General features: G+C 41.5%; 2 protein-coding genes across 3 annotated transcripts; both read right to left on the reverse strand.

The window, feature by feature from the left end:
* Positions 1–17755: 17755 nt before the first annotated feature.
* On the reverse strand, positions 17756–97262 carry TFEB (transcription factor EB). Of its 2 annotated transcripts, XM_044445041.1 has the most exons (10): positions 97014–97262; positions 56239–56355; positions 35859–36106; positions 35136–35384; positions 33937–34017; positions 30670–30790; positions 30411–30467; positions 28752–28827; positions 25964–26111; positions 17756–25069 (listed from the first exon to the last, which is right to left on the reverse strand). In XM_044445041.1, the coding sequence occupies exons 3-10, from the start codon at positions 36054–36056 to the stop codon at positions 24623–24625; spliced, it is 1377 nt and encodes a 458-aa protein (XP_044300976.1). In that variant the 5' UTR covers positions 36057–36106; positions 56239–56355; positions 97014–97262; the 3' UTR covers positions 17756–24622. The 2 variants fall into 2 exon arrangements, with proteins under 2 accessions (XP_044300976.1, XP_044300967.1); XM_044445032.1 differs by lacking the exon at positions 56239–56355.
* An 11732-nt stretch (positions 97263–108994) lies between these two features.
* On the reverse strand, positions 108995–116069 carry LOC123034120 (pepsin B-like). The gene is made up of 9 exons (XM_044451251.1): positions 116014–116069; positions 115560–115713; positions 114890–115007; positions 113910–114028; positions 112357–112556; positions 111929–112051; positions 111379–111520; positions 110453–110551; positions 108995–109147 (listed from the first exon to the last, which is right to left on the reverse strand). The coding sequence occupies exons 1-9, from the start codon at positions 116067–116069 to the stop codon at positions 108995–108997; spliced, it is 1164 nt and encodes a 387-aa protein (XP_044307186.1).
* Between the last annotated feature and the right edge of the window lie 3351 nt (positions 116070–119420).

The following is a 119420-nucleotide window of genomic DNA, read 5'->3' on the forward strand; positions in this document are numbered from 1 at the left end:
GGGGTCAGATATTTCTGATTGCTTCATTTCTCTCCAATTTTATTACCCATTAAATTTTACACTTAACTCCCCTCCCCATCTTAAAGGCTGATTTGAACTTCCAGCATATTCCCTACTTGAAGTTGCAATCTCAGATATGTGATCTCTGTGGTATCCATAACAATTCTGGAGATGTAAGTAACCAAAGAGTATGCACGTCAAAAAAGGAGATAGAATCAATAGTGCAGGGGCTTAGAAAGAAAAAGGAAATGGAAGGTAGAAAAGCAATCATCCAGCACCCTGGGGGAAAAAAACTTTCTACAAGATGCTCAAGCATTTCATAGAACCAAATCATATGGGTTATTAGGCAATCGCTAATTCCACAGCCAGCGAAAACTAAAGACAATCCAGACACCATGTAAATTATCCTACCAGCTACTGTATGGAGAACTGAAAACCTATTAGGCAGACTGGCAGACGTTCTTCTCCTCACCTTTCTGCCATGATGTCTAAATTGGAGGAACTACCATTTGCACTATCCAGGATTCCAAACTATCGTTTGCAAACCTACTTCAAACCATGAGAGCAAATCATGGTTTTGAGGCAATTCCTCTTTGTTCAAATTGAGCATCATGGTGAATTACATTTACATAAGCTAGGAAAAGGAGAAGGAAATTGACATGTGAGAAAGGCATGGAGAGAAGCAAGTCCACCTGAATGTTCATGATCACCTAGGTGACTGTAAATAAGCCTAAATGAGTCTATACCAAATAGTCTATAGCCATAAAATCCTGTTAACAACAGCAGCAATCTCAACATCATATTAGAATACTATAAATGCCATTATTCTGACAGCAGAACTTTCTGGGTTTTACCCAAAAGGGGGTGGACAGCTCCATTCACCTTGGCAGACATACACACAAGAGCTGCCTATATCTCTGCTTCATACTGATGCAGCGTCTGGCTCTCTGTTGTGCAATCACTTCAGGAAGGATCTGGAATTCAGGATGACACAAACTGAGGACAGCAGTACCTTCCTGAGCATCTGCTTAGCATGAAATACACATAGGAGCTGGTCACTCTTCCCATCTATGTACACATCTCTAGTACCACCTCTAGCAGTTGCAGTGCCTAATAGAACAATACAGTAAAAACGATATTTCATTTTAGGATTAATGGATAAACACTTTCTTTCAAACATACGATTAATAGACAATGGAAAGAGGCTGGCTTGACTGTACTCACCTTCTATGATTTACTAAGTGCAGTCGTGAGAACTTACTTTTCTGAAAAGATACCCTCCACAAGAAAACTGGGGTGATAGTCCCTTAAAATGACAGCATCAGCTTAGCAAGGAAATGGTTAATTCCTTCTCTTGCTAACTAGAGTTGAATGTGGAATCCATATAGAATAAACAATGTTTTAAATAAACATTTTTTACTTGAAAGGAATATATCATTTGATTGAATTTGTCACCACATTTGGTAGATTTTTCTCATCCATTTCTTAGCTGATGAATATAGAATCATTTTAAATTTAAATTAAAAAACCCTAGAGATTATTTTAAAGACTATCCACCCACAACTGTTATTTATGCACATTTGCTAATCTACGGCAAAATTGGAACTTCCAACAATTTCAGACTGGAAACATTTGGAAATGTTCCTCAAGTGAATTACTTGTTCATTCAAGCAGACCCATCACAAGGCAAATAAGAACCTTTCTAGATATTTTTAAAAGGGAAATCTGTTCCAGCAGTTGATAACTTCCAGTGCATGATTCAGAAAGTAAAGTGATGTCACCTTCTCTCTCTCTCTCTCTCTCTCTTTCTCTCTCCCCCCTCCCCTCCCCTCCCCTCCCCAGAATGGTGGAATGTGTTTCTGGAGCATTCCTGCTGGCATTACATCTCTTGAATAAAAAATGGTTCTTTTCCTGCCTCACACCTGACATGGAATTCCTATTTGCCTTCTTCCTCACTCCAAACCTCCTGCTGTTGAGAGTGGAAAAGCAATCAAGATTCACAGAGCTTCTTCTTACTAAAAAAAAAAAAGCTGCTGAAAACTTTTCTGAAGGCTTTCACTGACTGGAGCGGTGTAGATACAACCCATTTGCCCCAGGCAGGCTGCTCCATGAAACCTGGCTGGGTAGTTACCAAGGGCCCAGTGCTGTCTCTCAGAACTGCCCCCTCTGCCCCCCCCCAACAGCTGCAACACTTCTTTCATTTCCTCCAGTGGCACCTTCTCTTTCTCTCCCACTCCACACACATGCCTCCCTAGGACAGAGGGGCTGGCTGCCTGTCTCTCATAGCAGAGGGGGCTGGTAACAGCGCACCAATGGCCCCTGCAAGCTTGGAGCCGGCCCTGGATATCTGAGTCCAGTATTAACTATTCTGACCATATGTTAAGCTCAGAAACAGTGGGTTAATCAAGAAGGCCATGCACCAACAATAATAGGATAGCATTAAACCAGCTATGCATGCTAGGAGTGTTCCTAGAAGAAAGCAAAGAAAAGTGGGCACAGGGAATGTACAGTGCAATCAATTGGCTAATTGGAACTTTTGATACCAGGATCAAAATACACACATAAATGTTACAGTGGGGGCATGTATTTCAACAGCACTAATGGCAAACTTCCAGTACATTGCATCCCTCAGCACTAAGTAAGCAAATGCAGAGATCCTTATTGTTGTGTTCTGACCTGTTTCTTTAAAAAATATTAGGCACTTACATTTTGCCATTGAAATTCATATAATTAAGAGCTTCATGTCCAGATTGTCACTAATGCAAGTCCACTAAATCTGTCAGATACAAATGTCTCAACAACCATTCAGTTCAGCTCTAATAGCAGGAGCACTGTTAAGAATCAATCAAGACACTACATGGCCTTGATTATTTTTTTCCAGTAACTATCTGGCTCTCTCTTGTGGCCGCAGACATTCTGTACATGCCTCCTCCTCAACATTTCCTCTTCTTCCATAGGAGCATATGTGTGTGAAATTATTGTCCCAAGAGGAAACAAGCCTGACATCTATGCTTATCCAGCGTGCATACCTAATTGTTGAAGACAGTTTCTGCAGAACAGAAACAAACCTGTTTGGGACTGTGATTACAGTGAGGCAACTGGAACTATTTTCCTTCTTCCCTCATGAGAATAACTCTCTTTTCTGGAAATTTCTGCAGGAAACCTTCCCAACTGAAGTTGTTACCTTCTTGATTCCATAAATCACACTTGAGCCTAGCTAGTCAGATTGTAGTGTTGTTGCTTGTGAAGCACTGTATAATATTCAATTATTAATTTATTAAAAGGTGTTATAATACTGATTCGCTACCTACCACGACCCACAAAGTGATGCATAATTTAAAATAGCAATAACAAAAAGCAGCATAAATCACAACATCATAAATGCAGGAAAAAAAATCTCTGGTACTTTGAAACAAGCCAGTATGATATCAAAGGTCCATCAAAATTGTGTGATTTTTTTTCTGCCCACCTAAAACTCAGTAGGAATGTAGCCAATTTAAACTCCTTCCAGAGAGTGTATGGTAGGATACTAAAAAGACCCTGTCTTGTGTACCCACTGACTGGTAGTGAGACATACAACAGGACCCCTGATGAAGACCACAAAATTACAAAAGGAGGAAGGCATTCAGATATGACCTCAAGGTATTTGGGGCTTTGTAGGTCAAAACTATGAGCTGGGCTCTGATAAAATGTGACCTCAGTGAAATTGGTGATATTCGGTTTCTCAAGCATATGCTATGGCTCAGCTGCTGCATTTTTCACTAGCTACAATATCTGCACTTGCTTCAAGGTAGTCCCACATAGGGCATATTTTAGTAGTCTGAACTAGAAATAATTAAGGCATGGATCACTGTGCCCAGATTATCCTTACCCCGCACCAGAACGAGGTGTAGGTGGCATATGAGTTGAACCTGAGCAAAGGCACCCCTGATCACAACCACTGCCTGACCTTGCAAGAGAACTCCCAAGCTATGAACATGGTCCTTTAAGAGGGATGCACTCCCAATACCACATCCAATCCCTCACTGAATCCAAGTCTTCTGCAGGTACCTTGACATCAAATGAAAAACAGATGGACTTGGGTGTCATCAGCATAATGAAGAAAGTCAACTACGGAATTCTGGATTGCCTATCCCATTGGCTGCATGGAGTTTTTACAAACATAAGGGTCAATGAGGAACCTCATAGGCAGCCCTGCCATCAATAGTCCTCCAGCGCCACCTTCTGAGAACATTCAACCAAACAGGACTGGAACAATCACAAAACAGTGCCCCAGATATGTCCCAGAAGAATGGCACAATTGATGGCTATTCAATTGGATGCCACTGAGAGATCCAGCAGAAACACATTCCATCTAGTGAGATAGCCGATGCTATTTCTGTCCCTAAATCAAGCCTGCATCCAGATTGGAATTGCTCCAGATATTAAGAACTTCCATCACAGGGCCTCTCCAGTTCAACGGGACACTGAACAATAATGGCCTGTGCCATTATTGCAAGCTCCACATTACACATTGCAAACTCTGCATTATAGACAAATGAAAGTACGGGTAACCCAACAGGATTTTTAAAACTGAAAAGCTATTTTAGGAGATGCAATTTAGAAGTGGAGAAATGGCAGGGGAAAGGGTACTTAATCCTTTCCCCACCTAATCCTTCCCACTACAAGTCCTCCACAGCAGTTCTATGCACACACAACTCATGCTTTACTATTATTATTACATTGCATTCATATCCTGCCTTTTTTCCCTTTCATGAGGAAGTCAGAGTAGTTTACATTATGAATATGATTATTAGCATTTCTGTTCTGCTCATAGCTGAAGCTTTCTGGGCAGTACATAATATTTAATTTATATATGTATTTCACTTATTGAAATCACCCATCCATTGCATAGCTACATTTTATCCTCATAACAACAACCCTGTGAGGTAGGTTAGGCAGGGTGTGACTGACTGACCCTAAGTCAAACCAGTGAGCTTCATGACCAAGTGAGAACTAGAACCCAGATCTCCCAGGTCCCTGATCTGACAGTCTGACCACCAAACTGCACTTGCTGTCACTTGCTTTATTCATTTGTTTACTGGTTATTGCTGCATTTTAATGTATTGTGAGCCACTACAACGACAATTTTCTTATGAAAACACATTGTGTATGCATGTGTTGCTATCTATTGGTTTATCTATTGACCTATATATCAGTCCTGAATGTAATTCTAATTTGGAATCCCACAGGGAGAAAAGTTACTGATGGTGGGAGGTGGAATATTTATATTTGAGAAATAATTAGAGGGAAGAAAATTAAATGTTCCTTCTTCCACCACAATGGGTTCATGTGCTCACCTATCTGAACTTGGGTTAGTTCTGAATGGGTGGCTTAAGTTTATGTATTAAGTTTGTGTTAATATTATGTATTAAGTTTATGCAGGGTTCTTTGCCCCATGGTGGATAGCTGTGTCATCTGCATTGGGACAAGCCAAACTTCTACAGAGCCTCTTGGCTAGAGTGGCTAAAGAAGGTTGTTGCTCTGGTCAAGTGGCTGTGAATGAGATCTGAAGACAGGCACATGGCACTTCAGACCAACTGCTGAAGGCTTCCGGTGCTGCTGCAGTCACCAGCTAAAAGGAGGCTAAGCAGATTGCTCTCTCTCTTTCTCACATGCATGCACACACACACACCCCTGGTATAGTGGCTGCTTGGTAGTCACTGAGTGGTCACATTAGTTGGGGCACATTAGAAGAAGCTTCGATGGCAAATGGGCCACATCCCATGGGGCACATTAGAAGAAGCCCAGCAGGACACAGCTTGGATTCCAGTAGACGAGGGTTGTTTATGAGCAGTTCCTCTCTGCTGCCAGCATCCCCTCTGCATCCAACTGCTGTTTCAGCTCAGTGGCAAAGTAGAAGAAGCTTCTGACACCACAGCCAGTCCTTTTGACCATGCATGGTGGTAGCTGGTGTCCATCTTGAGTAGGCTGAAGTGATAGGTACTCTTCCTTCTCTGGTACTACAGTCAAGTGGCCATGGACAGAGTAGGAAACCCTGGCACAACCCAGGTGTCCCTTGGGATACCTTTAGAAGGACCAAGGGGGGAAGAGAGGAAGGAGGATGCACCCTATGACCATCTAGTGAAGGCACTTGTGCAGGGTGGCTTATAAAACACACTGCATAACTTTCTACACAGTGTGGCATATTGCGCCGTATGATCCTTTCCATGTTTTTGCTTCTTATCTCAGTCTCTTAAGGTTGTCCTTGCAGTTTTAAAAGGACATTGAGAGGCTCTTGCATATATTTTACATGTAGTTTACTTGGGCTCTGTTACTACTCTTTCAAGTACTGCAACAAAAGCTGACAGTGCCTGGTAGAGGATAATTATCACTAAGAAATACCTTAATGGTATCAAATAGGTAGCAATACACTGAAATGGAGGGAGGGACCCATGACATCTTCTATTGCCATGAGGGCCACATCAGCAGAAGGATCCTCTCCAAAGAGCTGCTTAGCAAGAAAGCAACATGTAAATCAACAAATCAGCTTGTGGTGAACTCACCATTATACGGAAACGTTCAGCAGTGTAAAGATTTGGCTTTATTCACACACATAACATGAGATCGAGTTACATGAGAGGCTCAGAGGTGAGCATGAATAGTAAATCTTCATGCTATTTATGTGCATGTATCTGATCCACCAATCCATTCAAATCCATCTTTATAAATGTGTGATCTTTAAAATCTTGTTGGCATCTTTAAAATCTTGTTGATTTCACTGCAGCTTAAGACAAGTCTGAGATCACATAATTATAGAATAGTAGAGTTGGAAGGGGCCATGAAGGCCATCGGGTCCAACCCCTTGCTGTTGCAGGACACCTATTTGGAAAGAAAGAATCACACTGGAAAGAATGGAGAGAAAGAGAGGTGCTTATTTTTATCTCTTGTGGATGCTATAAAATATAGTAGTGGAAATTTGGCCACAATTCAGGACATCATGATACATTAGGTCCCCAAAGAAGTCTTTTGGAAGTGGAACCTGGCTCTTAAGATGCCCAGATAGTGTATTATTACTATTAAAGCACTTAAAGCTATCTGTGCAAGCAACCTGTGATCTAGGTATTTCAGAATCCCAAAGGCCAGCTGAAGGATGGGACCTAACCTTTACAGAAAAGCAAACCCATTAATTCTGGGGACTTTTAGATGCAGAAAAAGCCAATTGGTCTATTCAGCAAAGGATAGTGTAAGAGGGGAGTGAGAAGCATGTCTGGTTAATCCACTAAATCTGTAAATTACTGTACCAGAAGAACTCCTGGCAACAGAATATGATTTCCTCCCATAGAAATATATCGGCTTTAATTCTAACTCAAAATAATCTTCAAAGGGGATATGTATAAATGTGGTTTTTTAAAGGATATTTTAATTCACACACATAATAATTATGTGTGTTGGGGAGGAAACCTCAAAGCACACAGGCCATAAACAAATAATGAGATGTACTCACATAAATGAGGCTTTTCATAATGTGAAGGTGGGAACTCATGGGAAGTAAGGGGACCTCTAACCTGCAACTCAAATGCTTTTTGTAATAAAGAGAAAGCTACTTTTTTCATTATTTGGACATTACCCGGAGCATTGCAGCCATGGACACTGACTGAAGTTCTAGAACATTATGCACACACACATCCTTATAGGCATGGGATAATAATTGGGTTGCTAACTTCGTTGTTCTCTCTTTTGTATCTCTGGGGATTAGGACTCTGCCAGTGCATCTTACAGTGTCATGTACGTGTGGCAGGTTCTGCAGGGAAGTTAATAAGAACCTCAACCTTACTTGGCTTGTTATATCCCACTTAAGGCCTTGACACAAATTTCCACCCTTTGGGTGGTTTGTATTCTGTAATCAACAGCCCTTTCCAAGCCTTGTTCTTTTGTGACAGCTGTTTAACTGAAGGAAACCCCCTTTCGTCCTCTCTTTCTCCCCTCTGATCGCAAAGGGAAGCCTGCACTGTTCTACTGGTCTTTTGCATTTCTGAGTTGGTTCTATTAATTGGAAGGAGGGTTAAGAATTTGCAAGGTCGTTTCAATCTACATCTGACCTTCAGAGTAATCCTCTATACCAACACCAGAGCATGTCATTAAAATGAGGCCCTCTGCCATCTCCCAGCATTCTTTTATTCTCTCCTTGTGCACATTAATTGCTCATAAGTTGATTTGATCTCCCTATTCTGCAAGAAGTAAATTGGCCTCTTATTTCACCATTTTCATCCTGTTTTCTTAATTAGGCCCTTAAAAATCTCTAGGGCCTCAGCCAGGCCGCAGGCCTCATCCTGGGAATAAATTTTGATCTTCGCCTGATAAAGAGTGAGCAAACCCTGAGATTGAACAATGTCATTCTTCCCCCCCCCCCCTCCCCTCCTTGCTATTCTCCTGACATGAAAAGGCTATCAGTTTTTCCTCTGTGTTAATATAGGAAATAATTCACACTTCAGGCGTTGTTCTCTATTTAGTGTTCACACTCCCCAGATAAATCAAATCAGGATGAGCTTTTTTTTTCCAAGTGTCTGAACTCTCCCTTTTTGTTTCTCTCTTTTTCCATCCTCCTTTTCTTTTAATAAAGTTTCCAAGATTAGTCTTGGTAATTTTTTTACCCACATCTTGGTAAGTCTATTTTAGGGGCTTTGTTGCAGCTGACCAATCTGAGATGTAACTGTGGCTTTTCATAAGAATCTGACACACTTCGCTGAACATGTTTCTGTTCTGTACATGTGTGCAGTAGCCTGGGGTGTCTCCACTTTGCCAAAATAGTATTCCTAGAAATGAATGTCATCACTTTAAACATTAGACTTGTGATGAGTCTGGTGGATGAGTCTGATGCGCACCAGCTCCGTGCCACATTGACACTGTAATCATTTTTTAAGCCAAAAAGAGCTTCCTTTTTTCAAAATAAAAAACACAAGGAAATAAAGAGAAGTTAGCCTAGTCTACTCATTGCAGTACATCCTTCGTGTATTCCCATTAATTTGGAATTTAATCTAATCTCCACTATTCTAGCATAATGCATTAAATGAAGTTAGCCAGGAGAATCTTTTGTAGAGCAGGAATTAAATCCTGTTGACTTTGGCTGGGTTCACACATCACGACAAGCGATCCTGTGTGGGATGGTGTAAACTGATGTCCTTCAACAGCAGGAGGTGGGACCTGATGGCCTCCTTGGCCCCTTCTCACTTCACTATTCTATGATTCTAAGCCTGGTGTTCCTTGCTTTGCGGTCTTTTGAGTGGAATGTGCCTGACAGATGCTGAGGCTGATCATGGAAACTCTCCTCCCTACCACCGTCTCCTTCCCTCTCAGTCCTCCAGCTGATCTTCCAGGGTGTACCACAGGCTCACTGTTGCAGTCTCTATTGTGCAAACAGGATTCATGCTCTGGCTGAGAAAGCTGATCAGGCTAACTCCAGAGGGAAATGGTAGAACAGAAGTGTCTGTGTGTGTGCGTGTGTGTGCGCGCGTATGTGCATGCGCCTCATCCACATTCAGTTGAAAGGGAATGGAAACCAGCTGGGCAGCATTGTGGGAAGGAGCAGAGCCACTCAACTGCTTTCCCCCTGCCCCCTCTGCTTGTGGCAAAAGGAAGCCCCTCACGCCTATGAGCAAGCTGTCAGCAGTGCTGCTCAGCTGATTCCTCACTCATCCCCTTTTCTTGCTGCTGCTGCTGCCCCAAAAGGCACCCCCAGCCTGGCACCACCCAAGTGCCTTTACGGCAAGCGAGTGTAGCAAAGTGGGAGGCAACACCTGCCCCCCCTTTCTCACTCCCATTTGCCAAACAGGTGTCCCCAGCACTTGGACATCTCCAGGTTGGTGAGAACTGCCCTAAAAGGTGGCACTGCAAAAAGTATTACATTGACGTAATAATTTTCCCAAGATCCAACACTTACAGGAAGCAACAGAAACCCTATTGCAGACTTCAGTGGGCACCCTTATAGGCAGCCTGCAGTGTGCTTGTCCACACAGAATTGCTAACTCAGAGACACTGAAATAAACAAATAAGCCCTCATATACAGGTAGGCAACAGACTGGAACACTGAGGCAGAAATGGTGTGAAAATTATGGATTGGTGAGTGAACTGCATGTTGTGTGAGTGAGCCAAACATTGCTGTAATGGAAGGCGCAGAGTAGAATAAAGGAGCCCCAGCTGCAGCCTATCTTCCCTCCATTTGAGCATCTATGAGGGTGCTTAGTTTGTATTTTTGCTCCAGACCGCTTTGTACAATGAAAATTATCATATGAACTTTGTGGCTAGCTTTGTCTCAATCCAAGTGGCCAAGTAAGCAATACTATGTCATATCCAATGTTAGTGCTACTTGGAATGGACCACTGAAATGGATGGGGCTTAAGTTAGACTAATACTGATTCAATTTCCTTCAGATATAGGGCTTGTTTTTTCATAAATCAGCTGAGAAATATTTTGGCTGAGAAAGGGCATAATATTTGACAGTTTATCCCACTGGCTCAATTGAAAAGCCAATACCATAAAAAGGAAGCATTTGTGGAGGAGTGGGAAATCGGATGGAGTCATGTCACCTCGTGTCTTTCTAGAATGGGCATGATTCCAATAAGCATAAAGCTATCATAGTTGAACTGGACAAAATTCTCTTCCACACCTTCGCGCCCAACAAAGACATACTGTGAAGGATATGAGACATATCCGTGGCTCCTCAGGTAGTTTCCTATCTGAATTGTTTGTGTCAGAGACATGTACCCACCACCTTCCCTGAGGGTTTAATTACTGAGCTGGGCAGCTAATCAGAGGTCTGCAGCAGAAAAGGCGTTGTCATAGTTACAGGGCTTAGGCTCCAAGCCCTCTGACTCAGAGCATCATGTTGGAAGGGCCCAAATAGGAATGGGAATTCAGGCACAGGGAAATTTGGGGTTAAAACATGTAAGGCATTAGTTTAGTCAGATGTGTGCTACCTCTGGTTTCAGGTTATGTTATGCCTTAGTTTTGATTTCAGTTTATCCAAAACCAGCCAAGGAAATCATTAGGGGCTATACATATCCAGCCACTCTTAAACCTTTAATTCTCCTCCCTTGGGATTATTATTCTCCTATATAGTAAATGGCCACCTTTCATTCCAACCCATGGGAGGCTACTCTTCGTGGCAGGTAATTTGTACATGCACCTATTTCAGGTTTAGCGCTTAAATGCTAAATGGAGCATGGGAATCTCCTATAAGGGAAAGTCCTCTGGGGCATATTTAACTTCAGCAGAGTGTAACCATGGTAAACAGATTGGAGAAACAGATAATAAGGGCTCAGTATTCTGGAATTGCTGCAGAGTGTTTATGTGTCCTGCTTCACATAGGATAGGGATAGTCTTCTCTCTGATGGACATGGACAGACAACCCTTCACACAGAAGATGTCTTCAGATGGAAGACTGTCCTTGGGCAGCCCAAGTCTGGTTTAAAGTTTTTAGTAGAGGCACAAGAAGGGAAAGAAGGAAGCTTGAAGTTGCCTACCAACAGTTAGTACCTAGAGAGCCTTTTTTGGCTAATAGGGTGGCATATACATCTAAATAAATAAATATACAGCAGAGTGAGCAGGTACACAAGTCAACTTCCCCATGGTGCACTGTATTTCTTTCTTTAAAAAATAATAATAGCAATTGTCTCCAAACATGTGTCTGTGTGTATTAGCATATGCAGATTTTACACAAACCTGTGTTGTTTTATCTTTTGGTGATACATTTCTTGCTTTTGGCAATTGGCAACCCTAAATAACTGTCAAGGTCCCACCCCATATAACAAATTCAATTAAAAAAAGGATAATGAAGGAGCTCTTAGTCAGCTCAATCCTACATCGAGAGGGATATTCACTCAAATGCTTTCCTCAACAGCCACTTGAGCTGCCAGTTCTGAAGCACAGGGAGTGATGCGATTGCTTCTGTTCTGACAGGCCTAGTGATGAGGCAGAGTAAGCAGTGCGAAAGATAGGAGGGAGATGCCAGCAAGCAGAAGGCAGCTTGTGCTGATCTTCACATGAATTACAATGACAGGAGGTGATAGAACAGAAAACTTTCGGAATCCCATGGTAGTTGTACATAGCTTCTTGATAACAGAATTGGTTAAGTTGAAGCAAGAATCAGTGCCATAATTTACATTCCTTGCATGTAGATTTACTAAACCTAAGAGCTAAGAGTTCATTTCAGACCTAGTTATTGTAAGGAAAGTCATTAGTAGGGTAATTGCTCTTGTCTGTCTGTGTCAACAGTTCACCTCAGCCCAGAGTCTCAATCTGGCCCAGAGCTACGCCACCACCAGAATTTATTTAAACGTTTATATGCTTTATATCTTGCCCATGACATCTCTAGGCAGCTAACAACAGAATTACTTTACATCCAGATGATTCTGGCACAACACTAAGTAAAGAATACCAGAGCCTATGGATCCTCCAATGTCGCAGGACCCTCAGATGCTTAGCAGTCCAACCTGAGAATGGAACTTCTTTTGAAGCCCCTAAGCAGGCATTTTTAAACAGTTTCTGTAACATGGTAAATGCCAAAATCTTGAGTCAAAATGTACACTAGCTGCAACAACAAGGGATCCTTAGAGCCTAGCTGCCTCGCCCATCCACTTCTCATGAGCATCTGTCCATCCACTGTTAGAAAACAGGATAAAGATTCAAGTGTGCATTTGACTCACGCCTGCAGAACTCTACTGATACACATGCTGTTAATTTTAAAGTTCAAAAACCTATGTTTTAAAAAAATATGTTTAAAAAGCAGAAAATTAAGTAACTGGAATAGAAGATAAAAGGGAGGGTGTGTGTTTGCTATATTTTTGCATATCTAGTCAGATTCCAGAGCAGTGAACAGCACAAAGCTTAAACAGATAAGAAAATTTTTAAAAACCCCAATATATTAAAAGCAAGGTTTTTATTTATGGAAGAGTCCAAGCAGCTCCCAAAGCCCAGGAAAGAAACTTTCGTGGAAGACATTAGAACCATGACAATGCATTACTGAGCTCAATGCATTGGGATACCTGGTACAGTTAGGCAACTTATAACAAATGCATTGGTTATTAGCCGTAGATTGCACTATGCCAGTGTGGTGGTTGGGATGTGCCATCACTATGGTGCTGCAGGATCTACTATACCTAACAGGCAGCCTGGAACAGGAGGAGGAAGTGCCTTGCTCTGAAAAGCACAAATGAGAACACTAATAGGTTCATCTCCAGTGACCATGGCAACACTGTCACTGCTGCCCAGTTATGAGTCCGCGTGGCAATGCTGTGGCAAAATAATGCCACTGCCTCAGGTAGACGCAGGAAGAGCCATTCCTCTCAGAAGGCCAGAGAGATGCATGGCTCCTCTCCTGTCACTCTGCAACCTGCACAGTGGGAGATGCTACAGACTTCTCACTGTGTGAGCCATTGTGGCACAGACAGGGAAACAGCAACCAAAAGCCCAGGCATCCCTTCACATGCAGAGTCAACTCTTCTTATTCCACACACAACTCAAAGACCCTTTCTTGATTGCAACACACAGAAGGAAGGAAAGGAGGAGATATTGGAAGGCAGTCTGAAGAGAGGACCCACAACATTTAAGACATATGGTCATATGATTGGGATTTGAAGTAACATAGAAACATAGAAACAGAGTGAGTCAGAAGGGGTCTCCCGGGCCAACTAGTCTGACCCCCGGCTCCAGCCGGCTCCGCTCATGACATGCCCACCATGTGCCAGTAGGAGGGGAGAAACTTGTAATTTGCATTGGGTGTTAGGTGAAATAGTTTTCAATGTTCCCATAAACATTTCTGCCATACAGTGATAAAACTGAATGCACAAGTTTTTATTCCTGATGAAATTTTTAGATAAATAAATAATAAATAAATAATAAAATCATTATGATTTACTTTGCCTTTATTGCTAAGACGGTTACAGTAAAAGATATACAGCAGGATCCTCTGTTTCCATGGGGATAGGTTCTGAGCCCCCCAGCAGATGCCTGAAACTCTGGATATTAGTAAACACTATATACTGAACATATACTTTTCTTTTTTCACAATTTTATGGGTAGAAGATTCATTCTTACCATACATCCTAGCAACCTCAGCATATGCTGCTTTTTCTTTCTGTATTAAATTGGGAATGTTCAGTTAAAGGAGGCACTTTACAACTTCTCTTTCAGACCAAGGTCAACCATGGTTAAGTAAAAACATGGTAACTGAACCAGTGGATACAAGGGGTCCTGCTGTACACAATTTTAACTCTGCACAGTGCAGTGTTGTTATGGCTCCAACCATATTAAATAGTCTACTCTGGGCCTGGACTAAGTACAGTAGTCAGATCAGATAGTTTAAGATGAAGGTAGGTGAACTCTGCTAAGTAGCTTCAGTTGTAACCATGTGCTTTCCAAAATCATAAACAGTTCCTGTCCAGAATGGACAGTCTGGAATTGTGCACCATTCCTCATGGACGAACTGAAAGGATCTTTGGGAAGCTGCCTTCCCTGAGTATTTAAGTAACTGCTCACAGGACTGATGGTTTTCAAAATGCTGCAGTTTTGTAATACATCTAGGGAACCAAATTCTGTACCCTTTGCCAAAAAGTATTTTTGGCATGAGTTCTTGGGCTGCCCTCTCTGTGCCACCCATGTTTCCTGACAGAATGTATATATTTATTTTAATTCCTAGGGCTACTTCTAACAGATGTCATCGTCTAGGTTTTCCTTTGTCTATGATTATTTGAATATATTAAAAAAGAGACAAGTGCCCCAATATACACTGTCCTTGCTCCTAGCCATTTAAATCTCAGTATATCCACAAGTATGCTTTGAATCATGTGAATCTTAATGCTCCCAGGTGCACTGAAAGCTTCTTGCTGTCTACAACAATCCCCCAGAACAGAACAGAACAGAATAGAACAAGAAAAGTAAAAATGGTACCCCTTGGAATCATGAGAACTGGCTATGTTTAGTCTGGATAAAGTTGATTAAAGCAAGACATGATCAGACCCTTCAAACATATCTGAAACATGTCATGGAGCAGAATTGTTCTCCATTGCTCCACAGGACAGGACTAAGATCAATGGGATGAAATTGCAGGGAGGCCGATTGAATGGTAAGAACTGCTGACGGTGGAACACTCTGCTTCAGGAGATAGTGCACTGTCTTTGCTGGAGGGGTTTAAGCAAAGATGAAAGGAACTTCTCTACTTGGTCAGGGATGCTCTACTTGACTTTGCATTACTAGATGAACCCCAAGGACCCTTCTACTTTTATGATTCTGTGATTTTGAAACAAGGACTATTGATGCAAACCCTAAGCTAAGCTTGGCAATTTTCTTAATTAGGCCATATTCCTTCCTTGTTTCCACCTTGTGATGTTTGGGAACAGGGACTCCATGAGGTGTTTATATGCTGTGCAGTTAGTGTTTCTGAAGATTCTCCTACTGTTTTCAGTAACTCTATCCTGGCAGCTGTTCATGACTGGGGAGATTATTTAGGTCATGACCTTTTATCAGATACATGGGAAACACAAACAACTTCTCTTTACAGCTTGTTGTGTGCTAAATCCTCCTGGAAATAACCTTCCCTAGCCTGGTGCCTTCCAGATTTTTAGGATGACAACTCCTAGAGTTTTAGATGATTGGCCATGCTGCTTGGGGCTGATGGGTGTTGAAGTTCAGAGTATGTGAAGGGAACCACGTTTGGGAAAACACACAAATAAGGAATCCCTTGAACTCTACAAAATGCTGTCTGCTTCATACAAGAATGTAGAGCTCTGATGTAACTTCCCTCTAAAGAAGTGTAACTTCTGCTTCTAAATCTATTCCGCAATTACTGGTTGTTCCACACTGACACTCCCAGGGAGGGTCAGTGCCTAGGAAAATGTGGCTGCCCACTGCTGTGGACACTTCTTGAACCATCTAGGTACACCAGATGGCAGCAAAATGACATATTAAAAAACTGTAAACAAACAAACAAAGCCTAGCTAACTCCTCTAAAGTTACAAAGGGTCTTGTGACATCTTAAAGAACAAACTTAATCTTGCTAAATTTTGCACATCTTATGTGTTCTATCCTAAAAGTATATTTTAAATGGCTGGATTGCTTTTTTCCCTGTTTTGGACTTTTTTTCAGGAAAATTAAGAGTGAATTTTTCTTTTTCAAAGTTGCTACTGAGATTGTTTTGTGCTTTGTGAAACTGAGGTTACCTCTTTCAAATCACTTCCAAGTTGCCTTTGTTCCTTGTTCTGGATTTGGATCAACTTAGATTGTCTTGCTCTGTGGCTTTTTGAAAAGTAAAGTCCTCTATTAGCTTCATTCTTTCAGAAAGCTCTTTGTCTAGAATTCAAAGGACCAATTTCTAAGGTGCTCATCTTTTTATTAGCAGACTCACAGTGTTCAGCGTGTTCATAAAGTTAAAATGACTCAACAATTTCTCCAGGCTTCTGAGCTATTTGATGGAAGCAACGCATGTCATAAACCACATTATCCTTAGGGATAAAATGTTATCAAGCTGGGGGTACTTACAGATGCAAGGATCCAAGCAATACCAGTTAGAAGGAACTGAACTGCTGATTCCTTCTTTTTCTCCTGCATATATTGGGGCGGGGGGGGAGTTGGGGGGTAAGAAAAAAGATGAAAAAGTGGCATGGGAACATAAGAAGGTTACAAGTAGATGACTGCATCTTTTAGTCCACACATACAATTCCATAAATGAGGTGGGGGGTTACTCCCTGATCACCCTCATTTGAAGCACTGCCAGGTAACGCCCTCTCATTGTTGTTCTAAGGTACTCTTCAGTGAAGTGTGTTTGCATTACTGCGGCATAAAGAATTGAGCCTGCTTGTCCTATTCTGACTCCTTTTCAGAGGACTTTGGCCAGGTATAAGCCAGCAAATAATTGCTTTCCATTACCAGCAGTTATGTCTCCCAATAATGGTTGCAGGGGAACATGAGCAAGAGGACATATTGCTCTCATGTCCTACTTGTGGGCTTCTCACAGGCATGTGGCTGGCCACCGTGGGATCACAATGCTGGGCAAGACATGCCTGCTCGCAACCAGCAGTGTTGTTCCTCTTTTAGCTGCTCAGTGGAATGGATTCCAAGCATATCACACCATGCCACACCAGGTTTGTAGAGTGGCAAGCAATAGTATGTTAATTTCACATACCATAAAGAAGGTGTGACATTCTGGAAAGTTGTATGCATTTGTGGATGAAAAGTAGGTTGCAGCTGAAAGCCAGATGGGAGGGAGGGAAGGAGAGGTTTAACTTCCTAGACTGCCTTGCCAATAGCACCACCTTGTGCTCCTACTCCTCAAGCACAACTCATGCGTGCATCCCTGGTCATTTTGAGGTTTGCTAGGAAAGGAAGTATATCCGTAGTAACAAGAAAGACAGCAGCACTTTCCAGATTGCTATATACTGCAGTTCTTTCCACTGACTTCATTCTGAAAAGGCTTGCAACCCACCCAAGTCTTATGTTCCTGAAGTGGCTGGAAAAGGCTGATTCCTTTCTCTCTAGTTTTTATAAACCATTTACAACACCCACGGTTTGTTTCAAGATTCTTCTTGTAATGGAAGGACAAAGCCAACACTTGAAGATGATCTTTTTAAAAAGAAAAGAAGTGCCACTTTCCCTAAGCTACAGTGGGTATATCATGTCTCTTCCATTAAAATGCAGGGAAATATTGTAATCACAACACAGAAATTGCTACTGAAATGCATTGGCATGCTCCCTCCATCCCAAAACAAGCAGATGTATCCATCAATTGTAAATAAATAAATTTTAATGATTTTTCTCTGTTCCAGTCCATTATTTTATACATTTATTTATAAAACAGTAGTAACATTTCAGAATCAGAGCATGATGCAGTTTTCTTTTTTCTTTTTCTAAAAAACAACATTATTTTAAAAAGTTGTGATTTATTCTCACAAAAGGGTCAGCCCCTCACTTCTCACACTGGAAAGGATTTTAGTAAAATGTACCTTTTGTCCATTCCAGCTGGGGGCCAGACACAATACTTAACCCTTGTTGCATATACAATGTATACAACGCCACCATAAAGTCAAGAAAGCATATTCTGTGGTGGTGTATGCTAGCATGGAAGGGATAATGGTGGTAGGGAATAAAGAACATATAAAAATTTGTCCTCAAAGTTTCAAAAGTTGCTAACTGCTGTTAACTAAAAGTTCAAATACTTCTAGCACGAAACATCTCAGCAGAGCTTGGTATTTAAACAAGAACCTCCAAATACAATTATTTTAGAAAATAGGGCTCTTTTTAATTTACTTGACATCTGGTCTTGGAATCTAAGGTCTCAAAAAGCATCTTGCTAGATGCTTTTTGGGGGAATTTTTTTTTTTGCTTTATCTCTCTCCAAATCCACATACTTTTCAAAGCCTTCTGGATCTGAATCATATTCAACTGAACGTAATGAGCAGAACAGACATTAAGGCTACAATCTGATGCATATCCAGAAGTAAGCTTCAGTGAACATAGTAGGATTAATTTCTGAGTAAACATACAAAGTTTTCACTGTAACTGGGCACACTTACTAGGCAGTAAAGCCTACTGAATTTCAGGGAAATTACATCTGAACAGGCAGGCACAAGATTACACTGCAAGACCTGTTGACCCAGCATTTCTTTTTTAATCTTTATTTTTTGTTTTGGAGATTATTACATTCTTCTGTTCTTCATAAGGTGGAACTACAAACATATACTACAGTTTTAAATCCTGAGAAAAAGAAGTCTAAGGAAAAAAATGGGCTTTGGGTGCAAATATTACATTCACTTCCTGTTTCTATACCATACCTTGTAAAATAGTCAGCACACTGCATGATGCATGTAATCCCTACATTCTGTGTCTGCAAAAGCACCTCATGAACATGAAGGTCTACAATGGATTGAGAAATGACCTTGCCATAAGTTATCCCCTGTCTTCTTCTATCACATTAAAATGTATTTAAGATATTAGAGCAACTTGTACAACACATCCATCTTCCAGTATATTTCTTGTACCAACAGAAGCACCCTCTTAATACATACTGAGCTCTTATGTGCTATTTCACTAGATCACTGCAAAACACCAACCAACTCTAAACTTTCTGCTTTCTTTTTGTCCACCAAGGTTTCTAATATCACAGGAACTTTTACTTCTCTTGAAGGTCTAAGTGCATGAGGCCTAGGATGCACAACACCTCAATAAGAAGTAAACTTGTGCATCCAAGTTGCTGCAGAGATTTAACCTGCACACTACCAGGCATTTGGCAGGAATTCAAAATACTCTCTAGCTCAAGAGAGCACAGACACATCTTAGAGGGCCTACATTTGATTTTGAGCATCCCCACTATCCTTCCATGGAAGCCTCATATAAATCGGTGGTTGCTGAGCTTTTATGGGCCATATTCCAAAGCAGGTAAGGGCGCACTTCTAAGCATCTTCAGGCAAAAAAGTTCTATGCCTTCCAGTATTCCTCATGGCTAGCTGGGGAATGCTGAGAGTTGTGGGGCTCTTTTGTCTAAATACACATAGGATTGCACCCTAAATCTGTTACAACAGAAGATCCGCGGAACACAGAGATTCTGGCATTGAAGAGCTAGGGCATCATCTGGTCAATACTTTCTATGGTTTCAACAGATTACTTCTCCCGGTGTGTGTATTCATACAGACCCTTATAGTATTCCTATTTTGCAATGGGCACTACCACGTGAAATCTAAATCCAACCTTTGATTTGGCTGGCGTAACATGTTCACATGACTACACGTGCCTTTCCACATGCACTTATTTTTCTAAGGGCCGAAGTAGCCTCAGTGCACCACCACTAGTACTATATCCCATCCCCAGCTGGTGGAAAGGGGCAGAGGTAGCTTTATTATGGAAAACGTATCTTGCTTAAAATAATGGAATCGATGTAGAATAGATGTGCAATCTACTGCTAGACAGTGGATGTGCAAGACCTCTGGAAGAAAAAGAGAAAATGGAAATAAAACAGCTAGGCATTTAAATATCCGAACATGGCATAGATATAGGGAGAGAAGAAATTTGCATTGCTGGTTGCAATGATATCACAGGCACCATCCAATATATGCTCATGATACCAGTGCAACCACATTTGGATAGCATATTAATTCCTGCAACTGTTCTAGTTGCTGTAGAAAAAGGAAAAGTGCTTCTTCTATAAGATTTGTTGACCCAGATATGCCCAGTTCTAGGTACACCTCATCCAGTCACGCATGGCCAAGGCCCCAGATATTCACATGCATGCATATTTCATCTAAGGGTACAGAGCATCAACAGTATCATAGCCTTAAGTCTTCTGTTCTTCTGACTCAGAATGAGATATATGTGAACTGGAAAATAAACAAGTCAGACTTTTAAATGGGTCCTTGTGGTGCAAAACAGTGACATTGCCTGAGTTTAAAGGAGGTGCTTTGGCACAAAAGGAGTACGTTATTTTCAGAACACAGTTATCTCAGTAATATAAAATGTTCATTGCTATGGCATTCATAACACTAAAAAAATCCCTTGGATGAACTTGCAACAGATTTGTCCAAAGCTTTGTACATGGCTTCATCAACCTCCACAAATTTGAAATATTGAACTCCGATTTGATGGAACCAGATGCTCCTGCCCAAGTTCTGTTAGTAATGAAATCCAGCAGCTACCCCAGAGAAAAACTGTCATCTTCTCCTCATGCTCTCCGAATGCTACATGAAATGTACTTACAAGCATGTCGTAAACTTTTACTGGATTTTGTTTATCGTGTGATTTGAAATGACTAACGTGCTTTCTCTCCATGTCAGTAACATCTGGTGAACTTTCAGCCTGAGGAGGAGGAGGATCCTTTGGAAGCGGTACCCTCCCCAGCTGTACCAACCCAGCAAATGTGTCCTCATCTAGTCACACATTTCTAAGGCAAATCCCAGAAAGGCTACACTCCGACATTTTGTCAGCATTTTGTATAGCTGGATTTAAACAAAATATTCCGAACCTGTGCTCTCTCTCTTGTAACAGGACATTCCCCACTCCTTATTTCTAATGTGCAAGCAGAACATTGCGTCATTGCAACAGGATGGAAAGGTTGCTGTAAGAGTATCACAGTGGTGGTAGTGCACCCACAGAGATGGGGAGCCAGTGTGGTGTGGGACAGCCAGTGCAGTGTGATGGTGAGAGAACCTGGATGATCTGGGCATTAGTCCCCGCTTGGCCATGAAGCTCACTGGGTGACTTTGGGCCAGTCACAACTCTCAGCCCAGCTTACCTCAGCTGGTTGTTGTGAAGATAAAATGGAACTATGTAAGCTGCTTTAGGTTCCTCGCAAGACAAAAAGAGTTGGGATATAAATTATTACCATTATCTAAAGAGTGAGCCAGGACTTGCTTTGGCTATCTGTGCAGAAAAATCCTCAAATGCTACCACTCAGACAGTCATGGGATATTGAAGGCACAGTTTTATCCAAAAAGGAGCATACTTATCCGTGGTTCTTTGGTTGATCATTCTTGGTTTTGCAATTAAAATCCCCATGAACAATTTTTGTTTCATGACAGGATAAGTTATTTTTCTTTCTCCACAGACCCAAATGAAGAGAGGGGTTCTACACAGCCTAAACAAAGCCTTTAAGGCATACATGCTGCAAGTTCAAAAGGACTAGAATAGACTAACAAATTTAATATAATAAACCAAACAATATTATTTGACACTTCCCCAAATACACAAATACCACATGACCCCACCCCCGTCTGACCAGATCTCTCCACTTGTTCCTCTGAGAAGCAAAAATATCCTCTCACAGAGCAATTGAGATTAAAACAACATTAATCTGAATTAGCCATCAAGACCCTTCCCCCCCAGCTGGCTGCCTTCCAGACATTTGGGTTTACAGCTCCTGTCATCCCTCACCACTGGCTATGCCAGCTGAAAAGAGCTGCAGGTCAAACCATTTGGAGGGCCACAAGTTACCCACACTGTCTTAGTAGGAGCCAAGGTCCATCCAACACTTCATAGGCTTGATGTCACTAAGTGCTCTCTCAGAAAAGGGCTACAATCTACCCTAAGGTGATTAAACAATTAAAATATACATCCCTTCTATGAACTATTCCTTGACAACTTACATTCAGGCACTGAGCATATTGCTCTTGTCAAAAACATCAAACTAAGTCTCTGTGCAATGTGTGTGTGAAGCAAGTCATAGTAGAAGAGGGGTTTTTCATGTGATGGCAAAAGCAGATGCAACACACACAGTGCAAGGCAAGCAAGGAGGTCCTGACATCTTCCAGCTTTCCTGAGCTACCGAGGAGACTGAAGAACTGCAAAGACGGCAATTCAAGGACAATAGCACTAAGGTCTGTGGGACTGCAACTGCAAGTACACCATGCCGTTCTTGAGCCCTGATCAAAATGCCCTGAGAAACTGAAGGATTTATGGCAAGTAGAAAGGTACAGACCTTGTAAAATCTGTTGCACCTACATTTTGTGGATTGTCAGGCACTTTTTGTTCCATCATTCACTCAGTTGCAGAATCATATTTTGTGCAAATGTGTTTGCACGTATTTTCACAAATTTGCACTCCTGCAAATGAATCCCCCATCCCAGGTCACAGAAAAATGTGACTTTTCATGCTTCAGCCTCTGTGGAAAATGCACATTTTCTATTTTTATTTTGAGTAAAACTGTGAAAAATAGAACAGTCTGCAAGTTCATGCAACTCAGAAAAAGCCACTCCACTGTGGACTCCATGGCTTGAATTCTTAGAAATCTGAACTCATTTGAACCCATTGCAGATTTCTCTGGCATCCCTAATGGCAGACATAAAATCCAGTCATTTTCAAACAACCCAAGAATATATGGTAGAAATGTAGGGAGCTTAGACTCGAAAAAGAATGATTTAGTGATCTTATCGATTTTAGGAGATAACAAAACAGTCAAAGTAGGGCTGTGAAGTAAACCAAGACTGGCACATGCTTTCGGAACTGATAGAATTTCTCTTTTTTGAGCAATATGAAAATAAGAGGGTCACCTTTGCAGGGTATCATCTGAACAGTATAATGAAAGTTCAGGATAAGATGTGTACGGGCAGAAGAATTAAGTATGCAAGGCATTCCTCATCAGATGCAAGCACATGTGCAAACACACCGATTTATGGCAATCACTAGGACATGGCAAGCCACAGAGAAGTGGCTGCTTTTCACTCCTGGTAAGTTGCTTTCAAATTATTGAAAATACTTGTACATCTAATTGGAGAGCATCATATGCCAGATATTTGACATATGCAACTGTATTTATGAAGCTATCCACAGAATCACACCAGAGTTTGCATTAGATTAGCTGCACAAGTTTAAAAAAACAGTGCAAAGGAGAGTTCAGGAGCAAGGGGAACTTGGGGGAAAAGATGGAACTGGTATGGTTCTAAAAATATATATGTCTTTGTGGCAAAGCTACTGCTATAATATTCAGCACAAGGGGAGCAACAGAATCAGCTGACGGAAAGATGGCTCTTGGCTAGACTGACAGGCTATAGTCTCAGCATTTTATATGGAAACTTCAGGTGGATAAAGACAGCATGCCCAAACAGCTGTACACATGGGTGAGGAAGAAACACATGTATAGCTGGAGAAATTTAGCAATATTTTAAACTAAAGCCAATCATGCTTTTAAATGGCAAAGCAATTTGCTTATTTTCCTGGGTGACTGGATTTAGTAAAAATCTTTGACATCTCTCCAGTTCTGCACATAATTTTCCCCCTGTATGCACTTCTGGATTTCAAGGATTGTAGCTGAAACAATGTGTGAAAACAGAGAAAGGGTCTAAACTAAAATTAGATTTCTACACCCTGAGCTTTGGAGACTCAGACTAGATGTCTGCATCAAGACTTAGTGGAGTGTGCATTCTGAAAGCTGCAAAAAGTTAATTAAGCCAGCTGTACCTCAGCCGGGCTTCTAACTTTAGAAAAGTTCTGTCAGAGTGATAATACTATTCCTCTATCTCCCCAAAGGACTGATACAAAATCACCACCCACCATCATACATGTTTAGGCAGTAGCACCACACTCTCCCTCTTGCAGAGTGCACCAAATATCCCTGCTCTGTAGAATGACGGTAACCCCAACACAGGAGTGCACCTGAAGCAGGCCAGTACTCCCATCAGGTTGGTGGTACTAGTTAAAGGGGTGGGGGCCCAGTGAGGCTTAAGGGACTCACTGGTTTGTGCTAACCAAGCCTTGAACCCAAGCCTTGGTTACAGCTGCTTGTCAAACGTGACAAACTGCTGCCTGGCAATCAACATCGAAATCACATTGTTGCAAAAATGCTTGAAGTGGCTTGGCAGGACAAGTGGTATGAAGGCACAGGGCACCTGAGTTACACTGCAGGAATCAGAAAAGCTGAAAGGGTGTAGCAAGGCTGCTCGGATTTTGGCACACCAGGGCAGAAGAGAAGCTTGGGGTTAGCATTCCAAGATCTGGAGTGAACTTTGTGCTGAAGATCCCCCATCCCATCTGCACACAAAATGTCTCCAGTCCAGGTTGCATTTTTCTTTAGTCTCACATATCCTTGATTAAGTCTGCAGGGATAGGGTAGAGGGACACATCTTCACAAACAAACAAGTCTCCCAGTCCTTTTTCCCTTGGAGGCTTCTGATCACAGCATGTCTGTTTCCTCCATGCTGAAGCTGCTTCTGCGACTGCTAGCCTTTGAAGCTTCTGGGGATACAGCAGAGAACAAGGGATCAGAAGCCATGGGAAGCATGGTGTCCTCCATTAGCATCAAGTCTAGCTCTTTCTTGGATAAAGAAGGAAAGGAGACATTTTGGCTGGCGTCCAGAGGGTCATGGAAGCCACTGGAGTTGTCATCAAAGCTCAGGTTGTGAGTAAAGTCCAGCTGATGGTAAGGAGACTGTGGAGGAGCAAAGTGAGGCTGGTGCTGAGTTTCCTGTTCTGGATGGGGCTGAGCCTGCTGCTGGATCTCAGTTGTCCCCTCCTCTCCAGAGGTTTCCTGCTTCACAGCCTGCTGAGCTAGGTCAGCCATGCTCGTGCCAGAAGGTGAAGTAGTTGGTAGCCCATGGACTCGAGCCTGCATCTCCAGCTCCTTTAGAAGAAGGTACAAAAAGGAAATGTTCTTATATGAAAAGCAAGACATACAGAAGCTAGCCTCCTGTGAATAAACAGTCATTCAGCAAACATTCAGTGATCCATTTCTGCGATGCATGCTTGAGAAGCCCCTCCTCGAGAACCACATGCAGCTGCTAACTGAAAGCAGCTGGGACACTGTTGCTGCATCAGCTTTCATAGGTTTGATCTTCATCATGTGTATTTCCCAACCTGGAGTACTCAGGCCTGTTGGACCACAATTCTCATTGACCATGCTGGCTAGTGATTTAAGTCCAACACTACTGGAAAGCACCAGATTCAGGAAGGCTGTAATAATATCTCATTTTTAATTGTATATAGGGGTTTATTTTTAAATTAACATTGGTTTTAAATATTTGGATATCAACAGTGCATATTAATCAACTGAATGTTTAAATAATTAAAGTGAATATAGGATGGCACAGCTTTAAAAAACTCAAACCAAAAATAAAACACTTCCATAAACTATTCTTCAGCCTGAAGATCTGGATGTTCCTGCCTCGTAGGTCTACATATAAACACACCTAAGGGAGCCATGAGTGACTGGACAAAAGCAAGAAAGGCAAGAATACGACCTGGCCTTCAATCAAATGTCAAAAGCATACTGCTGGTGGAGAGGACGCATGGGTGAAGGCCACACTACGAAGCTGTTTTGCAACCAGGGCCATGAACCTCTTTCATATTGTCCCAGAACATAAGAGTATTAGACAGAGCTATTAAAGGGAGGTAGATGAAGGTCATAATGGATGTGAGCTACTAAATCCTCAGTGAGGGGATAAAAGGAAGACAATTTCTATACACAGTCAAGTTATTTTGGCAGTTACGAGCACAAAGCAGACAGATGGGGATCCACCTGTATACGCAGCCAGAGCTGCTTGTTTGCCATTTCCAGGCGCCGAGAATGATTCTCAAGATCTCGTGATCTCTGCAAGTCCTTCTGCATCCTTCTGATGTAATCGACAGAGGCTTTCAGAATTGTCCCTTTGTTCCAGCGCACATCCCTGGAATAAGACATGGGAGAAGAATGTTAGAGACTGAAAGGATTACTTCCAGATTTCTGAAAGCTGCTGGGACAGTTTTTGTTTATTGTTAAAAGTTTGTTAATGTTTATTGTTAAATGTTTATTGTTAAAAGTTTCTAAGTAAAAGGGAAAAGCTAAAGTGGCAATACATTGGAAATCTTTCCAGGCAATCAGACTGGGTCTTAGCACTAAACCACTAAAAATAAGCAGCTCTCTTTTGAAGGTGGGGAAACATAGAGATGTGTTAGGAATTCAGTGGGGAGTGGAACTCAACAGAATTACATGATTCAGCCCCCACTTCCACAATTCCAGCTCTTCACTGGTACCAACTGGTCTGAGTGGAGCCAGCTCATGGGCTTCTGTCTCTAAGATGGCCCATAATTCTGCATTTTTTAAACTAATAAAATGTGTACAAATAAGCACCTCAAAATCCTATGGCTCTATTGTAATTTGTGCAAATGGTATGGGTGCCTTATTCATGTAAAAACGCCCCGATTCACACACTTTGGGGCTTACTTGTGCACATACGTAAAGGTTAAAAATACGCACACATTGAACTCCATCATAGAGGTGGAAGAGCACAAAAAAGACCACAACTCAGTCTGGTTCTGAAGACTGATTCAGAAGAAGGCAGTGGATCCACTGTGCTCAAATGAATTGGATTTCTCTGTTTTAACACATCCTTCAGTGAGAAAGCTCACAGAGGAAAAATCAGGCTGGCACAGGAGAAATTGCACCTTGCCGTTATAAATGTACAGACATCATGTGCATCTTGCACAGCCTTGCCCAAGCCAGGGCCCTCCAGATGTGGCGGACGCCAACTCTCAGTATCTCACAGCCAACATGGCTGACTGGGAAACACTGGAAGTTGAAGTGTAACACCTCTGGATGCTGCCAGGTTATGAAAGACTGTTCTTCTTTGACTCGATTATTATTATTTTTATTATTATAACATTTCTATGCCGCCCCTTGAATAGCAGTGTTCCAGAAAACTTAACTTTCTTAGACAGGTGTACTTTTTAAGCTGTGCCACCAGTCATCCATATGACATACTAAGACGTAGGACATACTGGCAAAGCTCTTTCCAAATAACAGCCTGAAATTAACCCATAAATTGTTAACCTGGAACTTTCACTTAAATAGTCACTGGTTGTGTGAGGAGTTCCCTGAATGTTTAAGCAACAACCCTTTGCTACTGTTTTTAATAAACTAACACAAGAGTATTACATCAGGATTGTTTGACAAATACTGCACATGAGCAATCCGAAATAGCTGATCAAATTGAGATAAGGCAGAGAGAATATAAATCCTATTCATTTTTCTGTAGGAAGCAGTTTTGTTTTCACACATTGCAGCCAAGAAGAGAACTCAGTATTTCAAACTTCTCAGCTATTCTGAGTTTGAATTTATAATTTTCTTTAGTTGTGAAGACTCCTGAAAATATTTTTGCACACACTGTACCACAATATAGCCTCTCATTAAATAGTTTCTTCTATATTATAGGTCAAAACCAGAGATGTTGCTGGTTGCTTTGATTAGTTGGCTTGGTGCTTTGATTTACACCTCCTGCTGCATCACAGAAGTGTTCCTTCTTGTACTAATCCATTTTTGGGGAGCACTGATTTAAACATTCCCTGACAGTTTCGAGCAAGGAGACAGTGGCAATGCAGAAAAACTATTTCCCCAACATGGTGTCCTTCAGATGTTCTGGCTGGGAATCACGGGAGTTTTGTTCAGCTCTTCAGGAGGGCACATGGTGGTAGAATGTGTATAAAAGTAAGGGACCCCGTGGCTGGTGAATTTGATGTAGCCCGTCACAGCACAGTTCTTGCTTATTTTCAAGGAAACATGAGCAGGCCTTCATCAAACGCTCCATGCTCATGACCGAGCAGGGCAGGGAGCCTTCAAGCACAGGCTGGGCAGTGACAAGGGGAAGGCCATGGCGCACCCATGCTTTCCTCTCCAAATTGCTTTCCTTTAGCTTTAAAACAAACTCTTTAAAAAAAATCCAAGATGTGATTATTGGTCCTCACCGAGTTCCATTGCGATTAAAAATGGCTTTAAAAAGGCCTGTTTGGGGAGGAAGAGCATAAGCAAAGGAAGCGGCTCAGCCTTCCCACTTCTACCCACCCTGCACTTCTTCTCTAGCCTTCCTTGTAAGGATTCAGCTGCCTCACTACAGATCCTTTGCCATGTTTAATATGCCTATAAGAGTACACTGATGATTACTTTAATCTCAAACAGTAAAGAATTATTGAATTAAAAAAAACTACACACTTCAGGAAATTTAAATAGAAGCACAACAACAACCATAACAACCACCACCACCACCCATAAATAAAAGGTTCTGTTTTAAATCTGAACTCTGCAATAACACTAAGTTCTATTCAATTTGGGGAATATTTTGTTTTAAGGCTTAAGTAAGTTTGGCATTTTTACTCTGAGACAAAACATGAGTTCTTGTAAAATGGTTTGAGATCAAAGGGGAAATACAATTTTCAGTGACAACATCTGAATCATAATTTCCCAGATTAACGTCCTGGAAAATTTATTTATTCCCATGGCCTCTTTCGCAGCCTGGTAATCTCTGTTGCTCTCTCTAAGAGGAAGCAAAACTTACAGGTCTCCAGCTTTAGGGATCAGCATTCCTAGTTCCTTAATGCGATCGTTGATGTTGAACCTTCGTCTTCTTTCAACTATGAATGGAAAGAAAGTGAGGAGAAAACTGACTACTGAGGAACTGATGAAAGAGATTGCAAACCCAATGGAAATATATTGGGGTGCTGACTTCCTCCTTCTTGATATCTGGGTCTTGAAAAGGCTTGCAGCCTGGTTGGGTGTGCATGTCACTTGCTTCCGCTTATCCTCTAGTAGTATAATTATAAATAAACCAAATATTACAAAACCAGCATAACGTACCACTGATTGCTCCTTCAAAGGGAAGTTATAGCCCAGTAGCACCACCCTTGGAACTTCTCACTGTTTCAGGAAGTGGGTGATGGGTAACATTGTAAAGAATCACAGTAGTGGGTTGTTGTTGCTGCGACATTATACTACACTGTTGCATTGCATTTATTTCTCACCTTTTCTCATCTTGCAAGGAACCCAAGGTGCTGTGCATAGCTCCATTTTGTCCTTGTAACAACAACCCTTGAGATAGGTTAGGCTGAGAGTGAGTGACCGGCTCAAAGTCACCCAATGGATCTTCAGGGCCAAGGGGGGACTAGGAACCCGGACCTTCCAGGTTCCCAGTCCAGCATTCTGAGCAGCACACCACACTGGCTCTCAGGGAAGTTTTATGTCTAGGAATAGGTAAAACTGCCCATTTTGCTTCCTTTAGCTTTCCTATTTTTCCAGATTTCAGTTCTTTCCAGACTTTGAGACTTGATTTTATGTTGTCCTGAACATTGAGAAAAAGGACTGCTTCAGAATTTACTAAGAGATTTATATTTGCAACCATTTTTTCTAATGTAATGCATTTGTGGATGCTGTTTACATATACACATTTATGCATGTTTCCATAATATTTTGTGTGCATTTTTATTGGAAAGCTCTGTTGCAAAATTTGGGAAAATGTGATCTTTGAAGGATCACTGAGTGTTGTTCCTCATCTCATGCTATGACATATCAAAAAAAGAAAGAAAAGAATTAAAGCTGCCCCCACATTGACAAGCTGGCTATCCTTGCCTATCCAAAAGCAGCAGTGAGCTTGGACCTGATTTTCCTTTGAGCTCAGTTATAATTATATTACAAACAGAGGTCTTGATTTTTAAAATTAAATTGAGTAGATAAATATGCGGTTGAAGATTTCTCCCCAACCAAGATAGCACAATTACCTAAAACTATGCTTCAACACTGCTGTAAATATCAAAAACAACAGAAAGGTCCTCCTCTCTAAACCAGCAAGGTGATAAAATGGTTTGTTTAATAGCACGGTCACCCTTGTGTGTCAAGTAGAACAGCCAAAGGCAGAAAAAGAAAACATAAAAGGTCAGCATAAGGACAGAGCAGCTCTGTGGACATGTGCCAATTGTGGAGTGTTGCTAACACATCTCCATTTATATTTTGGAAACCTTCTCTGCATCAGGACAAATAGCTGAGTTAACAAAGCAGTGAAATTTTGATGCTGGGATGTGAAAATGCTGCTAATATGCTTTGTTACCATACAGCCTACAAACCGGAGTCATTGATGATATCCTATTGAGCATGAGTAACGGTGAACATGAGGGGGAGCATTGAAGGGAATTTGGGAAGCTTCATTGTTTTAACCATCACTCACTCAAATTGTGATTGTCTTTCTTCTGCCTTTCCTTAGCCAAAGCACGGCTCTCAGCATCTGGAGATAAAAGAACAAGGTGTCAGTCAAACCCAAAAGAAACCAAAGTGGCATTTAATGTACATGTGCATGTGTGCATAAAGGCATAGTGCACATGGGCTCACCATAAACAACAATCTGTGGCCGAGCTAGAGCTGAATGTGGCCCCAGCAACTCAACCCAGGCATGAATCGACTGGCCATACACCTTGCCAAGTGGTTACCTGTGAGCTCTCGCTTCTGTGTGAGTTCCGCAGGGCAGGAGCTGCTGGTGATGCCCACCACAGAGGGCGTCATCTGAAGGTCACTGCTATACACGTTTATGTGGCTGCTGGACAGTGGCAGCTGGAAAAGAAAAGAGTGCAACAAAACAGAACTGTCTTAGCATAGAATGTGCAGGGTGATCAAATGAGGGGCTAAACAACTGGGCACAAGCTGGATGGCAGAGTCCATATAGTTCTCTTTGATGAGTGGTGGGGATTTCTTCCACGTGATAAAAAGTTAGGTAGGTCAGGGAAGGCAACGTTTTGGCCCTCCGTAAGTGTTTGCCTACATCTATTAGCCCTAGCCACCATAGCCAGTGCTGAGGGTTCATGGGAGTTGTAGGCCAAAACATCTGGATAGCCACAGCTCGTCCATCCCGACTGAACTTGATAGTTGAAGTTTTAAAATGGAGAGCCCTCCACGGCTACTGATATTTCACCTGACTGCATTGTTGCAGCAGACCTAGTAGACCTTTCATGCATTCAGTCAACATATCTTGCACACACTCATACCTGGAGCAACATGGGACTGGCATCCATGGAAAGAACCCGTGCAGAGGCAATAATGCCTGAGTAGTAGTGCCACGTGGGCACCAGGCAGGAACAACTGCAGAGGTTCTTCAAACTAATCTGATCCTCTTCCTACCAATTTTAAGTGACCCATGCACTATGCCTTCACCTATGTGGATCATGCGCTTGCATACACGCCAAAGAACCAGAAGATTTTGCCACAGAGCAGCAGCTTCCACAATTCTAAAACTGTGTGTGACAATGCAGCTTTTCCATTCCTGCCAAATGGTGACTCCAAATTACTTGCTGTTGGGAAAGAACCAAAGAGTGAATTTACCACTCAACCCCCGCCCCCGGCCCCCATAGCTTAGCTATGGCTCATCTGGTTTATGGTTTTAATTTAGGCTGATATTTTCCATAAGCTCCATACCAGTTCAGTATTTAAGCCATGCAGATTTTCTGTTTTCACACAACCCCAAGGGACTGTCTGAACCATCTGTCTAAGCAGGACCCAACATTATACTATTTGCATGATAACACCTGCCAACCTCATTTCATGGCCAAATGATAAATCAGGCAGGAATTTTCTCTCTCTCCCAAGTCAGGAGTTTTTCCCAAGATCAGACAGACTAATTTCCTCATGGGTTTCCAGCCAAAGCTTCAAATTATTTGGTGGAAGGCACAGGATCCACTACTTTGGCCTTCTTCTCATTAACAAGGATGGCAAGGCCATTATTATTAATATTGCAATTATATCCCACTTTTCCTCCTCTAGCAAGGAACCCAAACTGGCTTACGTAGACTTACTCTCCTCCATGTTATCCTCACACCAACAACCCTGTGTGGTAGGTTAGGCTGAGAGCAAATGAGTGGCTCAAAGTTACCCGCTGAGCTTCTTGACTAAGTAGGGACTAGAACCCAGATCATCCAGGTCCCTGGTCCAACACTCTCACCATCACACCACACTAACATTCATCATACACTAGAACATAAAAGAAGAATGACAACAAGGAGAGTCCCTGGAGTAATAGGAAGGGAGACAAAGGCTTTCCCAGTCAGCCTCTTTCTGGCCAGGTCAGGTCAGGTAAGGCCAGGCCCTGCACTGAGCACAGCTGGTCAGGCCACTGCCATAACACACTGCAAAAACCATCCCTGCTGATCCTGCTTCTCTACACCCAGAACAGTTTCACACTGTGCAAGAAGTGAAGCGCCTCTGTCCTCTTTTGACCACAAGTCAGCAGTACAGAGTGTGTCTTACACAGTTAAGTTCTCCGATTCAGTCCTTTGCATTCCCAGTTAAAAGGATCCGATGGAACAGGGCTGGTCCGAAGCTCCAGAGAGCCACTGTAGTCAGAGCATACCTCATGGGTTTAAATGGACTAAAGGTCTGACTCAGGGTAGCAGTTCCTTCTAATCTCTCTCTAGAGAGATGCATGCATATGTTTTGTTACCTGCATGATTATCATGTGACAGATCGCCCACTTCAGTACAGACCTAGGAGTCTGGTAAATTCACTGGAGGATTTCTAGCATGGCCTGCGGATGGCCTTCTCACAGCAATACTGAAGCAGGTCTTTCCCCTTAGTATTTCACAGGAGCTACCTGTAGAATGCTATAAGCGCCAGTGGAAGGCCCCTCTCTTTCCTCAGGCCTTCTTTGACTTGGCATTGACCAGTTTATTAAGTATGGTGTTGCACTGATGTTAATTTTTTTCATCAATGTTATATCATTATTATATATTTAAAAGAGTTTAAATTCTTTTGCAAACTGCATAGAGGTATTTTTAAATACAGTAAGCTTTATATTCTATCTGAAGGAGCACCTTCCATACATACTTGCCCACCCACTGATTGGAGGTCCAGATCTAACCCTAACCCAACCCTTCTCCAGGAGCCCTCTTTGAAGAAGATTTGGAGAAGGGCCTTCTCTGTGGTGGCACCAAGGTATAGAATATGCTCCCCAGTGAGGTGCACCTGGTGCTGACACTTTATTCATTTTGGCACCAGGCCAAAACCTTTTTATTTGCCTGATATTTTAAGTGTTGATGCTTTTTTAAAGATAGGTTTTATTTGTGTTAATTCAGATGATGCTGTGCTGTGATTGTATCACTGCCCTGGGACTCAAAGTGAAGGATGGTATAGACAATCTTATAAATAAATAAATAGATTTTAAAAATCTATTACATCATTGTCATCATCTACATGTCAGGTATTAAGTGGGAACATGAAGCGGCAGTCCCAAAACAGCACATACACTGACAACTCCATTCTTATGCACTATGCGACTCCAACAGTAGGGATGGCACTGCATGGCCCAGGGCAGAAAGATACCTGCACCTTCAATGGACCACTCCCAAAATCCACTGTCATCATACACAGAGATGAAGTGGGAGAAGGAAAAGCAAGCAATTTTCTCCATTCCTGGGCTCCTTTGGGGATTGCACACATGCATACATATCTTAACACCATGAACGTGAAAGAAAAGGAATGTCTTCACAATAAATTCAAATTACAAAGTCTTACATATCAGTATTTTACATATTTGTACATGTTTATTTGAAATAGTGGCATTTGTTGATTTGTAAACAGAAAACTCATTTTCACAGATTTCTGCTAAATCTTTTTTACCCTTAATTTGAGACATAATGATCTTGTTGCTTTCCTTTTTCCACTATGCCCTCCCTGCCCAAAAGCAAGATGCAAAAAGCAAACACACTCACAGTATTGGGCATATGAATTTCTGGGTTAATACATCCCACTGTAGTTGTCAGCTGCATGATGTCTTCAATAACGTCATCTATCTGAAGGAAAAAGTAGACTTTCAGGCATAGGAAGGATTTTCTCAATCTATTTTTTTCAATACTGATTTTGCCTGTATGTGTACAGACATGGAAGACACAATCATAGGTTTAAGTGCCTTAAATTTTATTTGATATATTTGTATTTATTCAAAATATTTCTAGGCCACCTTTCAGGGCAGGAGGCATGGTTTCATATGCCCCTTTATCTGTAGGGCCTATAACATCTATTGAAAAAGAATGATGTGAAATGCAAATTCCTCCAGAGCCAGTTTTTATCTTACTTCCTACAAGGCTAAGTGATGCAAAATCTTAACTTTCATTTTGCTCCCCTTCTTAATTACCATGTTATTCAACCAGGAGAATCATGTGGTCCATCTGTAGCTAGACCTCAGATTGCAAGAGAGCTGTGACATATTCCCTATAAACTTCCCGAACACAGTTTTAGTTCAGTCTCCTCCTCGATTTGCTCCTTGCATTTATATATACTGATATATACCTGCTTTCTCTTATTTAGATTTATTCAAATATGAAATGATACAATCCAGAAAGGGTTCAGCACAACTGTGTGACTGGTTAGTTCAAGAAGCTCTGCTTTAAGCAACCATCAGAGAGGAAAAGCGAACATTCTTGCGTTCTGCTGTACAAATGTACTAATCTGTAGGGATGCACAAATTAGCAAAACCTGAGCTCAAGATTCTCTGAATTCCATCTCAAAGCTTGTTCTGATGTGTGTCTGTATCAGATTGCAAACTTTGTGAGGGATTTTATGCAGAAATAATCATGCTTGTTTTCCTGCATAATTTCCCAAAATGTGCATGTTTTGATGCCTGCATTTTTCTCCTATTAATAAAAGCGTATCTGTGTGCTATTCAAAAGCATGGTTTTCAAGAGTATGGATTCTTCCAAATGCACAGGAGCTTTCTGTTCACACTGCAAGAATTAAAATGAACTTTGATCTGGATTGTGTTAGGAGCAATGTTTTTTCGGGGGGAGGGGTGTGTGCAGACAGTTCTGGTCCAATTCACTTGTCATAAACCCCTACAGTAAGGCACCAAGCAAAGCAAGATTGGATCCACATGCCATCTAAAGCCCATGTCCAGGCAGTATAACTTACACACCTCCCTTTCAGGGTTGGAACTAATGTTGAGCATTGCCATGGGACTGCTGGGGGTGCTGTTGCCTGCAGAAGAGGACATGACGTGGCTTGGTCTCACACCAGGTGAGGCAGAAGGAGGTGGCTTGGGAGAAGGAGCACTGAGCAGAGGAGCAAACTTGTTCCCGTAAGTTTCAGACAGATATTCTTGGACCTTCTTGTCGCGTGACCGTTGCAGGTGGTACGTGGTGGGATTCTCCAGGAAGGACTGAACCTAAAAATGACCATGAAAAGTCAGGAGGGAAGAGAGACAGTTGCCATGGACAAAGTGGCAATAACTTTCAACTAAATATATGTCAGGAAAACATGCTTTATTTTTCTACAAAGCTACCTAAGGCTTGAAAAGTTCAATGCATGAACAGGAAAATTACAGAACTCACGAGCATTAACTGCTTCATCCATTTCAAGAAATCTTTATGAAGATTATTGGGTTTGTTTGGGTACCATCTTTTGTGTTTATGCGATATTTCAATACTTTTATATTAAAGAAAAGAACTGCCACCACAATAAATTCCAATTCTAAAGTCTTACATATCTGTCTTTCACATATTCGTACATGTTTATTTGAAATAATAGCATTTGCTGATTTGTAAACAGAAAAGTTATTTTCACAATGCCAAACTTTAATAGCCATTTCATTTGCTTCCCTCAGGAGGGATTGCCAAGATTTCATGTACTGGAACTGTACCTTTAAGACTTCACCCGGCACAGTAGGCGGTGACTGGAAATTAATGGGTGTGTTGATGGCAGGGGTTGGAGCCATTGGCATCTGCTGCTGCTGCTGCATGTAATGCATCATGGCCTGCTGCTGCATGCGTTCCCGTTGTTCCTCTTGCTGCACTTGCTCTCGCATGAGCTGCATCCGCAAACTTATACGCGAGGCCATGGCCACTATTTGGATCTCTCAGTTCTTCCTAAGGGACACTTAATAAATTCCTGGGGGAGAAAGTAGAAGGGTTCAATTGTAAAGAGTCAACATTAAAATGTAGCATTTAGTCTTAGAAGGAATATCGCCGTGGACGACAAATTGTGGACCTGCTATTTGCCGAAATGGAAAGGCACTTTGCCCAAGTACCTATAACTGATACAACAACATATCTGAACCCCACCAATGATTAATAGAAGGCTGATGAGAGAGTAGGTAGCCCATGCTGCTTCATATATGTTTATGGACCTCTAGCCTAAGTTTCTCCTAACTTGCGGCCTTCAGATGCACTGGACAACAGCTCCAAGCATCCCTTTGTCCAAAATAGAGTAGTGTGATCTAGGTTTTTGCTTTTGTAATTTGTGCAAAACTGACCTGAACAAAATATATACTTTCCTGTAAAGTTTCTCAAATATGTTTACTGTTAGTTAAAAAAAAAAAAAGGCAAGGTACGTTTTACAAGAACTGTGTTATTGTGTCAATGCAGATATCTTTGCAAGAGCTCTGATCACGACTGCAACTTGGTTGCTATAAGAAGGTTTGCTAACTACAAGGAAACCATAATGGGAAGCTACAAATCAGGATCAAAATAGTCAGAATTATCTTAAGTATAACATAGTATTTTGTTGATTAAAAAACTGTTGAACTATGTTTAATATTTTTTGATAATCAGCAACTTCCAGCGTTTCATTTTCTCAGCATGAGTCAGGAAGGAATATTTATGGCAAAGGCATGTAGGTCCTTTGATGTCTACCTTTTACAGTTAATGCAGTTGAAGAAGCTAGCACCTGGGCAGATGGAACCACGGTGAGACAGCTCTCCCAAAAGTTCCCTCTTTGACCTGTGCTTACACAGGGAAAATCATGCTAGTTTGAAAAACCAGTTGCAAAAGCTGTTGTGTGAACCTGACATAACAGTATGTGTTCTGCAATGGATATGACTTGCCTAGCAAAATGTGCTTGCAGCACTGCATAAAAAGGAGCAGGTTCTCCCCACCCCCTGTTTCTACACATATATCTTCAAATTTTCTCCTATAGCACAAATCTTCAAAAAAGTATTCTTTGTTCCATACTGCGGACAGGAAGCTGACCCATGATGGCAACACAATTGCTTGTACAGGATGCTATTTATTAGTCTAGGTAGCCCTCAAGCTGTGAATTTCATTCCACATCCACTACAGCAGAACTGTGCATTTGTCTCTGCTGAGTTCTAGGACTTGAATTATATTCTTGTCATCTGAGGTGTTACCTATCTTTCCCAGTTTTGTGTCTTCTGCACATCTGATAAAGATTCTCTCTAGCTCCTTATTTAAATAATTGTTAAAAATGTTGAAGCACCCTGCACTCAATAAACAGCCCTACACACTCAATTTGAAACCCCCTCCATTCATATGGGGCTAGCAATGAGAACTCTTAAGTCTGGTTTTCCAACCAGCTGTGAATTCACTTGATGTCCAACCCGTTTAACCAACTTACTATGGGAAACCTGACCAAATGCTTTGCTGAAACTGAGAGAAATTATGTCTGCAGCCTTCCCACAAGCCACAGTATAAGAGGTAAGATTAGTTTAGCAGGATTTATTCTTGACAAGGATTGCCATATTTTACTAATCACTGTTGTCAAGATGGTTAGAGACTAAATGGTTAATGACCAAGTATGTTGCCTTCTCTTGTATCAAATTAAGACTGACTGTTTCATTGTTCCCCACATTCTCCTTTCCCCCTGCCCTTTTTGAAGGCTGGGAAATCCTCACACCCAACTTGTAAGAATGGGGTCAATACTGTTTTGCTCAATTAAAATGCCCCTTCCCAGTCCACCCACATTTTGGCAAGGGCAGTGAAATGGAGAGGGGCATCTGTGGAGAGGGACAGGAGAGTCAGCACATTGATTTTTGGCAGGGCCTTCTTTCAGCTTTCCTCCGTTTTTTGGTTTTATTTAATTTCCAGTCAAGTGCAGACAAGCTCCTTCCTCTCTCAGGAAGAATGATGATGGAGAGCGTGCTACTGGCTGCCAACATTTATTTTCTCAGATGGCAACAAAGTAGGGCGAGGGGAATGGTAGACAGCAGCCATTAGCATTCTTTCGCTAAGAGCAAGAAAGACAGTGCCTGTGCATTTGCACTTTTTTTTAACATGCGTTAGATCCGGATTTAATCATGCTTTGTCTACACCCATTAAATTCAATCAGTGCGGATAAAACCACTAAAGTCAATGGTACATGTTAGCACTGAAGTCTGATTGATTTTGGTAGGTCTATACTAAGCCTGGATTCATGCCAAGCTTGATCCTGAATTTCCCCAAACAATTCAGCCATTTCCTTCTCCCTGCTGAAAACTTGCTTTACAGTTCAGTTTCCATTTCAGCTGCCCAAACAGTACTGCTTCAGAACCAAAATGGTTTGATGATTTTATTTTAAAAAATCAAATCATTTTGGCCCAGTGCTACAAATGGCGAGTCTCAGAAACACTGACTCGGGTAAGGCCCTCCCAGTGACTTCACAGAGAAGGTATCATTTGAACTGGGGACTTTCCTGGCTCGTGTTTTTAACTGTCCTGCACCAGATGCTCCATAGGAAGAAGGCGTACTTGGGATGAATCATGGCCTACCTTAATTTCTAAACTGCTGAAATTTCAGGCATGCAGGATGCTTCTTGGGGGCGGGGGGGGGGGGTTCCAATTATTCATTTAGGTTGAAACTATCCTATGCCTGAAAGGTAGGAGCAATTTGCAGTAGGGCAATTTGCTCTTACGGTGAACATGCTTTCATGTTGCTTTTGCACGGCACGTTCAACACTGCACAGAATGAATCCAGCTGCTGCTTTAGATTCCTAAATATGCACGCAGGAGTTTACACCCTGCTGGTTAAGCTTTTGTCCTCAAAGTGCCTCAGCTCTCTTAGTAGCTGCCATCTTCAATCATGGAGTGTGAAGTGCTTACAGACCCTTTCTGAGCACAGATAAAATTATCCTATTCCTTCTTGCTGTCATACCACAGGCAGCACATAACAAGTTGCATACAAAAGGATAGATAACTTATTCATAGACTAGACAATCTGGCTCAGAAACCAACTTAACCTCAAGCAAATTGCAACAAGAACACCCCTTATACCAAAATGCACAAGGAGATGCGCTCTATCACACATGAAAACGTCTCATGAAATCATACTCCAGGAAATTCCCCAATTCTGCCTTTGCAAATGTCTTTTAGCCTTTTCACTCTCTTCTGTGTACAGCATAGCATATTGAAAAGATTAGGACAGTTGTAGAAGAATTAACAAAACCCCGTCTGAAAGAGAACATGGCATGCTTAAAATCAATGCACAATACATCAAATTTACATAAAAGTCAAGATGTATGACTGGAATAAGTGGAGGTTTTTAATTTAAAAATTACAACACTGGAGTTTGGGCACTAATATTTTATATGAACATTGATGTCACTTTTTACCCATTTTTCATATAAAGCATAGTTCTAGTATTTCTTGGGGAAAAATTAATACCTTACATCTGGCTGTATCTTGTAATTCATATGATGCAACTGTATGTTTAATAGCAGTCATCATTGGTTTATAATTTTTATTATTATTTAACTGGGCTGTAATCGAAGATTTAAAAAAATTGAGTTGATTAAACATATGTGCTTGCAGTCATGACTCATGACCAACATACTCGTAAGTCCCATTCATTTGAATGGCTCTATGCTAAGTAGGCTGAAGACTGAATTTAACCCATTTGTTGTGCAGTGGAATCCTGTATCTCTACAGGAGGGTGGAGATACCCAGCTGCTGGGCTGCATGAAAGGCTACTGCATCCAATGCTCACTCAGCCAGGAAGGAGACATGAAAACACACAACTTAAAACATCTCCAAAACAGCAGACAGCCCCAGTGGCTCTAGAAACTCCACTAGCCCACTGCCCAAACAAGGAGCAGCGCTGCCAATGGCACCCAGGTGGGCATCAAAGGACACAAGCTGAACTAGGGATGTCAGAAAAAGCTGCAACAGAATCACATGAGTTGGGATTTTTATGCATCTGAACTTGTTCTGCAGTGGTCCAGCTCTTTCCAAGTCATGTCAGCAGTTTTTGTTTTTAATGTTGCAGGGGATTCACACAAATGCACATCTGCAAACAGAAATTATATTCTATTTCAAAGCATCAATTTGATCAGTGAGCAAATGAAAGATGCTTCATATAAAAGGGTTGGAATGGATTTAACAAAATCCTGGGCTGAGCTGGAGGCAGTCCTGTTACCACACAGAGCAACACAGAAGAAACACAGATAACTAGGCAGCAACCAGATGAAACACAGGAAAGGCAGAGTTAAGGCTGGGCAGCATCAACAAGCCAGAAAACTCAGTGCTGCAGTCTGAGCTATAAAACACTCCCAGGCCAATGGTTCCAATCTGCACAGGGGATTTCTTTCTCCCTTTCCCAGGAACCATAATTTTAAAAGGGATGTCTAGCATGGTTGCAGAGACACAAGAGGGAGTGTACCTGGTTCTAGGCTCATTTACCCAAAACGGAAAACATGTTACACACACCCTATATGCCAGTATTGCCTGGAAAGGTTCAGGGCAGGGTGCACAAATGTTTCAACCCCAAGCGCTGTCCCAGGTGTCAGACAGGGCCCCTAGAAATCACCTTATGTATGCATACACATGCACACCCAGCACAGCGAGCCTCCACACAGCTTTGGAGTCTATGGAGGATGCTCAAATGGCAGCAGGGGGCATGTAGCACCCAGCTTCCGAGGCGTGCCAAGGGTCTGGACCACACTGCCTTGGACATGTCACAGAAGGAATGGGTGAGCCATCCAGCTGGTGGATGAAAAGCTGGAAGGATTGGCCTGGCTCAGCTTTCCAGATTCTGGCACATCAAACACCTGCCGGCATCAGGACACTGTGATACAAATTGAGCCACCATGCGGGTTGTGGGCTGTGTGTGTGTACTGGGAGGGAGGGTGGGCAGCCACAGGTGTCATGCAAAGAGGCTGGGTATACTGGCAAGATGCCGTGCAGCATGGCGACGAAGCAAGTGCCTGCTGGTTAGTTATCTCCAGAAAACTGCTGCCCAGTTAATGGAGGTCTTTATAAATGATCAGTCAAACTAATATTGCAGCCCTAAGTGTTCCTTTAGGTTTCCAGCTCGAAGGCAAGACGCAGCCTTCGAACTGGGTTTACTTTTCATTTTGCTTTTACAAAATTTGTGCATGTATTTTAAGGAAGGGCTTCTCTTTGGTTAGGCCTTGCTTCTCTTTCTCAAATAAGTGTAAGCCTACACACACAAAAATATGTGTCATGCTATTTGATGTGCTGTGCCTTCTGTGGCAAGGCAGGGGTGGTAAAATGGGGATTTGAACCAGCAATCACATCTGCTGTAGGGGGCAGCTTCCTTGGCTGCTCCTCTGGTGGCTGCCTGATTGCGTTTAGTCTTTGCGGCAGGGTGGTGGTGTGGCAGACATGCCTGGCTCGGATTGTGTCCCTCCCCAGGGCAAGGGTCCACTTTTCCCCTGGTTTGGGGATGGGGCTGGTTCCAAAGATACTGGGCATCTGCCTGCTGTTCTGGGGAGTTTTCAAGCTGCTGCAGAGGAAATGTTGAGGTGCGTACAAATGGACAACGGGGGCCTTGGGCAAAGGTTCCAGTACTTCTACATTTTGCATCCACGCCATCCATCGTTTTTTACCTACTAAGCCACCCACCACAGCCTTGCCCAAATGCTTCATATTTCGCATAAACCCACCGGCCACTAGAATGTTAAATAATGAACTCATATTTATGCCAAAATGTTCCAGATCATCTTCATAAGATTTGATCATTCAGTAGGGGGTTTTGTGCCACTCTTGGATTATTCTGTAGCAGATTATGGCTATCCCTGAATAATACGTTGCCCGATTAATTCTCAGACGTGAAGAAATGGATATTTTACATATACAATCACTTTGGAACCATAAGGTATAGTTTCAGTAGAAAATAATTGTGGCCAAGCAAACGTAATAGGCTTTGGGGCACGGAGGACCATAAATGTATTGTGTTTTTAAAATACTTCCAAATCCCTATTCCCATGGTGTTCTAAACCAACCTGGCCAGAAATAAATTACATGGATCAAAAGCTATGGAATGATGTGAAGAAAGGAATTAATTATCTATATCAGAGAGCTGATATAAAAAGATACCAGGAAATGGGAGGGGGGGATATGGTTCATATTATTATTCATTCATTTTGAAACTCTACCTAGAAAATACATCTAAAGGCAGTATCCTATGCGTGCTTAGATGGAAAACAAGTCCCACAAATCCTTCCATTCCCCAGCCAGCATGGCTTGATGAGGACAGCTGGGAGTTGTATGACTTTTTGCTATTTAAACTTACACAAATGTGCTCTAGGTATAGCAATACAGGCACTGTCTACAAATTCTTAACTATTGCTAACCTAATGACAAATCAAAATATGGTGCATTGCACAATGGTGCTTTTTGTCCAGAGTTTCTTCTATGTCTGCAGTGTTTTCTTTTATGCACCATGACCTGCAACCCACATGCACTCTGATCGCTTGCCTGGAACCAAAGATGACTCACCCATTGCTTTCTTTTCAGACAAGCAACCTGTACATGCTGTTATATTACAAGGGCCTTGTGGCTTGCAGGCCATTCCGCTCCCTCTTCAAGTGGTACATGGGTGAGTTCCAGTTTTGAAGAAATGCATGGCAAAGGACTGTCCAATATGCCCCCTCTTCCATGGCTCAGCCTCAGCAGGGTACATGGCAGTGGTGGCCAACTAGGTTTACATGCCAGTTTAATATGGCAGGCATGTCATGAGCAGAGCCGGCTGGAGCCAGGGGTCAGACTAGATGGCCCGGGAAGCCCCTTCTGACTCGCTCTGTTTCTATGTTTCTAATATCCCGCCGTTATTTGTTTTTCGGTGCCAGGCAAAGACCTTTTTATTTAAACGTCATTTTAATTGTTAATATTATTTGCTTATTTTATCTGGCCAGGGCGACTTATTTTATATTGTTAATTTGTTGTATATTTGAATGTATTATATTTTAATTTTATGTTGTGAGCCGCCCCGAGGCTTCGGCGAATGGGCGGCATAGAAGTGTTTTAAATAAATAAATAAATACATACATACATACATACATCTCACAATACCCGGAGCAACACCTTGCATTGCTCCGGGCAAGAGGCTGGGTTAATTTTTAAAAGGGAAAGCAGGGTGGGTGTCAACAGAAATCTCTGCAGGGCTGCCGGCACCCTCCCAGTTGCCCATGGTTGCCTGGTGCTAATACTGAAAGCGTTCACAATTAGAACCCCTCCTCCTTTCATATCCTGATGTAGTGATCCTGGTTATTCCAACTGAAGAAAAAAATGGCTGCAGGAGGAGACAGAAAGTGTTGCAAAACAGACAGCCAGAGTGACATGTGTGCATCTGCTATGCAAACAACGTATCTGTCCCATCATTTAGCAGTGCTCAAGAGCAATTCTAAATCAGACCTGCAACGTAATGTCCAGCAAATTATCTCAGTGACATGGAGCATGGAACCATTCACAAGGCCCCTACTTGCTACCTTCCCCATGCTTCCCCCTTCCCCTGGGAAGATGCCTTTTAGCAAGTCAGATCATTGGTCCACTGCAATATTACCTGCAGTGACTGGCAGCAGTTCGCAAAGGGTTCCAAACAGCCTTCCCTAGTCATAGCTAGAGATGCCAGGTGCTGAACCTGGGATCTTCCGGCAGAATGCACTCTGCTCCCCATGCTCTTCTTTATTTGTGCATTCTGAATATAGAAGACATAGTTCCGGAGCAGCAGACATATTTGTCCAATGCAGCAAATACCCCCTGCCTCCATCCACATACGCAGGCAAGCCTTTATAAAAATCACCCAGGCTGCTGTACTGCTTTCCTTTCGCAACCTTCTGGCTGCACTGCTTACCCATTTCCTCTGACCTTATGTGTGTACATGTGCATGTCAATATTATCTCTCTCTGCTAGTTCAGGACAGCATTTCATGTATCTAACAAACAGAGCTCTAGCCTATGAAAGCTTGTGCTAAAGGCAAATTAAGACCTTACCATAAGCCTCAGTCATATTAAAAATCCACTTTTTCTGTTACAGTCTCATGGGCCACCTAAATGTAGACCACAGTCTACAAGCAGCTACAAACCATACAAAAATCTGTGCCTTGGGCACATGTGGAGACGTAGGCACTGTGAACATGGCTGCTGGGGCGGGGCCATAGGTCAGGGGCTGACTACATGCTTTAGTTCAGTTGAGGTTCAGTCTCTAGGGAGGGCAAGGGAAAAAATTCAGCCAAGGGATACCACCCAAAGAAATTTAAGTTCCTTCCATGTCTTTCCACAAATCCCTAAATCCAGAAATCTGCTGAAGTTCTCTTAATGGGTACCCTCTCCTAATCTAGAAGTATTAGCTATGCAAATATTGTCAGAATCTGCAAACTTTCATGATGCCTCAGCTATCTTTTTGCTTCTGCTATTGGGAGTATTATTTCCCATTCTGGTTATTGTACAAGTCGATCTTCCCAACGTCAAAAGTAAAGCATTACACTGCAGGTTTTCCCCTGTAGGAAATTCCTTCACTTAACCTTAGAATGAGAATCTAACAGGGCAAAACCGTCTGAAGCCCCGTGTGAAAGTCAGGGAGAACTGGAAACCAAGCTAGTTTTAAAATAGCCCTGCTGGCTCTGCTTGGCTTCACCCTATATAACGTTCATCAGCTTCTGCTTTCACTCTGACTCATTCAAAGGATGGGTGGGGAAAGAGGACAACAAGTTTGAAGGAAGGAAAATGAAAGCCGGCAGGCACAGGGAACACTAACAGAGCAATGTTGACTTAGTAGACCCTCTGTTCAATGGGGTACACCCTTAGGATTGCAGCCTTAGGAAGTCAGGGTCACTGACTTCCAAGGAAACATGCATAGGATCACATGGCACAGGAAATAGCAGGCTTAGCCAAAGGAACTTTGGTCAAGTCCTCAACTAGGATAAGGAGGACAATGCCTTCTCAGCCATCAGACTAGGGCTGGGCTGATGTTTCATTACTTGTAGAAATAGCTCCTGAAGATTTTTCTGACTGAAGAACCCCCACTGAAGGCTTGGTCCAATTGGGCATGGAGGGCTTACCATGGCAGCAATGAGGTTGCAGAGGCTCTTTTTTTGTAAAAGATGACAACCTTCTGCCTCGATTAGTTTAAGTCCCCCCACCCACTCATCATATTACAGTTTGACCCAGTTTTCCTGAACACCTCCTTTTTCATGCAAGATGGTGAATGAGAGTGGGTGGAACATTTTTGGCCAGGCATTAAATGAGAAGAACCACTGAATAATGTTTTCAGGCAAAATTATCCGACTCTTGACTTTGGATCAAGCCAGAATAGTACAGTTCTCCGCATAAAAACATGACCCAATGTTTTCTGCTCATTCAGCTTTTGATCTCTGGAGTCCTGAACTTGTACCGCCTGAACAAATTACACAGTCTCTCTAGCGATACCTGCAGATCATACAAAAACTGTATACTTTTGTGGCAATTAAGGAAATTCTTGCCACTCTTATAGGTCAGGGACTTGAGTCTGAGATGAATGCAACACATTTCCTAATCATAATTTACCATACCTTTCTTTATTAGAACATGGGTGTTGTAATATCGAAACATTGTAAAAACCAATGGCCAGTTAAATCAAAAGGCATCACAGACAGACAAAGATTAATCAAAAAAAGATGTTGTGACCTGGCCCTTAAAGGTTTGTGAGTGATTCTCTGGACCAGGGAGTTTATACAACAGTGATCAAACTCAGGCAAAGGTATAAATGATTAATTACAGCCAAGAAAGCTAGCTACACTAAAAGCCGGGCACATTTGGAATTGGAGGCTAACAGCAAAAATTCAACATGCTTTTGGGGGCCAGGATCTGGAAAACTCAGAGAATCACATTACATCTATGAGCTACCTACATCTGCTTCAGTTTGGGAAGATTACCTTGACTTATTCAAGGGAGAATCAAAAATTAATTGAACCTTGAGGGGGAAGTAACTTTTAGGAATATCAAGGACTTTTCTAAATGCCCACCTGTCTCCATGCATGAAATAAAACCTCTTGTACAGACACTGAGGAACACTAAAGCTCTGGGAGAGGACTTTACACCACCTGAACTTTTTAAGAATAACATAAACTAGTGGGCTGCCTTACTATCTGACTTGTTTACCCATATCAACAATTATGGATGTATTCCTAAGGTATGGAAACTTAGTATAGTAGTCCCCCACTATTTAAAGAAGGAGATCAAGGGGATCATAGGAATTATAGACCAATCTGCTTAACTGATATCCCAGCAGAAATGTACACTAAGTTTCTTCTTCAGAAATTATAGGACTAGGCTGAACAAAATTCCATCTTAGCAGAAGAGAAGGCAGGCTCAGAAAGGGAAGGTGTGCTATTGATTACTGTTTTATCCTCTCCTGCTTGATATAAAAATATGCTGTGAATGGTGAACAGTCCTTCAGTGTATTCATTGATTTAAGTTCTGCCTTTCACTTAATAAATAAAAACCTTCTATGGGAAAAACTGCTGAAAACAAATTTATATTAGTCTACTTTTCCTTACAAAGGTATTATACTTAGATGCAAGTTTGACAGACAGTACAGGTGGAAGCCATGTCTTAACAAGAAAGATTCACACAGATTAAGGGCTGCAACAGGCCTGTATTCTCAGTCTATTTCTTTTTTAGTTCTAGCCTGCTTATGTAATTTCTTTAGTTTGTAATCAAGCATATCCTATGCCAAAGATGCTGGACAAATCTGTTAATACCCTTCTATATACAGATGTCATGATCTTATTGGCTACTACCCATATAGGGCTGCATAGTTACTGACAAAGTTTAGTGCCTAACTGTCACAATGACCCAATAATTAACAGTATGAAATCAAAAGTAGCGATCTTTGGCAAGAAAAAGAAGAGACACAAAAGGCTTTTAGATTCTAATGAAACAGAGCAGGTGGGATATTTTACACCTCTGCGAATTGCTTTCCTCTATGGGAATCTGGATATTACAAGCCAAGGGAAATAAATTGAAAGCAATGTTTGACTTCAACCAGTCATGAGGCTGTACATGGCTTGGGTGTTGCCAGTTCTGACCTTTGGTGCAGAAATTTGGGGCTTTGCCAATAGCAAAACCGAACATCACCAGAATCGCGTCTTATGTTCAATTCTAGGTGTGTCAGTTATACCAGCTCATGTAATTAGAAGTCAACTTGGAATAGAAAGACTCTCATACCGTATCCATCTTAGGCTGTTTAACTACTGGTTTAAGCTAGATCAAATGAGTGACGCCAGGCTCCTTATAAGCAGATAGACAAAACCTTGGGAAAATATTGGTTTTATGATTTCTCAAAACTATGAGAAATCATAGTTTTGTCAATTTGTCAAGCTATGGACTTACTTTGGAGCTCTAGTATTTCTGACATTAATATAAGAAAAGTTTTCAAACAAAGATTACTAGATACTGGAGCACAAGTGAACATGGCTGCCCTGTCAAACACAAGGTTTACGAAATGGCTAGCAAGATCTTAAAGCCAATTTCAAGAAGAAAAGTATTTCTCCTTCCCAGTGAAAAGAGATCAACTTCAGTGTTTACCATTTGTGATTTGAACAAAGGGATGCTATGATGCAACAAAGCAGATTCCAGGGTACAGCAGGTGCTACACCAGAAGTGGAAGATCTGCCCCCCTGTTTATTGGTATATGCAGGTTATATACCAGCTTCAGGGAACAGAACCTATCTTGGTTTCTTGACCATGTAAGAAACTGAGCAGCTGAGGACAAGTTAAACTTTCGCTAATGAGGATCTAATTAGTTTGTGACCTAGAAGGCTGCCCTCTTTGCAGTTAAGGCAGCCAGTTTAAGGGAAAAAGAGAAAGGAAAATAGCTATTAACAGTTAAACATAACATATTTCCCTTAAAAAAACGTATATAGGAATTTATTATTGGGCTTACATAATCTCTTTTATTAAAAGTTGTGCTTTTATGCTCTTTCTCTTTTAAAGAATGTTAATATTTTATTAACCTCAGTTTTAAACTGTTATATGTTAGTATTTTGTCTTAAAGTCTATGTATCTAGTATCTGTGTTTCTGGTACATGAAATTGTCTGGAGAATTATTCAATAATTTTTGAGGAACTGAATGGCACCACAGAAAGTTTATCGAACTTTCTGTGACATTTCAAAAATGAAGGTGTTTGGTTTTCTTCATTTTTACTATGCTTTGTTTTGAACGTTTGGCATGCACAGAGAAATTTAAGTGTTTAGCTTGTTTTTTACACACATTTTTCAGGTTGTCTTTGCATCCACACAATGCAATTTTTAAATAAGAAACCAGAAAATGAAAGGAGCCCTATTAATATCCTTTCTTCTAGCACTCATCCAGATAAATCAGTCAAAGCATGCTCTCCAACCACATATGAGCCCAGCAATTCCCAAATAACTTGCCAAGGCACAATAAAGCGCCATGGGAGGGCTTGAACTGGTACTTCTTGTTGCCAGTAATCCTAGGGGCACTGAAACCTGAACCCTCCACATCTTGGTACAGCCAAATTGGAATGGCTGTGAACCCTCCTCCTGCGTATTATTTTAAGATTTTGACTTTGCAGACATCATGACTTCAACATCAAGTCATCCTCTCCTGTTTCCCACCCCCGCCACCTAAGCAGAGGAGCAAACGGGCAATGCAAGCCAAACAGAGAAGATCCACAGAGAACACAAAGCTTGCAAAATAATTGCCATAACTCAACAGTATACACTGGCTCTTCCAACTGGCAAGATACAAGATTCTGTAATATTAGCAATAAAGTTATATACTGGAAATCCCCGAACAATTCAGAATGCCTGATGGGGTGTCAGCAACAGTCCTTTAACACGCAAAAATCAATACAAATCCAAGGAAGACTGTTGATGAAGCAGAACAATAATCTTTAGGCCAGTCATTTAGCCCCTTCCAATATTTGAAATGGCATAATAGCTGTATATGACTTAGTTCTTGCTAGCATTTAATTGACTGTTTCTATAAAGACTAGGATCAGAATGCAAAGCTTATTGCAGTCATCAATTCTGCCAGGGAGTGCTCCCTCTTCCTCTCATGTACTGAAAAAGTAAGGCTGTAGCCCAGTATCCACTTAACCTGGAAGCAAACCCCAAGGGACTGAATGTTCTGAGTTCTATATAAGGCTGTTAATTTATTTTAATCTTTTTCACAGAATTGAGATCCAAGCACTAAAAAAGGGAACATTCCTGTCCTGTTCACTTAAATATGAAACTGAAAGAAACGGCAATCTCCTTTAGTGTATTTCTATTATGAAACCCTTAGGTTTTCCACTACAAACCCTTTCCAGTTTAGCAGGATAGCACAAATACACTAAAGGAACTTGCACTTTCTTTCAGTGTCATGTTTAAATGCCACATTTTCCTTGCTCTTAAAAGCAAAAACAAAAAACCATGCGTAAAATGCTGGTTCAACAGAGAGGCAAAACTGGATCTCAACTAAAGAACCCATAACCAATGGCAACAACCCTAAATGCCTCATGTAGAAAAGCCCTCTGTGCAACTTTTTCTGTGTAGAAATGTAGAAAGTAACATTCCAGAGTCTCTTCCTATAGCACAATGGTGAGAATAGGATATTCCGTGGAAGGATTAGCTAGGCTGCCTTACAGTTTAAGCAGGATGCCTGCCCATTGTTCTAGAATTTAAAGGGAATATATATTTTCTGGAGTGAAAAAGTGAAGCCTGTTTTCAATTTGAACCCAGGAAATTAAAATGCTAACTTAGTTTGGACTGGTATCCTGAAATAAGCACATGTTATGGAGGCTGATCCCTTAAGGCACCAGTAAGAGAAGACTGGATTATTCCAGTATATTTAAAATTAGCAATACTCTTTCTTTATGGGTGATTGGTTGGCATAAGAAACTGATACTATTTCAATGAAATCTAAATGAAATTTCCTCCCAGCTCTGAAAATTCTACAAATTATGGTAACCATCTGAAGCAGGTACCATAATGCCTGTACTGAAATGGCAGAAACTGAGAAAATCAGCAGTTTTGATTTGGTGAAACCAACACAGCAGTGGGACAACTATAAAGGTGACCTATATCTGAAATTCAGGTTGATCTATGAACAAACATCTATGTACGAGGAGGCAATGGAGTAGTGAAAGAGATAATGAAAGCATCTGAAGGCTAGACATATAATCTGAGTGATCATCCCTCATCAAAAGCCAGGTCACGCTTCATTTGTATTGACATCAACAAACTTAGCACTGAGTCTGGAACAACCACAACACTCACATAAAGCCCCTTTTAATTCACTGCTCATTTTCCATTAAACTTAACAGGTTGCCTGAATAATTCACTGCTACTCCATACTGGAGTCCTGCATCTTACGAGCTTTCCAGGGTAGGGGGCATAACTTGGAAGCTTTCAACCCATAGCAAATGAATCAGACACTCCACCAAACATACTTAAGAGGTAAAAAAGAATATCCAGCTAATAGCTGGATTGCAAGCCAGAATGTCAGATGACTCTTGAGACGTGAGAAATGGCCCCTGCTTGTGTTGAACCCTGCAGTCCCTAATCACCTGATTCATCCACATGCAGAATGGAATATTTATCATATTTAAAATACCAGTGCAAAGGGGACAATATGACTGTTGCCCATTTTACTAATGGACACGTCATCTCAGGGAGAGATTTTTAAATATTTGCCCAAGGCTCCATCAGGAAGGCACGTAAAAATAGAGAACTAAAGCTGGTAGAACACAAACTTTCCCCATCACAGCACCTTTTTTACTTCCAGGGCTGTCCCTGATTGTGGTCCTTTTGGGTTGCTTTTTCAGGGGGTCATGTTTACCCCGTTAAGAACAGACTGCACTGTAATGGTTCAATTATTGAATTACTGGTTCAGACACCAATCATTTTCAGCAGAGAAACAGCAAAGGCCAATGGAGAATGAAAAAACGTGGAGGTAGGAGGGATAAGCTAGACCTCAAGAGCACCCAGTAGGCAAGCATCCTACTTTACATGGTCCATTTAAGGGCGTCTTCTGTCTGCAGAGCTGTCCAGTTGAAAGACAGAGACGCATAAGACAAGAGAGCCCAAAGAAGCCTTGAAGCTGGCCATCCACGGGTGACAGTAGGCAGTAGACTGAGCAAACACACAGGTCACCACATGCACTCCTCCTCACTACGGTGAGATGTATATTATTTCCATGTAGATTATAGCTATTATTCCTAAATTTGCATCTGTGCATATCAAATCTCTCTCTGTGTGTTGTTGTTGTTGTCGTCGATGATGATTCCCTCTCTAGCTAATCCAACAAGAACCTCTTGAATACGACACTGAATTCAAGTGTCGTATTCAGCAATTCAGCAATTCAGAATTTGAACGGAGGGCCTTTTACTTTACGGGTCAGAAATCTTTTCATCTGTTGATTGTGCAAGCAGAGAAAATCATTGAATGGCATATGATGGCACATGTCCACTGTCTTTAACAGGTCTAGTACCTCATTGAAATTGTTTTAGATGTTTCATTGTTTGAGATTTTTGTATGTTAAGAACTGCATACTATGTTTTATTATCTTGTATCTATGGTGTATAATTTTGTGCATTATTGTGAACTGTCCAGAAAGCTTTGGCTGTTGGATGGTTCAGAAATGAAATATTAGAAGAACAACAACCAGCAGCAGCAACAACAATAAACTACCAAATGAGTGGTTGATGTGCAGCCAGACCAGCAGCATGGGCTGGGGGCTCCAGTGTTAGTGGGGCAGCGTAGCCACTCTGGGTTTTAGTTGAAGCTTTAAAGGCGACATCCAAAGCATGGTGCCCCCAGGCTAAGATTCAGCACCACAGATAGTTCCTTAAACATGCAGACTGCAACTCAGAATGGATACATTTGCCACCACTGCACATTGGGAGCTATTATCTATAGCATAAAAATGTTTGGCTTTTATTGCTTCTCCTGATTTCTTCTTCGGTGAGAATATATGGTAAAATCTTTGCACAAGCTTGTGGATGCTGGAAATAACAAACTTCATATAATTTTAGGAAACTCTAAGAAAAACCTGTTTGCATAACTGCTGGAAAAAGTTACCACCAGATGATCAGATAACAACTATGTGTTGTTAACCACAATCAACCAAGAATTCACAACCCAACAACAAGCCATAAGATATTTTCCTGGGTTGTTCACAGTTAACAATTCACTGTTAAACCATAATGCAGTGTTCACAGATAATGACAACCCATGATTTAACAGTCATGATTCAACCATGTGATTCAACCATGATCCGGGTTCATGTCAACCAATATGTAGCCTTGAGCTACATACAAACGGCAGCTTTGCCTAAGTTGGATTAAAGCCTGGAATTTTGACAGTAAAATGTGCTGCCCATGATCAGTTCTTAGCTGGTGCCAGCTATGCCAGAAAGAGGCATTAGCCATTTCACAGTGCTTCCTAGCCTTAACTTAGTTAAAGGCCATGCTGACTGGGAATGCTGACTGATGTAGTCCACTGCATCTGGAGAGTACCAGGTTGAACAAGACTGTCTAATCCATTCAGACTAGTTTTCTGATGCATGTCTCTGTGTTATTGGCCTTGATCCATGCTGGCTGCCAAACTAGTCTGGTGCTCCAACCCTTACAGTATTCTGGACCTGGTACTTCAGAAACATGGAAAAAATAGCACAGCCCACTAGCTTTTCCATAAGTCTAACTTTGAGTACTTATGTCAGCTTTTGGACATTAATTTTCCACACACATTCTTCCACAGGAATCATTCTTAAAGTATTCCTGTGGAGGCAGACAGTTTATGGAAACCAGCCCCAAATGTCACCTGATACTCTGCTTCCCATCCTCCACAGGTCACAGGGGCCATTGGTAAAAAGGATATTTCATCTGCTTGAGTGATTATTCCCACAGGAGTTCTAGTATGATTTTAGTGCTGCTGGGTTTTACTCTGGTTTAAATTTAAGGGTTTTATTTTATGTCTTACTATGCTATTGCATATTATGGTTTTAAGTTGCATTTTAAGTTGAATTCCCCAGAGAAATTAGGCTATTGATCAGTCTAAAAATTGTAACACACAACTAAATATTTAAGCCTGGAAACACTTGCAGAGCTGGTGAGTTTGGATTTATCTAGCATTAAACACCCACTATGCACATCCCATCATTTGCAGATGTATGATTAGACAAGCTCTATTTGCCAGTGAGTTCTCCTTCATACAATCGGGTTTCGGGTTTTTTGGTGGGAGAGGGAGTGTTTTAAGAGAGACCTGTCCCATCTTAAATTGGGCTGAAAGCATTCCAAACTAGTGCCTAAGCCTGAATATCAGACAATATTTTCCAGATAGCAGTATAATTTATTTATTTATTTATTAAAACATTTTTATGCCGCCCCATTCGCCGAAGCCTCGGGGCGGCTTACAACACTAATACACTCTTGGTAGGGGACTGTGGCACACAACCAGGAGTACAGAAAGCATCCTGGGGTCAGAAAGGACCAGAATAAGACTATATACCCTGCAGTCTAGAGCTTGTGGATCAAGAATTCATAAATGGTGAATATATTCCAGGGGCTTGTAACCCTATAGATATTATTGGTCAAGAATTCCCATCAGCCCTAGCCAGGATATCCAATGGTGATGCATGATGGGAGATGCAACCTAACATTTGGAGAGCAAGAAGTAAGCTGCCCCTGAACTAATCCTGAAACAGTGGTCATGCCACTCCTGTCCCTGCAAACCTTTCTTCCTTCCTAATTAATTCCATCAGGCAAACAAAGCCTGTGGCTAGATTTGTTTACTACAGAACATTTCCATCCTGCTTTTTCCCTTCCTCTAGGGGAAGAAAAGCAGTGAGCAGCACAGAAATATATATACAGATAGGATTTTTTTAAAAATGTGATAAATCCTGTAGTAACAGCATTGGCAAGCAGAACAGGTGATTACTCCAGCATTCTCAGAGATCTCTGTAAAGAGCCAGATCTTCACTCGGTAGCAGAAAACAGGTAGTGAGTGACAAGGCCTGTCCAGTGAAGAGATGCCAGAATGTTGACACTGCAGCTGAAAAGGTGCTGCTCCTTGGGCCCACCTGAACTTCAACCTGTAGGCAGGCCCAAAGCGGGACCTACAACTGAGTGTGCAGGACAGCACATATGAGAGAAGATAATCATTCAGGTACCCCTCATTCCAAGCCATTTAGGGTTTCAAAAGGAGAGAAGCAGGACCTTGAACTGTGCTTGCAACAAAAAGATAACCAATCTAACTTGAAAAATATACTGCATATATACTGGGATTATATATGCATTGAACCAACCCTGACAATTGCCTGGTGATAGCATTTTGAACCAACTGAATTTTCTGGACATTTTCCCAGTAAATGCATTAGAAATACTCATTCTTGCCCCCAACCACTCAATATGTCTTGCCTTTCTTTTTAATGTAATTTAATTAGGGGCTTACCCATTTGATCACTTATACCTCAAGGTACTTAGCAAAATCAGTTGAAGTTAAAACTACTGGCAGCAGATGAAAACAAATACCAGCAACAGCCAATAGATAGAAACTTAAATTAGCTTTTGATTTCAGCAGTAGACAAGACTACCCTGAACTCTTTTCATTCCAGATCTTAATTACAAGAAGCAATTACTGTTAAGAAACCCTGTCTGAGCTTGACTCCCTCCCATTCCCCATTCCTTTGAGCTTTTGTGTCATGTCTTTCAAATCATTAGCCTGAAGGCAGGGACTGCCTTGTTTTATTGACTGTAAGTAATTTGCTCGGGGTGTGTGTGTGTGGGGGGGGGGGGGGTTGGATGAAGGGTATATAATAAAAAGCATAACATGCTATGAAGAATGCAAGAGAATTGAATGAACTTTATTCAGCAGTTAAAATATAATGAATACTGCAGGCAAAAGTGGAAGGAGTTCAGCAATTTGGGGGCCACCATTGAAAGGGCCTTCCCTGGTTCCCACCTACTTAACCTCAGAAGTCAAATGAACCTAGAGGAGAACCCCTAACCAAGATCTCAGTGACAGATGTGTATGAGAAGGCAATCACTTAAAAAGGCTTAGAGCCTTTGAAAGTGCAAGACTAGCACTTTTAACTGAGCCCATAAATAAGCTGGCAACTAGTGAAACCCTTTTGACACTGACATAATATTTTTCTTGATTTTGTACAACTGTGACTTTTATCTATCTCTAGCTTTCACTTCAAACTGACCCCCAAATCAGATTACAAAGTATCAATTAAACTGACAATAAAAAGTAATCAGAAAACATAAAATCAGACACTAAAATAAGTGATAATACCTATTATCTGGCTTGAACACAGCTTGTCATGTTTATCCAAAGAAAGGGCTGGCTCCAGAATTTTGAGAGGCCTGGAGAAAACACTCTCAGTGCCCCCTCCCCAGTGAAGCTACCTTCTTGTATCCATTGTCACCAACTGCTCTTGCTCCTCCTCCTCTTTCCTATCATTGCTCCTATTTATTTATTTACAAAAAAGTTTTTTTATGACCACCACCACTGTCCAGGTAAGAGTAAACAAGCAGGTTCACTCTGAAAGGCACAACTGGAGTCCACCAGAATAACCTTCAATGCGGTAGCCCCATTTCTAAGGAATTCTTTGCCTCTAGAGATCGGGCAGTCACCATCTCCATGCTGCTTTGGGGCCTGCTGAAGACGGCCTTGATCCAGGAATCCTTTCTGGCTGACCAGACACAGTTTTGTTGTTATGCAGTTCTTTCCTTTGTTTTAGCCTTGCAACCATTCACCACACCAGAATCTGCTTAAATATGGAATGGAATACAAATATGGGAAATAAATTCAGAAGGTAACTAAAAGAAGAGGAACAGCTCCAACGGCTTTTGCCAGGGGGCTCCTGTATGGGTGCTCTGCAACAGCTCAGCCCTGCCTATTCTTGGCACCAGCCTTGTCTAGAGAGAAAGGAAGCGGGAGAAGCTGCTCCGCCATCCAGTCAGTAAAGCTCTTGAATACAAAAGCTCTTTCCATCAAAACATGGAAGATGAAACTCCTTCATTGGGATCTTCGCAAACAGGATGTCCCTGCACAGAAAGACCCTGGAACTCATCATTACTCACCACCACAACCCAGGTGAAAGGGTCATCTACAAGAGGGCCTCTTCCTAGGATTTCAAGGATTGGGGAGGCACATATGGGGAGGAGGTGGTCCTTCAGATCGCTTTTAAGTATGACATCCTGGCAATTAAATAGGGAAAAAAGCAGGGGGAAATAAAATTAGTAACTTTCAAAGGGCATGCCTTTTAAAAGCAAAAACACCCTCTGCACCACACATGAAAAAAGAAGTGGTACAGAAGAGAAACTATAGTATTGCACATTCAGTTCAGCAGATTCTATCCTGCCTTTTTATGATACGCTTGGACAATCAGCAGCATTTGCCTTGAACATAAGAATTAAAAGAAAAAAATCATTTATTTTATGCTGCAATATAGTGCCAAGCAAATAAACTACTGGTCCTCAAACAACGTTATGGTTTGCAATAGTCAGCAAGAACACACTTGCGGGATAGGTAGCAACCACAAGCCATAGGTTAAACTAAAGGTGGAACGACAGGGGATTTTGTGGTCAGGGGAAGTCCAGCAAGAATATGCCATATAGCAAAACCCCACAAATGCCAGAATAACTGTCTAATATGATTCAAGAACACATGAGACTGTGACATCTGACTTGAAAACTCATTTCCCGTGTCATCGTAAACAGAACTAGTTTCAGATGGCTAAATAAAGGAGCTGACGTTTTATAAAACCATCAGTTGTTTATTCACCTGTACATATTCCCTTATGGATCTATAGTATAGATGGAGGGTAGGTGGTACTTTGAAACTGTGTGGAAAACATTGTTTAGAAAAAATTTAAAAAAAAAACAGAGTAAAAAGCGCTTCCACCGAAAAATAAGATTATTTCATAGTGCCCCCCCCACCTCCCGCAAAGGAGAATGGAGGACCTGGTGTCAGTTCCAAATAGCTTTCTGTGGCAAGGAATCATTCACATCTGATTGAAGGAAACACTAAGTGTTGGTGGTTGTAAATCACTGTAGGTGTAAGTGGATAATTGGGCAACCTGTCACACAGAGGTGAATGACTACAGCCCTTGCAAACCTGGGAAGATTCAAGCCATCTTCGAGTGCAGGAGTCATTTTTTTCCACAAGCATAAATCTAGTAACAGACTCTGCCTCCTATCACTTTAGCTCAGTTGCACACTGAACTTGCATGATTTAGCAAAGTACAAGTTCTATAAAGCTAGTGGGCACTATTGTATTTACTTAGGAGTTAATGATTACCATTCTCAAGAGCCATCCTTGCTCAATGAATAGTAACTGTGTGCAAGCACACACAGAGAGAAAAAGAGATAAACATTATTTACACTGAACAACTGCACATGTTGCTCTTTCTTGCACAGCATGGTAGTTTAGTTCCAAGCTACCTCTGTTTTGAACTTTCTGCTACCCAGATCTTTGATGTGGTGTGGAGAAAGGGTGGCTAACGGCTGTAAAAATATCCTTATGAAGTGTGATGGAAATAAACTTCTAAGAGGACAGCAACTATAGATAGTACTTGCAAAACATCTATGGCCAAAACATCCAGGGTAACTTAACCAAGCAAGGGTGGGTTAGGTTACAGATCTCTCACTCTACTCAAGAAGGTAGCATCAGCCATCTCATGAATTCATTCTTTCTTTGAAAGGTGATAGGAGGGAGAGAAAATTCCCTGATACTGGCTTGCTTGTTAGGTGACTTTAGGAAGAAAAAAAAAAAAAACAATCTAACGTCCACCCAAAATAGAGAAGCATATGGATTTTAATGCTTCATGAGACCTTGATGACCTCTCTGCACCACATTCATCATCAGGATTTGCTGTACGGGCACAGAAGATGCAAAATCAGGAAACCGGCAGGGTTCATAGGTTCCCCACCCTGCAGAGAATAGCAGTGGGAGACTTAAAAAGCCCTGCACCTCCCAAAAGACGCCACAACCCACAGCAGTGTGCAAGTGGCAGGTGTGCCCTTCTTTCCAGCTGCTGATCCCAGCTTCAGGGGGCACCATGCAGTGTTAACTAAAAGTCTCCAAGTAGGGAAACTGTTCAGCAAATGCGATGCCTCACTGTTCAAGGTGGGACCAGCAGCAGTGGGTGGGCTGCTGTTGCGCTTTCCAGATGTGAAGCTGCGTCCACATCTCCTCGCCTCTCAGTGTGCAGGTTCCATAGAACTGCAGGGTGAGGAGACTGTGAAGGAAATGCTGACTTCTCTAGAGCCTCCTTGTCCATTAATCCCACAGAGCCACCAGGCAAGAAGAGGGATAGGTGGATGCAGTGTCTGTGCAGAGAACTCATGTGCAGCCCATTCCCTCTTTTTGCATTTTCAGGACTCCCAATAAAATGTTACCTAGGCCACAGAGAAGCTGCCAGACTTACATGCACACACATATGCCCCCTCCTTCATTCACAGTGTTAATGCCACAGCCACCCCAGTGATGAAAGAAACTCCACAGGACATTGCTTCATCTGGGAGGCATAACCTTCCTCTCCAGAGTTCCTGTGAAGTATTTGCTTTACATCTGACAGTGATATTTTATGAATGGAAAAATCAATGTCATCACTGCGTTCATTTCAACATTCTTCGCAGGCTCAAAGGTCTCAGTAGGGACCCAATAATTACAGAATGCTCCAGGAAGGGAGGTGGAGGGGAGAATCTGACCATTACCCTTTACTTTGTGATACAATGTTGACAAATATGATTCCTCAGGAAAAAAAAAATCTATGAAGAAAGTCCTGGCCGGGGGTGGGAGTGGGCAGATTGAGAACCACACACTGCTGTTGTTTCTTCTTTTGTTCTGCATTTCCTTTTCCAAGTGCCACTAAGAAGCAAGTAGGGAGAAAGTGTCCTGGAGAGCAACGTTCCCAAAGTAGAGCCAAGACCAACACACACAGCTTAGGTATTTTCAAAGCAGCCGGCACAAGTTCCAGCCAATCCAATAAATCCTCTAGCTTTTCAAAGCAAGGAGGATGCCCAGGCAGAGAGTAGTGCAGAGGAATGCAAGGAACTCCATGCTGGTTGGGGTTGGGCTTGGATTTAGCCAAGGGAAGGCCAACTGCTCTACTGGGGTTATTCTGTTCTCCAGCCTGGCACCAGATGTTTACATTACTGGTCATCAGTAGGCCAGCTTTCTAAGAAAGCTGTTTCCTTCTTGCAGTAAAGGCTTCCAAATAATGAGGCTTACAGACCCAGACAAAGTGTTACATGCAAATATATATGCTTACATATGCAAAGATATAAACCTAAAGGCAAGGTGCAAATGTTAAATCATTTGGGATAATTGTTATTATTATTTTCATAAAAGTATGGGCAGATGTTTAACCATGGTTTTGACTAAACTTAGTCGGGCTGTCAGGGAAATGTGAGAGTAGCGTGGAGGCAGAATATGGCTGTGAGCCACCAGGCAACCAATTCTGTTTTGCAGCCCACTCCTAAGTATATTTACTCAGAAGTAAATTACACTGTGATGAATGGCATTTACTCCCAGGTGAGTGTGCACAGGATATGACAATTGCTAATGACAGAAGGACTGAATGCATTCACAAGATGTGCAGATGACTTATCTGACACGAAATCAATACTATAGTAATTCCCTACAGGTTTTTACACTTAACTGGTTATGTGGCTAATAGTAAGGAAAGTACCAGACTGCTGACAGAATGGAAGAGGTGGGTTTTCTGACCAACTCTTTTCACTTTATAAACACCAGCATGAACATCTGTCTGATGGTTTATGTTCAACAGATTCTTAGTCATTCTGAGGCATGCATTTGGCAGAGAGGGACAATCACAGAGGATGTTTTAGCAAAAGATTGCTCATGTTTTTGGTTTTAGATACTGTACAGTCAGGGACCCTGAACCTTGCAATAAGGCATGTCATAAAGTTATGGTGATAAGACAGCAATGGCCAGTTATTCTACTCCCTAAGAGAAATGGTCCAGCTCAAGGCAAAATGTAGCTATAAATACTAAAGAACTTCCATAAAGAGTCTGCCTCTAACATCTGGCTTAGCCACACATGTTCCCAAATCATTGTATTTCCTAGCTGTAGAACAAATACATTCAAATTCCTTATTATTATTTCAAATTTTATATTTGAAGTTCTCCATGTGTTGTTTAACCATATGAATTCAAGACTTGGCTAGTACATGCACCACAATTTATGAAAACAAAATGTCCATATTGATTAGCTTGAAGTTTGTGACTCAGACAAAGGTACTGAAGACTGCAAACTTGCCTATCAGCATTTATTGGATTAAATTAACACTAAACATTGCAATGTGATTTTGGAGAGTTATACATATTGGTGAGTGTGATCAATATGCAGCAATCAGTGCACTTCACATAAATGCTTTTTCATTTATTGATTTTTGCTGGCAGGTAGAAAAAAATTTGGTGCAATTCATTTACTCTCATCTCCTCTTTATCAAGATGCAGTTAAAAGCAGTATACTGCAGAACTAGTTTCTCATGGGTTGTCAGACAGAACTATTTTAGGATACTTTAATTTGCATGGATTTTCTTACCTCCATTACTTTCAAGGGAGGAGAGAGTTGTCTAGTGTATTCCACACAGCTCCAACAACTGTGCAAACACTACCTCTCTTGCAAAGAACACAAGAACACTAGCATTTCATTTAAACAGACCAAAGAAAACACACTCACACAATTCTCTCATGCTCCATCAAACTCGTCAATGGCAAAGCAAGGACAGTGCCATGTCCGACTGATCCCTAACCCAAACTGCGGGCAATCAACACACTCATTAACCATTTGTTACCTTAGTACCTGAAGAGCCAGAAAGCAGAGAAGGGGGATTTTGCAGCTTCCGAAGAAGTGGGTGACCAGCGACATTACTTCTTCACCAAACAGCCTTTTTTTTCTCCAGTTCTCACACAGGACCCTGCATTTCCTCATTTTTTAGGACTGCTTTTTTAAATTTAGTGCTCAGCAGCAGTGGAGGGAGGAAGTTGCAAAACTGCAGGGCTGCTTAGTTCATTCTCTTAGTGTGACATAAGGCTAGAATAACAACAGCCTGAGCACTGCAACTTGAGAATTGCTAATCAAGTCTCTATTTCTTCTTCCATGGGGTTTCCAAACCCCCAGAGGACAAAGCCAGATTCCCTTCTCCCCATAGATTTGTGTTACAGCTCCAGCTTGGTTGCACATGCCTCCAGGAAAGAGTAGAAGAGTTCTAAAGCCTAAAACTCAGCCACTGCTTTCAAGTGTTGCCTGTAGCTGTGAAAAATGCTTTCAATGGAGAGCAGGATTCTGCTTTCTCTCTCTTTTGTTAAAGTTGGGCTCTCTGAATTTGTCTGTTCCACTTCAGTAACTCATAGCCTCTGCAGCTGTGCAACAGAAACAGGCAGATTAGTTGCATGGTCTCTTTATCCCAGATCACCAGAAGCTTCTCCTTCACCTTTATAACGGTAACTGAGAAACATTCAAGGTACATACTGAAATTACGTTTTCATGTTTGCCCTCTGAATGCAGAGAATTCTTTCTTTTAGAATGTAAGCTGAGCTCCTCACAATTCTCTTGTGATTCTTTCTCCCACTCAAAAGACCCACAGTGAGACACAGTCCAAAGCTTGAGTCAGGTACACAGCCCCACTAGAATGCTCTCCCGCTCTCTTGTTCTTTCTCTCCCTCTGCAATTTCCAGTATTTTCTGCTGCAGTCTTCCCACAGACCTAAATGAGCCTGTATTTAGTAGTGTCCTGGCCAACTACGACACATTCTTCTCTATGCTTAGCAAAGCAAGGTTACCCATTCCATATGTACAACAGCTACACATAAATGAGGTGATCTTGGTAGTAAAGAATGAAAACCCAAATTCACTAGGAGGGCTAGGGATTGCCAGTGTTAATCCCAGAAAAATACAAAATAGAACCTTGTTGAAAAGTGCCTTCTAGTGTGGTATTTACCAATTTCGTGTGTACAAATGAGCACAGCCTCATAGCAGACTTGGTGTGCTTTGTGGGAAAACTACAAAACAGATGTACTGTGCATTCATGTAAGTCATGGTACAAAGAAATTGAGCCATGACTTTCATTTCAAATGTTTGCTGTTGCACCTCTTGTTACTGATGATAGTGATGCTACCTGTACATTTTGGAGCCCTATTTAAGATGATGGTTTCAAGCCTTATATGGCTCAGAATTGCAAGACCTGATGGAGTGCCTCTCTCAATATAAACCTACCCACACACTGTGGTTGACAATAAGACTTTCCTTGGAGCTTCTCCTCAGATGGAGGATCAGAGGATGACAACAAGAGAGGGCTTTCCTGGTGGTAACTCCTCACTTGTAGAATACTCTCCCCACTAAGGTCTGCCAAGTAACACTGGCATCTTTTGGGCATCAGGTTTAAACTGCCCTTTGCGCCCAGACATTTGCTAGCATATGAAAGTATCAAATGTTGGATGATTTATAAGGGTCCAGTATTTTATTGCAATTGTTTTTAGCTTAAATGGTTTTACATTTTGTATCTTAATGTTTTTACATCTTCAACATCATCTGCAATGTTTGTGAACCATCCAGAGAGCTTTGGGTGTTGGGTAGCATAGAAATAGAACAAAGTAGTAATAATATGTTATTTGTCACCTTTATCAACAAATTCATATTGTTCCTCAGCTACATGTGTATAATACATAAACAAGACATTTAAAATGCATTCATGCTCACAAAAAAATTCACATAAAGTAGCACTAAGGCACTCACTTTTGAATTATAACATAGTTCACACTGGAGTCTACAGTTGCTACTGGTTTGAGAAAATTGAGTCTTAAGAACTACTTCAGAGTAGAAAATGAGTTCCAACCAAAGTCGAAGTAGTAAGAAATCAACTGCTTCAAAGGTAGAGGCAACAGATGATGGGACAGCTGCCACAAAGGAGGGCAAGGTATCAGTCAAACCATGGGCTTTGGAGGAGGTTTAGGGGTTTGCACCAGACATTAAGCCATGAAGGGTTAAGCAAACCCTACAGTAAGCCGTGGCTTGCTGGAGTGGCTTAATGGACACAAACAAGTCTCCCTGTTGGGAAATGGGCCAGGTTCAGACAACATGCTGAGCTACTGTAGCCAGCTTTGTAGCCCCAGTGGCATAGCATGTCATGCGAACCAAAAGATATCCCAGTGATATAAATTTAGGATTGCATACTGAAACTGAATGGGTCAGCTGAGCCTTTGGTGGGATATCTGCACAGGTGATCTCTAGCTCGCCATTCTGGAGTTTGATCATGCCCCTGACACAAATGTGTCATGTGCCCATCTTATGTTTATAAGCCTTGATGACCTTGACTGAAGAGGCCCCTTCCAAGTGCAAACAGGCCTCTAAGAATTCAATAAAAGGACCACACTTCAAAGTATAGTACTTTCCTCCCATTGGTGCAGAACATGCAGCTTAATGGGCTCAAGGACAACAATTGCAAGTCATATGGCCTAGAGCAGTGGTTCTCAACCTTTCCTTCACCACGGGCCTCCTTTTAAATAACTTTTGTGGCCATGGACCACCACAACTTAAGATTTAAAGCACTAGAGTACATCAAATAGTTATTTCAATTTTCTCACAAAGGGCCTTCAAATATGGAGAAAAGGGGAAATAAGTTAATCCGTTAAAGCACGCACTCCTATTATAATATCTTTAAATGAATTTCAAATAGTAGTATCAACACTCCTTTTGCGCAAATGGCCCATTTTATGGTATTTTGACACGCTAATTCTGAAGTTGATCCCAATTTTTACATTAAAATTTGAAACGCTTTTACAAGTCTTCTGACTCCTCCCTTGTTTCTCTGTGTTCAGTGACTGTATATTTTTGTTTACAGGTCTGGGGCCACCACTTGGAGGAACAGACTTCAGCCCTATTGTGGCCCTAAAGAGGGCTGTTGTGTTAAGAAAATGTCTTTAAGAGAAAAACTGCCTCATTAAAGTGGGTCCCACCAACCATACTACCGCCGAAACTACAACCACATGGAACCACTAATACAACAAAAGTCACATGAAAATGAAAGCTAGAAAATGATATGAATGTAATTTTACAAGTTTTATTTCACTTAAGACAAACTGTTGGGGAAAAGCGAATATATTATGTTCATATAATTACCACTCATTCATTCACTCATTTGTTCATTCATATTTAACTGCAAAAAACCATACCATTTCTTCAAGCCTTGGCAGAGCCCCTGTGACAACATCGCGACCCTCCAGGGCTCCATGGACCACAGGTGGAGAACCACTGGCCTAGAGTAAAGGAAGCAATCCCTCTTGCTGTGCTTATGCTTACAGCATCCTCGGAGTGCTCTATTACTTTTCTTATCCATTCAGACTTGCAAATGAAAATTGAATGTAAGGAGGACACCCATTCAAGGCTAAGCACCATGACCAGCAGAGGTCCAAGAGAATGTGTTTATAATATGTGAGTTCTTTCACTGCTTGAAACACAGCATTCTCTTATTAATACGCCCGTATATGGGGAAACTTCAGCTACTACCATACAATAAAGAAAATAGCCACATGACTTTTATTTTACAGGAATGTCCCCTAGACATAATAAGTGCCTTCTATAGTAATAAATATGTCTTTCCCAGTTCCCCATTGAAAAAGAACCTGACAAGTTCCTGACTTTGAAAACGAGAATACCCCAAAATGAGGATGCTTGGGTGTCAAAATGGCAAATACAGTTCAGTGTAAATAAGCATAAAATAATGCACTTTGGGGTTTAAAAAATCCCAATTTCATGTATAAGCAGAATGGATTTTAAATAGTGTTAACTAAGAACAAGATCTTGGGGTTGCACTGGACAGCTGGGTGAAAATGTCAACCCAGCATGCAATTGCCAGTGATGCGTTCAAGTCCTTTACCGCAAGTCTCGAGTCAAGTCTCAAGTCTTTACTTTTTAGTCCAAGTCGAGACTCAAGTCACTGCAAGAAATTTTCGAGCCCCTTCTCAAGTCCCTTCACAAGTCTCAAAGCCAACCTTAACAGGAACAAGGGAGGCAGTGGTGGGGGGTGTGTGGGAGGTGGGAGAGCTGTAAACCATCCCCTGATGTTCCCATGTGCACTTCTCAGTGAAACACTGAAGTCCTTTACTTCAACCACAATTTATTCAAACAAACAAACAAAATCCCCAACCTGCCCCCACCCCGTTGAAACTCCCTCCCTCCCTCCCTCCCTCCCTCCCTCCACATCTGTTGCATTCGTGCTGCCTTCCAGGATATTCTGTCACATGGTAAGCCCTGGGGCGACTTGGTTTTAAAAACTGTAGAAATCTCGAGTTGAGTCGTCACTCGCTCATTCCTTCCGAGTCAAGTCGCTGATTTGACTCGAGTTGGACTGGGGAGCAAGTCGCTCAACTTGAGCCCCCAGCACTGACAGCTGCTGGGAAAAAGGCAAACTCCAAGTTTGGCATAATTAGGAAAGGCACTGAAGATAAAACTGCTAATATCATACTGTCCTTATACAACTCTATCCTGTGATCACGCTTAGAAAACGGAATGTAGTCCTAATCACTGCACCTAAAAAAGGATATTATAGAGTTGGAAAAAAGGTCAGAAAAGGGCAACTAAATGATCAAGGAATTACCAACTCCCCTGTAAGAAAAGGTAACAACAGCTGAGATTGTTTAGTTTACCAAAAAAGCTAGGAATTCTGTATGGGGTGGAGAAAGTGTGGAGGAAGACTTTTTCTCCATCTCCCATAATATTAGAACCCAGGTTTATCCCAGGAGGCTGATTGCCTGGAGATTTAGGAGAGATGAAAGAAGTACTTCTTCATACAGCATAATATGGATGGTTTTAAAAGAGGAATGGAGAAGGTACTAGTCCTGATGGCGATGTGCGATGTACCTCCAGTTTCAAAGGCAGTGAGTCTATGTGCACCAGCTGCTGGGGAACTTGGGTAAGAGGGTGCTGTTACACCCATGTCCTGCTTGTGGGATCCTGTGAACAACTGGTAGGCCATTGTGTGAACAGAATGATGGACCAAATGGGCCCCTGGACTGATCCTGGGCAGCTCTTGTTGTGTTCTTATAACGTACCAGCTATATAGTTACTTATTTAAAGGATTTATATGGCTTTTACTGCAAATTAACATTAAAAAACAAGTCAGACTATAAACTTGAGATATAAAGTTATACTTTTTTCAGCTAGCCAAAACTTTTATATAGTTTTTTCAGCTATATAGCTATAGCTCACGCACATCTTTCCCTCCCATGGCCCTAAGGGAAGCAGGTCAACAGGGAATATAAATAAGAACACATAAAGGGTAGAAACAGAAACATGGAAAGTAAAGTTTTGCTGTTCTACCTCAGATTTTAGACAATGTTGCTGATTGTTACAAGTGAATTCAAATTAACTAATATGTGATGCCCAGTACTAGCAAAATACAAACAAGAACCAAGCAAAAGTTGCCAGTCATAGGGATGAACTTGATCTCTATTGATATAGCATCTGAATCCCAAGAACTCAGCCAGGCAGGTCTATGCAGGTTGATACTAATTATGAATATGCAAATTTTGGTTTCACTCAGTTTCTGATTTGCCAAATTGTTAGTTCATTTTGGCCCTTTCTTGCATTGCATCCTGGAAGTTCTGCCAACAAACATTCAGATGAAAATTTGCACTTTCCTAGAATGCAGATTTCTTTGTTAGTGAGTTTACCCAAATATAACACCCTACTGTGCACATTTTCCTTTAATTTATGGATTTTGTATCATGTACCTTTTGAGCTGAAAATTGCAGCACTGAAAAAGTACAGATTTCCGTGTATAAATGTGTTCCAGTCTGTGTATAGATTTGGGCGTTGCAAATTGTGCATTGCTATAAAAATTCAAACCAAACAAATTACTCCTCCATTCCTAACTATGAGAATACTGAAATGGTGTGCTTTGTTGTTTAAAAGATCTCCCGCTTGTGGGAAAGGACATAGGACATTAATGCTGGGTACATGCAATTAGCCAATGAGGGCTACTGAAAATCCAAACTGCATGGAAGCATTTCAGCCTGATGATCTGCAGTGGGTGACTGCACAGATCTTTATGTTTCTCCACACCAACTCCAACCATGTCTGGCAGTTTACAGTGTAGGCCTGTCTCAACCCACCAATCAAGTAGGATAATGGTCCACAAAAGTGTAGTGCCAAGTGTAGGTTTTTCAGAGCCCTGGACAATGAGTCAGGAGTCCATGTTCTCATTTATTGATTGATTTATATCCTGCCTTTTTCCTACAAAGGGCTCAAGGCAGCTTACATCATCTCTCCTCCTCCATCTTATCCCCACAACAACAGCCCTCTGAGGTAGGTTGGGCTGAGAGTCTGTGACTGGCCCAAAGTCACCCAGTTGACTCCATGGCTGAGCGGGGACCAGAACCCAGATCGCCTGAGTCCCAGTCCCAGGCTCTTCACCACTACGCCACACTGGCTCTCTTACTCCCACTGTGTCTACCTGCTACCACTCCTCCTCCTCTTTCTTGCACTCCTTGTTGCTCCTACTTGCTTGCTAAGCAGGCAGAGAGCCAGGAAGCCAGCCAGCCACTGCAACTCTTGTTGCTCCTCCACACTGCCACGGGCAGGGAAACACGCAGGAGACAATAGTGAGGAGGAGGAGGAGGAGGAGCAACACCAAGGCAGTTTCTCTGTGGGGTGCGGGCCTCAGCAGGTGCCCCACCATGCCTGCTCTTGATGCCTGATCAGAGGTGTACTACAGAATATTAAGTATAATTAACTTGTTTGCATCAAAAACTCGTACCATGCAACACATGTATGGTACAAAATGCAATAAAGCAGGAGAGGCTTCTTATAGGCACACAGCCCCAGACCGTCACCCTTGCAGAATCATCAGTGTCTGGTACAGTCCACAGAAATATACACTGAATCGCTGATACCAGAAGTCTCACATTCAGGGGCATTCTGAAAAGCAAGAGACAAGAGAATCCTGGCACCAACAACACATGGTGCCTGGAGCCTCATACTCACAACCAACAACACTAGGGAGCCTGCTGCAATTCCCGGCCAAGATAAGGGACCAACAAGGCTCTTGTGTCAGGAGGTTTGCCCAGCTGGCAGAAGCACAGCACATTCCCTCTCTTGGAGGCCAGTAGCCGCATTTCACATTTTCTCCTTTGTGTTTGGTATTCAGAGAGTACCCAAGGCAGTCCTCCTGCTGTGACATGTTCCTAGGGCCAGCTGAAGAGCCTATCTTTAGTTCTTCACTTATCAGAGGCTTGAAATAGCTGTGAAGAACACAGAAGGCTTCAGTTACTAAACACAGAACACAGCTCTGTGCAAGAAGGCATCCCCTGAAATGGCTGACTCCGATTGGGGCAAAGAGGGCCGCCATTAACATGGACCATTGCCAAGCACAAACAAGCAACTACAGGGAGCCAATTGTTTACCTACTTACTTTAAAAGGAGGGTTTTTTAAAATATGTATGCTGTAAATGCAAGAAAAATGGTTGTGAATTGAACAAATCACACATAAAGTGCAAACATCTTTCCATATATTCTCTGCTCAGTTAAGAACAGCAGGATTCTGCTTGGAGGAGGTTTTGTCTGCTGCAACCCCAATGCATATGTTTTAAAAAAAAGCCAAGAAACCTCCGGTTAATATTGTACTGGCTGTAAGGAAAGGCCAGGCAAGGACCCCCTTACCACCCTCAAGTATGCCTATGACCCAAAGACCTGGAATAGTGAGGTTTTCTATGGCCCTTCTTAAGGGAAGAAATGTAAAGTAATACGTATCTTGTTAACCCTTACCGAGGCAAGGTGCCAAGTAGATTGCTGGTGATGCTCAAGCTATTTTCAGACCTTGGCAGGTCTGGCTGAAGCCTGCATCACAAGAAAAGTATTCCTGTGCTCAGGATTTAGTCATAGCAGGCTGGTGTTCACCAATGTGCTTAGGCCGACCTCATAGGCAGGAGCTGGGAAAGAAATTGGGACCAGTTCTATTCCTTCTGCTCCAATTTATGACTAGGACAGGTGCACAATTATGCACAGCAAGCTATATTACATAAGGGCTCTACATGGCCTGGAAAGCTATTGCAGAGACTGCTGGAAAGAAAACTGTACAGAAGATGTTTGGCACTTTGTAGGCCAGACACACAACGTTGTGACTACAGTTTCTTGGAAAAGTCACCTTGCATCTATTTTGTCTCCCCACCACCCACAATCAATTTCATTAATAAAATGTTTAATGGGTCAATCAACCCATCAACACTTGATATTTTACCAAGTTACTATGCTACTTAACATAGTAAGTATTACCTGTTGCCAAATAGGGTAGCTTTCATAAGAAATACTCTCCATGTAAAGCAGGCTGTGAGAAAATGTTTTAAAAGGTGAATTTACCCTGTGACCATGAAAAATGAGTCCTAAAACAAGTTATCTTTGAAGAAAGAAACTTGAATTTCCAGTTACCATGCCTGCAGAGAATGGATCACTAGAAAAATGTCCAAAACAATTTGCCTGAAACAGGACAACTCAGCAGCTGTATTAGCACATGACACTAAGCCATGGTATTAGCCTGGTTTGTTGCTTACACAATGGATCATCTCACAAATAAACAAATAAATCTTAGCTTGTTTTCACTATCTCTGGTTTGCTCCCTTCCTGCCCGTTATGCCACCCTTCAGAGCAGTTTTGTTTCCAGGCTGCTCATGATAGACCCCTTTGGACAGACAGAAGTGCAAACAAGTCAGGGGCAAAATGTTGTGATGTCTGAACCCAGATGGTAAATCATGATTTCAAACAAGGCAGGGTTTGTAAACTAATAGCAAACCATGGCTGCTATGTGTGGTTTGCAGCTGGCTAGCAAACCTTGGTTTGCAGGTATAGGTGTGGCGCAGGGGCAAGTCAGATTCCTACAAACCACATGGTTTTGTGCTATGTGTCACCTGGGCCGGCATAAGATCTACTTTGCATGTTACATTGCATCCACTTGTCATTCTTGTATATGAAGAGGAACTGGGCATCAGTCTCTGAAAAGGAAGATGTTGCAGGAACTCTACTTGCCTCTGGAACCAAGGCAAGACTTAACTCACACATCTGTTCATAGCTCTGTAATAGCATGTAATGGTTCCTCCAGATTAAAACAAGGGTACAAAGAAATATCCACTGCAGAAAGGTGTCAGTACTATCCCTTTATTTATTACCTGTTATATTGGCCAATAGTCAAAGCATTCTGAGAGGTTTGCAAAACCTATTCTACAATCCGATTCTAATAAATACTACTGACAAGACCATGATGTGCTTTGATACCAAAATAACAGGGGCCCCTAAAATACAGAGTCTCTGCCCTAGAATACAGAACAGACTGTGAAAGCCTCGATCTAGAAAAGTGCTAAGGAAGATCCAGATGCTTAATGGCACTTATCTCCCCCTGCTCTCCCAAAACAAAAATAAACTAAAAAAATGTTGATAAGACCATCTCCCAGCAATAGATTCTGCATGCCTCTTTCTTAACTACATGAGTTTAGGATGAGGAAGTGCCTGAAGACAAGAAAGGGCTGTTTCTGTGTGTGTGTGATGGTGGCAGTGTTGGTGGTATGTATATTGGGAACTTTTGCAATGGTGTTCCAGAAATGAGGAGAGGGGGCAATCCAGTTGCACACACCTATAAGCAGTAGTCTTCCATGTTTTGTATTTCTCCTTGAACATCAGAAAAAAGCTTGCTAGCTATAGATTTTCAGGCTTACATTCTTAAAAGTGGCAAAATAGGACCTTCCCTGGGGTGGGCAACCTTGAGTTGGCCAGATGGTTTCAGCTGCAGCTGGTTTCAGAGTCCTATAACCAACTGTTGGAGTGGTTTGTAAATTTAATAAATAAACAACAACACGCACCTGCCTCAGCCAGCATAGCCAATGGCCAAAGAATACAGGGGATATAGTCCAAAACATCTGGAGGTCACTGGATTGCCTAGTCCTTGGAGGCACTATTGGAGCTATACTATAATTTCTTTAGCTAAACTTTGAATTGCAGAAATAATCCAGTCTGCCTCTTATTTAGTGTTTAACAAATATACAAGACTATTCCAAAGCATAGCATGCAGTGCTCTCACTGCCTATGCTGCTCAGCACTTGCCACTGCAGAACTGGCTATGTTCTTCTAGGGACCATTAGCAAGTCAAACAAAAAACTGTCCAGCCATTGGGGTCCTGGTCCTCTGCTGTCCGAGGGACAGAACAACTGAAGCCGGTCAAGTCCCAGTTCTGTTATCTTTCTTTGGTTTTGGTGGTGCTCTTTGCAGATCAACTTTACCTTCAGACAACCAATGACCAATTAACAGGTTTCTCTATATTGTTGTTGTTGTAAGTTGTGAAGTCATGTCCGACCCATCGCGACCCCATGGACAACCTTCCTCCAGGCCTTCCTGTCCTCCACCATCCCCCGGAGTCCACCTAAGCTCACACCAACTGCTTCAGTGACTCCATCCAACCACCTCATTCTCTGCCGTCCCCTTCTTCTTTTGCCATCTATTGTTCCCAGCATTAGACTATTACCATGCGATTAACAGTGCATTGCAGTCTTACCCAACCCTGTGCTTTCCAAGTTCTGTTTTTGTTTTACTTTAATTCCCATCAGCTCCTGTCATCATGGCCAATGGTCAAGGATGCTAGGAAATGAAGTCCAAAAAACTGGAGGAAACCAGGGGGGGTTTTTTTTTGGGGGGGGGGAGACTGCTGCATTGCTTCAAGGATGGACCAGCAGTACACCAGTAATGTATTATTCTACAAACCTTCCAGTCTGTAATGACATATGAAGAAAAACTCACAGTTTATATCACACACCATTCCCTTTCCATGAAAAATGCTGTTTAAAAAGAGTCATAATGATGGAGGCAACTGTTGCCACCACACCATTCCACTCTGGTTTGAGGCTATACGGGCTGTTCTGCCTGTCAAGCTAGGGCATCTCACATCCTGGCCTCTCCAGTTCCCTCTCTGCCTTTGGAAGTGCTTCCGTTTACCCCTCTTGGAAGTCATGTTTCCAACCCCAGAGAGCAGCAGGCATGTTTTTTCTTACAAGGGCTGTGAGCGGGCAATGGAGGGGGTTGGAACTCTGTCTCTATCCTTACAACTAGAAATCCAGACTGTCCTACCTACACTGTAGGGGCCATAAGATTGTTCCTGCTGTGTGACTAGCTCTGCCAGGACTCCTGCTGGCTGAGGACTTGGGGAGGGGACAAGTTTCAGGACAGCAACACAGCCTGGGAAGCCTTGATGGAGACTCCTGCTTCTTAACCAGGGCAGCAGCAGGTTCCTGCAGGGAAGGGTGCATTGGGGGTATCTCCTTTGGTGTGTTGTCAACTAAAGAGGGCTGCTCAGAGGCAAGCAATAAGGTGCAGCAAGTCCCAGAAAGCCCAGCTTCCTGACAGGACTGAAAGTCATTTGAAGTCAAAGCAACTAGCAGTAGACTTTGCTTGCAACAACACACTGGTAATCTGAAAAATCTGCTGCTTTAACTCCTTGGGTCTTATTCTGTGTGCTGATCCTAGCCAGCTCTTTTGCTGTGATGTTCATGAGCTAACTCTGCTGAAGCAACTTGGTTATAATCTCTTAACTGTGGATCTTTATTGGGACTGTAAAAACTTATAGCTAATCACTAGAATTACTGCAAGAAGGGTTTTATTGAGACTTCCACCTCGGCTCTGAGAAGTCAGTTTACAACGATTCAGCTGTAAGTATCCAAGGGATAAAGAGGGCTGGGGTCTTCCTGTCTGTGAGAGCTCTCTGCCCACCTCACCAACTGCAGGGCTTGGCATTGTCGGGCATATGCTAAAGATCTCACCCTAGGAAAAGGCTCAATGCCAAACCTGCATTCCTTGGCCCCTGCTGCTACTTCTTGCCACTGCCCATCCACTTGCCTCATCTCTGGGAGTGACAAAAGCAAGGAAAAGGAGTAGCATCTTTGCTTTATTATTTCCCTCTGAGTACATGCATCAATTAGGCCCAGAGAGAGAAGAATACAAATAGGCAGCAAGATGTGTTCTTTTTCAGACGATTGCAAACAGCAAATTGAGGGGTGAACTAGTCCAAGTCCAGCTTAAACAGAGAAGTATAAAAACAGTTGCCCAGACCTACTTGTCATGTTGCAGAAGGAGAAGGAAAAAGAGAAGACAGTTAAATATTTAAGAGAGTTTAGGTTTATATGGCTATCAATAGAAGGAGCTTGGTTTATTGGGCTGCAGGCACTTCAGTTGAAGACGTATACTGACTCATTACAGACATTTCAACGATTTAAAATGAAGCAAGAAGAAAGATTCGGCAGAGGTGTAAAGAAAAAATAAGAGAGTTTTTTTTATTTCTTTAAAAAAGGAGTGATTTAAGCAGGTCGGCATATTTATATGTGATATGGAAAGGCTAAGCTACTATTGCTGATGACAAAAGGGGTGGACATAAGTGAGATATGTTAAAGATGGTAAAGACTTGAGCTCTTAGAAGGAGTTAATTGTATCTGACTAAATGATGTTTAAGCTTGATGAAACATTAGTAACTTAGCTTAAAGAGAGCTTGTTTAAAAGATATTATAGGTAATAGTTGTCAAACAGATTCGTTAAGATATCGTAAAGAGGCTAAGTAGATGTTGGATAGGTGAACACAAATTAGGTATTTTTTATGACATAGAGTAAAAATAAGAAAACATTAGTAACTTTGCTTAAAGAAAGTTTGTTTTTAAAAGATATTATAGGTATTAGTCACCACTAGCTAAGATGCCTTTAAAGATGTTAAATGGATATTTTTGATTTTATTTGTAATTGTGGTAGTGAGGAATTTATTTGTTTAATATTAGAAAAATGAAAAGATTCTGAATTGTGTAGAGATGTTTAGACTGAATTTATCACTGAAGAAGAAAGAAGATACTGATTTACAACCAACTTGGAGATTCTTTCCTTTAATATTGGTTAAGAGAAACAGGACTTTGTAAGAAATGGATGGACTATTCTTACTGATGAAGGAGAAAGAATATAGTGACATCTATCAAATTTGGAACTTATTTTTTTTATTGGCTGAAGAAACAGGATTTGGCGTAAATTTAGAGATGTTTTCAAGTTATTATAAACTGATTTAAATATGACTATAGAAGGTTAAAAATATGTAGTAGGGTGTCGACCCAGTAAATCTGATGTATGTAATGACTGATGTTTTTAGTATTAGTTTTAAAAAATTTAATAAAATTAAAAAAAAAAAACAGTTGCCCAGGAACAGCATTCTGAACAGCCAGATGAAGAAGTCACCCTGATCACAGCTTTCACAGTAACTTAAGATACATTGTTTTGCATAAAAATTATAAACATTTCTAAATTTGTATTTATAACATATGCACATTTGATGAAACAGGTATTCTCTTTTCTCTTTTCTTGATAATGCACTTCCCCTTTTCTTTTTTGTAAATGGCCACCCTACTGGGCAACAGTGATGAGTGTAGGCTAACTTCGAGCATATAACCCTGAAGTCTATGATTATGAAAGGTTACAGAGCTTTTTCATAGGAGGATTTTAACCCACCACTTTACTGAGAATTTACGTTTAGGTCCTTTATACATTTGAGGGGGTGGGGTCAAGGTTTTCCTTTCTCTGCCTTTCTATATGTTCCATCACACAACCACTAGGTGGTGCTGTGATATAGCAGAAACGGACAGTCCATGACAGTTTCATGTTGCCATTCGGATAATACCAGATTTTCCTTGACATTTAAAAAGCCATAGAAATGGTTGCAGATAATAGAGAGACCCTGGAGGATAACAATGCTGACACAGTACCTGCAAACTATTATGAGTGAGGAATCATGAGTGCACGATATATATCTTAGGTTGAAAGGTAGTCTTGGAAGAACTTTGTAATGTACTGTTGTTTTTAAGTATTTAAACTGACTAATGTAAAGAGCAACTACACTCTTGCTGTGAAATAGTGGATTTCAAACAGCTACTCGCTCTGAAATTGGAAAAATACAGTTATTTTTAATTTTTTCTCAGAAATTTTCCACATTCACATGGATGTTCTAGAATCAACATTAAATTCATGGTAGATGCTGCCCATGTCTGGTGGGCATCACTGTTGTCCTACATGAACCAAGATTGCATTTAAAAGCACCCTCAAAATTGTCTTGTGACTTGCCTTGCAGAAGACATTGGCTTCTGGCAGAAAAGCGACCTTCCACAGACTCTTGCTGATCTTCCTAGGGTTTCCCCAGAACCCTTTCTGAAAACAACCTGGCTAGCCTATGGAGCAGGAAAAACTGTGCCAGACAGCATTTCTTTTAAAGATATCTTTGACTTTATAAGGCCAGTGGCACACTGTGAAACCCAGCTCCCACTTGGTGGTGGGCAGAAGACAAAGGCTAGAAAAGGCAGCCCACAGAGGTGATGTTCCAGGTCTCTGTTCTTTGTGACAGACACAAACCTCAAAAAGGAGAAGCAGCTCATCAAGAGCCAGTGCAGCAGCTCTTCAGCTCCTGTAGATCGGAGAAATGTTGCAAAACAGAGCAGAGGTTCTATGATAAGGCCAACGAACAAGTGAATCACTAGACTGTTTTAGCACCAGCATTTCAACAACACAGGCTGTTGTGTTGTTAACAAGCAGTTGGGTCACAGGCCAAATGCTTTCCCTTCCATGCCTGAAATACCACAGTAAGAAGCAGCTCAGAAATGTAGTACAGTGAAAACTTGAACACTCTGGGTAGGTGGCAGATCCTGAAAGATAACACACTTCCCCCTGCCACCACTGTCAAGTAGAAGGACCCAGTTAAGCAGTTTCCCCATTGAAGCTGACTGTTGCACATGTTAATGCTATCAAGTTCTTCAGACACTTTGCTATTACCTAGGACACAGATCTCTTGAAGGTTTTTTGCCCTTGCTCCAACACATACACACATGAATTTTTAGAAGTAACTACAGCCAAAACTCAGATTATGAATAGCTTTTATCTGGGATATAACTCTAATAAATGCTGTTAACATGAGACAGGAAAAGTGAAAAGGTGGCCCAGTGCTTTTCAGTCAGCATCTGGAATGTCTGCCATAGAACTTTGGCGCATTAAAAAGGGTTCAATGTGATATTCTCCATTTAGGATTGCCAGTCGAGCAAAACAACCTGGCCTAACCGCAGAGTTTGACCTCTAGGTCAGTTGCCAGAATTGTATGCATACATGCCAAAAAATTCAGCATAATTTCCACTTAGTGGTCATGCTTAAAACTGTACAGCCAGCAGTATTCACATTCCTTTGTACTCCAATATTCCTGATTTGTCTGTCACCCATTAATCATCTTCCTAGGGGGAAAAATCTCACCTTTTCAGAGCACCTCTTGAAAATGCATATACATTCTGATCTTAAAAAGATTTTGGACTGCGCAGAAATGGACAGACTGACTTTATCTCTGAAGGAGAAAGAAGATACATATTTCTACCAAACTTGGAACTCTTTTTATTATTGGCTAGAGAAATGGGACTTTGCATAAATTTGAATATGACTATGGAATGTTAAAAAAATGAATTGGGGGCTGACCCAGTACGTCTGATGTATTTGATGATTGATGTTTTTAGTGTTAGTTTAAAAATTTTAATAAAATTTATTAAAAAGAAAAAAGAAAATGCATATACCTTCACTACCAGATGAAAATCTAACTGAATCAGCGTTTTTTTCCCTTTTCTTGATTTCCCAAACACATGTGTTTGCTAAGGGGTGCAATGCTTGAGCCCACCAAACAGCAGGCACTCATTACTGCCACCAGCCAAGAAGAGTTGGAGCGACTCTGCCAAGGGGAACAGCAGCACACATGGTAGTACCTTTGCTAAGATTATGACTGGAAAGGGAAGGGTAAAAGTTACTCTTCTTGTGCATTCTTCGTTCAGATGAAAATTGCTCTTGCACAAACACAGGCACACACCTCTTTTAATTTTGTTTAAATAAGCGATGCATGTAAGTATTTCTCTTAGTCACAATGAGATCTGATTCCAAGAACATGGATTTTTATGGGGGTTTTTTGCTGCAGGCAGCAGGTTGTGGCAGTCAGAGATCTCCTTCTGCCTTTCTTACAGCCATGCCCTTTCCCTTGTGCCAGAAGAGAATGTTGTTGACTACTGGAGAGAAAGATTGTGGGAGCCAGACAGAGGCTGCAGCACCTGAACAGAAACAGCACACCAGGTTGCTGCTGCTAACTGCATAGGGTGCTCCCCTCTTTGCCTTGCCCTAGAACATTCTTCAGGACCTGGAATGGGAAATGTATGGCTTTCCTGGGATTGCTGGATTGCCGTTCCCTTCACCACTGGCTGTGGTGGCCAGAGGTTTTGTTACCACAACCACCTTGAGCCCTGTGTGGACCACATGCTTGCTTACTAAAACGAGAGGATTCTGGGACTGGAGTCTATTGTCTTTGGCAGGGCTAATGTGCTTTGAATTAGCAGGTTCCATTTTGCAGCTACTGCTTGTTTGATAGCTTCCTGTCCATTATAAGAGCTGTAATCCTGGTGCATAATATTCAAATTGCACTTTAACCACTCAGTTCCTGCTTGACTAGGATAACTGATTTCCTCTCCTTACTTTCCACCACTTTTCAATGTTTATACTACAAGATAAAGCAATTTTTAAACTTAAAAAAAAAAAACACCCCAAAAGCAAAAGAAAATCAGAAACTAAATGAGGGCTGGGACACCCGCATTCCCCCCCCACCCCATGTCCTTCCCCAGAATGGCATGGGGCAAGGGACATGTTGGAAATAAAATGGACATTTTGCAACTATAACTATCACACACCTTCAAGTATTCCTAAAAACACTACAGGATGCCAACACAAACCCTAATTCAAAAAAGCATTCTCGGTCAAATACCAACAAATGAATGGCTAGGGACACAAATACATCTGATACTCGGGATACAATCCTATGCCCATTCAGACTGAAGAAGGGGCTTTAACTCCCAGCATGCCTCAGCTAGAATGCAACACTAAAGTGTTACAGAACTTGTTCCTGTCTAAACATGCATAGGATTGTACCCGTGGGAAATCAAATTAAGCACAATCAGCTTTCTAGACACAGAAACATAGGGTTTAAATTGTCCTTTTGGGACAACCCATCAGACTTTATGGTAGTTTGAGTGCAGAAGTATCTGTGTTAACAGCAACTTCAACAAATTGCACAGCACCATGTACAGCAAAGCCCACAATAATCCACAAAATCTGACATTACTAGATTCCTTTCTGGCAGATGCTGGTACAGCTGGCAAAAGCTTCAATTCAAACCCTTTAATGAATAAAAGCTAGGCAAATAAATGGATGCTGCCAAGCACAGTCTAAGCATGCCTTTTTACTGGAAAGTTCCTTCGAAACTGATCACCAGGGAGGCTGGTGACACCTGTATCAGTGGGGCCCTTCTCCCACTGCAGCTTTTACTCTGAGCTTTATAGGAGCTATCCAGACTGCTCCATGGTGGAGACTAGTTGGGGGATAGTTCAGCACCATGGATAGCCCCACTGATACTAGAGTCTTGAGCCTCCCCTGTCAATCACACTAGCAGACCTTTGAACAAGATAGACATCTACCCTGCGCCCATTCTTTTACAGCAGTGATCTTCCTGTCTTTTTGGAAATCTTTCTAAGAATGAGAATAAATCTTTGCTGCACATATAGATGCAAGGGCCAAGCACGCCCCAGATTGGCTTCAGAGCTCTATCACCAACCGACCCATGCGGCCGCCATTCATTGGATTCATCACTTAACATCTGTTTTCCAAAAAATACATTGTGGTGCAATTACTTAATTTTGGACCCTAAATTAGGTAAACTTGGTGGGCACACATGGCATGGCCATGTGTATTATTTCAGTTGTTGTGAAGCCCACAGCTAATATTTCTCTTTCCTCCCACAACCCCGTCTTCATGCTTTAAACATTCCTGATAAGTTAGAACAACAAAGCTGCTTCATATCAAAGATTCCAGATCTCCCATCATGCTTTCACCAAATGACCAGCCCGTACGCCCTACATAAGAATATAGGGCTGCAGCTCCCATAATTCTCAGCCATCATTTCAGGCAGCAGAAGTACATTGGGCCAGCACTAACCTCTTCCCTGCTTCAGAATTCCAAGCAGTCACGGGAGCTAACTTTCCAGCAATTTGAACCGTCTCATCCCCTGCCCCCTCAGCTTCAAGGGTGGGAGAATAAATGATCAACCAGGCTTCAAAGCCACCTTTTATCTATTGGAAGAGACTGCATCATGCAACACCATCAGGAAATAGCTAGTTTATTTTATTCCATCCCCAATCCTAGCTTTCTTTTCGACATTGATGGTTCTGAGAAACCATGAACAGTACTCTTATTCCCATAACCCAACCTAGTGCCCTCCAGATGTTCTGGACTACACTTCCCACAATGACCAGAGAGATGAGAGTTGTAGCCCACATCTAGAATGCATCAAGTTGAGAATAACTATCATAGCCCTTCACTGGTGAAACATCTACTGTGGCTTCTGAGCACAAATCCAAAAGAAACAAGATACAAATAACACAAAAAATGACTAGGTGTCTCCTGCTCTGCATAAGATTCCTGATTTAGCAACTGACATTCACCTCCTGTAAATACAGTGGGGTTTTTTGTTTGTTTGTTTGTTTTTTGTTTTAAAGGAGGATAGCAAATTTCCCCTGGCATCCTTTGTTTCCTTGCCTCCCTTGGGGGAAGTCTGCAATGCAGTAGCAGAGTCCACGTTTTGCATGCAGAAAGTTCCAGGTTCAATGCCTGGCATCTTCAGGTAGGGCTGGGAAAATTTCTGCCCAAAATCATGGGGAGCGGCTACCAGTCAGTGCTGACAATACTAGGCTAGTGAGATCTGTCTCTGCAAAAGGAACTTTCCTATATGATGTTAATTCTAATGCGTGAATCCTGTCTGCTCTAAAGTGAAACCTCTCTATGTTATCACCCCTTGAGACTTATGGCAGGGAGTGAAATGGGAAGGTAAAGAAGGCAATTTGGAGACCAAAAGGCCAGAGGGATTATAATCGAAAGTCTTCTTTCTAAAGAATTCTGGTGGCAGACTGGCATTCCTGCTTCTGCACTGCAAAACATTGACCTTAGGGCCACCTCAAATATAGCACAGTTCCAACATAGATAGCATTGCTATCAATGAAATCATATGCATCAGTAATAGACCATGATGCAACATCTAACATGCCTATTTTGCTGTATGCATAATACTTACATACACGGGGTGCTGCAGTATAAATCAGTTTCCTTGCACACGACAAGAAAGGCATGCACATTTCTATTTGGTACAATATATTTGGGTGAAGGCTGCATGCTTTTTCCTACACAGAAAGTACAGATGAGGGTAAGATATTAAATTTAGAAGTCATGGCTACAAGCTTCAAGTTGTTCCTAACAAGGAAAGAAAACTGAAAGAAACTGACACAACCACACAAATCCTGATCGATATCAGGACTAGATCAATATATTAAAATTAAAGTTGTTACAATTGGTTTCATTATTATCAGACTAATCATCATAACTTTGGTTTGCATACAAAAAGGTAGATGCACTCAATTACATCCACAGCAGCTTTCTTTGCAATACTAAGTGCAACACTTCTTTTTAAATATAAACACTTGCTTAGGAGAAAAAGCAGGCTACCTATTTGCTTTCCTTGGTTACTTAGAAGATGCATCAAACAGTCCTAGGCAGAAGAATATTTATAAATGTGCAGTTCCCCATTGGGAAGGCTAGCAACATGTAATTATATCTGTGGTTGTATTACTCTCTCTTATGTACAGGGGCTGCAGCTGTCCTTCGTACCCAATAATAAACAAGCGAAAAGGACAGACTGTGACTTGCCTTCCCAAGAAGACCTCAGCAACAGCCACTCCAATTGCCTTTACCTTGGCCTTAACACGAATTGCTTTCACCCTGGCCTTAATATCCTCCTCTCACAGCTATTTATTTACAAATGACAACTGGCACTGTGTTGACAGAAACAATGTCGCATGAAACACACAGGGCTGCTTGGTACATTTAGCCTTTTTGAGTTTAAGGTATATGTAGCTGTCAGGCTGGAGGGCCACCAGAGTTATCTTAATCAAGTGCCTTGTCTCAGATTTCAGCCCAAATATTTACAACCCCCCCCTTTTTTTTTTTGAGACAGGAAAAGAGTGAAATATTGAGAAAGTGACTTGGTTTTGCAAGTCCATCAGATGATCCAGGAGGCCTTTATTTCACATGACACTGTGGTCCATGAAAAGCTATGTCATAATACATTTGTTTAAAGGGCTAAAGGACTTGTTTGCGTCAGCAGACTAACATGGCTACCCCTCGAGTCATTACAGCAACACTAGCAACCATTGGATACCTGAATTCAAATTCTCTCCATGGTGTGATGCAATCTTAGTTAACCTATACTTAGCAGGACCAAATACCACTCTAATCATGTTGTTTTATCCTGTAACCTATGACGAACTTCAAACATCAAGGTTCACGCCATCAAATACTGAACCTATATTTTTCTTAAATATTATACATACCAAAAGACCAAAGGGCTTGTTGAAATCAGCTTGTAGACTCTAGAGGTGACAAGCTGGAAGCTATTCAAAACTGAAAGCTGAACTAGGACCTTGGTTCTATTTGGCATGACAACTTTTAAGTAGGAGCTTAATTGTCCAAGTGCTTATATTTCAACATGGTTAGCTTATGAAAAGAATAATCAGGACTGCAAGAGGATAAGAAGCAGCAGGAAACTCCATTTTCGACATGGGAAAGTAAACTAATTCATAGTAGTAAAGGAGAAAGTCACCCCGGAAAAAAGTTGGACAAGTACAACACACATCCTACCTCCAAACAATGGTCCAAACCAGTAAAAATTCCACTGTCGATAGGTAATAATATTTAATCAGCCATTCCCATTTGTGCCGGAAAACCAGCACCAGCTGTGGGGAACAACAGGGATGGGCTTCCTTTCAGCACCCACAATGCCAAAAAATAGCTTCACCCATCCTGTGTCAAACGTCTTCCTAAACTAAACAGTTAAGCAACAGTCTTTGTCACGGGAGGAAAGCCTGATGCTTATGAGATTGTTGTTGATTTAGGAAGCGGTACAATTCTCTCACCCAATAAAATGAACTTGATCACTAAATCTAGCTTTTTCCAGTGGTACGGCTATGTTGGTTCCAGAAAACCAAACAAACCGTGATAGATTGCAACTGACCTTTGGCTGCAGACTTATCACATTTTGCTGATAAGAGAGGGAAGCTTTTGATCTTCAAAAAACCCCCTTTGCTTTTGGCAGTAAAGTCACTTCTATACCTTAAAGACCCTTCTGGAGGCCTCAAGCTTGCTAACTCTCACCCCTAGCAGCTGGTCCAACTCAGTTCCTAGCTTAGCTGTACTTCCAACATCTCCTTGCCTCTTGTTGCATTATGTGCAGTGATGTTATTACTGGCACTGAAGGCTAACTTCACGTTTCTTAAAATTCTACCTTGAATTCAGTCTAATGCAGAGGGACAAAAATGTGCTGTAGGTGCTAATGCTTTTTACACAGTCTCCTCATAGTGAAGGGGAGCTATCCTAGTAGTATCCTAGTAGCACAGAGTGAGTGTGGATTGCTGCAGTTAGATTGTACATGAGGACATTGTAATCTACTGCTCAGCTCTCCTGCTCTCTCTCTTTTTAACTTATGAAATTCCGAAACTGCATGTCATTGATTTAGTTTTAAGTATTATGGACGCATCACTATACATGATGTATAGAACTGGATTTCTGCCATAGATTTTGCATCAATAAATCAGCTGCACTGAACAGACACACAGTAATTTACTTCTTTCAGGACAGATTGAGGATTTTTACTAATACTATTAAACAACTCCATTCAATACAATATGACTATGAAGTGGCTGTTTGAGGCTGGCAGTAGTAGAAATGGCAAAATAATCAGGATTCTTGGTCTGATTGAATTTGCCTGCATTATGTTAAATAGAAAATCATACAGAGAGACACACACACAATGCACATATATTGATTCTGTATATCTATCTGCTGTTTGAAACTGAAATTGCAAATTTAAGCCTCAAATTCATTTTTAAGATAAAGAAATAAAACTAGCTAACAGTGATTTTCTCCCCTTTTTTGGGGGGGGGGGGGTTACGCAACCAAATATAGTTCTGCTCTCCCTTGTTAACCTGACCAGCACCCACGGTCTTTCTCCTATAGGAAATAATGGAGAAATTAATGTTAAATTTTTTTTAATGTCAACAAATGCCTTGCCCTAAAGATACTGATAACAAGGGGTGGCAAACCAGTGACAGTCTTTCCACTTTGAATGGACTATCATTAGCTGTGATTTCAAGGGGAAAAACAGGTAAAAGGGCAGGGTGGGGGAATATCATGGCAAGTACAAAAGGCTTGTGATCATAACAGGAGAGGGAAGACATATCATGGAATCCCCTGGAATACTCATAGGAGGAACAAGAAGGAAGGAGAAGGGAACAACCCATGGTGGGCCCAATCATCTGTCAGGAGCATATTGCATTGTTTCATGAATTAAACAACCTGTGTAGCTTAGTGTCAGGGTGTTAGGACATGTGAATCCACTCAATACATAGCAAGAAACCTGGGTTCACATAGGAATCTAGAAAGCTGTTTTAGATTGAGTCGGACCTTTGGTTCATCCAGTCCAGTACTGCCAACACTGACTGGCAGCCATTCCCCAAAGCTTCAAGCAAATTTATTAACTAGCCCTACCTGGAAGTGCCAGAACTTTCTGCATGCAAAACATGAGCAACAGTCCCTCCTGTTTGCTATGATCTGTACAGAAATCTGAATGACAGACAATTGTAGAGAGTTTATCTTGGATAACTAATGTTTTCAAACACTGATTTATCACATCCACACTAAACGACAACACCCAGATGCATATCTAAATAAAGTTGTGCATCTGTTGCATTCCCTGCCGTATCACTGTGCAGACTTTACATTCAGTTAAGCGTTTCAACAGAAGACATCAGGAAGAAAAGCACAGCTTTTATTTTGAGCTTTATAGGAATGCTCTGTAGTGCTAAAGCTATTTTGGCCAGAGTTCAGCACTAAGGACAGCTCTCCAAAGCTCAAAATGAAGGCTGCAACAGATAAGGAGCCCCACTGACAGAGGTGTCACCAGCCTCCTCTGCCTACTTGTCATATGACAGCTTTATTATGCATACTAGACTGCTTCCCAGAACAAATTTAGGAGTCCTTTATGCTAGGTTCAGCTCAGACAGAGTGCCCAAGTGTGCTCCCTTCACGCTTTTGCATTCAGCTCAAATAACTGAAGGGGAAACAGATGCACCAAAAGGGGAAAACCCTTCTGTGTTGCAACAGCAGGTAATTACACAGTCAGGATAGGTTGCCAACCATTTATAGTCTGCCTTGATGTCACATCCATGCTTCTCTGCTGTCATGTTTCTAGAATGATTCCTTCAAATAATTGATATTATTCAGTATTAGGGAAAGGGAAAAGGCCCAGGCAAACCAGAAGAGGGGAAAGCTTCAGAGCAAACTTGATTCTGAGCCACTGATAAAGCTGAAATGCAACAAAATTACACCATTGGCAACCAAATCAGAAAGAAGAGAAGAGAAGAGAAGAGAAGAGAAGAGAAGAGAAGAGAATAAGAGAAGAGAAGAGAAGAGAAGAGAAGAGAAGAGAAGAGAAGAGAAGAGAAGAGAAGAAGGAAGGACGCTGATGATACCCAGCTCTACCTCTCGTTTTCCACCAATCCAGGTGAGGCAGTGGCTGTACTGAACCGGTGCCTGGCCGAGGTAATGGGCTGGATGAGGGCCAATAAACTGAAGCTCAATCCAGACAAGACGGAGGTCCTGCTGGTGGGTGGTTCGGACTCCTGGGTAGGTGACTTGGATCTTGTCCTGAATGGGGTTGCACTCCCTGTGCTTTAGAGGAAGTCCGCAGCTTGGGAGTGCGCCTCTACCCGGAGCTGACTTTGGAAGCTCAAGTGTCGGCGGTGGCGAGGAGCACTTTCCATCAGCTTCGGCTAATCCATCAGCTGTGTCCCTACCTGGAGGACGACTGCCTAGCGACAGTGATGCATGCATTGGTTGCTTCCCGGATGGATTTCTGTAACACGCTCTACGTGGGGCTGCCCTTGAAGACAGTCCAGATACTTCAGATGGTGCAAAAGAGAGCAGCCAGGTTGCTGACGGGGACTGGGCATTATTCTCATATAACCCCAGTCCTCTACCAGCTTCACTGGCTTCCCATCGAAGTCCGGGCTCAATTCAAGGTGTTGATGATCACCTATAAAGCCCTTAATGGCTTGGGACCCGGATACCTAAAGGAACACCTGAGGCCATATTTGCCCTCCTGCTCTCCTCAGGGAGCCTTCCGTGAGAGATATCAGGAAGCAAAGTACCTGGAGAAGGGCTTTCTCTGCGGTGGCGCCCCATCTGTGGAATGTGCTCCCCAGAGAGGTCCGCCTGGCGCCGTCGTTATTTGTTTTTCAGCACCAGGCCGAGACCATTTTATTCAAACAATATTTTAATAATGTTTAATATGTATAGGTTTTAATTGTGCAGCCAGTGAGTTTCCAGGTTTTAATTGTAATTGTTATTTGTTTTGTGTTTATTTCTGTCAGCTATCCCAAGGCTATATAGCAAGGGGACGGCATATAAAAACTTTAAATAAATAAATAAATAAAGTTTGGTTAAAGCATTTTCACATTAAAAAAGGGGTTAAAGCCCTGTGCAAACATATAAAACTATATTGTAAACTATGCTACATTTTCAGAAACTGAAGTCACATTGAGGAAAGGACAGTCTTTAAATAGCATTATGGCTAAAAGGGAGGAGGTAGGAAAGAAGTACCATAAGGTACTCCAGACAAAGAGTTCCGAGCATAGCCAGTCAGACAGCACTTTCTATCTCTTTTCCTTACTGGACTTTGTCTCTTAAGTGAAAAGAGGGAAAATGTGATGACACAACAAAAGCCTCACTTGGAAGTGCCCTGTCTTTGATTTTAAATCTTTTCTCCCCCAACTCCCATTTCCCTAAAACCAATGTTTCTTGTTGTTTAGAAAGGAAGAAAACTGTCTTCTCAGATGGCATCTGTATGGTGCTTGACCAGCATTTGATAGGGGAAGATGCTTAAGGCTTTACAGGCAGTGCCTCCTCCTTTGTATTGCTCTACATATGAAGAGGGTTCAAAGCACCCTACATTTGGGCAATGGCAGTGGTGGAACAACCCCTTCACTATGAATTAGGCAAGAAGAGATGGCAAGAAGCCCCTTCTGGTGGTCGTCACTACAGGGAGGGGACAGCAAAAAGAATAATGTTTTTTCAACTATTTTTATCAAGAATATGTGTATGTGTGGCCTGGACAATTGCAACGTCTCATCACATGGAGCTCCTTAAGGTCTTCACAAGATCTAAGAGACTGCTTTACCTTCCCCACACCATGTGCATGAACACGGAGTCCCGTCACTTCCTTCCCCTGGTATCAGAGTGTTAGGCAGTCAGGTATTTTATCTTCTTCCAATGATCTGTGGAGGAGTTTTGCTTCCAGGTTCTGATGGATCCCCATACTTGGTCAAGTCAGTTTTCTCACCCCTAATCAGACTGCTTTCCAGCCTTGTGAGCACAACTTCTGGTATGTGTTCTAGCTCACTTGCTTGAGCTGTCTGGATTATTTCTCTAAAGCTTTCTGTGAATTCTAGTAGTATCTCAGGCATGTGGATTATTATAAACCTGAACACCATGGAGTAACATGTATTGCAGATGTGGAAAAGGGATAGCCTTAAAAGAAAATCAGGTTAGGAATAGATAATCCCCCAGGATAGTTTTCCTCTATGAATAACCATGCTGCCTGCCCTTCATCCGCAGTTATGGGAACTCAACCTTCCTTGTTGCATTTCCTTGAACCCCAATTAGCACTACGGTGCTGTCTTACAGAGATCACTGTCCATTTTTCAGCAACAGAGTTCCCCACAAATTTCCCAAACCAAAACAGCACATCTTTGGGACTATCTTGAAGCAGGCACCATAACTCAATATGACTCATATTCAGGAAAGCACCAACCAGCCAACCAGCCAATGCTATTGTCCTTTCTGTGTTTGGAAATCTTATAAGAGCAGAAATTCCCAGCATTATGGCAGTACTTGTGACAAGAAGGAAATGTGGAGTAGCAAGCCAGGCATTGCACTTGCGATCCTATCCAAGCTCTGACAACGAGCTGCTACGAAACCTCAAGTGACCTGTCCCAGCCACCCAGCCCCATTTCATCTAATCTTAGTCCAAACTTTTTGGTGTTGTCCCACCTTATGAAAGAGCTGATATTACACTTCCTTAATCTCCTGGCAAATTATCTGTTCTTCTGATCCCAGTGATCCTCAAACAGCCCTGGAATTTAAAAATGATCTACAGCAGAACTAGTTTTATAGCAAGAGTGTTTCCAACATTTGAGAACAGACATGTCCAATAGTCCCCTTAGTTTTATGTTTTTATTATTCTATCCTCACATAATGGAATAGGGAGTGACTCCCATGCACACAACATGGCAAGAAATGTACAGGGAGTGAAAACAACATAGCAACAAATCTATGGGGGATGAATACTCTTGTGCTGGGAAAAGATAACATGTAAACCTTCCAAAGAATCTATGTTTTAATCAGAAGTTGGTGATTGTTCAGCAGGTAGCAGAAAACAATCATTTTATTGCCACATTTTTGGTTTTCTTTTTGTTTTTCAGAGCTACATAAGTGTTCGCATACTTTGGCAATCCAGAAAGGGAGCACTCCTCCGTGGAATTAGCAAAACAAAATACAGAGCACTCCCTTTGAAAATAGCCTGCAAAAAAGCAGCTAACATATGGACAAAAGTTGTATAATCCACCCTCTGTTGTGGCTACTATCCAATAATTGTAAGCACGATTTTTTCAGCAACACGAGATTGTGGATTTGAATGCTGAGACAACAGTATGTCTTTGACCAAGAAGCACACTCATGATTAGAAGATATCAGGACTCTTGCACAACAACAGTACATTTGTGGTTCAAGAAACATGCTTTCTGGAAAGCACAGAATTGTAATGAAGAAATGCAACATGAAGTACATTCTTCTGTTGTCAAGTACAGTCAGGTTATCTCCAACTTATGGCAATCATATGAAGGAAGGTCCTCTTAAAATGTCTTATCCTTGTCAGCCCTGCTCAGCTCTTATAAACTCAGGGCTGTGGCTTCCTTTATAGCTTTGATCCATTTCATAGCTGATCTTCTGCCGCTGCCTTTGACTTTCCCTAGCATTATCATCTTCTCCAGTGAGTCTTGCCCTTCTCATGATGTGCCTGAGGTACAACAGCCTCTGTTTTATTATTTTAGCTGCTACGGAAAGTCGTGGCTTGACTGGACAGTCTTAATCACCTAATAACTTTTTCAGTAACACTACAAATCAATTAATGCCTTTCTCTTCTAAGCTGAAAAACCAGCTAAGTATTTAGGATCTTAGGTTCTTTATAGAAACCAAGGAGCCTATAGTTCAGTAGTGTGCACATGTTTTTGCAGGCAGAATCATATCAGATCCTCAGATCTCTGATTAAAATTAGGGCTGAATAATATCCCCTACTACACACACACACACACACAAACTCACCACTTGGTTTGCAATGGAAGGCTTTTTGGTGATTTGCTGGGTGCTGGTGAAATTTGCTGTCCAAGTTTGAGGCTGTTTACTCACTGAAATATCAGCAGTTTCTGCCAACCTTTTTGTGCTTTTGCCACAGCCCACAGCAGCAGAACTTAAGGATATAAATCGAAAAATAAATAAATAAATAAATAAAACTTGGGGCTCATGCTCTCCACCCCACCAGAGTTACTCCCAGGGCATTTGGAGGGGGGTGAACAGTGGCCTCCAGTACATGTCCATAGAGAGAAATTCACACACACCCTGCTGAATTTCAAGCCAAAATTTCTCAGTTTTTGCTTCTCTAAATATGCATGTACTGGCCCGAGCATACATTTTCACTCTTCCCCACATTCATTCATTGATTGTCAGGCACGCGGCACATTTATTCAGTTAAATATTTACTTTGTGCTGGTAGCGTTTTAAATCAATCACTTGCTGCTGTTTTTTTACTTAAAAAATTGCTTTGTGTGAGGGGGGAGGAAGTAACTTTGCAAGTGTCACAAAGGCTAGCCAATCAGCACTCTACACAGACAGCTTCTGCTGGAAATAGGAAGCACCTGTTACTCCCAAGCACAATTCCCTTAGGAAGGATAACAGAAATGTGCAAATCAGCAGAACTCAAGGCCACCAAAGTTCTCTGAATTCCATCCCACAGCAATTTCTTATGTGAGTTCATATCAGATTTCAAGCTTTATTTTATTACTTATATTTTAATTTATAATAAATAAATAAATTTCTTTCTGCACAAAAAGCCATGCATATTTTCCACATGCAGACATCCATTGGCAACATCTTTGAAAAGTACACATTCTCTTCCTGTTGATTAAAGCATGCTTTTCCATATTTTTTCAAAAGTATACATGCTGTAGAACATTTTTGGGGGGGGGTGTCTGAAAATCACAGTCTAGGCTAAGAAACATGCAGATTGCATCTGAGTTCTCATTTGATCCAGAGGGTATGAATCAGCTAAATTCCTGTTTAAAAAACTGAAACAAATTTATGGGTCAAATATATTGCTAGTCATATATCTGACCCATCCACAAAAGGCAGAGTATGTTCAGGATGCGGACATTTGTATACAGCCTTTTCATGACAAAATGGAAAAAGAAAAAGCAGGTGTAGGAAGCTACAAATTTGCTTAGAAAAGTGACCAAGCCAGCTTATCGTCTACCTTAGTGACATATTTTCCAGTCAAAAGTGCTGCTTTGCAATCCATTGATGAAAAGATATCCTATCTTAATCAGAAACATAACTTGCCGAAAAAGATCCTTCTCTTCAATCAAAGACACAATCTTGTCTGGCTACTCTTCATTTAAAAATATCATGCATCTACTATGTAATATTTGTAAACCACCCAAAGGACGTCTGGGCAGTACAGCAGTGAAATAAATAAATAATGACATGGAAAAGTAGAAATTGTACATTTCCAGTTCCTAGTAGTAGGGTGATGCACAAGCTCCACATCCACGCTAAGAATGGCCTCACATGGAAAATGCTCGGGTTCACATTTTGCACAGTAGAAAAAGGTGGCAAGATGCACTTGTACATCTGCTTAAATAAATAAATAAATAAAAGGCAGGTTCAACACAAACTTCAAAAGTAAGAGACTAAGTCAAATCTCCTAGTTCATTATCAATCACACAGGTTAATTTTGATTGTTTATCCTATTACAGCTGCCCAAATGCTTCTGTTTTTAAACTGGAAATCCATGGCAGCCCCATGGTTTGATAAAATATGGTATATCCATGTTTGTGTATCAATATGGTTCGGTAAAATATGAGAAGTATTGATTAGGCATTCATTATAAGTCAAGGGAAATTTGAACATATGGTTGTTGTTGTTAGTTGCAAAGTCGTGCCCAACCCATCATGACCCCATGGACAACATTCCTTCAGGCCTTCCTGTCTTCCACCATCCCCCGGAGTCCACTGAAGCTCACACTGACTGCTTCAGTAACTCCATTTAGCCACCTCATCCTCTGCCATCCCTTCTTCTTTTGCCGTCAATTGTTCCTAGCATTAGGGTCTTCTCCAATGAGTCCTTCCTTCTCATTAGCTGGCCAAAGTATTTGAGTTTCATCTTCAGTATCTGGCCTTCTAAAAAGCAGTCAGGGTTGATCTCCTCTAAGACTGACTGGTTTGATCTTCTTGCAGTCCAAGGGACTCGCAAGAGTCTCCTCCAGCACCACAATTCAAAGGCCTCGGTACATGGGTACTTTCTCTCTTTCTCTCTCTTGAAAATTGCCTCCCATTTCTTAGAACTGGAAAGCAAGCTTGGAGTATGTCAGAAAAAGGAGGGGGGGGGAGGAATTGCTTTTCACGTGTAAGGAGACACTCAGTGATCTTTGCAGAATCTAAGAAAAGTACACTCTATTCCTGCTAAAACATCCTGAAATACCTTATTCTCAGAAAGGGAGTTTGTCATATCTCAGGGTATGGGGATAACTGCATCTGAAACTTGATCATGCAAGCAAGTCCTTTGGAGGTTGATTGGAAGAAAAGCTTAGTAAATCTAGGAACCACTATCTCTCTGTCTCTGTCTGTCTGTCTCTCTCAGGCACACACAGAGAGAGAGAGAGAGAGCGAGAGAGTGAGCATGCAATGTAGTGCCTGCGGAACTTTGTCTGCCATGCTCATAAACAATTAAAGTCCTCACCTGCCATGCCACAGATGCCAAGTTTCTGGTACCTTTCTGGTACAGCACCTTAGAACAGTGCTTAGAATCACTTACTCCAGAAATATGATGTTCATGTCTCCGTCAGCAGTTCACCCAATAGGCTTCTTGCCAAACATTCTGTACAGCTGTAGCTGCTAGGCAACTCTGGAAAACTCAGCTAATGCCATTAAAGCAATGAACAAAAGCCAGGAACGGCTGTGCAGCACTAGAGATTTACGGTTCATACAGTCTGTGCAACTGGAGTGAATTCTTTTTGCCATATTTCTCAATTATCAGGCATTTTCCACATTGGAATCACTGGAACAATGTTAAAAGCATAATATTAGCAAGTTTACTGTTCAATAGAATAAAATAGTCCCCCTTCTGCTTTGTATCAGGGCTCTTAAGGGAATTAAGTTAAGAGCATTTGAATCCCCCCATGATTTTTGGGGTGCAAACAATGAACATACCATTGTCATTCATTTGTTGTAATTTTCTAGCTATTTTCCACCCAGGCCTATCAGGAATGTAACCGGGCATTCTAAAGCACTTTATAAGCCAGGCCCCAGCCATACCAAACCAGATGTCTAAGACGACTAGCCAATTTTCCTGAACTGTAAGAGCCATTTTTATTTCAAGTGTCAGTTTTAAACTTTATTTCTGAAATTTCAGTTCAGCGTGGCCACCAGACCATACAGCAATGTTTTGGGGGAAAGCAAAGGTAAGAAAAAGAGGGGAGTGGTTGGGAAAAGATAGGGGTAGTTTAGCAAAGTCCTTTCTGTTTCAGCTTGTCTGGTGCTTCCTGCTTCAGTAGTATTTTATATACTCAGTTTTGCTATTACTCCTTATTGCTATCAAGTTTCTTTTTTTGTTCTTTTTTAAGCAACGGTGTCGGGGGCATGCTTTGCACGTAAACACAGAAGACTAATTACTCTAGCCTCTGGGAAGCATGTCAGAGGACTGCTTTTTCTTTTCCCCTTTCTAGACTAGGTCCAAATTCCAAACACCATGTCATACACATGGGATACTGCTACAGACTGAAAACAAAGGCACATGGGGTGGGGGGAAGGGAAAGAGAGAGAAATTAGATTCACACCCTCCTGCAGCTTCCTGCTGATAAGAACAATTCCTGGACTTGGGCCACCCGATCTCAGTTGGAAAGCATCCCTAGTATATAGTTCTGAAGTTAAATATCTGTATGTACTACATCTATACATCACCTAAAAAATAGAGATACAGAGAAACAACAGCATCTCCCAGGGAACCAAATAGAGAACAGAATAGAACTACAGGACTTCTCTGCAGTGAGAGAGTAATTTGTGTTTTATAGAACAATGCTGTTCTGGAACAGGTGTACAAGCGAGTTCTGCAACAGAAAGCTTCATGATGGAGTGGTCTTGTTCTCTGTTGCAGCCAGCCAGCCAGCCAGCCAGCCAGGTCCTTTTCCAGGAAATTCCATTCCCCACCCTTACTACCCCATACACACAGCCATCATGCCCACTGAGCTTGCTCAAACCTCACTGATGGGGAGGGAGTTGGAGGAGCAGTTGCTTAGTGTTTTCCCCAAAGATATTTCTGCCAAACCTTGAGTTTGCTGATACTTCCTCTTAGGGAGCCAAAACAGCACCATCCATAAGTATCCACATGTACTTCTAAACTTTGCAAACAGACAGCATTATTACTTTGATGTAAATGTATCCCTATGACCAGGGACTGATATATTTCCAGTTATGGATAGGCATTCTCTTACAACACCTTAAAAATGTGACCTGAGCAGTATGTGGCTATGGTAGAGAGCATTTGAGAATATTATTATCATAGCTTCTAGAAGCACATTGGCATGAGCAAAATGATTGTGAAAATCTGCCCAACTTCACCTATTAGAATTGCAATACCCACCAAAAAGCAAAGAGCATCTTCAGGTAATAGGGAATATTCACATGCTGCATTTATCAGTTTATCTCTGAATAAACCAGTGGCATGTACTATGGTTCAGACATGCATCAAGCACTATATAAAACCACACTTTGGGTTTATATAAACAAGGCTGGATGGATCCTCAGGCTCATGTGCTCTCCCCACAACCCAACATACACACTAATTTGTGCAAATCCTAATTCGGATCCCAAGGCAAGTGCAAATCATGCTTTGCCATTTCAGTCCTTAAGGGAAGAACAGAGTGCACACACCTGGAGCACAGGTGTAAGACACCACCCATGGTTCAGGCACATATTGATCTGGCTTTACATCTGAATTTTCATCAAAAGGATATTGCACCATGATTACTTCTGGGAATGCTTTCTGTGCAGTTAAGCTTAATAACAACAGTAAGTTTTTATTCTTTACTACGCAGTTAGGCTCTGTCAATCCTTGAATGACTCAACATTTGCAGGAACCTCCATTGTCCCTTGTAGTAGTTTGGAATGTCTCCTCTGATTCCACAGTAGAATGAATGGTTGCCTCAGTCACATGTTTTCTGGCTAATTAATTACCTAGCACACGTGTTCTTTTCTAGCTCTGGCCAACAAGAGAAAATGTAAAGCAACTCATTAAAATGTATTTGCACAGCTGTTTCGAAAGCTTTTTATGGTGTCAAGATACATCTAGCTTGAAGTAGCCTTGGTTGGTCATGACAAGGTTCCACTACCTTTATGGATATATTCCCCCATGACACTTCAAGCGCTTCTGAACCTCTTTTGCTTGTATTCATGTGAGAACACCATTCACCCCAGATACAAAGCAAATGACAAGCTTTTTTAAAAACCAGAATGTACAAATTTACCAAAATAGGCTTTAGATTCTCAGTAAAGATGCAGAAAAAATGAACAGATATTCTAACAGCATGTGAAAGAATGTCCTACAGGCAGTCCTGTAAATAAGTCCACAAAAGTGATTAGACTGCATTAAAGCAAAGTGAAACAAAACAAAACAGGCTGGCAGAGGGTACAGCTGCACATCTGTGTTAGACAGAGAGGGGGTTTCCATCCTCTAGCAGCCTGCCTGAATTCTGTGCTGGGTGTACAGGAGGAATGGAACACTCCATCGCTGCACCATTGGATTTCATGCAGGTAAGTGAATAGGCCAATGAGCTCTCTTACAAGCAATGCCTAGTAATTACACTTGTGAAGGGCCTTAAGTGTGCTCACTCCAGCAATATGTCATGTTATCTGCTTCTGGCCATCCTATAAGGAATGGCTTGCCAGTTTGTTCCAATCCTACTTTGTTACTTTTTTGCTGTTCTGAAAAAGCAGGGGTAGGACAACTGGATCTTTTATTTTTGTAACTTACTGAAGTTTCTTTAGTCAGTGCAGTAAAAGGGTAAGAAAAGCCACACCTGAAAATGACTCCCTTTCTTGAAGATACAGGAGCCCTTTCATGATCTGAACTTGGCAACTCTACCTATCAAATGGAGTCCAGGCATGACTGTTCAGTGATCCCTTTAGACCAATCCAGCATGGCTGTTTTATGTACATATAACATAGTCCACACCAATGTAAATTCTGACTAGAGACCAAATATTGTTCAAGTTTACAACTAAGACATAAGGGCTCCAAAGACAAAACTGATTACTCTCATTCTTTACTAGATCTGTTGTCCAAAACCATCTAGCATCTGTAAACAGAAAGAAAAGCAAGAGGCCCAAGGAAATGCAAGCAGAGACCAGTCTACACAGCCCCATTCAAGCCCTCATGCTGGATATGGGGGGCAGCCATGCATGAAGTCAAACAAATATGGTAGAGGAAATTAACAGCCTGAAGAGGACGGAGAAAATGTCCATACTTCTGCCATCTGTTCAGTTTTCTTTCTACTACAAATTTTAAAGAGAAAGTCATCAGTCTTAAACCTCAAAGGAGGCCTCAAAGTCACTGCCAACAAGAGGCAATAGATTCTTGCAGAATTCTGAAGGTAAGGAATCAGACCTAATACTCCGTTCAAGTCTTAAATCAATGCTAAGTGCCTAATTTATTTCATGGGATTGTTGTGAGGCTAAAACACGTGGTGGGGGGGGGGAGGTATATCTGATGCCTTGGGTTCCTTGTAGGAAAAAAGCAAGGATATAAATAGTATAAATAGTAGCAACACACAAACACACTATTTTAGAAGCCCCAACAAGGGAGGGCTTCCACTTTGAAACTGACCCTCTTATTCTGCCACTAAGCTGAGCGCAGAAATTATGCTTGTGAAGTTTATTCATTTTCTCTCCCCCATGACGAGAGTGCGGGGGGGGGGGTCCCTTCAGCGGTTATGGTGTGGCGTCGCAGGCTACCGCTAAAAGCACTGGGGAAGGGCCAGAAAAGTGCCCGGAAACCTCCAAAGGCCCCCAAGGCGCTCTTCTGCCTGTCCTGTCTCATCTGGCTACCACCCACCAAAAAGACCCGGGGAATAAGACACGTGAGAGCGCCTTCCCTGCGCGGGGCGGCACTGCGCCAGAGCTCGCCCGGCTACCGAGGAGCGCCACGGGCCGGCCGGGTGGCTGCAGCCCATCCTCTGAGCTGCAGCGGCGCACGTGGGAGCTCCCGAGTCATCAGCTCAACAACAATCAGCGTTAATGTAAGCTAATGAGGAGCCTTCCCGAGCTTGTCATCTGGAACTTCCGTTGTAAAGCAAGACCGAAACGCGCGCCAGTCCCTCTCGGCCGGGATGTCGCTCCGCCCGTCCCAAACGGGACGCAGGAGGGAGGCAGGCAGGCAGGCAGGCGTCGCAAGAGAGCGGGGGGAATCCCGCCCGCCCCGGACGCCACTGACTCTCCGGCTTGATCGGGCCAGCCGGCCGGCAATTTTCCGGCCCAGCCTCCCCTCCCGGCTTTCTGCGGTAACAGTTACATAAGCTCCGCTCGGCCCTCGTCTAATCTCCTGGCGACGCTGCGGAGAGGGCGGGGCAGAGCAGAAGCAACCCCCCGCCTTCGCTGCTCGCCCCGGTTCGCCCCCTCAGTCTCGGAACGGGTGGGGTCGAGCGGCTCTCCCTTTTCGCCCCCGGTCGACCGCTGCGGCTGCTCGGCTTCCGCCATCGGCTCCGCGGGCTCTGTCGGCAGGTCAAGGCAGCGTCCCCTCCAGCCGCCTCTGCCCACTTTCCCCTCCGTGTCATCACAAGCACCCCTGGGTGGCTGATCGCCGAGGGGACCCAACACTGATTTCTCAGCTCCGGGCGGCCTTCTCTAAAAGGCTCCAAAGGCGCCTTCGCCTCTCGCAAAGGGGAGAAAGCAACGCGGCGATGCAACGAACTCCCGACGGGTGCTCTCCTCCCGCACGCCCCGCTGCGCCCGAACTTGTGATGACTCCCCCTCTGCGCTTCCTACAGGACACCTTTCCTCCCTTCGCCCCCCAGCACCTGCTCCTTCCCGCACGACTTCTAGGCTAGACGGGAGGGGCGAGGCGCGATCCGTCGGCGCCCTCCAGCCTCTCTCCCGCCGCCCGGACCGGTGACTCTGTTGGGTCGCCGCCACTTCTGTAGGCGCGGCTACTGCACGCTCCGGGCACCGGATCGAGAGTCCGCAGTCCCGCCTGGAGCGTCCGTGTCCAAAACACAGCCTTTCCGTACTTACCGTCCCGTGAAGGTCAGAGAGTGCCGTAACCACTTTAGGGGCAGAAGAAAAAAGGAGCCCGCGCCACAGCTAAAGCCACTCCGCAAACTTGGTCCAACTTGGGTGTCGTCTGCGTGACCCGTGACACCGGCTAGTCCAGGTCTTGCGATAGCCTCCCGCTGGCTGGCAGAGGTGGGTGCTTCACCCCCACTCTCGGCCCCTTATGGACAGCGCTCCCTCCCCCTCATTTACTGTTACCTTCTCACGCTCCAACTTCCTAGGTGTACCCAAAAGAGGGCAGCACTCAACCATTTCTAGCCGCGCCCCCTTCTTGCGTATGTTGCTGGGAAATGTAGTTCCGCTTGCGCCAGAAATCGCACTTGCTTTTCAAACGAAGTGGCGAGTTGTAGCGCTAGGAGCGCCCCGCAGTGCCGGCAGTACCTTGGAGGTCGTAGTTATCTATATTCTTTGCTTTTCCGTATTGCCCCCCCCCCGCATTTTATCTCTCCAAACATGTTTTTAGTATAACACTTTGCTATATATTTCTTCTTTCCAATAGAAGAAATAAGCTTCTCCTATCTTTACACACTTCGTTTCTGTTTCAATACAGTGTATCACTAGACAGTGTACAGTGTATTGCTTTAACAGGCAAATTAGCAGAACGAAAAACAAGGACTTAGTTGTTATTGTTAAAATAATGTCTTCCAATTCAAAAGTCATACAACTATTTTTTCAGTTGCTTTATTCCATCCAGAAAGCTTTGACTATTGAGCTGTATAAAAATAATAACAAGAAGGAGCTCTTTGCTGTTACATGCTGTCATCGCTCTTTATGGTGATTATATGAATGAAGGCCCACCAGCTCTGCTTAACTCTGGCAAACTCAAGGCTGTGGCGTCTTTGTGGAATCCAACCATCTTACATTTGGTCTTCCTTTTTTTCTTCTGCATTATTTTTTATTTGCATTTTTCTTTCCCTGGTGTTACTGTCTTCTCCAGTGAATCTTGCCTTTTCACGATGTGCTTCATCATGAAAGCTTCAATTTCACATTTTTTTTGCTTCCAAATACTTTAGATGCTACCAATTCTGAACAATCCTCAGAAAATCTCCAGCATATGCTAATTATTTTATTATTATTACATCTGGCCAGGGCGACTTATTTTATATTGTATTTTTGTATTTTTAATTTGATGTTTATATTTATTGTAATTTATATTATAATTACTTTTAATTTATTGTTGTAAGCCGCCCCGAGGCTTCGGCGAATGGGGCGGCATAAAAATGTTTTAGTAAATAAATACATACATACATACATACATTGCACTTATGTTACTTTTTTCCCTTCTGTGAGGAACTCAAAATAGCTTACACAACTCAATTTATAAGTCATAACATCCCTGTGTTAGGCTGAGAATTTATGACAGGCTCTAAGTCACCCATTGAGCTTCATGGCTAAGTGGGGTCTAGAACCCTGATCTCCCAGGCGCTCAGTCCAACACAATAACCACCACACTTGCTCTCATAGTTTGATTAAAACTCAACCCCCTGATCTTACAGAATAAGATCTAATTGAGGCAGTGGGCTGAGAGAGAGGGAACGCTGGGCAATGACACTCTGGAAAACTTTCTTTGGCTAGAAATGGCTGCTTACAGCTTTGGAAATCTGATTGAAACTATTGGGTTCAGAGTGCATACATATAAATTATTCACTTCTATACACTTGATTTCTTTAAAAAAAGTGGTGGTTAGAGTAGCTAACAATCATACAAACTAAGATTAAGATACAACTTAATCATTTATACAAACATAAGCTAAAAATTCAACTTACAGAAACAAAACAATAGAAGAAATAAAGACAGCCCCAACTAAACCCAAGAGAACTTCTGCTTATATGCCTGCTAGCAAAAGGATGGCCAATCTAGCCTCCCTCTACAAGGAGCATTCCAGAGAATTCCAGAGCCAAGGAGCAACCACTTAGAAGGCCCTGACCACCAAGCATGCCACTGACAGAGGAGGCATTGAGAGAAGGGCCTTCCCTGGAGATTTTAAAGCTCAGCCAGACTTTTATGGGAGAAGGTGGTCTAACCTAAGGACTTCTAAGAGTTGAAGGTTCTAAGAACTGGTGTGAAGATCCAAAGACATAGAATGGCCAGTAGCTTAATAATGTAATCTTATATATGTCAGCTCAATATATTAATCCTACTGGGTTCAGTTGGGCTTACTCCCAGATAAGTGGGTTCAGGACTACAGCCTAAGTGGCTTTAAGAAAAACTTTTAGAAAAATTCATAGAAGATACAGAAGCAAATAAGAGGGAGTAATAGACATGATTTGTGAGAGCCAAACCTGTAAGGAAACCAAAAAAGGACAGGGAGATGATTTCCTAAGGCTATTAATGTTATGAGTAAGGAATTAACCACAGTAACATGCCAAGGTTATTAGCCCCAATTGTTTAAAAAAAAGTTTTGTCTATAATTACAAAAGATTGAATCCTGACTTAGTCAAAATGGACCCTGTGGGGTACAGTCAGAGATGACTACAGTCTAATTGATTTCAATGAGACTACTAATGTCTAATTCTAGATCCATCCCCATGATGCATTCAGTACGACAATGCTATTGAAAGCATGACGACAATTAAGGCTGCACCTGACTGATCCATTAAAAATCTTTTAAGTGATAAAAAGTTCCACTGATCATTTTGGTGATAATTTTTAAAAATTGGCTCAGATACAAAAATTTGTAAGTGTAGGGAAGAGGTATCACAGAAGAGGCATCCTTCCCTCTCCATCAGAAAGGACCTCTTTATAAGATAGCTCATGTTGTAACATGTGTATATGTCATCTAAAAACATGAAGAGAATGCTCCCCATTCACACATGAGTAATGTTTTGATCCATATGTGAATCTCTGAAGAGGCCATTATCTCCAACTACACTAATTGACAAAGGTTTCTTATGAGGTGTGTCAGCCCTAATTATCATAGCATGCTATTATATAATCCACCCAGTAGTATGACCACTAATGATAACCTCAGTTCAGTCAGTGTATGGTAGGTAACAATGTGCCCATCTCATCCACTTGTCAGATTCCAAGTATGTTATAGGATATCTATCCTTTTTGTGAACAGCTGTTTGGGGATATAAATGTAATAAATAAGAGTAAAAACCGTGTACCAATGAAACACAGGGCTAAGGAATAGGTAAGATCACTTGTTTGAATAAACAGGTTCTTAATGAACCCTATAAGATACATGAATAGGCATTCGTGCCAGTTACCAAGACATGTAAAGTACAGTATGCTTCATAGGCAACCCCTTGCATGTTCTTTCAATGTGTGGAGGGGAGGGATCATATAAGCCTGCTTAATATGTCATTATTTGTTAGTGTGCTGGGGAGAGAGAGGAGGTTTGGGAACCAATGGGTTAAGCAAGAGTCATTGTGCTTGTGCCCGTGCTTAATCTGAATTAGGGCTTAGTTCTAAAGTCTCTCTTGAGTGGGAAGCAATTAAGGAAAGTTGCATGTCTCTCAGCTATCAGGAATGCTTTTCCTATGCCACACCCAGCAGCTATCTCTCACCTTCCGCTAGGATATGCAACCAATGTCTGCACATTGACTGCTACCACTGCAAGAATCTAAACTGGCTGTTTTTGTAGAATAGATTAAAAATTGGGTTCATGTTTTCCTATCAACAGGCATGAGTAAAAAGAAAATCAGACCTAGCCTCTTAAGATATTAAATACAGGTGACTATGGAGAATCTTTACCATATGCCAATACAAACATCTAGTCAGACAAGACCCACTAGGTGGCAATATTGCAAAACACATAACTATCTTACTTTTTTGGCTAGGATTAGTGATGCGTGAGGAATCCAACAGGGGTAAAACTCCAGTGGGTTTCCGCAATTCAGACTCCTGAATGAATGGTTTGTCTGTCCTGTGCAGGGCCTGACTCACTGTGGTATGAGCTGAACTGGTTCATGGATTTCTATCTCTAGGAAGGATCTCAATTTGCACATTTTTAACTGGTAATAAACTTTTGCAAATATGCATCGAAACCCCTTGTGGCACTAGTGTAATTTGCATAAGATCAGCTGATTTGCACAGAATATTATTTGCACAAGTTATGCTTTCACGAAAATCAGTTGATCATGCACAAAGCACACTCATGCCATGTGGTGCTTGGGTCCTTGGCTGCACAAATTTCATTAGCAGTTTAAAAAAGTGAGTAAATTGTAGTCCATGTTGGTATTATCGCAGCTAGAGATTTCTGTCTCCAACAACAACTGATTCAATCTGTTTCCAGTCATCAGATCAGAAAGAGGTAGTAAAGTGCCAGAGTTCCCTGTCTGGTACCTAAACCCTAATCTGAAGTTTAGTGCCATAATTTCAATGTATTCTCCCTATGCATTAAGGCAAAATGCATATACACGGCACCCAGTGTGTTCTTGTTAACTGCTCACATTGCTTGCTCATCAAGGATGCACAGGGGCCCAGTTTTTCCTAACCCTAATCCTAACCTGCAGCTTGACCCCGGGCCTACAACCAAGGCATAAAACCTGCACATGTCCAGACAACATACAGAAAAGCAACACTCACAATGTTTTTATTGACTGCTTACCTTGTTTGTCCAATCTAGGATGTATCCAGGCCCATGTACATCAATGGCAATCCAGGTTTTCCTGACATTGAACCTAATCCAAACCGTCATTGGAAGCCAACACCCAGGAATAATCTTTATACATTTGACAGTACACACAAAGGCAGCACTTGGGGTGTTCATCTTGAGCTTTCTGCCCAGTTGAGGCTATTTTCAGGGCTCTGGACATTCACAGGGACCCACTTTCTCTTAACCCAAACAGAAGCTGAATCCCAGTCATAACACATATAAAGATTTTGTATACATTTAGGCAATACGTACAGAGGCAGCACCCATTCTTTTTATCAACTGCGTATACTTTCTGCTCAGTTGAAGCTAGTTCCAGGCCAAGAAAGGAACCTGTCTCATCCATCTCCCAATCGTTGAATTAGAACCAGGCAAGAAAGCCATCAACTTAAATGACCTTTTCCTTTTTTGGTAACTCTCTCACAAAGAGCTGGGATTATACAGTTACTGCTTCCTATGGTTTTAACCTTTGCTTTGTGAATCACCCAGGGAGACTTGGCTGTTGTGTGGAGTAGAAATTACAAACAAATAAACAAGGTACAATAAAAACAAACAAGAGATGATTTCATTGCCTAACATAGGATTGCACAAGGAGTCTGTGGCAGGCAAGCAGAATTAGGCTTGCAATCTGTTTGCACACAATCAAGAAATGATCTTCCCTGTGATATAAATATACTTTTTTCAAATATGTATGGCCATTTCACACAGATTCCCGGGTAAGCACCTCAAAAACAATGCAGTGAATGATTACCAGAAGCCAACACAGGTTTGCCCAGAACAAACCTTTCCAGACGAATCAGATTTCAGTTTTTGACTGGGAAACCTTCCTGGTGGACTGTGTGAATCCTGTGGACATAATGTACAGGATTCTTGACTTTGGCAACACTTTTGACGAAGTGCCCCATGTTATGCTGATTAGCAAACTAGCTAAAAATGGGCTAGATAGAGCATCTACCAGGTGGGTCCACAGTTGGCTACAGAATCTGGCTCAGAGAGTGCTTATCAATGGCACCTTAGACTGGGGAGAAGTAATGAGTAGGGTACCACAGGCTCCAGTCTTGTGCCCAGTGCTCTTCAACATTTTCATTTCATCCAAATTGGGTGTGATAGTTAATACCTGGAAGACAGAAACAAAATTGAAAGTAAGTTTTATAGGCTGGAGAATTGGGCTGAAAACAACTGATTTAAATGTCATAGGAAAAAAATTTCTTGAATTCCAGTTTGTCAATAGAGTTTTTGGGTGACAGGAGCCCAAAGGATTTGCCTAGAGTAAAGATGGATTTCTGCATTTCCAAAAACAACCTTACCACCATACCAAGAATTTGGTTAACTGCCAAACACAAACAGATAATTATACATGATTTACTAACTGAGCCAAATAATCAATTTATCATAGAGTCAAACCACCCAGAAAGCCTCTGCTATTGGGCAGTACAAAAATACAATAAATAAATAATATATAAATTGCTCTGAAACTTCTAAACAAAGCATATACTGAAGGGAGTAGAACTTGTTAGGAATGTATAAATGCCATCCTGTTCACTTTTAGGAAACATAAAAGTTTGAACTACTATAAAATGACATTCACCTGTACTGACCAACAAATATCCAAAACTAATATTTGAAGCACATTATTTATTTATTAAGACATTTCTATGCCACCCCTTGCCGAAGCCTCGGGGCGGCTCACAACACAGAATAAAATACAATAAAATACAAAATCAACAATATAAAATAAATAACAATATAAAAGAAGTCGCCCTGGCCAGAATAAATTTCATATATTCAACAAAAGTGATGACAAATACAATACTATTTCTATATTTATTAAATTGCAATTTGATATTTAGTAGTAGGTGTTTTAGCAGTGTTCACAGCTTACTTTGATAATAAGAAAACATGTTGTGGTTGTCCGTTTCCTTCCTGATCTTAAACAAAAACCAGAGGATTAAAATTCTCATTTGATAAGATGTATCTGCCTGGTTCATGCAGTCAGAGAATTCATATCAACCATATATGTTCCCTTAAATTAGTTCAGTCTGACTACTTCATTAAGAGAACATGCTGAGAAATTGAAGTTAAGCTAATTTAATTTGTTAATCAAGGGAAATAGCAGCCTTGTGTCATGGGACATATGATATGGTATTAAGCCTCATTTCCTTGTTCTGGCACTCTAAACTGGAAAGAGCCATGGGTGTAGTTACTCTCATAACTGAATGAAACCCCCTATAGTAACTCAGTGAAGCTGCCCAAGGACTTTACAGTAATTGGGAAAGAGAAAGAAAATAAAAATTCCTAGAAGTATTCCATGCTGCATCTTAAAGACTCTCAGAGTGTTTCTGTGCTCTCTCTTAGTGTTAGTGTGACCAGGAATAAAAAAGCACAGGGTTAGAGTAGCAGGTTAGTTTTTAGAGAAATGTACAGTTAGACAATAAATCTCACCAGAAAAACTACTTAAGACAGAAACTAAAATCATTAGATTTGCCCTTATGGTGGAATAACCCCTGCTTTCATATTTCATTGCTAAAAACAGTGAATAAGAAAAATGACAAAATAATGGGTTGAATCCATATGAATAATGGATTTTCTTCTTTTCTTTTATAACTTCTTTTCTTTTATAACTTCTTTTATATCTTTTATATTTTTTATTTATTTTATATTGTTAATTTTAATTTGATATTGTTATTTTTGTATTTTATTGTATTTTATTGTGTTGGAAGCCGCCCTGAGGCTTCAGCAAGGGGGCGGCATAGAAATGTTCTAATAAATAAATAAAAATAAATAATGACCTCAGACACCTCTCCAAAATTGCACCCTTGTTTAGTATCAAGCAAGAACATGACCAGAAATGACAAATCCTTCCTGAAAAGTGCTTTTGTCTGTAAAAGCTCCAGATCTGCTGCTTTAAAAATGGAAGTTAACTCTGGTGAGTTAACTCTCACCACCACTGTCCTGTCTTCCAAACAAAGTATCTACTTGGTGCAAGAAGCACCACTAGAAGACCTTCATAGAATTTTGGTTGACTGGCACTATTTATATGCTTATATAGTATCAGTTTGGGAAATTATCCTTATCAGTTCCAGTGCTGAACAAAGTAAAATGTGTAGACAGATAAAAATGTGTCCATCGAAGTGAGCAATGAAAGCTATCGGTCAACAGCTGAATAAACACTTTGCAAGGGCTTGCTGCAGATTTTTAAAGAGAAAAGGCAGATGCTTTTGAGGACAAATGGGGAGGATACTCTCCAGAGCACTGGAGTTTACCAGGCAACACTTCAGATATACTGAGCCTGCACATCTTTGATTACAGGAAAGAGAAATTTGTTGCCTTTCATCTTTTAAATAAAGTTCCCTTAAAGATTATTCTTCAGCCGTTCAGGTTTTCTCTTAATCTTCCCCCTTCTGGCAAAGCAATGGAAAGAAAAGCATTGCGTGTTAGCTAGGGAAAAGAAGGCAGAAGAAGAAAAGGAAGATCAAATATGAGATGGATTGACTTCCTTAGGGAACTCACAGACTTTAATTTGGAAATGCTGGGAGGAATGTCAGGGATAGAACATTTTGGAGGGTTTTCACTCTCCCTCTCTCCCTCATTACTGTCACCAACATCACCAGCAGTGACTTTTTGTCTATTTCTCCTGACCTGGATATTCCACAAGTCTTTGGAAGCTTACTAAATAAGTAACAACACTTGGCTGATCATAATCATATTATAGTAGCAGAAAAGGTAAGCTTCTAAAAGGCAAAAGCACAGTAGATCACTGCTTGCCATATTCCATGTGGTTAGTAATTATATCCAATATTTGAAGCAATGCTTTTTATGTAGTAACATTTGCTAAGTAGAGGTCATCTTTGGTACTAATATCAAAGCTGCTGTTGCTGTTGTTAGTTTAATACAGATTAAGGAACCTGTGTTGGTGTAAACGGTAACATTTCTTAGAAAAAGTCAACCACTAGAGGAATAATGCAAGCTGTTTATTGGTCTTCAACTTCTCTATAAATAATGTGGTTTAAGATTAGTCTATTTATTCCACTGTGTGTAAGGAAATACAAGATAAGACATGAACCTTGTTCAATGCAGAAGATAAAATACTTAAATCATGACTCAAGTAGGTCTGAAATGCCTTTTAAATGCTTCAGAGGCTATTGTCAGAAATCAACAGTGGGACCTTTAAAAAGAAAGAGTGTCAGTTGGGGCCCAATGTTAAATGTTGGGTGCCTCTCACTTCAAGCCTCTAGGATGCTGGAGGTGCAAGGCAAAGAGCCAAGTCAAAAGGCTCTCATCCTTTGGCTCTTTCCCTTTGGGGAGAGGCCTGTGGAAAGAGCCAGGAGTCATGACCAGAATAGCATGGGTGGCCAGTCCATTCTCACCAACAGCCAGAACAGGAGACCCCTCCTTCCTATGGCTGTACCTGGCCAGAAGGCTTTAGACTTTTGAGAAGGGAATATTTTTGACTAGGTAATACAGCTTCCACCACAGGCACAGACTTTGATTTTTGAACTTGCCACTTGGGACAGCTGAGAGCAGGCAAGGCTTGTTCTTTATCATAATCTCAGTCCATTGCTACACTAAAGGCAATTCTTTTCCAGGGAGGACAACTGAATCCACTCAACCAACCAGAGAGTCCATCTTCACATTAGTGACAACTGTGCAGAAGACCCTAGTTCTGGGATATCCCTGGCTGGGAATAGTGCAGCGGTTGTAACATGTTCCTAGGAGATATTGTGGTAAACTGGGTGGAGAGTGTAACAGGTACAGGCAAGGGGAGGTACAATGTTGTGGGATTAACATGCCATTTGAGGAGAGTGGAGATCAAACATCTTTTGTTCTTCTCTCAACTGGGGAATCTCTGGTTGTTATACAGACTTGTTCGAAGGTCTTACGATGCTGTTGCTAAATGGATACATTTATTATTTAGCAGCTGCATTCATTATTTGCAGCTGCTAAATAATGACTCATTCATTATTTAATTGTGGTTGAGAGGCATCTATAACTGAGATCCAGGTGGATGAATTGGGAGAATTAGTCTTACCCAGCTGTGCCCATCTAGGTACTCAATACTGCATCAGCGCAGAGTTGAGGGTTGGGGTGAGTGGTTGCTATGATCTATGGGGAATCCACCATGGCCTATCATCCACACTGCTGCCAAACAGTCTCCTTGTCTCACCTGATAGACATGGTCTTTGAGTTAGTGCCAAGGTCTCCTAGGATGCTTGTCCCAGAGGACTTCAGTATTTATGCCACCTAGTCCAATCTGTTGTGAGTCAAGGTTTCATGGATACTGTGACTATTATGGGGTTTGCCACCAACCCAACACTCTTTGCTTTTTTCACTGGACAAAAGACGGAGGATTTAACAACTATCCCTTTGTCATGGTTGGACGGAACACTACCTGAGGAGGCTCAGATTTCTATCAGCTGCCACCCTTCTCAAAGGTGGGGACCTATTAGAATGCTTCATCCTTGGAAACCAGTGCAAGTGACTTGAAGCACCTTGCTTCATGAAACAAGCAGGACATGGGCTGGGATGCAAGTGGAGAAAGGTGTGTGCTGAACCTGACTGAACACAGGTTATAGATCATTATCCAGCCTAGTCTGTGGCAGTGAGGCTGGCAACGAGTTTCTTTTCTACTGCCACTACCTTTTGCAACTTCTCAGTGTCACTCAGACTAGCTGCCTGTGTGGTTCTTGTTCAAATCTGTACCTGAGATGGAATTTGTCACAGACTTGATATATGCTTTGTCACATGCTTGCTGTGGTAATTGTGCATGGATGAGTTCAACCAGCTGTTTGTATGCTTGGGAAATGTTTGAGTGTTTAGACAGATAAATGCTTAGTTTCTTTACATCTTTTCAGTAATCATACGTGTGGGTGAGTGGTGATACTTCTTCAGTTCTTTAAATCATTGCTCTCAGATGGAAATGCTGGAAATGATAATAACTTTCAGACAGATCAGCTTCACTTAAGTTGTTATCATCATCACATTATTGAGAATAATCCTTTTATTGGCACCTTTCAAAGTTACTTAGTTTGGTGTTTCTAATGTCCCCAATTCACTGATAGTGAACTTTGTAATTGCTGCTTCAGCAATAGGGGCTACATCAACCTTCCCAAAACCATGCTCTTCAGAAATTTTTGGAGTATAACTGTAGCATTTTTGGCTACTGACCACACCAGCTAGCGCTGATGGAAGTTGAAGTCTAACACATCTAGAGGGCACACAACTGTGGAAGGTTTGGCTAGTTATTGGAGTCTCCCAACTGGCTGGGGATGCCTATTAAAATATCTACAATATCTGAACTGGATAAGCTTATGGAATGTATTCATTGAAAAACTGGAAGAAAACTAACGCTACAGATAAGTGGTCACATTTTTGTTTATTGAAGTAATAGTTGTTCACATACCAGATTGGATAGAAAACTGTTGTACTTTTTTAACAGCAAATGTTGTGTTTAATATTTAACAGCAAATATTACAACTTGTAAATTTCAATCCATTTAAAAATATGACTAAGCTCAGTCCTTCATTTTCCACTTTGTATTAACATTCATGTATATTTTAGCACATTTTAATGCATGAATTGTGCACATTTTTAAAGTATGGATTTTGTCTCATTCATTAAAGCATGTTTCTGATCATTTTTCAAATGCATTTTTGGTTCATTCTGTGAATCACTTTCCATGGTGCAAAATGTATGGACTTCAGACTATAAATTGCATTCAGGCCTGCATTTGGTTCCATAAGGAACAAATTGAATACATTCTGGTAAAAAACAAACTGAAATAAATTTCTCAACCTTCCGTACTAGTGAGCGCCTCAGAGTCTTTATGCGATCTATATTAGAAGCAGTAAATCAGCATATTAGAGTTTGTTTCTGTGTAGGAATGTATCCCAAGGCAATGAATTAAGGAGACTTTAATCTGCTGCATCTACTTTTGGTTTTGTCACAGAACTGAAATCCAAACATTATAAAGTATTTCCTTTTCTACTACATACCTCTAGTGGTACTTTGGCATAGCAGAATAGCACAAATGCACAAGAGAAAGCTATACTTTCTTTCATCAGTGAGAAATTCTGAGTTCCCTTGCTCTGAAAAAAAAAATCCAGAAGTTGCTGTCTGCACATAGAAGCAATGCCAGAGAATCAAATATTATCTAAAGAACCCATAAACAGCTGTCAGTAGGAGAATATCCAATGCAAAACAAATATCTTGTCTAAAATATAATAAAAGGTAAAGCATCTGTATAAAGTTAGAAAACATGTGATTTGGTCTAAAACTGAATTTAGAAACATTCTGTCAGAGTCGAGGAGATCACGACTGTTCATCCAGCTAGAGAATGAGTGTTCTAGGCTGATGGTGCAAAGCCCACTCTGTAATTGCCCATGTCAAAGATGGAATAGTACTCCTTAAGGAAGACATCACCCAGGATCCATAGAGGCTGCCCATTTGGGGAAGGCACGTACGTGGGCTCAACGGCAACATAACAGTAGCCCTTGTTCTGTGAAAGAAAGGAAAACGCCACTTCAGTTGCAGTTCTGTCAGAGAGAATATATGACACACGGCATCTTTTAATGAAGGTCCTGATTAGAGCACATGACAAAAGCACAGCTCTCCAGCTCTTTCTGTCACCATGTGACTGAGTGTGGGATTGTCTATGGTTTGTTGGAAAGGGCATTTTATGAGGCTTGGATCCCCATTACATATGCCCCAGTGTGTGTTGGACCATTAACATGGCAGTCATATTCAGCAGGAACAGAATTGCCTGCTTTGCAGAAAAGGAAAGCACTTATGTTAGCAGCAAAGAGTTAACCATGTGTGCATTGGTAATAATGAGAAAATGGTGGGATTAGTCTTCGTTTCACCATTCCTGCTATTGGAAGTCCTTCACTTGGTTCCAAAGAAGGAAATCAGAGCCAATGAGACTTTGAGAAAATGTTTGCATCTGCAGGTGTAGAAAGTAACCCAGTTGGAAACAAGAGATAATTATAAGGTAAATGGCTTCACAAAGATGGACACAAAAAAAAGCCTGAAGAAAAATGGCCAAGTAATCATAACAATAATTTTCCTGAGCGAAGAAATACCAGCTCCAAATATTGTATAGCCATGTTGAATATTTGTCTCTTAAACAGAAACCTATTGTTATTAGAAAGAGATTGACAATGCTACGGTCACATGCTCTAGACATTCATTTAGGTGTGCAAACTCAAATTGGCAAGGCTTACAGCAGGAGTGGCCAACTTTTGGGAAGGATTATTGAGGGGCACATTGCAGCAGTGGGAGCCAGGATACGTGGCAAGGCCAAGGAGAGAGAAAACAAAGTGGGGAGGACCAGAAGGAATTCTTTTCAGTTTTGACATTTCCCTACCATGCATACAGAACACAACTCAGTCGCAAGCAATTTAATCATTAAACAATCTGATCACTAATGGGAGATAATTGCAAAAGAAGCTCTGGCAAGATAGCAACCCTTGGGTCAGCACCCCACAATTGAGGTTCCCCGTCCCTGATGTTCAGTGTGCGCTTCAGCATGGATAAGTGGCACATGCCCAGCAAGCTGCTGTTCACCTCCATCCTAGATCCTCCTCTATAACCCCTGCAGCATTGCCAGTGAAAATTATTTTAATAACAGACTAGTCGGCTGGCTGGCTGTCTTGCTTGCTTGCTTGCCTGCCACACCGCTGCATTTGGTGGTGGTGGCAGGACTGCAGCCTGTCTGCATGGGGGACCAGAGTCTGGCCTCTGAGTCCCTGAAATTGTCCAGCCCAGCACTATAGGATTCAGCTAAGCAGGAAAGTATACATACGTTGGAAACATAGGCTGAAGGAGGCAGTGCAAACTGGTTTCCATTAATGGTAAAAGTGATGGTGGGCATGTTCTGGACGTTGTCACAATTTACCTCATACTATGAAGAGAACAAACACAGAGAAAGTTAACTGTGAGTTGGCTGTAGGAGAGGTTAGTTACATTATATTCCCACCAAAAACCAGAATAATTGAGAAAAAAGTCCTGTAAACACACTTAGTAGTTTCATGAGCCCCATGAGTTCCATATACTACACACACCTAAGGCCTTCCTTCAGGTGCCTTCTCTGAGGGAGGCTCAGATGACAGAAACAAGGGCAATGGCCTTCTTGCTGGTACCCCCACACCCTGCTCCAACTTCTCCCAAGCAAGGTCTGCCTGGTGCCAACATTATTCTCTTTTTAGGGCCAAGTTAAGGCATTTAATAGCATATGCTAAGGTTTTTTAAATTCAGGTCCTGTATTCTTATTGCTGATAATTTTGTTTAGATACGTATTTGTGTGTGCACTGTCTGTATGTATGTTTGTGTGTTGGAGACTAATGTTTTTGTTATGGACAATATTGTATTTTAAAGTTTTTAATGTAATTTTAAAGCACAGAGAGCTTTGGGTATTGAAGGGTACAGAAAAGTAGAAAATTAAGGGAAGTACAGCAACTACTTAGGCTATTATGTTCACAAGACATGAGAAGATAAGTGATATTGTCTGGCCTTGTTAGATGAAGGTCCATCTAGTCCAGCATTCTCATTCCAAGAGGAGTTACCCTGGGATGCCTCCAGGAAAGTCACAAATGTTAAATAAGCAGAAGGCTATGTCATTTAGGTGACTGGTGGTATATGATAGCACAACTGCTTCCCCAGTGAGAGCTGACCTGCAAAAGTACTTTGAGATATCTTCAGAAGCCCTCCAAGTCGTCATCCTCTACTTACCGCTCCATTGTATTGAGCTTCCACAGCCTCAAGGAAACTCACTAAGTACTGTCCCGGGACTGTAAGCAGCACTGTTCCAGTGTCCACAATTCCCTGGCAGCCTTGGCTGCACCATCCAGTAGCCTTGTTGCCGATGGCAAACCTGTAGCGGTAGCAATAGCAGAGTGTTTCTCCAAGCAAATTGAGCAACACATGAGCCTATTGGAATCTCAGAAAGTGAATGCCCCTTCCCACTGCACTGATGCCTACCATTTTGTGATATGGGAGGTGGGGGACACTTCTGATATGATCTATTACTCCTAACTTTTCTCCATAAAATTGATTGTACTTCCAATTACATAGTGTAGGCTGGATCAGGCTTCTGACACTTTGAAGGAGCATTTCCTATGCAGGAGAATCTCTCACTCCCTCTCTCCTTCTCTTCCCCACTATACAGATGTTAAAATAGAAAACAAGAATAAGGCATCCTACTTTGGTAAAAGGTGAGGAGCTCAAAGGAGAAAACACAGGATAAAAGATCAATGAACTGGAAATGGTGTATATGACTTACTCCTCAATACCAATCTGCCAGTAAGGCCCACTGGTGACAGGTGCCCAGGAAATTTCCCCATAGAACAGTTGATTATCGATACCTCCCAGGATCAGTTCTCCTCCATACTGAACAGTTGGTTGGCTGGGGGGGGGGGGGGGGGGGGGGGCGGAGGGAATGAGGGAATGGACAAGACAGTCAAAATTAGAGAAGAAAACACATTAAATAAGACAAAAGAGAACAATAGGGCACACTGACCACAGATTGCTCCAGATTAATTAGTCCAGAATTCCACCCCCTGTCCTGCACTCAGGCCAAGTTCTTACTCCACTGCCAAGCCTTCATTTAAACAGTGGGGACAAATTCTAGTTCTGAGGTCAAGGGGGTGGTTAAAGTGAAACATAATCATTTAAATACTCCCTAGCACACAAATAGATTTGAGATCTCACCGTGAGAAATAGAAGCTGAAGATGGGTTCAGAAATCTGCTTTTGTCTCAGCAGCTGTTGCAAGACTGTGTATGACCCTGCTTGATCCAGGGAAGGATATGTTAAACCCAAAATCCCATCATAATTGGCATAGTAGAAAGGATTAGTGGGCTCATTCAAACTGAGACCAAAGTCCTGGTGCTGAACAACAAGGTTCTGAATCTGAGATTGAAACAAGAAGAATTGGATTTCACTTGCAGTTTGCTGCATGAGAACAATCTGCCACTGGAATTTCAAGTGTAATCTACCAGTAACTAAAGACAAACAATTAAAATACATTTAGGAATAATATACCATGTGACACAGCTGGGGAGATAGTGGATTTAATGTAAAATGTATCAGAGAAATATATAATGCAATCCTGTACATAACTTTGATGAATTCAGTGAGACCAACTTCCTGTTAAGCTTGCATAGCATGGAAATCTTAAATTAAAATCCAGTCCTGATAAAACAACCATTGATTAGGATAGGTTAGATTAAATGGTTACCTGGGGAAATGCCTCCTCTGAGCTGAGTAACCCTTTCCTGGCAGGATCAAATTCACAGCTTTACCTAGGTAAAGTTCCACCTATAATGTGGGGACTTAGTCAACCTCTTCAAGAATTAGCCTTTTCTCTGAGGCAGTAGCAGGACAAGCCTGTGCCCATCCAGCTGCTACTGGTGACACATCACAACTTGTTATGTTGGCTTGATGGAGATAAACTGTACTGTACAGAACACAGTCAGCAGTAACTTTAAGTTGCCATTGTATGCTCAGCCAAGACAAACAACTGGGAAAGGCTGGTGACTCAAATGTTGCTTGGGCTCCTTATCTATTGCAAGTAGCTTTAATTTTGAGCTTCACGGGTACTCTCCGAACTTTTACCCTAAAATAGATTTGCCAGCATGGAGCACCATGGATAGTTTCTATAATGCTTCCCAGAATCAGCCCTGACTGAGATTTGTAATGGTGACTTCTTAATTAATTTCAGGCATAAGAACACAAGAAAAACCATGCTGGATCAATTAAACATCCATCTAGTTTAGTACTCTGTTCACCCAGTGGTCAACCGGCTACCCATGGAAAACATACAAGCAGGACATGAGGGCAACATTACTCTCCCACCCACGTTCCCCAGACACTGGTGTACATAGGCACAGTGCCTGTGATGCTGGACACAGTATATCTCCCATAGGACGAGTAGCTATTGATAGCCTTCTCCTCCATGATTTTGCTGTGCCACGTTTGGAATTGTAGGATTTTTTTCTTCATGAAAGATGCACAGCATTGTACATGTAGTTATTTAATTTGAAAATAAAACTTGGAGCAATTTGTCATAAATTTCACAATTTAGTGCTACGTCACAGAGCCCATCCTTTGGTACTTGTTAAGTAAGTCCAAGTACAATGCTGAGTTCTACATCAGGAGTGTTCCTAATGCTTTTAACTGCAACATGGCTAAACATGGTTTAAAGATGGCCAGAAGGCAATGCAATTAAAGATGGGTGACTCTATTTGGACAAGGCTCACTTACCCGCACAGTATCATAGCCAAACATCACAGTCAAGTCACCACTCCCATAACGCAGGAGATAGGTCTCTCCATTTCTGGTGTAAGTAGACGATGCATTTGGGTTAAATATATTGTGGTTATCTGCAGAGAAAATAGAAAGGAAAAGGCTGTACATTTTTCTCCATGGAACTATAAATGATGCCCACTTGTGAGTAGAATATGGACATGCCCCTTCATGCCTCGTGTACTGGCTCACCCTTTCATCCATTCTCTCTTGAAGAAGGAATGTTTTGTATCTGACCCTAATTTACTCATATTAAACTAAGAGAGAGAACAGGGGGATCTCTCAAGAAAACATATACAAAAAGCCTTCTTGTTACTGTAGTTAGCGCAAGGAGTTCCAAGTGGTGAACAATGCAATGTCGACTGTTTTAAAATCAATCGAAGTACATGAGATACCAGTTTTTACTTTACAATATCCACTTTCCATTGAGAGGCCAATATAATCCAGTGGATTCAATGCTGCTTGAGAAAAGCATGGGTTCACATCTGAAATTAAATTGTGACGCTCACTAGCTAACTTTGACCAAGCCCCACTTCTTAGTCTAACCTACCTCACAGTTGTAAGGGAAAAGTGAGCTCATTGGAGGAAAAATAGGAGACAGGTGATAAAATATACTTGATAACTAATGGAATGTATTTTTAAAATTCAGAGGTTACAGTTATTCCAAGAAGGGAATAATTATGTGTTAGACCTGGCACAAGAAATCTTTCATGATTGCAGCATAATGGATATTGCAGCCAGTTGACTTCAGACCCTCACATTCCACTTGCCCATTTTTTGCAGTTATTTCTCTTAAGTATTTGTTATAGATATCAGCTAGTATAAAAACTCATCTAAGCATGCTCAGCAAATTTAACACACTTTTTTACTTGAAACAAACTCAGTTAATGTACTCCCTAAGTACAATCTAACAGGCAGGACAAACTTTTTGTACTCACCACAAGCTTTGGTCTTACAATATATGGAAGGTACCCACAGAGTGGAAGAGCCAGTATCCAAAGCAACTAGGAAGTTCTGTGGTGGAGTCCCTATACTGATTTCTCCAAAGTAAGTATACTGTAAAGTGAAATTGGTCAGAGAGAAGATTTCAGAATACCTTTAAATATTTTCCAGATTACTAGATAGTTGTGTTGGCCAAAAATAAATATTCCAAAAGAGAAATGCTAAAATCCATATCATCATCATCATCATCATCATCATCTATACTGCTCTATTAGCATAATACCTTTATTTGGCCAACCCAAATACTCTTGTTAGGCCAATTCAACGGTCACAAAATGTGGTGCAACTGACATAATAAAGCATTTTTAAAAGAAGTATTTTCATAACTCTTCTGCATTTCAGCTCAGGGTCTCAAATGAACTTTGCAGATAAGAACAAACATTTCACACAGAAAGCATGCAAGTTACACTGTTTTCTGAGATCATGTAGATTGACAGTGGTAGGACTATGCATAGAGAAGGTTATCTGAATTGGCTCTCAAAGTAAGGTGCTGATGACCTGGAAGAAGGTAGCGGAGCTGACAGGAATCCTGCAATCACAAGGTCATAAAAATCTGACTGAAAAGAAGAAAGACATTCTGTAGAGAAAAGGAAAGAAAACACTCACATCCAAGTAATTGGTCATCGGCTCATAAGCAACGCTGTATTCATTCCAGTGGTATTTCAATGCAGGATCAACATGCTGGTCCCTCAAAAAGTCATCCAGTGCTCCTTTTTCACGCATGTTCTCCCGAGCAGATTTTCCTTTCCTCAGAATGAGTCTGCATAGGATGAAAATACTTTAGGAGACAGCAAGAATATGTTTTACTCTTCATTATTTCTATGCTGTATCCAACTTTCCTGTTCTTTATAACTAAGAAGTTTAACAGACTCTCATGCTCCCTGTGACTCAAACCAAGGACATCTATGAAGGATGAATACATCTACAAAGATTTAGAAGCTAAATTTTAGTTTTGCTCCAAGACCATGGTTTTGCCGTGAAACATTGGCTGAAAATGTGTGCCCTGAATTAACTATCAGTGAAACTTGCATCTCATTCATCCCATGGCTGGGATACCCACCTCTCTAAACCCTCTGACAAGTGGAGGCAAACCAGTACTAAGACCAGCCGCTTCATGATTTTCAGTGTCTCTTGATGAAAGAGATGAATTAGAGAAGTCAGAAATCTTGTCCACAGTTGTGGCTGTTGTGCCCTACTTTATATTCTGGGCCAATGTCCTCTGTCTCCTAATCAGTTTATTCGTAATGTTCTATATCAATAGCTACACCTGATATCTACACTTTGCTTTCTTAGGGGTGATAGGAATCTTTTCCTTTGTTAGAAATATTTTTGAACACAACTGGAATGCAGCCTAACATTTTCAAAACTTGAATAATGGAATTTGGCCATGGAAAACTTTGCTATTGGAACCGAAAATTCATGATAAGATATTATCATGCATAATAAGTTTCCATGAGAATTGTTTATTTTAAGCAGTAATGATGAGGAAATGAATATTTGCGGTTGCTGTTGCAGATACTTACACAAGGCAGGACAGACTTAATTTTGATTCCACTGTGTCCCACACAAAGACAAGTGTATAACTCCCAAGTTTCTCTTTGCTAAAATATTAGTCCATGCTGAACAGTGACCTTGGGAAGGTGAGGTAGGTAACACTATCTTCAGTGACGTGTGTGACACTAAACAATGACCACTTCAATCAACCTTGTATTCCCAGCTAAAGAACATGGAATATCTTGATCTTGTTCAGTCTGATACGTTTCAAAGAGATGTCTTTTGCTCAGTTAGCACTTGGTGATGTTTGAAATATATTTTACATGAAATGAACACAATTCTTGCACTTCATATATTTATCATAGTGTGGAAAGCCTCCAAATCTGCATGTTTTTCATTAACAATGTATGGATATTCTCCATAATACATCAAATCAAACAATTCAGAAATGTCAAAATGAGGGGTGGCTAGAATAGTGTTTCTCCTTGAAGAAAATAAAATAAAATTGAATCCTCAAAGGGCCAAAAACCTGGTCCATTTTTGCAGATGCACAAATGAATTCAACTATGGGGCACAACATTATTTATACATTTGAACTGCTAAACTAATTATGCATTTCAGTTGTGCCATGACACTTGATGAGACTTGGGAAACCTAATGGAGCAAATGGAAACAAGAGGACAAGTCTTTGTGGAATTAGAATTTTTTTAGTGCAAAAGAGTGAAATGGTGCATTGTTACATGTTTCTGTGATGAAGCTAAATAGCTGAGCCACTAATATGCAGAAACAAGAGCAAAATTTGTCATGACCTTGAATTCAGCACTGGCTCAGGTATATTGTACAGACACAGGTGATAGGTCAAATTGAGCTGTTAGTAAAAAACATGAGAAAAATCTAGCATATGGCCTATTTAGAAAACACCCTTTCATTAATTGGATTTTCACATTTCAGGAGTAGGGGACTTAGGTTGGCCACAGAAGCTTTGTTAAAACAGATCTTTCTGCTGCAGAGTATTTAAAATTAAGTTCTCTAATTTTTATTTGAAAGAGTTTATGGTATTTCTTGTTGATCAATATAAGAAAAAATCATAGAAACAAAACAAACAAAAAAGCAAGTCAGAAGGGGTCTCCTGTGTCATCTAGTCTGACCCTTGGTTCCAGCCAGCTCCACTCATGTATTCCCCAGCATGTGGTTGTCCAATCACTGATGGGGCCTCCTCCTCCTCCTCCTCCTCCTCCTCCTCCTCCACAAAATAATATCCTAGGGGTCCTAACTGACATCAACCTTAAGCCTGGTTCCTTGCGCTTTGTCCCATTGGGAGGCGTCCTGCCATCCACTGCAGGGAAGAACAGGTCACAGCCCTCCTCCACATGACTTCCCCTCACATACCTAAAAGTTGCAAAAAGATCCCCCCACAGACTCCTCTACAGGCTGAAAAGACCCAGGCCCTCAATCTCTCCTCATATGTCATCCCTCCCAACCTGGCTACCATTCTTCTGACCCAGTGCTGGACCGATTCTAACCCAGCTATGGTTCTCCTATAATGTGGAGCCCAGAACTGGATGCAGAAAAAGGTTTTCTACCATCTAAATAATTTCATAGAAAGCGAGTCATTTCCAGTGTCAGGGTGCAATTTGACTGGATGCCACTGGGGTGCTGCCGTGATGCATTGTAATTGTACTTGCCTGAAGTGCCACATTACAAGATATTAGTGCGTCTACTTTCAAGAGAAAAACTAAAGGTATACATTGTTTTTTTGACTGAAGTGTCTGTTGTCATTTGTGGAAAATCCTGTCTTATGGTAGCAATCAGATACCTGAATCGAAAACTGATATCCTCTCACATCAGGCAAGATTAACTTGATGATCAGAAATGAGATTCTATGAAATTCACCATCAGCTAGCCGTGGCTCCGCAAAAAGATGTCAAGGCCTGGAAAAAGTCAGAAACAAAACACTTTTTGCAGGGATTATTTTGTTTTTGATTGCTTGTTTTCCTTTTAAAAAAAATGTGGGGAGGGAACTGGACAGTTTTAGATTAAGAGATGTTTTATTTAGAATTTAAGACAAGGTGTTCATGCATTGTTGCCCAATCTTTACTCCCCAAAAATTATTTCTAAGGAGCAGCCAATAAGAACATTTAATATCCTAGGGATATAAAATGTCTGGAAATAATGAACCATCAGCAATTTTTTTTAGTGCTCTGTGCCTTACATCATAGAGAGTTCCCCGCATAATTTTTCCATTCCTTATTAAGTTGATTTTATCTTTATTATAATTTTATATAATTTATTCTTCAGCATTTAGTATATTATAATAAATAAATTCTTACATATAATATTGTGATGAATAAGTTATTATATATAATACTTACAAACCATAATTATTTAATCAGTAGGGTGGTTCCAGTTATACAATAAGCTCTCCACCACAGCCTGCCTGGCACCATCTTTAGTAGCTGCAGGTTAAGAATAGTTTACTATTATTTGGGGACTTTGTTAGCAACTGAAATTGTTCTTATGGTTTAATTTAAATGAGCTATTATAGTTTTTTATATTTGGTTCAAATTTGGTTTAACATGCTGTGTGGTAACCTTTTATGATGTTATTGCTACCTGTATCTTATGTGTTACTGGGTACTACTGGGCTAGTATAGAAATAAGATTAACATAGAAATAAATAAATGAATGAAACAAACCACATCCCTTCCCAAATCATTTATACCCTTTGTCTTTTGTCCCTTCCAAGGTCCAATTCGCTTTTGTCCATAACCCTAAATAGGCACTATCCACTCCCAGGAGGTTCTAATGAGAGGTTGGTGGGTGAGAACTTCCAGGGACCTTTGGTGGCCCAATACTTCAGTCACACTCCTCTGCATCACAGAGAATAGAGGTGCAGGGGGAGTCACTGGGAAGAACTGCATCATTCTGAAGAAGAAGAAGAAGAAGAAGAAGAAGAAGAAGAAGAAGAAGAAGA

The sequence above is a fragment of the Varanus komodoensis genome, unplaced genomic scaffold (assembly GCF_004798865.1).
Source record: "Varanus komodoensis strain SLA01 unplaced genomic scaffold, ASM479886v1 scaffold1, whole genome shotgun sequence".
In the NCBI taxonomy this organism is placed as follows: Eukaryota; Metazoa; Chordata; class Lepidosauria; order Squamata; family Varanidae; genus Varanus; species Varanus komodoensis.

Coding starts and splice junctions, on each gene's coding strand:
- LOC123034120 (XM_044451251.1), bottom strand. CDS start 116,069: ATGAAGCGGCTGGTCTTAGTACTGGTTTGCCTCCACTTGTCAGAGGGT. Junction 114,029..114,889: donor TTGTAAGACCAAAGCTTGTG/GTGAGTACAAAA, acceptor TTTTCTCTGCAG/ATAACCACAATATATTTAAC. Junction 111,521..111,928: donor TGGCAGATTGGTATTGAGGA/GTAAGTCATATA, acceptor CTACCGCTACAG/GTTTGCCATCGGCAACAAGG.
- TFEB (XM_044445032.1), bottom strand. CDS start 36,056: ATGGCCTCGCGTATAAGTTTGCGGATGCAGCTCATGCGAGAGCAAGTG. Junction 30,468..30,669: donor ACAGAAGCGAGAGCTCACAG/GTAACCACTTGG, acceptor TTTTATCTCCAG/ATGCTGAGAGCCGTGCTTTG. Junction 26,112..28,751: donor ATCCCTAAAGCTGGAGACCT/GTAAGTTTTGCT, acceptor GTCTTATTCCAG/GGATGTGCGCTGGAACAAAG.